Source organism: Oreochromis aureus, linkage group 3 (assembly GCF_013358895.1).
Source record: "Oreochromis aureus strain Israel breed Guangdong linkage group 3, ZZ_aureus, whole genome shotgun sequence".
Classification (NCBI taxonomy): domain Eukaryota; kingdom Metazoa; phylum Chordata; class Actinopteri; order Cichliformes; family Cichlidae; genus Oreochromis; species Oreochromis aureus.
In genome coordinates, this window is record NC_052944.1 from 98,763,399 (window position 1) to 98,907,577 (window position 144,179).

The 144,179-nt window shown below is 43.2% G+C and overlaps 4 protein-coding genes and 4 long non-coding RNA genes across 12 annotated transcripts; 7 read left to right on the forward strand and 1 right to left on the reverse strand.

Annotated features, from left to right (window-relative positions):
• Positions 1–29,735: 29,735 nt before the first annotated feature.
• Positions 29,736–40,064, forward strand: LOC120438591. The gene is made up of 3 exons (XR_005612012.1): positions 29,736–29,988; positions 30,573–30,731; positions 40,004–40,064. It is a non-coding gene; the product is annotated as an uncharacterized LOC120438591 (long non-coding RNA).
• A 329-nt stretch (positions 40,065–40,393) lies between these two features.
• Positions 40,394–54,960, reverse strand: LOC120438547 (uncharacterized protein K02A2.6-like). Of its 3 annotated transcripts, XM_039608937.1 has the most exons (3): positions 54,047–54,960; positions 45,445–45,542; positions 40,394–42,550 (listed from the first exon to the last, which is right to left on the reverse strand). In XM_039608937.1, exon 3 carries the CDS (start codon positions 42,538–42,540, stop codon positions 41,473–41,475), a length of 1,068 nt encoding a protein of 355 aa, XP_039464871.1. In that variant the 5' UTR covers positions 42,541–42,550; positions 45,445–45,542; positions 54,047–54,960; the 3' UTR covers positions 40,394–41,472. The 3 variants fall into 3 exon arrangements, with proteins under 3 accessions (XP_039464871.1, XP_039464870.1, XP_039464872.1); XM_039608936.1 differs by lacking the exon at positions 54,047–54,960 and having other exon boundaries at positions 45,445–47,199; XM_039608938.1 differs by lacking the exons at positions 45,445–45,542; positions 54,047–54,960 and adding an exon at positions 45,373–45,421.
• LOC120434800 (protein NLRC3-like) lies at positions 52,053–119,769 on the forward strand. The gene is made up of 11 exons (XM_039603207.1): positions 52,053–52,180; positions 62,054–62,110; positions 62,195–62,287; positions 62,770–62,871; positions 65,632–65,710; positions 65,872–66,058; positions 66,205–68,005; positions 70,754–70,927; positions 103,131–103,304; positions 119,039–119,085; positions 119,234–119,769. The coding sequence occupies exons 1-11, from the start codon at positions 52,053–52,055 to the stop codon at positions 119,767–119,769; spliced, it is 3,378 nt and encodes a 1,125-aa protein (XP_039459141.1).
• Positions 92,238–95,133, forward strand: LOC120438575. The gene is made up of 3 exons (XR_005611991.1): positions 92,238–92,361; positions 94,799–94,941; positions 95,059–95,133. It is a non-coding gene; the product is annotated as an uncharacterized LOC120438575 (long non-coding RNA).
• LOC120438574 lies at positions 95,135–95,802 on the forward strand. Its single transcript, XR_005611990.1, has 3 exons — positions 95,135–95,268; positions 95,375–95,508; positions 95,668–95,802. It is a non-coding gene; the product is annotated as an uncharacterized LOC120438574 (long non-coding RNA).
• On the forward strand, positions 96,149–97,534 carry LOC120438576. The gene is made up of 2 exons (XR_005611992.1): positions 96,149–96,308; positions 96,624–97,534. It is a non-coding gene; the product is annotated as an uncharacterized LOC120438576 (long non-coding RNA).
• Positions 119,770–131,699: 11,930 nt separating the features above from the next.
• LOC120438550 lies at positions 131,700–134,527 on the forward strand. 3 transcript variants are annotated; one of them, XM_039608943.1, is made up of 4 exons: positions 131,700–132,522; positions 132,709–132,858; positions 133,085–133,159; positions 133,515–134,527. In XM_039608943.1, exons 3-4 carry the CDS (start codon positions 133,094–133,096, stop codon positions 134,403–134,405), a joined length of 957 nt encoding a protein of 318 aa, XP_039464877.1. In that variant the 5' UTR covers positions 131,700–132,522; positions 132,709–132,858; positions 133,085–133,093; the 3' UTR covers positions 134,406–134,527. The 3 variants fall into 3 exon arrangements, with proteins under 3 accessions (XP_039464877.1, XP_039464876.1, XP_039464875.1); XM_039608942.1 differs by having other exon boundaries at positions 132,735–132,858; XM_039608941.1 differs by lacking the exons at positions 131,700–132,522; positions 132,709–132,858 and having other exon boundaries at positions 132,972–133,159.
• A 624-nt stretch (positions 134,528–135,151) lies between these two features.
• LOC120438555 (C-type mannose receptor 2-like) lies at positions 135,152–143,595 on the forward strand. The gene is made up of 6 exons (XM_039608953.1): positions 135,152–135,654; positions 136,809–136,864; positions 136,997–137,371; positions 137,900–138,250; positions 142,591–142,682; positions 142,784–143,595. The coding sequence occupies exons 1-6, from the start codon at positions 135,638–135,640 to the stop codon at positions 142,928–142,930; spliced, it is 1,038 nt and encodes a 345-aa protein (XP_039464887.1). The 5' UTR covers positions 135,152–135,637; the 3' UTR covers positions 142,931–143,595.
• The last annotated feature ends 584 nt before the right edge of the window (positions 143,596–144,179 follow it).

Sequence of the window (144,179 nt, forward strand, 5' to 3'; positions counted from 1 at the left end):
GTGCTCTGTCTATCCCTCGGCTCCTCGGCACAATACCCTCCTCCATACTAGATCATGGGGTCCTGTAAGCAGCCTCTGAATAAATAACCAAAAAGAGAAACTGTGTTCTCTAAAACCTTGATATATTTCTGTGAGTTGATCAGGACAATTAAATCATCGGCATAAGCAGACAACTTCAAAGGTACATTGCACCCAGGGATATAAACACCACACAAGTCCTGTCTTAACTTGTGAAGCAAAGGTTCAGTTGCCAGGGAATACAGCATCCTTGACAAAGAACAGCCCTGCCTCACCCCCCTTAGAACACTGAAAGGACCACTCAAGACCCCATTTATTTTCAGGACACTCGTAATGTCACGGTACAGAACCTGAATCATGGCTACAAAACCTGGGCTGAAGCCAAAAGCAGCTAAAGTGTGCCACAAATATTGGTGTTCAACCCGGTCAAAAGCTTTTTCTTGGTCTAGAGAAATGAGACCAACATCTATACCCAAGGAGCTAGAGAGGTCCAAAACATCCCTAATCAAAGTGACATTATCACTTATCAGCCTGCCGGGCACGCAATACGTTTGGACCCCATGAACAACAGAAACCATCACGTCTTGAAGCCTGGTGGCCAGGACTTTGGAGAAAATGTTATAGTCCGTACAGAGCAACGAGACTGGTCTCCAGTTCTTCAAACTGTGTAGATCTCCCTTCTTTGGCAGCAGAGTGATTACCGGCCTTCTACAGCTCAGAGGCAGCAAGCCTCTCAGCAGACTATCTGTGACAACCTCCAGCAAATCCTCACCGACCAAAAGGCTTTGTAGAACTCAACAGGAAGGCCATCCATGCCAGGAGCTCTACCATTCTGAAAACTCATCAGAGCAGTATGAAGTTCATGCAAAGTTGGCTGAACCTCCAGTTTTCGATTGGTTTCAGCCGCCACCTGAGGGAGTCCCCTGAAGAATCTATTGCACAAACTAGGATTTTCTGAGAAATAACTCTCAAAAAGGTCCTCATAAAAGCTGACAGCAAACTTTCTGATCTCAGAAGGATCTGAGATTATTGAGCCACTGTCAGACATTAGAGAGTGAACTTTTTTTTTTTGCCCATTCTTCTTTTCCAGTCCAAAGAAAAAGTCAGATGGGGAATCCATCTCCATGACACTGAGGAAACGTGACCTGACCAAAGCCCCTTTGGCTGTCCTAAAAGTTTTGCCATGTAACAGGGTCGTATTGAAATGCCAGTAGGCACTCCTTACACGAACATTTTTAATGAAAACAGAACAATGAACCAGACAATGATCAGAGAAACCAACAGGGGTTATCTGACAGTCCTTAAAAATACTCAAATGATGTTTAAATGAGTATATGCGATCCAGTCTCGCCAAAGATAAATGATTGTCCTTAGAGTGACTCCATGTGTACTGTCGCAGATGTCCATTGAAAAACCTCCACACATCTGACAGGTCTACAGCTGCAGCCAGCTGCCTAAGCCTGCGAGAAGACGCAGGATGAGGTTCGATGTGGTTCCTATCCAAAGGTGGGTTAGCAGTACAATTGAAATCCCCACAGAAAAACAAATACTCATCATCACTAGAAACCTTAACAGTATCACAAAGGACATCTAAACAACCCATTCTGTCCACTCCTTTAGTTGATGCATATACATTGAGAAAAACAAAAGTCACATGTTCATATTTGACTTTAACTTTCAGCAAACACCCCGCGATTATTTCCTCTGCTTCGCAAGAAACAGGTAAAAAATTCTTAGAGAACACAATCGCCACACCTCCACTGCAACTGGACTTAAAAAAACATTTCCCCCACAGCCCTTCCTCCAGTCACTCTCATTGTCACCAGTACTATGAGTTTCTTGACCAACATAATATCCGATTTCTTTAAGTCCATGAGCTCGAAAAAAGCAGCTCTTTTCACCTCATCTCTAGCACCATTCAAATTTAATGTGCCTATTTTGAATTCAGACATGAGAGAAGCGAGACAGAGGAAAAAAGACAGGGACATATAGAGTGTGTTCTTAAACATCATCGTCATCATCAGCAGTAAGTGCTTGAGATCTCACTTTCAAAATCAGTTTCTTTAAAGAATAAATCTCTCGGTCTGTCAACACATCATCAATAAAATTTCCAGATTTCACTTTAACCATCCTGAGGCCTTTGGTTTTCTGTAAGAATTTCCTGATCTCAGCAGGAGAGAACAGATTCTGGTGTTCCTGGCTTAGGGACAAATCACTTTCAGACTCCATACTGCTCTCTCCTGTTTTGTTTCCTCTCTTAGCTTTCGACGTTTTTGTACTACAGTGGGCAGGTTCAGAGCTCTTCCTCTTTTGAGACAACTTCAGCAAATCCTCATTGTTAAGGGATTTTGTGATTTTATGATGTTTTTCCTTTATTGATACATCTTCCTTTTTAATGTTTCATTTACTCAGTTCTCCTTATAATGTTCCATTTACTCATTTACTCATATGCTCCTGTTAAGAAAGGCTTGGAAAGCACATAGTGTTCACATATCTTTATGTTTTGTCTTTGCTTCTTCTCACACACATACACATGAGCCCTGCAGTAATCGCTGACTCCTGTGAAAGTCTCTTGCAGACACCCTTGGAAACAGGACCCAACTGGCTTCTGTTTTCCTCGAGATAGACAATACACTCACACACACACACACACACACACACACTGTGTCCCATACATGCCCAGATTGTCTGTTATGTATAAATAAAGCTGACTGCAAAGCCTCGGGTGAGAATCACCCGATCACTCACCCGTCGCACGTAGTTCTCTGAACAAAACTCTGACTGTTTCTGTATTCTTTCAATGTTTAAAATGTCTTGCCACTGACATTTAATTGGTCCTTCGAGCGGATAGTTTATTGATATTATTGTATCATCTAACTATTCACAGACGGAGCCACCAGATCCTGACGTCGTGACTACCTGCACTGCAACCACCGTTTCTAGCGAAGCGAGGAAAAGCCAAGTCGTACATTCGCCTACTGGCCAGTGTCTTATACAGGTCCACGACGCCAGGTTCTCGGTGACGCCGGGAAAAAGAACACAGCGCAACATTGAAGGTGAATATAAAGCAGCCAGAAACACTTTGCGTTGAATAATCGATTTTAGTTTGACACTGCTCAAAGTAGAAGGGTCCTGTGTGGACCGAAAAGGAAAAGGACAGACGTGTCCTATGTAATATGCTCGCCCGTGTAAGACGAAACAACCTGCCCTGTGGGGCCCGTTTACATAACATAAGTAAGGGTTGGTAGCCAGTATATCTCACGCTCGCCTGCGTAAGACGGATTAACACGCCCTGGGAGGCTTAATCCGCAGCAAAACAAAAGGTTGGTAGCAACGCTCGCCTGTGTAAGACGGATTAACATGCCCTGAGAGGCTTAATCCGCAGCATAAAAACAAAAGGTTGGTAGCCACGCTCGCCTGTGTAAGACGGATTAACATGCCCTGAGAGGCTCAATCCGCAACAAAAAAAAAGGTTGGTAGCCAGAGAAGCGAGAGTGTCAAATAAAAATAGGATTTTCTCCAAGCGCGCTAACTGTTTGCTGAATGTTTGTTGAGGAGTAAGTGCTTCATTGAATAGGAGCTCTAGGCTCCTGCACTACTCCTATTGTTTTCCTGTGAGTACTGGATGGTGAGAAAGAGAAAAGGTTGCGCGTCAACGCGTAAAATTAAGTCCGCCCTGAATTTAGTTCAGGGTAGAAGGCTGACTTAATAACCTTCTCTGACTCTAGTACCAGAACGTCTCACAGTGTGTGCTGGCAGTATAAATAAAATATAAAATATAAGTATTGCATCGATTAAACAAACTTAGAAATGGGCAACAAATCCAAAAGTAAACTAAATGTCCCACATGGGAGGAAAAAAAAATGTAGCCCCTCCACATTGACTAAATTAAAAGAAACCCTCCAAGCAGATATAAGTGAAAAAGAGAGAGATGCATAAGGTATATTATGGCTGTGTCATTGTTCAGCCAAGGAAAGTGTGTCTCCGGCTTGGGTGGGGGTGAAACTGCAGATCACCCCCGCCTTTGGTGGATACATAATAAAATATATATATGAAATATTATAATAGACGATTGTATATTTGTAGTATAGTAGTATATTGTAATATACTATTGTTAAAGGTAGTCTGAATCAAGCTTAAGGTTTGCTAAAACTCAGTATAATGATATATGAGATGAAGAAAATACCAAATCTAATCAAGTGCATAGAGACGCTTGACCTGCTTGAAAACCTGTCATCCTAGATGAGACATTGTTGAGATATAGAGCACACCTATACTAACAACTAAACACCCTTTATATAACAGCTAAGGCCACACAATTGTGAAGCTGAATTAAATATATGGTCACTGCTAAGCTGATGAGCAGGTTACACATTTTTTAGAGCAGGGGCTGCATAAGAACACATCAGAGGGAGGGAAACAGAGTTATTAAAGCTCAAACATGAAGCTGTCTGTGAGCTCAGTTTTTCCTCATGCTTCTGATTTGTCTTTGGCAGCAGCCTTTTGCATCCTGACTCGTGTGTAAAGCGTTCAAGCCATCAGTAACTTGTTTTTGTTTCGTTTTGTTTTGTTGGGTTGAAAAATGAATAAATCAGTTTCAGTTGTATCAGTTTGATGATGATAAGTCCAGAGCCAGCTGAGAGCTGGGGTGTCTGTTTTTTTGTTTGAAATGTAATTTTGTGTTTCTCAGCAAGGAACAACTACAATTTCATTTTCTGTTTTTGAGAAAGGAGAATTTAAAATAATAGTAATAATAATAATAATAATAAAACAAAGAGTGATGTTTTGTTTAAGTGATGAAGACAGCTAATACTGCAAATCTTTAAATAAACTCCAATCATGGAGACCTGAAGTCACATGCTTAGGGCACACCCTCTCAGGTGAAGGCAGAAAGCTACTAAACAAAAGAAAAGAAGCCATACAAAATGCGCCACAGCCACAAAACTAAGCATTCACATTTTTCTGACTCTTTGTGAGCCTGAGTTATGACCTTGGCTCCCTGTTTTTCTGCCTCCACCAAAGGTGGGGTGACGCTCCCGTGGCATGTGCTCTGTTCTTTTACTATCACAGAGGAAAAAAAGAAAAGAAAAGAAAAGAGGAGGCCCCTACTCTCTGAACACAATACTCTTTTCATAACTCAGCGTTATGAAATGTCATGAAACAGTGTAACTCACTCACAGTAAATCAGCAGTATAGGATAATACATACCTATCTAATAGATCTGGTGATTTTTTCACGTTCTTTCAATTGGGAGGTGTGATGCAAACTGAAACTAAATACTGATTAAACAAGAAGTATGATGTGGCCTACAGCAGTATCATGATTCACTCATTTTGTTTACAGGTATAATGTAATGTAATCTCACAACTACTACAAGCACTTTTGCCTTTCTTAGCACACGCAGTGAAGGGCAACTGTTAGAGACATGCCTTGTTTGAGGAAAAGTTAAAATTAACCTGCCTACAAACGCAATGAAAACACAGCTTACACTCATGAACACGTGAAGATTTTCCAGCAAGGTTAAAGCAGCAAAAATTAATATACACCTGTTGTTAAATGATGAAGTTTATCTATTACTAACAAATATACCCTCTGGGTTGCAGGACAACAATTTAACTTCTTCAAAAAGAAAATAAAGAGACTGGTATGACCAACCAGTGATTAATCAACAATTTTAGTGGTTAAAAGTCAAATTGTGAGATGTTTTCTGCTGATTGAACGACACATGTGATTACTGACGGAAGGAAAATTCCTTTTTGTGCTTTTAAACATGATCTTAAGAATTTAAATATCTACCTGTGTTGTCCTGTCAACTTGGTGAGTTATCAGTTGATTACATCGTGAGAGAAAAGAAAGAAAAAAAAAAAGGGGATGGCTGACACAGGGCCTGCCCGGTGTTTCTCCCCTCTCTTTGTATCACAGCCAGCACAACATAATTTTCCTGTTCGTACACTTCTGTTTGTTTTTGTTTTGTTTTGTTTTTTCTTCTCTTTATGTTTAATTACAGGCTGCTTTGCCGGCCCTGAAAGCCGAGGCTGACCTGGACTCCTGCTCTCCCCTCTACGTGACCCTGACCAAATGCTGCAATAGCTGGACCCACAACAACAACCGGAAAATGCCAGTGCTGCAGGAAAGCGATCTCATGCAGCAGAGGCAGAGAGCGTTAAAACCAAGGCCCGTTTCACTACACGGGGGAAAATTCCCAGACAGCTTCAGCTGACAGAGCTGTGACGAGACGCCTGCCAAGCCGAATGACAAGTAAGGCCGAGCAAAAGAATGCTGACCTTAACAATTCTGCATTGACACTGTGCAGGACAGTGATGGACCAACACGGATGATCGGGCAGCAAAAGGGGCGTGGCCGAGACAGGAGGAGCAACTGAGGTCAAAAGGCACCTCAGAACGGACAAAAAACACAGAAGAAGATGCAGGTTTCACCTGTGGTGAGCATGGACATTGGAGAAAGGACTGCCCCAATTGGGGTCAGAACCAGGATGGACAGAACTTTGAGCAGCAGCAGCAGGAATGGTGGCAAACGGACTGAAAAGGAGGAGGGCAGGACCCCAGGGCACGCTTCAGGCTGTGGTTTACCCAAAACACCAGAACAGGAAAGTGATGAACACACACACATCTACATACACTGACTCAGAATGGAGTGAAACACACACATGAACACATGTGCACTCGTTGATAGAGGGAGAAATGGCACACACACACGCTTATGCAATGAAGAATGCTTTGCTCGCAAATGCTTATGCTCATGCAAAATGCTGCACACAAACATCCCAATACATAATTTTTATGAGAAGCAATTGACTGCTTAAAATGTGTTTTATGTCACCCAGAGGATATCTATGTAGATTTAAGGAACAAGGTCTAAAATTGTCCGGTTATGAAAACAATGTCTGTGCGTGAGGTCTGTTTATGGCTCAAGGTCTTGATTGAATTGTCTATTGTGCTACACACTTAAGTAAATGAAGTAATATCAAAAGTCTCTGAAGCACTGGGCTTCAGTATAAAACATCACTTCTCATATCTCATAGACAAATCCATAAGAGAAACAAAACTAGCAGAATGGATGACAAAACTGTTAGAAAACAAAGAAATAGTTTTGAACAATCAACTGCCAGATGATTCTCTTCCAGTCTCTTCCAGGTTGAAACCAGGAGATTGGATCCTGATAAAAGTGCTCCAGAGGAAAAAGTGGAGCTCCCGAGGTGGGAAGGACCCTACCAAGTCCCCTGGCCACACCAACAGCCTGCAAAATTGCTGAACGACCTTCCTGGATTCACCAGAGCCACTGTAAAAAGTGAGTGACAGTCCACACTAAGACGCCAGCACCCCTGCCTGTCAGTGACCTGGGAGGTGGAGAGAGGGCTGTTTGGGTAAATCCCGCCCTTGTTCTTCTCGCCCCTAGTCTACTCACTCACAGGACCAGGTGTGTTCGGTCATCATGAAGACCCTACTCGTTCTGATGGCCAGTGTCACAATTCTGTTGGGACTGCTGTCGCTGATTTCAGAAGAAGAAGGACAAGATTGACACATGACACAATACATCCAGACGACATGACACAAGATCACAACCACCCATGGATGAACAATGCCTGGTACCGTTATGTGTAAAACTCCACAAGAGACAGAAACTATTACATCTGTTCGCACATGCCTCTTAATGCAAAACACCTGATAATGTGCATTCCACCAACTTGTCTGACACACTGAACACGCTACGTCAGCTCAGACGAGTACAGCAGCAAGATTACACACACAACACCGAGGACTGGCTCACATGGCTGCTTAGTGGGTCATGGAAGTCATTACTCACAAAAGGACTAACATTCGTTGGAATGCTCCTTATGTTACTTTGCTTATTTTCCACATGTGTACTGCCTTGTATTCGGAGTATGATAAGCAAAATGTTTACTGTAAGATTGCAAGCTTATGTTGCATTATCTCAAAATGAACAAGCTCAAGAAGAGGTACAAGTTGAAGAAGATGATTTTTAAGCACTAAACTGTGTAAACCCACTAAAGTTGATCATGTACGTTTTCACAAAATGATACTCTAGTTGAAAATGCTTCTGCAAGTGACTAGTAGTTGAAGTACATAAATATATATGAACAACAGCAGGGAATGTTAAGGGATTTTGTGATTTTATGATGTTTTTCCTTTATTGATACATCTTCCTTTTTAATGTTTCATTTACTCAGTTCTCCTTATAATGTTCCATTTACTCATTTACTCATATGCTCCTGTTAAGAAAGGCTTGGAAAGCACATAGTGTTCACATATCTTTATGTTTTGTCTTTGCTTCTTCTCACACACATACACATGAGCCCTGCAGTAATCGCTGACTCCTGTGAAAGTCTCTTGCAGACACCCTTGGAAACAGGACCCAACTGGCTTCTGTTTTCCTCGAGATAGACAATACACTCACACACACACACACACACACACACACTGTGTCCCATACATGCCCAGATTGTCTGTTATGTATAAATAAAGCTGACTGCAAAGCCTCGGGGTGAGAATCACCCGATCACTCACCCGTGCGCACGTAGTTCTCTGAACAAAACTCTGACTGTTTCTGTATTCTTTCAATGTTTAAAAATGTCTTGCCACTGACACTCATCAAGCATGTTGTCATCCTCACAAAGATCATCACACACAGACTCAAGAGTCGTGTCAGCTTTCTGACTGGTGTCAGAAAAATGTGCAGACTGGTCATTAGTCAGATCCGTTTCTACACCATCAACACTTTTCACAATGCCAGTTTCATCAGACCCATTACTGCTCATAAAAAAAACGTTTTTCTGCCAGTGACGAGTTATGAAAATTCAGAGTGAGGCTTTCAAAGGACGTCAGACTTGGTGTCTCTATCTGTGACTGTCCCAGAGGAACCTACCTGAGGGATTATTAAAGATCTGTCTATCTAGAAAGACTTGCATTGATTCACAGTTGTTACGGCCCTAGCAGGGCCTCCTCCTGAAGGTGCCTGTGTGGGCGTGTCCATCAATCTCTTTTGCCTGAGGTGCCACCTTTTCTCCTTTACACAGCTGACTCTCGTCAGTAATTAAAAGTATTTAAGCCCAGGGAAAGGTGAGCTCTGGGCCTGAGTGCCATGTGAGTGGTTACAGCTAGTGAGCTGAGTGTTTGTGGTGTTTGCAGCTAGTGAGCTGCTCTCTTTCTTTTTGGCTTACGTTTTACTTTATTGACCAACGCCTGAGTTTTGTTTGTTTTCTTAAATGGTGATAGCGGCTTGTCCGTCTCTTTTAGTTGAGCTACTTTAATAAAACTCTTTAATTTAACCCTTATGCCTTCTTGTCTCCTTTTCTGACCCGGACACTTTTTGTTACTTCCCCTCACCGCCTAGACCCCTCAGGGGAACGTAACAAGTGGGGGCTCGTCTGGGATTGTTGTAAAGGGAGTTTTGAGTTGGAATTGGTTTTTGATTATCTTACTTTTTTCACCTTTAGAGATTCACAACTTCCCAGTTAAGTTAGGTGAGTGTCCAGCTGAGCTTAAGTTTTTCCTTCGGGCACTCTTTTGTTGTTTTGCCTTTCTTATTTTCGGAGTAATCCTGGGTGGGGATAAGTTCCCTGTTGGTGGTAGGCAATTCAGGGCTCCGGTCGCTGAAGTTCTGCCTTTCAAGTTGCCTCGAGCCCAGCATGCTCCAGAAGATGGGTAGGTATAGTTTGGTATGCTTAGGAACTGGGTAAGTTGTATTTGTTAACGTGTGTGCAGAAAGAGGTAAGTTGGTCAGGTAAAGTAAATTGTATAGTTCTCCATTAATTGATTTATTGTTCGGTAGTCTCCGAGTGAGTTGGCAGAGGGGTGTGGTGGTGTCCTAATTTGCTGTTTGCTGAGCCTTCTCTGCCCCCAAAATGGATGACACAGCTATTAGTGCACAGGTGTCTAGAGGCTCATTTGTGAGCAATAACATCCACCTGGTTCCCATTTTCTGTGAATCCAGTGTTGAGTTTCTTCAGTGTATTTGAACGCATAGCAACTACACTGCAGTGGCCTCAAGACCTGTGGGGGGTGATGTTGCTGTGTAAATTCACAGGTAAGGCTCAGGAAGCTTGTTCCAGTCTGTCTCGGGACGACTGCCTAGTTTATGAAAAGAATAAAAGTGCCGTCCTCCGAGCCTATGAACTTGTACCTGAAGCCTATAGGCAGCATTTTCGAGGTTTGGAGTTGGCACATGGTCAGTCCTACCTTGACTTTGCTAGGGAGAAGGCAAAGCTTTTTGATAGGTGGTGTTCTGCAAGCCAGGTTAACAATTTGGGGTTGTTACGTGAACTTGTGCTGGTGGAGGACTTTAAGAATGCAGTGCCTGAGTGTATTGCTCTTTGAGTGAACAGAGGGTTTCCACTTTACAGCAAGCTGCCATACTGGCAGATGAGTTTAAGCTAACTCATAAAACAAAAGCTGTAGGACATGATATCCCTCTGTGCCATAGTACATCTTGGAGAGGTGAGAGTGGGCCAGCTAACAAGGCTGAAAAAGTTGGGGTTTCGAGACCCAAAATGAAGCTTTGTTTCTTCTGCCACAAACCTGAACACCTCATTGCTAACTGTTTGAAGTTGATACTCAAACAGAAAGCCCACTCAAAGCAAAAAGGGCCTGCTTTGAGAAAGGTCAGTTGTGGTTCCCAAACCGACAAGGTTGCCAGGCCTACTGAAAGGCTAAACTTGGAGCACAATTGCTCAGTAGCGTCCTGTGGTCAGTGTAAGAGGTCAACTAGCCCTAAGCTGCTGCTGGTTGACAATGTCCCAGTTCCTCAAAATGACCTGCAGGTGGACAGCGCATGTATAACACCACCACTCAGACCTGCACCCCTTGCTAACAAACATGTCTGTGTTTCAGTAAAGCCTGCTAGCTGCCTGCTGGGTTCTCCACATGTGATGGTTCGAAGCCCTGGCTATCACATGGGACACTGTTTCGAGGGTCAGGGGCCACTCTCTGTCAATGTTGTGAACCCACTGAGATGGGATTGGCAGCTTCCACAGGAAATGCCTAACCGTTGCTATGGGGTTTGGTAGGTGGAAAACCTGCAGTTTGGTCATGAAACGGTTATGGACTTAAATGTTTCGTTTTGGTTATCGTAATTTGAAAAACCATGGGTTTGTATTTATGGGAGGGGGTGTTACGGCCCTAGCAGGGCCTCCTCCTGAAGGTGCCTGTGTGGGCGTGTCCATCAATCTCTTTTGCCTGAGGTGCCACCTTTTCTCCTTTACACAGCTGACTCTCGTCAGTAATTAAAAGTATTTAAGCCCAGGGAAAGGTGAGCTCTGGGCCTGAGTGCCATGTGAGTGGTTACAGCTAGTGAGCTGAGTGTTTGCGGTGTTTGCAGCTAGTGAGCTGCTCTCTTTCTTTTTGGCTTACGTTTTACTTTATTGACCAACGCCTGAGTTTTGTTTGTTTTCTTAAATGGTGATAGCGGCTTGTCCGTCTCTTTTAGTTGAGCTACTTTAATAAAACTCTTTAATTTAACCCTTATGCCTTCTTGTCTCCTTTTCTGACCCGGACACTTTTTGTTACTTCCCCTCACCGCCTAGACCCCTCAGGGGAACGTAACACAGTGTACAATTCTTTCTAATCTATTAACATCTTCCTCCAAATCCTGTTTCTGCTGCATCAGAAGGGCTCAAACCTCCTGCTGTTGTCTGCTGGACCATCAATTCTACTTTATGATGATCTTCAAAGATAAAAACGTGAGTTTATTTGTGAACTCTGTGAAAGGCTAGCATTAGCTACATGTGGTAGTGCTACATATTTCCTCAAATGTATCAGCATAACATTGTACACAAATCCACCAATGTGACTAGCACAAATCCTTTGCTTTAGTAGAACTGTTATTTGTAAATTAAATGTTGCTTACCTTGAAATTTCTTTTACATAAGCTTGCAAGTCCGCCATGCAAGCACAGTCTTAATATGTGAATTTGCCCGGGCACGTTAAGTGGGTAGGGGAGGGAACTTGAAATTAGAAGTTACAATGGAGAAAAAATAAGTTATCTATTCAATTTCTTTGAGTAATTGCAACTTGAATTTTGTTTTGAACACATTAATATTGGGATTTAATTTCATATTACATAAATTAATTTGATGTAATTACCAAAATTATTAATTCAACACAACCCAAAAAATCAAGTTTGCAACTTAGAAGGTCTATCTTAATCAGTAAATCTGAATTTTTATCTTGCAACCATGGATTTAATCAAGTGGTGGTAAAAGGCCTGATGAATTACTTTTTGGAGTGGATTGCAGCAGCTCTTGGATTTTCAGTGTGTCGGATTTCAGAAGAACGGTCACATAAATTTCATTACAGATTTTTTTTACTTTTGCATCAATGTGTCTTTAAATCCTTTCTCGTTCAAATTGTTTATTCACATAGTAAAGTAGCTCAGTAAGTAGGAACAGCGATAGTTTAAAGACATTTTCTACAATAATTTCATAAAAAAATAAATCTGTAAATTCACAAATGATGGACTCTTTTCAGAGGTACGCTTCATGTACTGATTAACATACACTTAAAAGATGTACATTAGGCTGCACACTGGTTATGCCATTACGGATTTGCTCAAGAGTCTGTTTAAGCTAGAAACTTGAAATATATGTATGTATATTTTAAATCAGTATCATAGATAAAATGTTTTTGGATAACAAACGAGTCACAATTTAAACACTGTTTGAATAATCAAAGAGATATTTATAAAGGGCAGGCTTACCGGGAGCAGAGAAACACGCTGTATTGTCTCTTTTGCATGAGACACCAGAAATGCTCTGTGCGGATAGCAAAGTCTGCGCTGTGGGAGTGTCAGGTGTTTATATTTTAAAAGACATTCTTCAGGTTGAATAGAGACACTCAGGCAGGGTTAAGTATAATAACGCGACGTGCACCGGAGAGAGCTCGAGTGAGACTCTCTTTTGAGCACGCAGAAACTCTTTATTTATAGTGTTGCAGAAATTGCACAACATTTCATACATCATGTTCCAGCTCTCAAGAAATGCTGAGCGTGTGCTGATCTTGGGTTCTGTGAAATCAGTTTATGCTGGTTTCAGTTAGAAGAGGATGAGGCAGAAGTACAATGATTAATAAACAGAAACTGAGTGAGTGTGTGTAATCTATTGCTGACAGCTGGGAAAGATGGGTGCATGACACACTGCTCCCAGGTACGCACTGTTCAGATATGTTTGAAATGGATAAACATATTCACACACGCAAGCAAAAACATATGTATACACATGTCATGATGGTATTAATAAAATCCCTTAACATATTCCCTCCTGTTGTTAATTTGTTTACACATTTTAACTGTTCAGCATACAGTTTCTTGACTTAGCATTTTTAACTGTTGCATCATTGTTAACAGGGGTCTTTATTTTGTTTTCATTTTACAGGCTGTTCTCTTCACTTGAATCAGCTTCATCATTATGTGTCAGTGTCAGCGTGTTCCAATAACGTCATAGTTTCTCTTGGGCTGACAGGGTCTGGTGTAATGGCAGTTGCTATCAGTCTGTTGATCAGGGCTCTTATGCATGGTATGCAGCAGCAACCACAAAGAGTCAGAATGGCTGCAAAGACAGCTATTGATACTAAAATGGATGATACCAGGCTGCGGTATTTTCCAAACATGTTCATCCAGCTGTCCCATATTGAAATATCAACACCGGAGTGTTCTTTCATCTTCTCATTCAGGGTCTTCAAGCCTTCTAGGGCTCTGGTCAAACTGCCATCTGCGGCTGTGTTGTTTGGTATGAACGTGCAGCATTGTTCCCCAAACATTGAACACATGCCATTCTTTTCACTTAGCAACATGTCCAGGGCGATCCTGTTCTGGAATGACATCAAGGATGTGGCTCTCAATTGCTCAGCCACAGCATGGAAGCCTGCCTGGGTTAGGTTGCCCAGACGTTGGACATTGTAGTGGATGTAATTTATTCTGTCCACGTTTTTGTTGATTGTGCACCACCAGCATACTGATGACTCGAAGCCTGCAGCCACCTGGTCTACCAGCTTATACTCATCAGGTACTCCCCGAGGGACACCTATTGCGTCAATATAGGTTGGATCCGGGCCGGGCTCTTCTGGTGCAGCTCTCCTTTCGCATGTTTTGGCCAATGTTCTCGTGAGGTTGTGGTTATGTCAGTCACTGAGAGTTTAACAACTTGTACTGGTAGGAGTAGTGACACCAGTCCGCATACACCGGTCCAGTCCCTGGGCAAGCGGTCGTAGATCTGGGGGTCTTCGCACCACCACCACACATCTGCTCTGCTTATAGGCTTAAAAGTCTCATTTACATTTGTGATTGATAGGCAGTTCGATGAATTCAGGCTTCCTATTCGTTCTCCTGGGCCTGTCATGTTAATGCACGTGTGGTTTGTGCCAGTCACGTCTCGCGAAAATATGGGCTTTGTTTTTTCCAGGCCCGTCACTGGGAAGATTGTGTCCCATCTCGAACAGTTAGCTCCGGGAACATTGGTGTGGTTCATTACAGGCACCAGACAGTGTTCTTCTACTGGTGAAGGTACCACCCTTAACGTCGGGCGGGGTCCTAAACAGACCATGCAGTCATCATTTGCATCCTGGGCTGCTTGTTAGCTGCTTGTTAGCTGCTGGATAGTGTAGTGGTAAGACTGCACACCTTTGGAGTGGGAGTCACAAGTTCGATTCCTACCCGGTATCCAGTAAGGGTCCTGGCTAGACCCCCCATGCTAAAACCAAGCCCTGGAATGGCGCGGCTATGTCTGCAGCCTGTTCGCAGCTCGGACAGAAGAATTTCACTACATGTTGTACTCTGTATAATTGTGTACGTGACAAATAAAGGTTGTTTGTTTGTTTGTTTTGTTTGTTCTGCTAGCAGTAGCCAGTTGTTTGAGTGTCCAGAGATGCCTGTGGTTATTTTGAACCAGTCGTCTGCTTCCAAGTCCGGTCCTACTATCACCACTCTCGTCATATATGTGTGAGGACCCACTGTCAGGACAGGAGCATTCTTGGTGTCTTTCGTCGTGTCGTTGGTTCCGGTTTTTGTGATGTTGCTGCATATTGTCAGGTAGGTGTGTGGATCATTTGCATGTTTTCTGTACACAGACAGTGTCAGGTGGTAGCAAGGGGAGTTGGTAAACTGATCCCAAGTTTGGACGGACATGGCTAGCGGGGTTTCAGCCAGAGGGAGCTTTTCCGTATGGAAATTCAGTATCAGATGGGTTGATGTCTTGGTCATATTCATAGTTTTTGACCAGTTCTTTGCCGAAATTGCCAGCCAGTGCTCACTGTAGGGTGTCCAGTCGTTGCCAGTATAGGTGAAGACAGTGTCCCAGCCTTGGTCCCAGTCCGTGCTTGACAGGTACCAGTCGTATTCGTTCCACTCGTCACCTCGATAGCCTCCAATGTGGAATGAGTTTAGTGGGATCCATACTGTAGAGGAAAAACTGGTTTTGTTGTAGCATAGGTATAGATCTTCGGTCTTCTTCAGGGTTGCAGTTTGGTTACATGGGTTGTCATATTCCCTGGCCCCTGCCATTCCGTAGCAGTGTCCTCTACAGAAACTGCGCTTTTTCCGGGTTAGTTCCACTTTTTCCGTGGTGCGATGATCTTGTTTGGGGACAGCGCTTTGTTCTGAGCATGTCACACTTGGGTACTGACGATAAATCTGCTGGCAGTGGGGATCACAGGGATTATCGGTGCAGGCCATGTTCATGGATACGATGGTTATTGTCAGGAACACTGAGAACACAAACGTGAAGCACAGGGTTGTGACTGTTGTCAGCTGGCATCCTGTTGTCCAATATTGACGTCGTCTATGTCCATCTCTCCTTTCTCCCTCAGTGGAATCTTGGGTTCTGTCTAGCGTCTCCATTCCTGTGAGTGTTCTCCTCTTCTCGACCACCAGACACACCCGTAGCCTCTAATGAGTAGACCTCAGCCAGAGGAGTGGGATCACGAGTGTTGCCACTGATCACCCTACCCCCCACCGAGCGAACACTAGAGGTTGGGGAGGACCAGAGTCTAAACTTATCACTCACTTTTAAGGAGATGTTGGTGGGTCTTGGATTGGTTCAATCTTCTTTGTGTGGCTTTGATGAATCCACGAGGGTCGTTCAGCAATCTTGCATGCTGTGGGTGTTGTGAGCAGGACCTGGTAGGGGCCTTCCCACCTAGGAGAACTCCAGTTTTTCCTTTGGAGCACTTTTATCAGGATCCAATCTCCTGGTTTCAACCTGGAAGAGACTGGAAGAGGATCATTTGGCAGTTGATTGTTCAAAACTATTTCTTTGTTTTCTAACAGTTTTGTCATCCATTCTGCTAGTGTTGTTTCTCTTATGGATTTGTCTATCGGTTCACTTGTAATGGGTAGGGGGAAGGGTCGCCCGTGTACTATTTCAAAGGGTGTCAGTTTCTGTGAGCCTTGTGTTAGTCTCATCCACATCTTGACCAAACCTACACATTCAGGCCAGGGGCGACCAGTTTCCTCCATGCATTTCCTTAGTCTTTGTTTTATAGTGCCATTTGTTCTTTCTACCAACCCTGCACTCTGTGGGTGGTATGAGCAGTGATGTTTTATACTGAAGCCCAGTGCTTCAGAGACTTTTGATATTACCTCATTTACAAAATGTGTGCCATTGTCAGATCTTATTAGGCTTGGTATTCCATATGTTGGAATAAAATGATTACACAAACATTTTGCCACTGAGATTGCATCATTTTTCTTTACTGGGTAGATTTCTGGCCACCTTGAGAATACGTCTATGATTACTAGTGCATATTCTACTTGTTGGTGCTTATGTAATTGGATGAAATCCATGTGTATTGTGTGAAAAGGATGTGGCGGTGTTGGGAAATGGCCTCTCTTTGGCCTTAAATTTCCCTGTGCATTATGTTTTTGGCATATCATGCATGTTCTAATATATGCTTTAGCTGAGTTTTCAAAATTTTTCGAGTAGAATTGTTTAGAAAGAATATCTACCATTCCTGCTGGCGACACGTGTGTATTCCCATGTGTCACTAATGCTGCTGTTTTATGTAGGGATTTAGGTAGAATAGGTTTCCCATTACATGTCATGATATCATCTCTTAGAATTGCGCCATCTTTCAACCACGAGGATTTTTCATTTTGTGGAGCCGCCTTTTGTTCGTCTTTGAGGACCTCTAGTGGTATCAGGGAGCACGAGGTTAATGTAAGAACATTTGTTTTTTGTTGTGCAGCTTCTTTTGCTGCGTTGTCTGCAAAGTTATTTCCTTTAGTGATGTAAGAGTCATCTTTTTGATGGGCAGCACATTTGCATAGTGCTAGTGTCCTAGGTAATGTGATTACCTTTAGTAGCTTTTTAAGGGGACTGCCATGTTGCACTGGTACTCCTGTAGAGGTTATCATGCCTCTGTTTTGCCATATTTTTGCGAAGTGGTGAACTGCAGCAAAGACGTATTGACTGTCTGTGTGTATATTGACATCTTTATCTTTATACAATTCGCAAGCACGAATAACTGCTGTTAATTCTGCACTTTGTGCCGAATTTGTAGATGTGAGAGGCCTTGCCTCTATGACAGTGTCGACTGTGGTTACTGCATAACCCACACAGTTTTTTCCAGTGCTGTCTTTGCTTGCAGAGCCATCTACAAAAATATCTGCAAAGGTTGTTTGTGGTGAACTGTATATATCTGCCCTTGGTTTCGTTTCCTCATCGAGTTTGTGTAAGCAGCTATGTGTGTCACCATCTGTTTCTACAGGTAGCAGGGTGCTTGGGTTTAGCTGACCACATTTCTCTATATTGATGTGTGACTGTGACAACAATATTCCTACATACGACAGCTGTCTGGCATGTGTCAAATATGATAGGTTTGCTTGTAATAGAATTGAGGTCACTGCGTGTGGGACCTTGACTATTAACGGGTGGCCGAGTATGATGTCTGCTGACTTCTTTACTGCTTCTGCTGCTGCTGCACAGGCTTGTACACAGGTTGGTAGGCCTGAGGCCACTGAGTCTAATTTACAGGAATAAAATGCAAGTGGACGTTGTTTATCTCCAAATGCTTGGGTTAGCACAGCTTTCATATATCCAGCACTTCCATCTACATGTAAGTAGAAAGGTTTATCATAGTCTGGTGATGCTAGAACCATGTTCGTTTGTAAAGCCAGTTTTAAATTGGCGAAGGCAGCTTCAGCTTCAGCAGTCCAGGTCAGTTTATCTTTCAGGGCCATATCTTTGCCATAGATAAGGTCTTGCAGGGGTTGGGCCCTGAGAGCGTACTCTGGAATCCAACTTCTGCAATAGTTGCAGAGGCCGAGGAAACTCATCATTTGTTGCTTTGTTAGTGGTTTTGGGGCAGTTTGTACTGCGGTTTTCCTGCTGTCAAGTAACCTTCGACCCTGTCCTGTTAGTTCATGACCTAGGTATATGACCTTAGGTTGCCATAGTTGCAGTTTATGTTGAGAGACTTTGTGTCCCTGTTCTGCGAGGTGTCTCAGCACCACTAGAGTGTTTGTCCTGCAGTCTTCCTGCGTGTTTCCGGTTACCAGGATGTCATCTACGTAAAGTAGGAACTGTCCTGGAGCAGGCAGAGTGCAGGAGGACATTGACTGTTTCAGGGCCTCAGCGTATAGGGTGGGGCTGTTTTGGAAACCCTGTGGCAGCCGTGTGTAAGTGTACCTTTGGCCATCAAATGTAAAACCGAACAGCCCACGTGACTCGGGGTGTAATGGTACTGAGAAAAAGGCGTTTGACAGGTCAATTACTGAGAACCACTGTTCTCGTGGTGACACTTGATTCAAAATTGTGTGTGGATTTGCCACTATTGGTGGTATTTGTTCAGTGATGTCGTTTATTGCTCTTAAATCATGTACCAGCCTATATTTTCCTGTATTTGCTTTTTTCACTGGAAATATCGGCGTGTTACATGTTGTTTTTGTTGTTTTAATCAGAATTCCTGCTTTCTCCATGTCTGCTATTACTGGGCGTATGCCGTCTCTAGCTTCTGCAGAGAGTGGGTATTGTGGTTTCATCGGTCTGTGTTTTGAGATGATTTTTACTTTTACTGGGTCTGCATTTTTTATTAGGCCTACGTCTGTGGGTCCGTTTGACCACAATGATGATGGAAGCATTTTTATTTCCGCGTTCTCGACGGGTGTTAGGATAAATCATTCTGCCTCCTCGATCGCATAGCATGTGGCCGGGGAGGTATCCAGGTGGGTACTGGGCTGTGTGTTTAGCACCCATCCTAGAGTATATCTCATACAACCGGTTCTGCGGCCCTGGAGCCAGCCTTCGTGTGTTTCTTCAGTTTTCTCGTAATGATCGTTTTGTACTCGTTTAAGGATGGTGCCCAGGTCCTTCCATTGAGTTTCAGGGCTTTTTGCTACAGAAACATGTGGAAAAGGCATTCGATTTAACTCTCTGACCTTAGGGGGCTGTATCACCGAACACACTGCGTTTCCACTTTTTGTGACGTAGAGATGTTGCAGTGTTAGCTTTTGAGGTCCTAAACGATGGACTTGTGTGTCATACTCCGAATCAGGGCCTGGTGTTTGTTTAAAACGTATGGTGTTGTGCAGCTCATTAAAAGGCATGGTGGATGATGAGCTGGGCAGATAGCGCTCAGCTGTGGTCACAAGCTGAGGCAATGGTGGCAGATCTAATGTCCAGTAATAGTGTGGCTCGCCATCTGAATGACATGTGAGTGCGTGTGATTCTGAGAGCATTAGCTCTGCCCTCATGCCATTACTCTCTGGGACAACGCCTATTCGTAATTTCATCAGCCCGTCACGTCCTAACAGGTTTACTGGGCAGCTTGAGTCGATAATGCACTGTAGTTTGCAACCTCGGTTGCCTTCTGAGTGGAGAAAATCCAATTTCTGCGTCAGTAATTGCGTGGTTGTGTGGCCTGATGCAGACGTGACCACCACGGCGTCTTTTGAAAAATGTGTTCGTGGTGGCTCTTCGCGCAGAAACGGTCATACAGGCCCCTGTGTCACATAACATAAAATAAGGCTTCCCGTTTACATGAATGGTTACTTCTGGTTTGTGTTCTGAGCCTAGAAGCAATTGGTGGATGTTGAAAAGTTCGTTGTTATCTCTGCTGCTGTCACCTGAGACTTTGGGGCGGGTGCCTAGTCACATGTCTTCACTGTCCCTGTCGTTTTCTCTGTCCTGCCTGTCGCGTCTATCGGAACGGTCATATCTATCTCTGTCCCTGTCATCTCTCTTTTTGTTTCTGCACTCCTTTGCAAAGTGTCCTTCTTTATCGCAATTATAGCACCTTCTGTGCCTTTCTTTATCACCTGTATTCTGTCTCCTTCCTTTCCCTCTCTGCTGTGGATTTTTTCCCGCGTAAGCAACTATGCCTCCCTCTGTGGTTACTACAAAAACTCCGGTTTGTGCTGCTTTGTTTTTCTGTACCTTTACTGCATGTTCTGCATGCTGTAAAGCATCAGCTAGACTTCCGGTATTTTGAGTGACCCAATGTTTATCTACGTGGGCGCGGACCTTTGGGAGGAGGCCTTTTAGAAACGCGTTTTTTAGTTGTTGTTCAAAAGGGGTGTTCATGCCCTCATCATATTCTAGACCTGAGTTTTGTCTAAAGACTGGTCGTAGTCTGTCTAGGAAGTCAGAGGCAGACTCGTTTTCTTTTTGCTTTGTTTCTCCTATTTTTCCGTAATCTGGCCTGGGCGCTAGTGTCGTTCTAATTCTCTCATATACCTCATTTAACGCTGTAGCTAGGTCTGCGTCCCCTGCTGGGAACGTGGTGCCATCTTGTCTTAGGCCTGTGTAATTTCCGCGGACTCGGGCCAATTTGAGGCCTAATAGGTCCTGTAGGACCTGTAGCATTTCTTGGCCACTTAGCCGCCAATTGGAGCGGATTAATTCTACCGCATCTCTCCACTGTTGGTGTCCTTCATTTAAAGGGGGCACGTCTTTTAATATGTTTTTTCTGTCTTCGGCCGACCACGGTTGAAACGTGTATGTGAAGGGATGTCTATCCCTGGGGAATGCTCCACCTGGCGCTTGTGGTGGCTCTCCGGTTATTCGCCCGAAATTTGGGTTTGGCACCTGAATTAACGGGAATTGCCCTAACGGGCCTGGGGGCCGTTGCGGTGGGTCTTCGCGGGTCATTAGATTCAGTTGTTGTCTCGCTGAGACATAAGGGTCTTGTGGTTTTACAAAGGGATTTTTTGAAACAGGGGGGTGAGGATTTGGGGGGTATGGTTGCTCAGTATCAGGGGGACCCGGGGCTGAGGGAGGTGTTTGATAAAGAGGAGGATTGGTGGTTTCGGTAGGTGGCTTTTTGCTTTGTTTATTTTGCTTTTTGTTTCTTTTCTCTTCACGCTTCTTACTTTCCTCCTGCCATGGCACAAAGAAACTTACGTATTCAAATATGCGCAGGTTTTTCTTTTTACCACTAGTCTTTTCTATCTCTGCTTGTAGGCATTTACTTAATTGCTGTATTGGGCCAGGGCTACAGTTCCCCTCCCAGGCGGTGCAGTTTGTCTTTTTGGGATTTCTCCACCTATTTGCGCTTATCTGTCCTGCACCGGGGCATTTTTTCTCTAACCATTGTTCATCTGCAGTCAATTCGGGTTTTGTAGATTTATTTCCCATATTTAATTTTGATTTATTAATACTACCAACACATAAACTTCACATCCGGGTACTTATAATCCTTTTTTAGTTGACACGCTCCTTATTTATCATTCACTCTTAGAGTGAGATCCCTGACTCCCAGGGTGAAATGAAACCACTAGCTCCAACCTCTTCTTTGCTGCGGAAATGGGCCCACACAGGACAAGTTATTCCGTCTTACACAGGCGAGCGTTTACGTGCGGGTCCACACAGGGCCCGGTCCACACAGGACGTTTTTATTCAAACCTTTTAAACTTGCGGAATGAGCCCACACAGGACTGCCAATTCCGTCTTACAGGCGAGTCTCATGAAACGAGCCCACACAGGACTTTCAGTTTCGTTTATCTGAATTTCAGCCCACACAGGACTTTCAGTTTTGTTTATCCGACTTTTCGGCCCACACAGGACTAGTCTACTGAGAGTCGTGTCAAACTAGAATCGATTTTTTAGACGCAATGTGTTTTTGAGTGCTTATATTCACCTGGTTCGAATGAGAAAATGCTGGTCAGAGAGAAATCCTCCTCGTTCCCCGGGATCGCCGACCTCTTGTAAAGCGCTGACCAACGGTGAATTCGCGTAGTTGGATTTTCTGCTTCACTAGAAACAGGCTGTCGACAGACTTTGCAGCGCGGGTTCACGATTCCAGGAGACGACGAGGTCACTCTGTTTGGAGCACAAAGTTTGTTAAAATTTGGTGTCCAATCCGGGCTCGAAGGACCATTAAAATGTCAGGTGTTTATATTTTAAAAGACATTCTTCAGGTTGAATAGAGACACTCAGGCAGGGTTAAGTATAATAACGCGACGTGCACCGGAGAGAGCTCGAGTGAGACTCTCTTTTGAGCACGCAGAAACTCTTTATTTATAGTGTTGCAGAAATTGCACAACATTTCATACATCATGTTCCAGCTCTCAAGAAATGCTGAGCGTGTGCTGATCTTGGGTTCTGTGAAATCAGTTTATGCTGGTTTCAGTTAGAAGAGGATGAGGCAGAAGTACAATGATTAATAAACAGAAACTGAGTGAGTGTGTGTAATCTATTGCTGACAGCTGGGAAAGATGGGTGCATGACACACTGCTCCCAGGTACGCACTGTTCAGATATGTTTGAAATGGATAAACATATTCACACACGCAAGCAAAAACATATATGTATACACATGTCATGATAGTATTAATAAAATCCCTTAACAGGGAGTGTCTGGACCCTCCACGCCGCACAACCTCGCACTGGTCCCCAGGGGCACGGCAAACTTGTAAGCCCTAGTTCGGCTCCCGAAAAAAAGATGCTCGAGTTGTTCTTGTGTCCAACAAAAAAATGAGTTCTGATATGTTTTATTTTTAATGTTACTGCGTTGAAGTTAGCACAATTTAAAATCAAAAAATGCCCAGATAGCAAGGAAACATTGAAACAATGTTGAGTCAATATCAGGCGACGTCATTGAAGCAACGTTGAAGTGTGACGTTGACCCAACGTCACTCTTGCACCCATTTTTAACGTTGAAACAACGTCAGGTTTTGATGTTGAATCAATGTTGAAACCTGACGTTGATTCGACGTTATATTTTCTAACACTGTTGACATTGAAACAATGTCAGATTCTGATATTGAAACACTGTTGAGCTATGGTATTGATTTTCCACCTCTTTCGCACAGTTGCTTTTTATTGAAAAAAAACAAAAAAACAAAAAAGGTCAATAGACATGTATCATTTGCAAAATACTTTATTAAAAGACAAAGTTTCCTATTTACATTTCTATGTTTCACGTCACTTTTTATTATTTACTCGGGGATGGGGATGGATGATGTGCGTCCTGCGCGCCACCCGTACGATCTGGAGCATATCTGAGCCATTTCTGGACTGCTTGAGGAAAGACCAACTCAGACATAGAGTTCGCCCCTACCTGCTGCGCCAGGCCATCTAGGACAAAAATAGACACACACACACAAAAAAACAAAGACAAAAAAAGGGAATTAGAGCACATGAATAAGCTCTTGTTAACTGTCTTCAGCAGGGAGAAAGTATGTAAACTCCTAGGCTGATAAACATGAAAGTCACCAGGCGGAAATCAGCAAACTGCCGCATTTGATTCCCAAAGAGTTATAAGCTGAAAATGTGATATGTCTTAGCATGGTGTGCCGTGTATCCTTTAAAAAAAAAGAAAAAAAAGAAAAGAAAACATGGGGCTGTACAAAGTGTACAACCCGAGGACAAAACAAGCCGAAGACCAAAGACTCCATCTCCAGATTAACCGGACATGAAAGTCTTGTTATTAAGAAAGACAAAGTAATATAGCAAAAACCAGACATAGGAAATGTGAAACGCACCCAGCACATCAATTGATCCCTTTATTGTTCACTTTAGGCTCATAAAACTACAATAAATGTTAAAACTTACCAAATATGCATCTGCACAGCGCTGTCTCTTTAAATGCCCTTTTTTGCTTTGTCTGGTCCTTGGTTTTTTTCCCCTGCCCAGTTGAGTACAGAGGCCAGCTCCTTTGTAATGGCATAAACCATTACACGGCGGACTCGCACCTCCAGTGTGGTCCAGCAGCACCAATCAACGCAAAGAGTCTCACCTATAGACACATTTTATGAGATGGAATTAGCGTGTCTCATGTCTTAAATGTGTATGCAAGTGCTTGTGTGTTTACTTCATGTAATTGATGATAGAAACATGTCATTTAGTTTTCCCTAAAGCCTGATTTTCAAGTCATACAAAGAATAAACCAAAGTATTGGCAGTACAATGTATTTCTATTCCCTTTTGTTGGATATTCATTTGTTGGTTCTTGTAATTGCTAGAAGTGTTTACTAGTTTTTGCCTGTCACATTTATTTGTTATACCATGTAAACTGAAATTCCAAGATTTTCAAACTTGCCTTGTAATAGTGGCCTCACAGAGTCTCTGGAATCTACAGAAAAACAAAATCACAACAAGATGACATTCAGGAGTATAAATTGTTTTTTTTTTTTTTAGATAAGAGTACAATGACATTGTGATGCAGCTTTAAAGCTTTTTTAAAAGCATACCATCTATAGGGAAGACATCAGACTCTGCATGCTGGCGAGATCGCAAAGCTGTGTCGGTTTGTGCCGGAGTGGCGAAAGGTGCCGGAAGCTGGGTGGGGCATTATGATCAGTGGGCTGGGGGGCAGACTGCGGAGTGATGAGGGCTGTTTAGAAAAAGATAATTTTTTAAGTATTTAAGAATACAGACAACTTGTCAAAAAGTTTCCTCGTGTCAGACACAGATATGTACACAGACACTAGACAGTATTTTATTACCTGGTATTTTCACTCGAGGGGCCTGGGGAAACCGTTTTTTTGTAGGCTGCTCATCCTCTGAGTCCGTATATGTGTACAGGGGATTTGGTCTAAAGAAAAGAAATTAAAAACGGTCTTAAGTAATTGTAAATATGCTTTTGGCATATTGTTTCCTAAAGTTAGTTTGATTTCTAACAACACACACAGGAAACAGAGGCGTGCAAGAAGGTACAGTATACAATGAATTTTTGAAGTGCACAAGTGTACACGGCTTTGCATTTTAAAAAGTTTACAAACTTCCACTTTTGGACTATATTATGTGGTGATATTGCAGTATGCAAGCACCACAGATATGTATAAAAGACAAGATCATAAATTCTTAACAATCAAAGATATGTTTGTGAATAAAAAGGTTTTACTTGTGCTTTCTTTTAAGACTGGTCTGGGTTTCTTCTTCGGACTGAAGGTCAGACGTATCACAGCGTTCACGTGGATATCTCTGGAGACTGCGTTCTGCTTCGTGAAATGTGCCTGGAAATACAAACACAATGTACGGCCAGACATACATTACGTGTGGACAAAAGGTGCAAACGCGGTTTCAAAAATACGCTGGTACGTGTGGACGTAGCCTTATTCATTATTCAAGGCACAAACGAAAAGTCACGTACGCGTGCAACGTAAAGTTAGGTGACCGTGCAACGTACAGTCACGTGGGCATGCTGCGTGAGCATTCAAACTGAGTCTAAAGTTTTCGTGTGCGAATTGAAGCGAGTGCTCTCCAATCATCAAAAGTAACAAAGTCATTGAACACGTTTATACAGTTAACTTTACGTTTATCAATCATATATCACAGATTTAGAATTTTTTGTAGTACTAAGCAACTACAGAGCGAAAGTCTGGGTCAAGCGCTGAGGCGAACAAAGGAAACCTCGAAGCGTTAAAGCTAGCTTTGTAAGGGAATGTAACGAAGAAATTATGAAACAAAAATGTTTTCTTTGTTGATATACTTTGTTCGCAGTGCAATTTATTTGTTGCCGGATTGTAAGAAGTAGACACAATTTCAACGTAAATAACAGTAAAAAAAAAAAACTCGTTAATGTACAACATTAACGAGTTTTTTACTGTTATTCAAATGCAAACATGGAAATAACGAGTAGGGAAAAAAATCATTCATTCTTACCTTATACTAATCGTGGTGCGGGCCAGTGCAGTGCATGAACTGATGCCTTCTCCGGTCAATTCCGCTGAGAGTAAATCAAATGTCCCGCTCTACTGTAGAAGACAATGAATACCTGGGGGGATGTACCAATGTGAGAGGGGTGCTGCGGAATAGTCCAAGTGATCGCTGCTTTAATTTCCCGGTCAACTATACATAAATTGCACGTGACACGATTTTTAAAGCTGGTGAACTAGACCAAGTCACTGATAACAAATGAACAATAAATCTACTTTCTCTGGTACTTTATACCCGATCAGTTGCAATGCAATTTAATGCTCAACTACAAATCGATGGTTTTGATGGTGACGGGCGAATGATCGTCAACTATAAATAGACGTTTTCTCGACGTTGTTGTTGTCACCTGGTCGACTATAAATAGATCAAATATCAATGACAAAAAAACACGGTGAATCAACATCGTTACAACGTCTCTATAGTAAGACCGTCGGTTTACCACAGTATTTCAATGTTGTTACAACATTGGCATTTCAACCCCGACCATATACGACGGTTCGGATGAAAAATCAACATAGATTCAATGTCGTCTTGCTATCTGGGATGATTAGTCTCCTAAATGAATGGCATCTTGTTAGACCGGGGACTTAAAAAACTAATAGATTGTTTTACATCTTGTGCACTTGGATACACTTCAATGAAACTTGAAAAGTGGGACACACAATATGGAGATGATGATGTAACCACTGACTCATTTAAAATAGTTTAGGACAGCCAAACTATAGACCAGTTGCTAGGTTCGGCAGGGCTACAATAGAAAGCGAGGCGAATACAGAATGAAATGGCTGGAGACAGGAATTTGAGCAGCAACGGTTATTATTTTGCACAAAAATGAAATAAACAAGACACAAATTCCACATTGACAGTAGTAATGGTAATAATAACAATAACAATAATAAGAATAAGCCGGCAAACAAAAATAACCCCAAAAATAGTCCCTTTGAGCTCAATGTTCAATTGTCCTTTTGTCTTTGGTCATTTGTCAAGTCAGAAATTCTTAGTCTAGTTCTTTTTCTCTTTCGTTTGTGGTTTGTGTGTTACCACTTGGGAGTCTCCGTCGAGGAAGAAGAGTAAGTTCCTCTGCAACGTTCAGTCCGGGCTCAGGCTCGCCATCTCCATCCGGAGAGAATCCATCGTAATCCAGAATCTTAGTTCCTTCCACACGAACAAGGGAAAAAAACCTAGCCTGCACAACAATATTAACATTATTGCACACAGCCAGCTCCGTTTCTTCTCTCGTATCACAGCTATAGCTTCAGTTCTTTATCTTTTCCACATTACCACAGTAATACATTACATGCATGCTTTGAATATATCTCTCGTTGTACATGAAATTATTTTAACCATGAAATTGTGATTAATAGGTATAAACAGCAAGATAATGGATTTTTTCAATCATCCTTCAAGTAAACAAATTCTACCACAAACAGCATTACCGCGAATCGGTATGAACAGAAGAAACAACTTTTAGCAACAGACTAACACATTTTTATTCTTTCAAACACATGGGCTCAACTCACCAAAATGTTAGAAAATTCCGCATGAGCTATCCGTGGCCTGTCTCATCTACTTCCACGTGCAAAAAGACCTAGCTCATGTGAAATGATGGTCTGGTGTTTTGGAAGACGGGGCTAAAACCACCTTCAACCAATGAAAAAGGCATTTATCCCTTGTGACCCGGCAACAGGAAAAATAAAGTTTGCTGGAGGATCACACTTCCTTTTTTCAAAATAAATGTTGCTTTTCAAAATAAAAGAATGAAAATACATTTATACAAATAAAGCGAAAACAAGAAAGGATAACAAAGGCAGTTTTCTCTACCGGGTTACAATGACTTGGCATTTGTTAGGGAGCAGTGTAAGTATAGAGAGGAGCAATTCCCATTCATGTACTCTGCAATGTGCATTGTGTCCTTGTAACGTGTTTACTTTTTTCTAAATAAATAGCTGTGAAAAAACCCTTCAAAGTTGAAGTAAGTATTCACCACAGTATCGTGTTTTTTATTATTAGGGTCAAATTTCTTTGTGTAAAAATTAAGCCAACATCCAAGTGTCAAAGGTCGGTTCTAAAAAAACAAGTCAGTCCCTGAAGCTTATTTGTGCCACAGATGCTAATTCAGTGACTGCGTGTGAGGAATGTTTTGTGATCTGTCTGATCTTAAAAAACTTTGTTGTTACGTTAGAGCAATATTGGGGAAAGTTTTAACGGCTGATCATGGAGCAGGATGAAGGTCAAAGGGAAACTCCCTGCCACGCTTCCGGTTATGCTTCCATCCGGCGTAGTCATCCGACCGGTCCGTGCTATATCGCCCCTCCTGACCCGGAGTGGTATATCGTGTTGTAGAAAAGTTTGTTCGATTCGCTCTCTCTCTCTCTCTTACCAAAATAATAAATTCTCTGGGGGGGTTTTTCCATACGTTTATGGTAGGAGACGGAGGAAGCATCCCGATCTCTCGGAGGTAATGAACCGACGAAACTTATTCAAGTTCTCAATATGTGCGCTGTGCTTTTTTTCACTAAGGGTTATTTTACACGTACAATGAGTTGAGGCCAATATGAAATTCTTTGCTTGGCTGGAGGCATTAAGAAATACTAATAACGATTAGAGGGGTTGTTGACTTCTCCTCGATATGCGTAAAACAGGGCCGTTTTCTTTTAGGGTTTCTGTCTATTGAGAAAACCCATTGTAAAAGTAGCTCAAAAAAATGAAGAAAAACTTTTTACTTTGGTCTGAGAAGGAGTGGCTCCACAAAACCAAAATACCTTGTGTTTTAATTGTAAAAGTAAGTATCCTAAGTATTCGCTAAGGGATATTCATTTTTTACACATACGAGGTGGGCGGCCTGTAGGTTACAAGCAGATAGAAAGTTCTTCTTTTCATCACAAGCGCCTGCCTCCACCCTGCTCTATAAAAATAGAATTTGTTACTAGTCAGATAATCATAAAGTTTTTTTATTTTATTGTGCCTGTCATATAAGAAAGCAAAATTACATCCGCTATTGAAAAAAGAAATACTGAGAAAATTGTCATAATACTGAACCAGAATTCAAACTATGAGTTTGTGGAAAACTAACTGCCGCTCTGTCTCTATACAGCACTGACTCAACAGCTGCGTTACCCCTATGCTTCAGGATCCCCCCTCCCTCTCTGATCCCCAGATCTCTTCCCCGTCCAAGTACAGAGGAACGCAGGGCTGCAGAATGAAAGGATCCATCTTGTGTCTGTGCATAGAAAAGTGTGCGCCGCCCTCCTCTCTGTTTTTATTCTCCTCCCTCCGCAGACCCCCCTCCCTCTAAAAACTTTAAATTTTTTTTCTCACAACAGGTGGCGCGATTATGGATCATATTACACACTTCCGGAGTCCCCCCCCTCCCCTCTCCGGATGCAATTCGTCACGCTTAGGGATCAAATTACACACTTCCAGTGGGGGAGGGGAAGGGTCAAAAGGTCAAGGCTAGGGTCATCAATCAAATTTTGACACAAGGTGTATGGGTATTTTTTTTTTGTGCTGAAGCCTGAAGACACACCCACATCATATTATTTGTTGTCAGGGTTGTTCAGTGTGGCAGAGTCGGAACAGAAACTTTCTGCAGGTTAATTATTGATCAAACTAAAGTCATATTAAGGAGCTACTGGCACGGAGTCAGAGCAGAGCTCAGAAATCTGAAATATATCAAAGTATATTAAAGTTAAAGAGTTTAGAGAACACTGTTTGGTTAGCTGCCTCAAAGGCAGATGACTCTCAATATCACAAGATCAGGTGAAATTTCAGACCAAGGAAAATCACTGGGATTATCTGTGAAGAGGCAGAAGAGCATAGACGTGGTCTACCTTATAGCCATTTTGAAAAGGTAAGAGTGAATCTGTCTTCATTCATCTACATGGAAACATAAAACCAAAAAACAAATCGATACAACCAAATCACTCCAAGTTTATTTACAACGTTTGAAACATACAGTGTAGCTCAGTCAAAACACCCCAAGGCCAAGTGAAAGTGCTGAGAGGGAAAAGATAATGATTAATGATTTATTTAAACTCATAACTGGGTGCAGCAGCTGAGCTTTGACCTGTGAGCTGCAGCTTAAGCCTCTTTTATGGTTCAGTGTTTAATGTATAAACTGTTTATCACTGCAGAGACGCCTACAGGCTATCTACTGTTCAAAAGTGAATTGTTATATACAGTGTGGCAGCTGACCTTTGACCTGTGAGCTTCAGACTCTTTGTCGGTGTGAAGTGTTTAATGCTCATCTATTGAAGCCTGCAGACACACCCACATTATCTGATTTGTTTTCAGGGTTGTTTTCAGTGTGTTGGAGCAGAAACCTGCTGCAAGTTAATTATTGATCAAATTAATATCACACAAGGTGCAGCAGCTGACCTTTGACCTGTGAGCTTCAGACTCTTTGCTGGTGTGAAGTGTTTAGTGTGACTTCAGCCTGCAGACACAGAGGACGGTTACAGAGAAGAAGCAGAGGATTTTCTCAGTTTCTACACAGACCTGGTCCAGACAGCAGAGCGCTGCAGAGTGAAGACGTTCATGGAAGCTGAGTCAGTGCAACGTCCTCTTTGAATCCTGGATCAGGAAGTAAAGCCGGTGAATATTTGGTGTTTAAATAAGGTTTCTGTCTTTGACTCAGCCTGCTGTCACTTTGTTTCAGAGAGAAAAACAGGTTTCAGATTAACTGGTGTTCCTGCTGCTCCAGCACTAAAGGACAGTATAGGTGACCACGCTGATGCCTGTTTATAATTTCACCAAAGCGAATAAACTGTTGGCTAAATGTTCTTGTTGTCAGAGGTAAAGGAGTTGAGAGGAGCAGATAATAAGGATTAAATATTATTCTTAATACAGGGTTTGTACGGGGGCTTGAAATCCTTGAATGTTGTCTTTTTAAGGTTGGAAAAGTGCTTGAATTTCAGATGTGGTGCTTAAAAGTGCTTGAAAGTGTAACTGTATTTCATTCATAATAGATAACTATCTGATTGAATAGTTTTCTTATCAGATAGAGAAATAAAATGAGTCGCAAAATGTAAAAGCAAAATTTCCCCGCCTGGGCTGCCTTGCGTCTGTTTCAATATGTGACCCCGCCCCTCCCTCAGACAGTCGGGCATGAGTGCGCTAACATACCTGTAGGCTGCTGTTTTAATGAGTGTTGATGGAAAACGACAATGGCGGAGTTTGCGTTCTCCAGTCGCATGATAGGTGAGTCCTAGTAAATAATTTTCCAGTACGCGTACGTTACACATGCTTTATTTTAAAATTATGATTATTATTTTGCTAGCTATCAAACTCTCTGGAGAAATGATTGAAATGCACTGAGTGTGATGCAGTATGGCAGCGCTATTACGGAATATGCTGTGAACTTAGCTAACATTACTTAGCAGTAATATGAGTTAATTTACTCAGGTGAAAGCTTTAAACATTAGCCCAATACATAACTAGCTAACTTAAGGCTTTCTGATTAACCCTCTGGGGTCGACGGACCCAGAGTCTCCATTTCAACTTGGGTCGAACGTGCGGACTTCAAACGATATACCAGTTTTTAAATTGTGTTGATAGACCACGTAAAACCGATGTGTTTTGTTTTTTTCTGAATAAAACTGGTGTTTACTGTAAGAAACTGTAAAAACTGCGTTTTCCAAGGAGAGTAGTGGTGGGCGGATCGATCCAAATATCGATAGTATCGATCCCAAGTCGGCATCGGTATCGGATCGATACTAGCCTGGTGAGATCGATTCTTTACTTTGAGTTCTGCTTGTTTGCTATGCTGTGCTTTCGGCAAAAACGGAACAACCAGGTCGCTGGACTCAGTGGAGAGCACTTTGCTCATAACTTTTATGTTTCGGTGTTGCGCTGACACGTCATGTGACTTAGACACTTTGGGGGTTGTTAAGTTGTTTACATATTAATTATTATTTTATTTTTTATATATATATATATATATATATATATATATATATATATATATATATATATAGCAGCTGGATAGCGTAGTGGTTAAACTTCTGCGCCTTTGGAGCAGAAGATCGCAAGTTCGATTCCTGCCTGGGGCGTCTGTATCCAGTAAGGGTCCTAAGGCTAGACCCCCTATGCAAAAGTGAGCCTACCGCAGACATGAGCGAGACAGATAAACATGAAGGCATGCCGGCTCGGACGTCGCCCAGATCAACAAGGTCCGCGTCAGGTGTTGAGGAACCAGGGCACCCTGACGACAAGTGGGCTACTGGAACAAGAAGGCATCGGTGGGCAAGAGACGAAAACAGGGCGTTGTTGGAATGCTACTACGCAAGTAACCCTGGCGGAAGGGGTTACATTAATAGGATAAGGGACCTATGGATTCTTCGATACCCAACATCCACAATGATGGCGAAACAACTAATAGCTCAGTGTTCCAACATTCGAAAGAAGGGACTGCTCTCACAGCTAGAGATTGACTCTCAGTGGCAAGGGAACACCACCAAGGCTGGAGACGGAGCAATACTGGAAGAGCATATGGGAGCAAAACACAACCCATAACGGCAATGCTCAGTGGCTAGTGGATCTGAGGGCAGACCATAGCGACCTGGCAGCACAAATGAACCAGGTGCTAGTTAACGAGAGACACCCGGCACAGAAAGGGATTGGCAAGAATACCAGAGGCGCAAAACACCAGCTACTGGTAGACAGAACAGTCAGCCGAGACTGCAAGACCAGACTGACCAACCTGTGCACAGCCTGGATTGATTACAAGAAGGCCTATGACTCAATGCCCCACAGCTGGATACTGGAATGCCTAGAATTGTACAAGGTCAACAGGACCCTGAGAGCCTTCATCAGGAACTCAATGGGGATGTGGCACACAACACTAGAGGCCAACTCCAAGCCCATAGCACAAGTCACCATCAAGTGCGGGATCTACCAAGGAGATGCTCTGTCCCCACTGCTGTTCTGCATAGGCCTGAACCCCCTCAGTGAGATCATTAACAAGACTGGCTACGGATACCGACTACGGAACGGAGCGGTTGTCAGCCACCTCCTGTACATGGATGACATCAAGCTGTATGCCAAGAGTGAACGAGACATCGATTCACTGATCCACACTACCAGGCTATACAGCAATGACATTGGAATGTCATTCGGACTGGAGAAGTGTAGTCGGATGGTAACAAAGAGAGGGAAGGTAGTCAGAACTGAGGGGACTGAACTACCAGAAGGCAACATTGCAGACATAGAGGACAGTTACAAGTACCTGGGGATCCCACAGGCGAATGGGAAAGCTGGAAAGCTGCAACCACCAAGTACCTGCAGAGGGTCAGGCAAGTCCTGAGGAGTCAGCTGAACGGTAAGAACAAGATCCGGGCTATCAACACCTACGCCCTGCCAGTGATCAGGTACCCTGCTGGGGTAATAGGCTGGCTAAAGGAGGAGATAGAAGCCACTGACATAAAGACAAGAAAGCTCCTTACCATGCATGGAGGGTTTCACCCCAAGTCCAGCACCCTGAGGTTGTACGCTAAGCGGAAGGAAGGGGGCCGGGGACTGGTGAGTATCAGCACCACAGTCCAGGATGAGACAAGAAACATCCACGAATACATCACGAAGATGGCCCCAACTGACAGCGTGCTCAGTGAATACCTCAGGCAGCAGAAACCCAAGAAAGAGGAGGAAGGCGAGGAACCATCATGGAAGGACAGGCCCCTGCACGGTATGTACCACCGGCAGATAGAGGAGGTGGCTGATATCCAGAAATCCTACCAGTGGCTGGACAAAGCTGGACTGAAAGACAGCACAGAGGCACTAATCATGGCAGCACAAGAACAAGCTCTGAGTACAAGATCCATAGAGGCTGGGGTCTATCACACCAGGCAAGACCCCAGGTGCAGGCTGTGTAAAGATGCCCCAGAGACAATCCAGCACATAACAGCAGGGTGCAAGATGCTAGCAGGCAAGGCATACATGGAACGCCATAACCAAGTGGCCGGCATAGTGTACAGGAACATTTGTGCCGAGTATAACCTGGAAGTCCCGAGGTCAAAATGGGAGATGCCCCAAGGGTGATGGAGAATGACCGAGCTAAGATCCTGTGGGACTTCCAGATGCAGACGGACAAAATGGTGGTGGCTAACCAACCGGACATAGTGGTGGTAGACAAACAGAAGAAGACGGCTGTAGTGATAGATGTAGCGGTTCCGAATGACAGCAATATCAGGAAGAAGGAACACGAGAAGCTGGAGAAATACCAAGGGCTCAGAGAAGAGCTCGAGAGGATGTGGAGGATGAAGGTAACAGTGGTCCCCGTGGTAATCGGAGCACTAGGTGCGGTGACTCCCAAGCTAGGCGAGTGGCTCCAGCAGATCCCGGGAACAACATCAGAGATCTCTGTCCAGAAGAGCGCAGTCCTGGGAACAGCTAAGATACTGCGCAGGACCCTCAAGCTCCCAGGCCTCTGGTAGAGGACCCGAGCTTGAAGGATAAACCGCCCACAGGGGCGTGCTGGGTGTTTTTATATATATATATTTTTGTTGTTGAGAATTTTAATTGTAATTTTTTATTATAGTTTATCAACAGTATTTGTTTTAATTTGTTTACTGGTTTGCGTGCACATGAGATTTAAAAAAAAAAAAAAAAAAAGGATCGCCACCACGGCAGACCCGATGGCATTTTCATGCTTCGCAGTATCATTTATTCTTAAAATAATCACACGGTTGCTGTAACAGTACATTCAACGGCTTCAGCTCTCCCGCTGGCAGCCGTGCACGATCTGATATCGTCGTGTCGGTGTTGTTCCCAGATCATCATACTAAATGTTGTTCCAGGATCAACATTGCAAGTGACCAGAATGTTATGACGTTATACTTTTGCGACTTCGGGAAAAACCGAATGGCTTGGCGCGCAAAAGAAGAACGTCACAACAATGTGATTTGTCACTTGCAATGTTGAACCTGGAACAACATTTTCATGATGATCTGGGAACAACACCGACACGACGATATCAGATCATCCGGCAGGGCACACACATCACCACCACCAAACCTGCAGCGGCATCGCAGAACACGCCCTGCCACATACCCCCCTAGCCCGCTTCACCCCACCCCACGAGCAGGCGAGGGAATCGGCCTGGACCATCGGCGCCCCGTGCCCCAGCCCAGTGACGGGGAAGTGTCCACTCTGGTGGTCGGCCGTGCCTCCAGCGGAAGGCCCAGAGCTGGCCTGATGGCCACCCATATGGCAAGCAGTCGTGGCGCAGCAGGCGTGGAAGTGAGCTGGGGCTCACAGGCAGCTGGGCAGACGGCCAGCACGCAGGACCATGCAGCCCTCCTGCTGCCAGCTGTACACAGCCCTCCTGCTGCCAGCTGGGGGAAGCCACGGGCTGTCCACACGGTTGCTGTAACAGTAGCCTACATTCAACGGCTGCAGCCCTCCTGCTGCCAGCTGTACACATCAACATCAAAAACAACAACAGCACGAGCAGCGCACAGGTTTTAAGCCGGCGAGGCATCATTGTAGATGCAGTGAAGGTGAGTCCATCTCACCTGCAGTGGCATCGCAGACCACGACCCGCCACAATAATAAAACATTTTTATTATTATTATTTCTCCTAATTATATCCTGGGTTTTAACTAATTAATAATACCAAAGGAAACATCACAAAAAACACTTAAGGTCATGAAAATTAATTGCGATTTAGCAATTCAATGAGGCATCCACCTTATTTATTGAAAAGTATCGTATCGGCATTGGTATCGGCGATACTGGCCTGTATTTACTTGGTATTGGATCGATACCAAAATATCCAGTATCGCACACCACTAAAGGAGAGTGCTAGCAAACACGATTTGCTTGTGAGTGAAAAAAGAAAAAACACTCCTTCCCTGTTGGTGGAAAAATGTACCATGTCGACCAATCAAAAAATGATACGGCAACATGTGGTATTTGGTTTTTTGGGAAGAGGGGGGAAGTTTTAGGAGTGACTGGCAAGAGAGAGAGCGAGTGAGCGAAAGAGAGAGAGTTTTGATACTTCAGAGATTTGTGACGTTTCCCGTGTTTGGAGTCTCAAGTTAGTGTGTTGTCTTGTGTAGTTAGTGTGTAGTCGTTTTTTTGTTTTGTGTGTCAGTTCTACTAGTGAACGTCACAGTTGCTGCCTTAAAGCCACCAAAGGCAGGTTGCAGTGTAAATGCTGAGTGACACACCTGGGGTCCGTTCTTCGTACCTCGCTTACTACATCCAAGATCAAATGACATATCCAAGATCAAATCATCGCGCTAACCTTGAGCTCGCTAATCCGGTTCTCCGAACACACCTGTTGTTGACGATTAGTACAGCTGGATGAAGTAATGCGAGATCACTGGGTGGCTTAAAAGGGGCTACGCATCAATAGTAGAAACATTGATCGGCAACCCTGTGATTGGTCGGCGAAGATGTCGAAGGAGCGCGCTCAGTATTTTACGGCAGCAGAGCAAGAACTCTTGATTGAGGGATATCAGGAGTTTCAGAGTTTAATTAAAACCCAAGGGAACACTGCAAAGGCTGCAAAAGCAAGGAGAGAGGGCTGGCAGAAAGTTGCTGACAAATTAAACTCGTAAGTAATTTATTATATTATATTACATTATATCCTCTTTCACATTAGAGCCACAACAGGACCCACTAGAACATGGGAAAAAGTAAAAGTGAAATATAAGAATATTCCACAGAATGGTAATATTTATCACTTATATTGCTTTTAGTCTATGACAAGAGACCCTGAAATAATCTGTTTGTTTGTTTATAACAGCAACCAAGAAAAGGGCAGAGCAAATAAAGACAGGTGGTGGTCCTGCACCCGTCGTGTGTGTGTGTGTGTGTGTATATATATATATATATATATATATATATATATATATATATATATATATATATATATATATATATATATATATATATATATACACACATCAGGAGGAGGAAGGACAGGAAGGATCCTGTCTATCCCGCAATATACGCTGAATTCTGGAAACTCTCCTTATCAATCTTGCACCTTCCGCAATGGGTTGCTCGCGTACAAACGGACAGGACATGGCTGCGACAGACTTCCCAAATCCACCTTCGCTTTTATAGCCGTGGTCTCTCATCTTGATTACACGAAGTGTTTTACTATTACTACTCTAAAATATGAATTACATCTGAAATAATCAAATACATGGAATAGAATGATTACTAGTACATTTCCCTTTTTTTCGGAAATGACCTGTATGTATCTGTATGAAATCAATAAAAGAATCAAATACTGCATTATCTTTAGTTACATTGATGATATTTATTTATGGTAAAACAGTGGAGAAATATCGCTGTTGCTTTCATATAACTGCAGCGGACATACCTGAGTGGCCACGATCTAATCCTGTTTACATAAAGTAAGCCTGCTCCCGAGCAGGTTTACGCTTACGGATCTGTTGCTATGACAGCAAGTCCCGGATGAGCTTCGGAGAACCGAATGATCCAAGATCACGCGAAATCGTCAACATTCAAATCCGGCTAACTTACTTAGCGAGGTACGAAGAACGGACCCCTGCTGTCAGACCTGCAGGTTTATCCCTGTGCTGTTCTCCTCTGTCTTGTAGTGGACACAAACTATTTTTTGGAGTTGCATAAATAATTTGTGTGCCTTCTTATTTGATGCAGAACACCTGATTGTTCTGTAAATAGTTTTGAATGGTTATATTTAAAACGTCTGAGCCTTGGCTGCATTTTTAGGTAAATAGTACCAGATAACGTTGTTTGCAAAACTTGTGCATAATTTTTTAAAAATGTACAATTTGTATTTGCATTTCAAGTTATGAAAATGATTCCTTAAACATGCTTGTGGTTTTTACAGTCAAAAATATCACTTTCTACTTGTATTTTAAATTTTGTCTGAATTTAGATAAATTGTGCTGACACATTATGTCAAAATGAGAAAATTACAGATTGGCAAGATAAACAGTTTTTAAAGGTGAAATATAGAGGCCAAATCAAAGGTAGTCAAAAGCAGCCAATTATACCCTGGACCCCAGAGGGTTAGAGGCTAAAAGCAAAGTTGTTACCAAGTACTGTTTATATTTGTGTGTATTGCTGCAGCTTTTTTGAGCATTAATTTTGTGCCTTTGGGTGAAATAATGGTAATATGAGGGACCGATCTATATGGTCACAAAGAATAGCCACTTGTTTCTGTGCTACCAAAGTTCCCCGGCTTTCATTCAAAATGTGTTTATCGCCACCTACACATTAAACTACTTAAACAGTCAGTGCTGTTCTGCATGCCTGTCTGACTGTACATGATGTTATTAGCACAAACACTTTAAACATGATCATTTAGGACTTCAGCAATAATACAGAAAGCAATGTAGTTAGCAACAAAACAGTTTTATTGGGAATTAACTTAAAACAACAAACAACAAACAAACATCTGTCTCCTATTTTTTGTCACACAGGAAAGAAGCATCAATATCTGATAAGAAGACTTATTTCTTTTTTGTTTTTTTTTTCAACAGGAGAAGAATATCTCTAACAAGTTGATTTGTTCACATTTTCACATTTTAATTTTTAAGTGAAATGTGCATTTTGAGTTTATACACTATGTATATAAGGCGACCGTTTCCTTTTGCAATATTTTTGTGTGGTGCCTTTTTCTATGTCTTAACAAAAGGGGAGCTACGGTGTCTTTTCACATGGTCTTACTGAGGTGATGCGCATTGAAACATGCATTCTTTTTTGGGGGGGGGGGATGTGCTTGAAAAGGGACCTTGAAAGTGCTTAAAAATGCTTGAATTTGACCCTGAAAAAGGCGTATGAACCCTGTTAATAACTACATTCTGCTAGTCTGTGATGTACCTCCCAGCAGCATCACCTCATTTCTTTGACCTTTAACATGAGTTAGCTTAGCTAGCAGAGCAGCTAGCTCTGCTGTCTGTCATTTGACTGAGTCACGTGCAGGCAGTGGACTTGTTAGCGTAGCTAGCAGGTTGAAAGAAGCTAGCAAACTGTGTGAACACTTTGTAAGAGGTGAGCAGTAAAGAGAAGGATAAGGAGCTCCTCCAGATGCTGATTATGCACTTAACCTGATTTTACTCTTTGATGCATAATATGTGATGTTGAGTCGAAAACAGTTACTTAAATTAACATCATTATTATTATTATTATTATTATTATTATTATTATTATTATTATTATTATTATTATCATTATTATTATTATTATTTCTTTATTATTCCTAACATGGCTCCCCAATCACTTATATTGACCTTATTATTGTTGTTATTATTGTTTATTATTTATAACATAACTGTAGTGGTTTGCACATTTAATCTGAGGTTATTGTGTCCCTGCAAATTCAACAATGCGCCTCAATGCAAAGCATCAAACAAATATTTTTATTAACAAGTCATTCGATTTACTGGATGAATCATTGCAGCCCTGACAGCAATGCACACTCATTTTTATTGGTAGTCACCTTGTAAGTGCAAGCTTTCAACTTTCATTGATGAGTAAAACCTTCCTTTTTACCCAGCACTTTGCGTTTCTCGTGTTTTGGTGATATTTTATATTATGTTTTATGTTCTGGTTCATTTACAGTCTTAGTTATGCTGCTTTGAGTTTCTTATACTTCCTGTTTAGTTCCTTGATCATTAGATCCCCCCTATCTCTTTGTGTGTGTCTGTGTTTGTGTGTGTTTGTGTGAGTCCTTGTGCTCCATTCTATATTTCATCAGCCCGTCATGTCTCTCTTGTCTCCTCTTTCCCTCGCTCACTCTCGTCTACCTTTCCTCCACTCCTCTGTCAAGCTCACGTGTCAGTGTGGCGTTCCTTTGTTTGCTGTTTTATTGTGAAAGTCTTGCATTCATTCTTTGTTCAGTGTGTTTCATTTTTCCTGTGAAGGTTCTCAGTCATCCAGGTCATCGTAGTCTAAGGAGCTTGGAAAGGAAAGCGTCTGGACTTCTGTAAGTTGCTTGAAGGTGTTTCACTGTTATATTCGGGTCCTACCCTGTCTGCATTACGCAGCCAGTTCAAGACTAACATTTTTCTAGTCTCCCAAACAGTAAATCAGTGTGTGTGCAGTTCTCTGCAAACTCAGCAGGAATAATTAGTGTGAAGTGTAGTTGCCACAATGGAGAGTAATTCCTCAGATTAGCAATAGGTAGATCTCAGCTTCCCAATTCCAATTAAAGTCAAAAACACAAAAATTACAGGAGAGGAACAAAGTTCTATGCCAGCTGTTTTATTGAACAGTGTAGCTCAGCAAAACAGAGGAAAAGCAAAGCTCCTAGGGTGTTCGCAATAAGCGCATGCAGGTAGGGACCAACCCCACGGACAGACAGCAGGAAAAAGCCCAGAGGGCTGTCCCCGGCCCCCTTTTAAAGGTACCAGTAGTCCCACCTCCTGCTGCTGAGTAACTTTCCCACGCACCCAGGAGCAGGTGCAGGGTCAAATGCCGGCCAGAGTTCACACCGGGCGCTGGCTGAACGCCCGGTCCAAAGTGACACCCCTAGGTTAACCCTTTGCTTTACCCTCTGACAATAGGTCACAACGTGGTCAAAGGTCACACATTAGTACAGCAAATAGCATAGTTTATAAAAGATAATTATGATATTAATGTGAATAATACTTGGCCTAACTACATCAAATATATGAGTTAAATGCATAACATAAAATAAAACACTCCAGTGTAGGTTTATAGTGTGTGTGTGTGTACAGGACAGTGAAGATATGCCTCATGAGTGTGCTGCATGACTTGTGGGTGTGTGTGTGTGTTTGTGTGGGTGTGTGTGTGTGTGTGTGTGTGAACCACTGCATGCCTAAAACTCCACATGAAAGTTAGAATATATATATTCAGATAGATATATAGGTACAAAACTCCATCATGTTAGATTTATAGGTATACATGTCATACAAAAATCCACTACATTCCCCCCTGTGGTACCTGGAGGTACCACCTAAAAACCCCATAATATGAAAAACAAAAATGGTGAGTATCTAACTACGGCGTGTGCTGTTTTTTTGCTAACATACTTTAAAGCAAGCTCCTTACATAGTTTAATGAGTAGACAAGATAATCAACAGCAGGTGCTAAGCAAAGGCGACATGAAACACACAAAATCCAACCTGCCATGGCCATAGTATTGTTCATCCACAATTGCAGAGCACCTTGCATAACACACTGTGATTGTCATCAATTATGATAGAATTCAAAATAAGAAAGATCAACTAATAGATATATGTTAACTGCTAATTAAGGCATAGGATGTATAAGTAAGACACATGAGATGAATATATATTTCAAGTTACATATTATGCATAATCACAGTATATGGCATCATTCAAGCCAGACTTTCAGTCCTTTCATGGCCTTACTCCCCACCCACTGATTGGCGTGCAGGAGCACTTTCTCCACCAACTCCCTTATTAGCCATGAGTTGGTCATTGACCACCTGAAGCCTGACATTTTCAGCAGTGAGTCTCTGGATCTCTTTACCCTGGGCTCCAATGGTGTGAAGGGCTTCAGACAACTTGCGAGTGATGAAGTTGGAATGATCTTCCTGACCTTTCACTTGCTTTCGTAGTTCAGCCACCTCTCGCATCAGATCAGCATTCCTCTCAGTGTAGCGGGCATTCTCAACTCTCACCTCACCCAACTCGTGGGTGCTCCTCTCCCAAGCCCGCTCCCACGCATCGTTTTGGCGAATGAGATGATGGGCATATTGCTCTGTGGTCTGCAGGGCGGTTGCATACATCTGCTTGCGTTGAGCATACTGACAGCGGGCATTGTAATTATTTCTTTTCCTTTTGATCTCCTGGGCCCAGCTTGTAGGCAGCTTTCGAATTTCTCTTTGGAATTCAGGCTTGGGGAGTTGCATAAGGTGTTCTTGCACAGTGGAATCAGCAACATCTCCCCACGCTGTCACTGTAGACTCAGCTGCCCTTCCCTGGACAGGGGTGTTAGAACGTGTAGACCCTTCATCACGTCCGGAATGCTCATAGGTCATGCTGGCAGTGGACACGGGGCTTAATGACAGAAGGTCGACGATCGGAGGTCTGTATGGGCTTTGAGAGTGGCTTGGCCCCGGTCTGGGTGACCTCTGAGACTCTGGAATTGGCGTTAAGGCCCTGGGAGTAGGTGGTGTTGAGGATCCAGAATAGACAGGAGACTGTGGCGGTGTCATCGGTGATGTAGGCGCGCGAGGCTCTGGAACTAGGGTCCAGAGAGGTGCCCTCTGTGGCTCTGGCTGCCCCCCCTGGGCGGATGCAGGATGAATGGATGCCAACCGCTGAAGCCAAAACTTCCCCACTTTGACGTCGGGCGGGACCTCTGGCTGGTTGGCTGCGGTTGGGCGCCACAAGGGTCTCTCCGGTGATGAACTGGTCCCAGGCCTAGTAGGGCTGTCTGAATACTCTATCTTCACTCCTGATTCTGCCATTACTGTTTATCTATGTAACATAAAGCACAAAATTAGACACGTCCCACACATAAATGTTCTCGTCCCAGTTACTATACTCTTTTTTTTAACTAATCAGTATTCATTGATTACATACTTTTTATTCTTTTACTCTTTTTTAATATTTTTTACTTTTTACTTAATTTCTTTAATTTTACTACGGTGTCACTCTGGAAGGGGTGAAGACATCACAACCCACACCTTGTGCAGGGATGTTAGAGGGAACCCCATAAGGCGGTTCCTCAACTGGGCCATTTTCATCTACGCATCCACTCCCCATAGCAATATAAGCTAACAAGTCATCAAATGATTCATAATGAGACATATCAGCATAATCTGGTCCTTGCTGAGGCTCCCGAGGAGACGATTCCACTGCTACTGTGAAATCCACACTTTGGTCTATCCGGACAGGAAACTGCGTCACTGCCTTCAAGGTCTTGGCGATCAGTATCTTAATCAAAGGAAACACACAACAGGTTAGCAACATAAGTATTAATAGGATTATGCCTATGGCTATGCCTATCGACTTAAGTAACTGAAGAAGTGATAAACTCTGAAACCACTCCCATACAGAGTAAGACGAGGAATTCCAATTAGAGTGTTTAACATGGTCATTTCTTATCCTTTTAGGTTTTCCAAGACCTTTGTAATGTTTCCGCCTCCCTGTGTGCATGGGAATGGCTGTACAGCAATCATCCCCAAATCTATCACAAACACCCTGCTCCTCGGCTAGCATAGTTTCAATCAAAAGCCTGTTTTGCAGTGTCATTAATGACGTGGCATGTAATTGCTCACTAACTCCCTGGAGGGCTGCAATAGTCCAATTCAAAAATCTTTGTTGGTTATACCATAAATAATTTATCCACCTTGAATTTTTGGCTATGTATTGAGCATTTACAATCGTGCCAGCCATAGGTATAGACCCTGCTACTTGGCCGGACACAATCCACGCCTCCCCTATAGCCTGATGTTCAGCTGGAACTCCTTTAACCATGCGGTCGGCTGTAACGTAAATGTCTGCATGTTCTTCCCAAGGGAATTGTGAAGCTGCTTTGGCGTCTTTTTAATCCTTTTAGAACTCCATTTTCTTCTTTGTCTGCAAAATGAATCACATAGATTTGACCCGTTAACATGACTGGGGCACAAATGCCTTTCCAATTTGGCACTAGAACAGATCTAATCCGTCTGTCTTCTTCACACATCCAAAACACATCTGCTAATGGATAGGTGCCATTTGTTAAATTATAGACATGCAACCACTGGGCATAGGACTTATTATGCCCTACAATATATACATCTGGTCCTGATCCTCCTGCTCCACTAACAACTCTAGCACATTGCATTTTAGCTCGACTAGTGGTGTTACATACTTTCATGCTCCAAGTTTGTTTACTACGGGGAAAAAGATAATTATGATATTCACATTGAATTAATTGGTTGGCCATTTCCACAGTGTCATTCCACAGGATGCTCTCATGTTCTAATCCTGATGCTAAGCAGAATGGGAACACCGTGTTTACTGCTACATGAACTACTGGCGGTATCTGATATTGTTTAGTGTCGCTCAACCGCAGAGGGCATCCTCCTAACTTTTCCTCCACACACTTGCCTTTACGCCTAAAACCTTTAGGGGGTTGCTTCCTTTTACAGTATGGTTCCAGTGTATGGGCCTTCCATAACACGCAGTGAGCAAAACAATGCCTTCCTGGGGAAACTAAGCATTTCTCCACTCCTTCAAATGGGATCGGCAATACTTGAGGTATTTTGCGTTTATGACAAACTATACAATCCTGTTTTTCCACTAGCTTAGCTGAAAATTTCAACCACTGATAAAAAACATTAGATTCTAGGGTTGTCGATTTTAAGCTAGTCAGCGGGGTGAGCTGTTGAGTCACTCCTCGCTTTTGCCTATCAACCACTATCACCCACGGAGATGCTCTCTTTATGGTAATTACCTTCCCATTATGAACATTTACACAATGCCCAGGAGCACATATGACTTGTGATGTCACCATCCCCTCCTCGTCACACCGCATGCTTCTTGCATAAGCTTTTACCTGCAGTCCCCTGAAGTCGGAGACCATGATCAAACCATATTCATCAGATTTTACGTATGTCAGTGTAACTTTCTGCCTCATGGGCAATTTACCTTTTTCTGCTGCTATAACGGCTACAGCTGATAAGCAGTCATGTAACCACTCCTGTTTTTGGTTGCTTTTAACTCCTACAGGTCCCATTATCTTCCCTTCGCTGTATAAACATATTACACCCAACCATGCTGTGAAAGCTATCAACATAATTTTCAAGTTTATAACATTCCCCCCCCCTTGGACCTGGTCCACACCAGCCTGACACTCCCTGCCCTGCATCAGATCCCTCTCTCCCTGCTTCATTTTCCCTCTGCTACACTTACTGCTCGCCCTCTTTCACCGCCCACCGATTAAACCCCTTCTCAGTATTAAAATATCCCTACTTGCTAAACCACTCTTTTGAGGATCTATTTTAACTAGGCTTCTGTCTGGACCAGTTAACTGTCAGCTGGTAGAGCCCCCCCCTCTTCACTACACAGATGCTCCTGGTGGTCGGGAGGGGTCCCCCTGTGGGTTGAATCACTACAGCTGTGCCTCGCTGCCAGTCTCTGAGATCTCCTGATTCCCTGTGGGGAGGTGGCACCGTCCCCTTCGTGCGGCTGCGACGTCACCCGTGGGGCGGCTTGGCCTGCCCCCTCCTCTGTCTCTCTGTTTTCGTGTGACGCTCCTGGCTCAGGCTGAGGTGCCTTGGTGCAGGAGGACAAATGAAACCATGCCCCCTTACCTGCAACTTTAACAGCTGTTGGAGTTGCTAGGATAACTGTGTGTACGGGCCTTCCTTCTAGGTTGGTCCCACCTTCTCTTAATCACTTTCAAGTACACCTGGTCGCCTGGCCATATGGTCAGCAGATGGTCAGGAATCTCTGCGTCTCGGTCCGCTGTGGCTCCTTTCACCTGTTGAAAGATAACTTTATGTATTCTAGTTAGTTGTCGCAAATAACTTCCCATTTCATTTTCTAATTGCTCTAATGAAGGGCCTTCATAAGGCCCTCGATAGTACGGAAGGGGCATCGGCCTTCCTGTGAGCAACTCGTGAGGACTTAAACACATAGTTCTGTTAGTTTGAGATCTCATACACATGAGAGCCAAAGGCAAAGCTTGCAACCAACTTAGCTTTTCTCCACTTCCTTTCACCACATCTGCTATAATTTTGGTGATTTTCGCCTTAATAATGCCATTCTGCCGTTCTACACTTCCCTGTGACTGAGGATGATACACACAGCCAAACTTCTGTTTTATGCCCAACAGTTTCAACATCACTTGTATGACTTGAGAAACAAAGTGTGGCCCGTTATCAGAAGAAATGGTGTCCGGTAACCCAAATCTAGGAAAAACCTCTCTACTCAAGAACTTGGCAACAGACTTATGGTCTGGTGCACGGGTGGGTGTTGCTTCCACCCACCTACTGAACCTGCACACTACAACAAGAACATATCTCATCCCTTCTCGCCTATTCTCCATCCCCATGTCAATAAAATCAATCACTAGATGTCGAAACGGCCCATCCGGGGGTGGGATATGTGCCAGAGGTGCTGAAAAGCTTTTTCTCACATTATTTTTTGCACATATTTCACACTCGTTCAAAATTCTGTTTACTTCTGCTATCAAAAGGGGAGACCACCACGCCTCCTTTAGCCTCTTAATAACTTCCTGTCTATTACAATGATCGACTCCATGCGCTTTCCGTATAGCTATAGGCAATATGGAGGATGGCATGACAAACTGACCCTGCACGCTTCTCCACAGCCCTTCATGTGGAGGGCTGGTACTTCTTATTGCACCTCTCCTTTCCCATAACCTTTTTTCTTGAGGATCTACCTCGCTCTGAGCCTCAATAAGTGACTGCAGTGTCACCAAGGGTGCTTCCTGTGACTCCTGTAACAACAATGGTGCCATTTTGTCTCCTGTAGCTGCCTGCTTAGCTGCTTCATCTGCTAAGTTATTCCCTTTAGCAATCAAGGTGTCTGTCTTCTGATGGGCAGGGCATTTGATTACTGCCACTGCACTGGGAAGCTGCAAAGCTTCTATTAATTGTGCTACAGCTTCTCCATGTATCACTGGTGTGCCATCAGCTCTTTGAAAGCCTCTTTGTTTCCAGATGTTAGCACTGACATGACACACTCCATATGCATATGCTGAATCAGTGTAGACATTAAGCCTTTTACCTGCTGCCAGCTTACAGGCTGCAGTCAAGGCCTTCAATTCTGCTAACTGAGCAGAACACGGCTGATCAACCTTCTGCGTCTGCAAGGTGGTGAAACCTGAATTGGCAGGATTAAGCTGAACGATGCCGTATCCCGCATGGCATCCCTTTTCATCTCTAAAACAGGACCCATCAACAAACAATGTTAAATCAGCTGTAATAGGTTCATTTAACAAATCTTCTCGTGCTCACATAAATTTATCAGTTTGTTGCAAACAATCATGGGGAATCCCCTCATCAGGTAGCATCATTCTAGAGGCTGGATTGACAGTATTACACCTTTGAATAGTTAACTCTGGAGCGGACAGAATTACCTCATATCCAGTCCGCCTAGCCTGAGTGATAACAAATCTCGGCTGAGAGAGCAACGCATGCAGCTGATGTGATGTGTATAAGATGACAGGATGACCCATAGTTAAAGAGGCTGCTTTTTGAAAAGCAAATGCTGCTGCTGCCAACCCTTGATAACAGGGTGGAAGGCCAGCCTCAATGTTATCCAGCTTTGTGCTGTAGTAGGCTAAAGGTTGCTTCCCTATAGGTGTATCTTGCATCAATACAGCATTAGCATAGCTCCCTCTGTTGGCTACATACAGGTGAAAAGGTTTTGAATAATCTGGATTACCCAGTGCTGGGGCAGACTGCATGTCCCCCTTCAATGCTTCAAAGGCCGCAGATGCTTCTTCCGTCCACTGCAGCTCAGATTTACAGTTATTTTGTCCTGCAGCCCTTATCAGGGCTCGCAGGGGAGCTGTTTTAAATGCATAATCACAAATCCAAGGCCGACTGTATCCCGCCATGCCCAGAAACGAAAGCATTTGCCCCACCGTTTGCGGTTTAGGGGCTTTGACCACAGCTTCTATTTGAGATGGAGCAATTAGTTTTTCTCTCCTCAGCTGTCTTCCTAAATATTCCACTGATTGTTGGCAAAACTGAATTTTATCTTTACTCACTTTGTGTCCTCCCTCCGCCAGTACGGATAAGACAGCAATAGAATCTCTCTCACACTGCTCCTTAGTTGGACTACAGATCAACAGATCATCAGCGTACTGCAAAACGACACTTGGGACACTTAGGTGTTGCAAATCTTGTGCTAAAACCCGATTAAAAATACTAGGGCTCTGAGTGAACCCTTGTGGAAGACGTGTGTATACATACTGCTGATTCTGGTATGTGAAAGCAAAAAGATACTGAGAGTCAGAGTGCAATGGGATGCTGAAAAAAGCTGAACACAAATCAATTACTGTATACCACCGTGTGTCAGGTGGAATGTTGGAAAGCAATGTGTGGGGGTCGGGAACAACATGTGTTTCAGATTCTACTATAGCGTTAATAGCTCTGAGATCATGCACCAATCTGTAATCTTTAGAATTTGGCTTCTGAATTGGACAGATAGGTGTGTTACATGGGCTGGTTGCTTTAATTAATACACCAGCCTTTTCCAACCCCTCAATTATAGGTTTGATACCTTCAATGGCATGTGGCTTGAGTGGATACTGCTTAATGTATGGCAACTTAATTTCAGGCTTCAATTTTACTTTTACTGGTTGAGCTGACTTTACTTTCCCCACATCAGTTTTGTTTGTTGACCACAGCTGGGCAGGAACCTGCTTCAGCAGGTGTTCATGTTCTGCAGACAAAGGCATTAAAGTAACAGGCCTTTCATTTAGCATTACTTTAGTTGCAACACTCTCATCACTATTTTTCATAGAGATTCTGACAAACTGTCTATCTTTGGATAGATGAATTAATTTATTCTCTGTAGGCTCCCATTCTGGTACCTGCAGAGCCTGCTTTATCATAGGCCCCAACTCATGAGATTCATGTCCCTGAGCAATCAAAAGAGTGATATGCGGCACAGAGTTTTGCACTTGAAACCAGTCTTTTAATTCATCAGGGAGGGTTACTGCTGCTGCCGCTCCTTGTGGGCCAATGTAAATATCTTCACTGGTTATGAGAAATGGCTTTTTATTGAGCAGTTCATCCCAGCAGGCTTCATAATCCTTAAAGCGGTGATTTCCGTCGAAGAGCAATGTGCAATGTAACGGCAGCCGGACTTCCTCCACTTCACCCATCTGTGTCTGCACCCAGATTTTCCACTTTGTCCATTCCTGCTTCAGCATGGATTCTTCAGGTGTTAGCTGCAGCCAATAGACTAGAGGCTGCATCTGACGTTCAACCTCTTTTTCAGTTTGAGTTGGCATCATTCTATGTATTTCTTCCTGTGGAAAATCCACATACAGTCCATCAGGGGTGCACATTATTTTTGCTTTTAGAGGGCACAAAATATCTCTTCCCATAAGATTGATTGGGGTGTCGGCTGAATACAACAACGGTGCAACAATTGATTTTCCTGATACCATCATTGGAACTGGCTGGGTGAGGGGTATAACTTGTGTTTTTCCAGAGAAGCCTACTGTCTTAACTGATGCTGTAGAGAGGGGGAGCCCAGCACCTTCAGTTCCAATACATGAATAGGTCGCACCTGTGTCCACCATAAATGAATATTCGTGTCCCTGTATTTCTACAGGTATGATGGGCTCATTTGATGAATTTAATGACACCACAGGTAGCTCCATCTCCCCCTCAGGCTCCTCCGGACACCCCTATAACCAGTTTGCTGAGGGCCCTGTCCAAGGATTAACAGGGCAATCCCGTTGCAAATGTCCAGGTTGGTTACAGCTCCAACATATGATGTCTCCTTTAGGCACATTGCTCTGCTGCGGGTTAGGCTGGGTGAGCCTAAATGTTGGTAATTGTCCTCCTCTCCCTCGTCCTCTCCTTATCAATCCTCCTCTCATCGCCTCCCTGCCTCGTCCACGAGCCTGTGGGTATGAGTTTTCACCCTGATTCACGTACACATGTATAGCAGGCAGGGCAGGCCCAGTTTGAGCAGGAGAGTTACTGATGTGTGTATGTGCTGATGAGGCAGCAGGCTGGAAAACTGTCTGAGCCTGTGGGGGAGGCGTGGCATAGTTCTGAGATGGAGTAGCTGCTATCACTGGGGCTTGTGTCTCAGTTAGTGTGGTTATCAGCGGGGCCTGTGTTTTAGTTTTCTCCTTTTTGTTTTTTGTCAGCTCTCCCAACTGTAGCTGTGTTAATTTATTAGTCAGGTGTTTATTGGTCTCTTCCTCTCGTTGTTTCTCTTTTCTGTGATAATTCACATGATGTACTATATGCTCCACAAACAGTGGCCAGTCCATCTTACTCAGGCCCACCACTTGCTCTAATTTTTGCTGCACTGGAGCAGGCAATCCCTTTTTCACCATACTTTTGAATAAGGCCTCTGTAGATTTGTTGGCATTCCAGGCGCTTCCCGTCTCATCCTTCCATTTGCGCTGAAAAGCATGCAGCCACTTAGAGGGACACTCCTCATCCTTCAAAACCTCCCCCTCTAAACTAGAGGGGTCTCCATCATCAGGATATTGTTTCCTCAGCGCCTCCCACAACACAGTACGATGCATCCCCATATTTACATCATCCAGCAGATTGCTTTGGCAAACTCGACCCAGTTTAGCATTGTCAAAGATGTTTACTGTTGCATGCTTGCCGACCACCTTCATTAGGAGGGCTTTAATGTCTCCCAAGGCCAGGGTCACTCCAGCTGTACTTTCCTCGAGTGCTGTTATCCATTTGCCCGCCCCTTGTGAAAGGTCAGGCAGTCTCTCAGCCAGTCCCACCATGTCCATGAATGACCACGGCACATATGTTGAGACCCCTCCTTTCTTCATGATAGGGCACATAGGGGCTCCATACCCCTCATCACTCCCCTGCTCCAGCCATGCTGCTTCTGAATCCTTGTGACTTTGGAAATCATGTGGCAGACTGCTTGCTCTGTGCACCATCTTTCCACTCCGCAGCCGCATTCCTCTGTCATCCTCCCTCACATGGCCTTCGTTCTCTCTCCTTTCCACCGGCTGACCCCTGGAAATGGCGTCTTGTAGGTCTGTGATATCTGTTAACAAAGGCCGACTTGAAACAGTATCATGAGGTGAGAAACAAGCAGATGCGGCTGCCTCCTTTCCTCTGGGAGGATTATCTGTTATTGTTCCCACCAATTCTATTCTCCTGATTGTGGGCCCTGTCTGTCCTGGTACAGGGGCCTCAAAGGTGTGATGCTTCACATGCTTTGTTTTCTCCTGATCACTTAATCCCTGTGAATGTCTATTTATCAGCTGATCCAGCCGTACAAGTGTCTCTTCTAGCAGAACTGTAGTGTTTAACTCTTTCCGATGTGAAACCTGTTCGTTTTGTTGCTGCATTTCGTGTAGCTTATCTCTTTTGGTTAGGGGGTGCAGCATTTCCTGAGTCTGAGGTGCTGCTGACTCTGCTGCAGTTTTATTCCCAGGTAGAGATGTGGCCTCATTGCGACTCAGCTCTGTCCTATACCAAGGTTCAACTTCATCAGAATAACAGGTGCCAGTGGAGCACTCGCTTTCTTCTCCATCATGTCTCCACCCTCTCCTCCAACACCATTGCGCTTATCCTTTAGGGTGACAGTGAGTCTTCCTGTTAATTCACAGTCCACATCTTGGGTGCCATCACTACTTACAGCTTGCTCAGAGGACATGTGTCTCAGAGGATACTGCCCCGCTTGTGAATGTTGATTTGTGTGTGTGTGTGGTGGAGGCCTCTCTGGCCACAAAGGGGCCGACGGAGACACCTGTGATGATTCAGAACTCTCATTTTCCCTTTGATGACACACTTTTGTTTTCCACAAGCTTCTGCCTCAATTTAGCCCCTCTTGTCTAAACCACCCCAAAACCTCTCGCTCCTTTAATCTTTTATTTTCTTGCTTACGATTTTTTGGAGGTCAGTGGCCACTTTCTTATGTATGCTTAGCTCCACCTCTTCACAACATGCCATATTAAAGGTACCATTTGGGGCCACTGATGTGCCCCTGATGTTCTACTATGCCACTTACGCACATTTTTAAAATCCTCCTCCTTTGACTCGGGTGTCGTTTTATCACCCGGTCCTTAGGGCTATAACCTGCCCCACCTTCTTTGCTCTGACTGACTCCCATGTATCACAATCACACACCCGAAAATAAATGTATTTTATTTTATTTATATATTTATAATTTATTGATTTTTCTTTTCTTTTTAAAACACTTCTTTCAACTAAATTTGGATGAGATGTTATGTTTGTGACTTATTAAACCAGCACGCTTATCTATTTTACTACGCTCTCCTCCTTTCGGAATGTCAGGACACAGTCGCAAATTTGTTACTTCTTACTTTTTACCCAGCACTCCCAAGCGAGCACTGGCTTATTGTTGCTACGGCAACGGCACAGGGAAGTCCCACACAACCCGCCCCACACTGGGCAAGCCCGTTTTTTGTTGTTGTTTTGAACACCAGATCCTCTTACAGATTTTATTGTAAATACGCGAAACGGTCGCCAGAGCCTCAGGTTGATCAGCTGTGCACTCACCCCCCTTTACCAGCTATTTTCCATACACACCATTCCATGCAAACAGGTTAATCAATATCTTTTATTTTTCCTTAGGGACCATATAAAGCGCTATATAAATACAGGCCATTTTTACCATTTCATTTATTTATTGATTTCATTTAAATCACTTCCTACCAAAGTTCGGTTTGATTAACTTTATGCCATGCCATCCACCACTCGCATTCTGTTGCTATTATCTCGGCTATATCTTAGAATTACTTTTAGTCTCATTATTATTTCTTTACTATTTTAGTTATTTGCAAGTAGTAGTGCTTATACTTTCCTTTCTCTTCCCTTTTTTTTCAGAGCTCTATTTTCTATAACCTTACAGTTATTTTATTCTGTTTTTATACCTTGTTATTATTTTTACTCATCTGATTCTATTCGTTCCCTTTTTACCAATAAGTACTTATTTACTCCACTCTACTCCAATTTTGTCAACACAATATTAGTTTATTTAACCCTGTATCTACTTACTCAAGACATTAAAGGGTCTAATCCCAACTTTGACAATGATTTTCTTTCCCTATTTTTAACACAAACCTTGAGAGTAAATTTTCCTTTTTTACTTTACTTGCCCTAGTTATTTGCCGACCTCCCTCTCTAATCTTCCTCACATACTTTAATTATGACTTTTAACACCCCCCTTGGCCGAGTATCTGTTCCACAATGAGCTGCTCAATTTTTTTAACACCTTGTCTAATTTAACATCTCTTTTACAACGTTGTATTACCTTACCTATTTTCCCTTTTTTCTAATTTATGAATCAAAACCCATCCCCTCACGCGTGTTCCTTTAACTCATATTTACAGCCATACATTAGTTATATTTATAGATTAATATTAAGCAATATTTACAGCAACAAGAAACTATACTCTAAACTACTAATCAGCAATATTTACAGCAGCGAATATACTTAAAGGTTAGTAACAGCTATTTACATATTTACACTTTGGCCGAAGGTGTCGCCTTTCATACAGCGACGCGCGCAGTTACCCAGCGTGTCCAGACCGGTGGACTCGAAAGCCCTCAGACTCCCACTGCGAGCCCCAAGCCCCCGCGTTACGTGCTGAGTTCTTATCTCCAAAATTCCCCCAAAGCCCGAGCAGTCCTGACTACCTAGCAATTCACTTGGGTTAACCAGGTTAACCAATTAAATGGTTAACCTAGTTAGCCTGTATCACCTTATCTACTTAAATGGATAACTAGGTTTCCAGCGGTAACCACCTTGGGGGTGCCGACATATATTTCACTTTTCATCACTTTTCATCTTTTTACTTCTGCGCAACTTACACACACACTAACAAGTCTATCCTTCAGCTTCGACACTAAAGAATAACAGAACAAACTCCCCCAAGAACTATAACCCACAACAAAACAGAAAGCAACAGATCCCACTTAGCGCACACTCCCTCACGGCTCAGCAGTCATCAACCCAAACACAGGTCAAGACAGATAACCTCTTTACACACACAGCAGCTCCCACTCGCAGCCACACACACACTTCCGCGCCGTGGTTCACAGCAAAGTTACACATAGATCCCAGCATTAAACTCTGCTCCTTCCTGTCTCCAATATTAAAAATTTTAACAATGTAACAATTTTAACTCTCCAATTACAAAGGACAATTTTAATGTTCTTTTTCAAGGCGAGGCGAAAGTATACCTTGAACCCGGGCGGAACCCCCTCAGACAGCACTCAGACAGCACCAATTGTTTTATGCAGAAAAAGCTCTGCTTACCTTATCTTATGCGGCCGCTTGGTGCTCTCTGGGTGCGCAGAGTGGCATCAACGCCCAAGGTCCACGGCTGACGCCTCCAACTCCTTGTCCCTTCGTCCGGTCGCCAAATTGTAGTTGCCACAATGGAGAGTAATTCCTCAGATTAGCAATAGGTAGATCTCAGCTTCCCAATTCCAATTAAAGTCAAAAACACAAAAATTACAGGAGAGGAACAAAGTTCTATGCCAGCTGTTTTATTGAACAGTGTAGCTCAGCAAAACAGAAGGAAAAGCAAAGCTCCCCTAGGGTGTTCGCAATAAGCGCATGCAGGTAGGGACCAACCCCACGGACAGACAGCAGGAAAAAGCCCAGAGGGCTGTCCCCGGCCCCCTTTTAAAGGTACCAGTAGTCCCACCTCCTGCTGCTGAGTAACTTTCCCACGCACCCAGGAGCAGGTGCAGGGTCAAATGCCGGCCAGAGTTCACACCGGGCGCTGGCTGAACGCCCGGTCCAAAGTGACACCCCTAGGTTAACCCTTTGCTTTACCCTCTGACAATAGGTCACAACGTGGTCAAAGGTCACACATTAGTACAGCAAATAGCATAGTTTATAAAAGATAATTATGATATTAATGTGAATAATACTTGGCCTAACTACATCAAATATATGAGTTAAATGCATAACATAAAATAAAACACTCCAGTGTAGGTTTATAGTGTGTGTGTGTGTACAGGACAGTGAAGATATGCCTCATGAGTGTGCTGCATGACTTGTGGGTGTGTGTGTGTGTTTGTGTGGGTGTGTGTGTGTGTGTGTGTGAACCACTGCATGCCTTAAACTCCACATGAAAGTTAGAATATATATATTCAGATAGATATATAGGTACAAAACTCCATCATGTTAGATTTATAGATATACATGTCATACAAAAATCCACTACAGAAGCTTTTAACACTAGAAGTCCCAGACTTTTCTAACCCTCTGTCAGCCAAGTGGAAGCTAAATTAGCTAGTCTTTTAGCATCAATTCATATGTAAATTGGGTCGTTACCTGAGAATTCTGGAGGGGAGTGGGTGTGTGTGAATGATTGCTGATTTCTAACTGCCAACTGCCTCTTTGTTTGTGTGTGGGGGGGGAGCTGCTAAAAGCTGTGAACTTCGTTTTGTGTTCGTCTTGATGCATTCTCAATCATCCAGGAAAATAAATCTCCAAAAGATTTATTGATAAAAACAGTACATTCTCCGTGAATCGCTACCTTATCATGGTGGAGGGGTTTGTGTGTCCCAGGGATCCCAGGGGCTATGTTGTCTGGGGGCTTTTGCCCCCTGGTAGGGTTTCCCATGGCAAATTGGTCCTGGGTGAGGGACCAGACAAAGAGCGATTCAGAAGACCCTTATGAAGAAAACATCGAGGAACAGTTTACCCTGCCCGGATAGGGTTACGGGGCCCCGCCCCTGGAGCCAGGCCCGGGAGGGTGCCCGAGGGCGAAGCCTGGTGGCCGGGCCTTAGTCCATGGGGCCCGGCCGGGCACAGCCCGAAGAGGAGACATGGGCCCATCCTCCGCAGACCCACCACCCGCAGGGAGGCGCCATAGGGGTCGGGTGCATTGTGTGCTGGGCGGCAGCCAGGAGCAGAGGCCCTGGCGGACTGATCCCGGCTGCCAAGACTGGCAATAGGGACATGGAATGTCACCTCTCTGGTGGGGAAGGAGCCTGAGTTAGTGCGTGAGGTTGAGAGGTACTGGCTAGATATAGTCGGGCTCACCTCACGCATGGCTTGGGCTCTGGAACCAGTCTCCTAGAGAGGGGCTGGACTCTGTCTCAGTCTGGAGTTGCCCCTAGTGAGAGGCGGCGGCTGGGGTGGGTATTCTAATATCCCCTCGGCTTGCTGCCGGTGCGCTGGGGTTTTTCCGGTGGATGAGAGGGTTTGTTCCCTGCGCCTTAGGGTCGGGGAAAGGGTCCTGACTGTCATCTGCGCTTATGCGCCGAGTGGCAGTTCAGAGTACCCAGCCTTCTTAGAGTCCCTTGGGGGTGCTGGAAGGTGCCCCACCGGGAGACTCTGTTGTCCTGCTGGGAGACTTCAATGCTCACGTGGGTAACAACAGCGAGACCTGGAGGGGCGTGATTGGGAGGAACGGCCTCCTGATCTGAATCCGAGCGGTGTTTTGTTATTGGACTTCTGTGCAAATCACAGTTTGGCCATAACGAACACCTTGTTCGAACATAAGAGTGTCCATAAGTGCACGTGGCACCAGGACGCTCTAGGCCGCAGGTCGATGATCGATTTTGTAATCGTATCACCAGACCTGCGACCATATGTTCTGGACACTCGGGTAAAGAGAGGGGCTGAGCTGTCAACTGATCATCACCTGGTGGTGAGTTGGATCAGGTGGCGGGGGAGGACGCTGGACAGACCCGGTGCACCTAAACGCGTAGTGAGGGTGTGCTAGGAACATCTAGCAGAGGCCCCAGTCCGCGAGATCTTCAACGCACACCGCATACTTCGAGGACCTCCTTAATCCCACTGACACGTCTTCCGAGGAGGAAGCAGAGTCTGGGGATGAGGGGGATGACCCGCCAATTTCCGGGGCGAGGTCACTGAGGCAGTTAAACAACTCCTCGGTGGCAGAGCCCTGGTGTTGATGAGGTCCGCCCGAGTTCCTGAAGGCTCTGGATGTTGTAGGGCTGTCCTGGTTGACACGCCTCTGCAATGTTGCGTGGAGATCAGGGCAGTACCCTGGACTGGCAGACCGGGTGGTGGTCCCCATCTTTAAGAGGGGAGACCGGAGGGTGTGTTCCAACCACAGGGGATCACACTCCTCAGCCTCCTGGGAAAGTCTATGCCAGGGTGCTGGAAAGGAGAGTTCGTCCGTTAGTCGAACCTCGGATACAGGAGGAACAATGCGGTTTTCGTCCCTGGTCGTGGAACACTGGACCAGCTCTTTATCCTCTCGAGGATACTTGAGGGTGCATGGGAGTTTGCCCAACCAGTCTACATGTGTTTTGTGGACTTGGAGAAGGCATTCGACCGTGTCCCTCGGGTGTCCTGTGGGAGGTGTTGCGGGAGTATGGGGTGTCTGGCCCATTGCTACGGGCCATTCGATCCCTGTACAACCGTTGCAAGAGTTTGGTTCGCATTGCCGGCAATAAGTCGGACTTGTTCCCGGTGGGTGATGGGCTCCGCCAGGGCTGCCCTTTGTCACCGGTTTTGTTCATAATTTTTATGGACAGGATTTCTAGGCGCAGCCAAGTGGCGGAGGGCTTTCACTTGGTGGCCTCAGAATCTCATCTCTGCTTTTTATGGATGATGTGGTTCTGTTGGCTTCATCAGGTGAAGGCCTCCAGCTCGCACTGGAGCGGTTCGCAGCCGAGTGTGAAGCAGCGGGAATGAGGATCAGCACCTCCAAATCTGAGGCCATGGTTCTCAGCCGGAAAAGGGTGGAGTGCCCACTCCGGTCGGGGATGAGTTCCTGCCCCAAGTGGAGGAGTTCAAGTATCTCGGGGTCTTGTTCGCGAGTGATGGGAGAAGGGAGCCGGAGATCGACAGACGGATTGGTGCTGCGGCTGCAGTGATGCGGACGCTGCACCGGTCCGTCGTGTGGTGAAGAGGGAGCTGAGTGTAAAAGCGAAGCTCTCAATTTACCGGTCGATCTACGTCCCTACCCTCACCTATGGCCACGAGCTGTGGGTAGTGACCGAAAAGAACGAGATCGCGGATACAAGCGGCAGAAATGAGCTTCCTCCGAAGGGTGGCTGGCCTCTCCCTTAGAGATAGGGTGAGAAGTTCGGCCATCCGGGAGGGGCTCAGAGTAGAGCCGCTGCTCCTCCACATCGAAAGGAGCCAGTTGAGGTGGTTCGGGCATCTGACAAGGATGCCTCCTGGGCGCCTCCTGGGTGAGGTGTTCGGGCATGTCCCACCGGGAGGAGGCCCCGGGCAGACCCAGGACACGCTGGAGAGATTATATCTCTCGGCTGGCCTGTGAACGCCTTGGTATTCCCCCGGATAAGCTGGAGGAGGTGGCTGGGGAGAGGGAGGTCTGGGCTTTTCTGCTTAGGCTGCTGCCCCCGCGACCCGGCCTCGGATAAAGCGGATGAAGATGGATGGATGGATGGATGGAGTACAAAAAAACAAAAAAACCCAACCATTTGTACACATATTTACAAATAACAATAAAAAGTGAGTGAGTACATTTCAACATTTTCAGCAATCACTCACAATCCTGGCACTGCCATAGTATCTGTAGTCTGCATTTACCACATGTGTATCTGTAGCAGTGAACACATCGCACAGTGGCATGATTGTTCTTGCATTTGTGTTTGACCTGACACGTGGCTCTTTTTCCAGGGCTAGGTGTGGAGGGTTGTGTCTGAAGCAACTGTTCTTTTCTTGCCTTCTTCCCAGCCATATGAGAGTTAGCCAACTCTCTTGCAAGCTCCACCAGGAAGTCCACCCATCTTTCCTGCGTCCAGGTGCATGCTTGAAACAGCACATGTGCATTCAGTGCTGCCATGTCAATCATGTTATAGAACACGGCAACTGGCCAGCGCCGTGTTCCTCTGCGGACCGTGTACTCCCGCACCACCTGGTCCATCACATCCACGCCACACTTTGTGGTGTTGTAAAGGGTGACAGTATTTGGCTTCCTTTTGGTGGTGTTATCAGTTTGAACCACGCTGTGCATGCTGCTAAGAATATAGACTGTCTTCTTCCGTTTGGCTGCATATGCCATCAGCGTGGCAGCAGAGGTTGAAAACACCTAAGAAATAAGATAAATTGTTATTTCCATAGCACTTTTACACACAATGAAACACATAAACATAGAACCACAAAAGACCTGCAGCCTACCTGAGTGGTGAATTCATTGCAATCTGTGTATCTAGCGGATTGAGGAATTTCCCGGCGAATCTTGTTGACTGTGCCGAGGATGGTGGTTTTCCGTCTAAGAAGTTTTTGCGCAAGTGAAAGCGATGTGAAGAAATTGTCCGTGGTAACATTTCTGCCCTTGTCTAGGAATGGTTCCATCAGCCTCATCACTACATTTTCAGACAGTCTCTGCCCACTGGGACGATTGGGGTCCTTGCCAAGATATGGGAGGACATTGCAAATGTACTTGGATTTTAGGTCGCAGGCCACCCAAAACTTGATCCCAAACTTGTCAGGTTTACTTGCAATATACTGCAGGAAACAGCACCGAGTCTTTGATGGGAAGAGCTGTTCATCAACGGTGATATGTAGACCAGGGTTGTAGCACGTGATGCAGTTGGTGACAAATGATCCCCACACACTGGAAATTGCAGCGAACTTATCAGTCTTTGCTCGATCATTGCGGGTGGACCTGTCATCAAAGTGTAGGTGTTGCATGATGTCTTGGAAGCGGTTTCGCTGCATAGTTCCAATGATCTGTGGGTTTCCCAGGTTTGCTGACCAGCAGTCACGTAGTGTTGGAACCCTAGTAACCCTAGGGGAAATTTGGTTGTAACAGCAGCCAAAAAGACACATATACAAACAAACAGTATACAGGACACAGAACAGAAACATACACAATTTTTCTTACATATTTACATTAAGGACAATGGTTACTATAAACAGAGTACTGTACAGTTATTAAATTAAATATAAATAACTACAGATAAGAGGGAAACCAGGTTGTAGTGCGAATCGGTTAATTAACTTATTGCAGTTACAGCGCTGATGTAAACATCTGTGATTGTTGGGAGCAGTTGTGATTGTACAGTCTGACAGCTGCAGGGAGGAAGGACCTCATGGAACGCTCCTTCATGCATCTAGGATGCAGCAGTCTGTCACTGAAGGAGCTCTGCAGTTCAGCAACATTTCCATGCATGGGGTGGGAGACTCTGTCCATCAGAGATGTTATTTTGGCCAGAGTCCTTCTGTCTCCCACCACCTGCACTGGGTCCAGGGTGCATCCCAGAACAGAGCTGGCCTTCCTGATGAGTTTATCCAACCTCTTCCTCTCAGCTGCCGATAAACTGCTGCTCCAACATACCACACTGTAAAAATGACAGATGCCACCACAGAGTCATAGAAGGTCTTTAAAAGCGCTCCCTGTACTCCAAATGACCTCAGCCGCCTCAGCAGGTAGAGTCTGCTCTGACCCTTCCTGTAAAGAGCATCAGTGTTGTGGCTCCAGTCCAGTTTATTATTCAGGTGAACACCCAGGTACCTATAAGAGTCCACTATCTCAATGTCCACTCCTGGATGTTCACCGGTGTCAGTGTGGTGGGTCTGCGTCTCCGGAAATCCACCACCAACTCCTTGGTTTTCCTGGCGTTGATCAGCAGGTGGTTCTGCTGACACCAGTCCACAAAGTCCAGAGTCCACTGTCTGTACTCTGAGTCGTCCTCACCTGTGATGAGGCCGACTATGGCAGAGTCGTCAGAGAACTTCTGTAGGTGGCAGCATGGGGAGTTGATGGAGAAGTCTGCAGTGTAGAGGGTGAAGAGGAACGGTGCCAGCACAGTTCCCTGTGGGGCCCCCGTACTGCAGACCAGCATGTCAGAGACACAGCCCTGTGACCTCACATACTGTGGACGTTCTGTGAGGTAGTCCAGTATCCACTGGGACATGTGGTGGTCCACTCCCGATAGCTCCAGCTTGTCCCTCAGAAGTCGTGGCTGGATGGTGTTGAAAGCACTGGAGAAATCAAAGAACATGATCCTCACAGTGCTTCCAGGCTTCTCCAGGTGAGTCAGAGCTCGGTGCAGGAGGTAGATGATGGCGTCCTCCACCCCGATGTCAGGCTGGTAAGCAAACTGCAGCGGATCCAATGAAGACCTCACCAGGGGGCGCAGATGGTTTAGAACCAACCTCTCGAGGGTCTTCATCAGATGCGAAGTCAGGGCTACCGACCTGTAGCTGCTGAGGTCCTTGGGATGGGAGGTCTTTGGTACCGGTACCACACAGGAGGTCTTCCACAGCTGTGGAACTTTCCCCAGTGACAGGCTCAGGTTGAACAGATATCCTAGGATGCTACACAGTTCATCTGCGCAGCACCTCAGGAGCCTGGAGCTGACGCCATCTGGACCTGCAGCCTTCCGAAATCACGAATGCATGCATAGATACTAATTATAATTCCAGTATCTCCTCCTCTGTATCGGAATAATGTCTGAAATATCTTACTTACTACATCCACTTACTTGTTTGAAATGAAATAGGAAATGATATGAAATGAAATGTCTTCCTAAATAAAAAGATACAACTAGAGTTAGGGTTACTAGCTAACCCTAATCCTGCTCTGCTTTTTTAGTATTTTTCACTTACTTGTTTGAAATGAAATAGGAAATAATATGAAATGAAACCTAACCGGAAGACTGATCAGACAGCTCTGAGTCCGAATCTAGCTGAAGTTCTAGGTCTTCTCCATCCGAGTCACAAGGGTTGACTTCACTCAGGATCATTTCCAAGGCCTGCTGAGTGGTTAGTCTTCTCTGCATTTTCTTTCCTTGGAGAGGAGGTTCGAACACCACAGAATTCTTCAGGGCAATGAAGGATTAGGCTAAGCTCTCCGAGGAAAGAAAATGCAGAGAAGACTAACCACTCAGCAGGGTTAGTCAACCCTTGTGACAGTAAATCAGTGTGTGTGCAGTTCTCTGCAAACTCAGCAGGAATAATTAGTGTGAAGCTTTAACTCTGCTGATCCTCTTTGAATCATGGATCAGCTGAAATGTTGTAAATGTTGTTCACACTGAAGCTTCCAGTCACAGTGAATCAGTGTGTGTCAGTGAATGCATCGTGTGTGCTTCACGGCTCCATCTAGTGGACTGATAGTAGAGCAACTGATGGCAGCTTCCTCTGCCTCACGCTACTGTCTGACTGCATTCAGCTGACACTGAGATGAAGCAGGAAAGAAGCAGCTGATATTTGAACAGCACACATGATGGAAAGGAGGATTTCTGCTGATGTGCACATGAATGATTTGTGTTTCCTCTGCAGGTGAAGGTAGAAAGTGTGTGAGAGCTGATGTGAATTGAGCAGCATGGATCAGTGTGAGGACAGAGAGGAGGGAGTCCCTCCCTCTAAAACCACTCTGTGTGGGGAACATGAGAGCCAGACCAAAGCTCAGAGGTGAGATGACCATCTCTAACTGTCCATGACTCTTCTCCATGTCACAGCTCAGCACTCACATCACTGCTCCATCATTATTCACAGGAACCCACCTGGACCTCCACCCAGCTCTGTGTCCTTACAGAGTGACTGCTCTGCTGGTCACATCATTGATTTTAAAGTCTCTGCTGCAGAGAGGTGAGCTGTTAGTAACATGAACTCTCTGATTTAAATGATTTTGATGTTTCCTGGTCTCTAAAATGCAAAAAGTGTTCAGTGAGCAGCTGCTTTATTAGAGAAAGTTTCTTCGTGTGAGCCCAGATGTGTGTAACAGCTGGATGTCATGTCTCCATCTCGCCTTTATTAATGAACTTCCTGTTGCTTGCAGATGACATGAACACAGTGAACAAAGTGTTTGTGCTACATGATGCTGCAGGATTTTTTAACATCTCCATGATGGTAACATCTGGTCTAACTGCAAACACATGAACACTCCTAACAGCAGCTATCACAGCCACAGAGGCAGACTGTTGCTCACTGTTGCATTCAGGGACATTTATTTTCCTGTAAAAAGCTGAACTCTAATCTAAGAGGACTGTTACTGACAGGAAACAGCTGCTTCATCTGCAGTCTGTGTGATCACAGCTGCTTCAATGACTTTATCATGTTTGTGTCTGCAGGGGTCAGAGGTCACAGTCTGCAGGGTCCAGCTGTCCGTCTGTGAGGAGTGACCGGTCCAAAGGTGAACCTCCAGGCTTCAGTGCTGAACCTGGACCAACGAGGTCAGAGAGCTGTGATGACTCCTTTACATGTTTGTGTTTCCTGGATAAATCTGACCTGAAACATCCTCAGATTGTTACAAAGATTCATTAAAAAGAAAACAATGAAAGAGAAAAGATCAAAATGTTAGACTTGGTCATTTGCTGTTTGAGGACAGTGATGCTCATATCTGTGGGGAAAGTGTGACCTGAGTGGGTTCATGTTTGTCTTTAAAGAACAGAGCTGCTCTGATTCTCTTTGTGTCTGATCTGTTAAACAGTCTGAGAGGTCACTAAGGCTACGTTCACACTGCAGGCGAAAGCGCATCAAATCCGATTTTTTTGACCCTATGCGACCCATATCCGATCATGGTATGACAGTGTGAACGGCACAAATCCGATATTTTCAAATCCGATCTGGGTCACTTCCGTATGTGGTACTGAATCCGATACATATTGATGTTTTAGAAAGCGACTGCTGTTTGAACGGTCATGTCGCATTAAATCCGTCTTTTACGTCACTGACACAAGACACACGCCAATTATCAGCGCCCGACAAGCGCCGGAGAAGACATCGCGAACGCTTCCAGTGTAGATGTCAGTGAAACTGTTGGGAAGACAACGTGAACATTTTATTTGTACTGTATAATCTGCAGATTCTGACAGAAGTCTGCAACTATCCTTTGAAGCACCGCTCCTCTAAAACAGCAAAAAGGATCATTATTAGGTTATTTACATTATTATGTAAATAACAAAATAACTTAAAGCAAAAATTGGGAAACGTAAAGTCCGAAGTCTTTACATTAAGGGCCATCAGTCAAACAATACTGTTTGCTCTGGGTCTAAACAGAGCGAGTTGTGTGTGACATCTTCTTTTGCGCATGCGGGCCGCTTTGAGCGTTCACACTAGAGCGTGTTTGCTGTCACATTTTATTTGTAGTGTGAACAAGCAGACAAAAAAATCGGATTTGATCAAAAAATCGGAATTGAGCATTAAGACCTGCAGTGTGAACGTAGCCTAAGAGACCCAGCAGCTAAAGCCTGGATCATACTGGCTGCTGTTAATGAGACTCCATCAGGACAACACTGAACCACAGTGGTGTGGATGTAGTGGATAAATCCCACAATACTGATGCTCAGATTGAATCACAGGGAACAAAACCAGATGTTACCTTCAGATTGTGACCTTTGGAGTGGACGATGCAGATTTCAATAGAGAATAAATGTTGTTGTTTTTCAGCTGTGAAAAAAGAATCTAATTTTCTGAACTTAAGAATTTATGATGCTGGAAAAAAACATGGAGACTATAACACAACATTTCCACTGTATTCATAGAATGAATGTAGAGCTGGGCAATATAAGATTTTTTCATATCACGATATGTTTTTTTCATTTCAGGCGATAACGATATATATCACGATATAAGCCAAATAACTATATTTGTAAGATTTAAATGTGCCGTTGCTCACAAGTAAAATGTGAAATAATTAGCAGCTTTTTTTAATTAAAATATTTATTTCCCATAATAAGTTCAACAGGGAACATGAGACTTCAGTTTCAGATAAATAAAGGCAAATATTGCAAACTACACAAAAGGCAGCCGCTAAAGCGTTTAAGTGTCAAAATAGAACAAACAACACAGACCACTAAATTGTCAATTCCACTTAGAAACAAAATATTAATTCTAAAAATAAATCTTGGGTCGTTTTACAGAAGAACAGACAAAATTGACTAACTTTTGTCAATATCAAATAAACTGAGAACTAAAAGGAAATTCTCAATCTCTCCTTGTTGTATAGCTTAGCTTTTCAAACAGTTTTAACAGTTACTTTAGTCTGACAAAAGTAGAATGACGAATTAGTGCTTTCAGTAAGAGACTGAGCATGCACCGGTTTATTGTATATCCAGACTTGCTTTCGGCACAATTTACAGTGCGCACTACTCTGTTTTTTGTCAGACTTGAAATAATCGAAATACCTTCACACTACGGAACTTCTGTGGCCCTTCCGTTCGACAAGCTCTCCGGTATTGGAACCATCATCTGTTTTTTCTTCGGTAACCTTCGCTCACGCTCTCGGTTGATTTTTCTCTAAACGGCAAACTCCTTTCCTTCATTATCCGGGCTGCACGGCTGCAAAAACAAATACACATGTGCGCCATGGCGCTAGTGCTGTACGTAACAAGTCACGTGACGTGACGCTGCGGCTGTGATTGGTTCGGCTCTGCGCTACTTAATTTGGATTGGCTGTTCTTTTTTTTTTTTTTTTTTTAAGAGGACAAGAGAGATGAGGCCTATCGCAATAGTTTAATTTTTCTATCGAGAAAAAGTTATTTCGCAATACATATCGTTATCGTTTTATCGCCCAGCTCTAAATGAATGTAAAACTTTCACACATTCATTAAATATGCAAAATGTCTACAGAAACATCAGAGGGTCAGATGTGAAGCACTCAGTGATTTTGATAAAATGACTCATCAGTTATTGATCTGTACTACACTGATCTACCACGTTAGTAAAGCTGGTGTTCTGGTGGTGGAGAGACCTCGGATCATGCTCTGGTTTTGGAGCAGTGATCTGCTGATGGTTCAGTTTAATGAGCTTCTTCAAAATCATCCCTGACATCACCACTGAAAGGACGTCCATGAAAACAGACTGAAAATTACTGATATGTTCACAATCTGAGAGTTTAAAACTTGACAGACTTGATTCAGATGAAGTTATTTGAGCAGAAACTCCTGGATCTTTATCCTGTGCTTCATCTAATTATTATGGTTCCTCCACAGAGTGGACCAGCAGAGCTCAGAGGTTCCCAGTGGTCAGTCTGCCCAGCAGCATCAAACACAGCTGGACTCCATATTTATGGTCTGTACATGTACAACAACTACTGTTACATCTATTCTGTTCACAGTCATCTCCATGCTGCTCTTTGTAGACCAGTGGATTGTCAGTGTGTCCAACATGGATCTGATGTTTGGCTCCATGATTTCAGTCTGATTGGCTCATTCATAAATATTCTGTTCCAGCTGCTGGAGGACAACATCATCACTTTTGTGAAGAACGAGCTAAAGAAGATCCAGAAGGTTCTGAGTCCAGATTACCCAGAATGCTTAGAGAGTCAGAGGAGCAGCAGCAGAGAGGCTTTTATGAAGATCACAGTGGACTTCCTGAGGAGAATGAAGCAGGAGGAGCTGGCTGACCGTCTGCAGAGCAGTAAGAGGATTTCTGTAAAGATTTAAGCTGCTGGATGAATGAAGATTTTCCAAGATGGAAGCAACATGGTTTAAAGATTCATTCTTTTGGAATTAAGTGTTTGTTTCCAGTTTCAAAAGATATTCTACATATTTCTTCTCATTCAGAACTTCAAGCTGCAGTTTGTCATCGTAACCTTAAATCCACCCTGAAGAAGAAGTTCCAGTGTGTGTTTGAGGGGATCGCTAAAGCAGGAAACCCAACCCTTCTGAATCAGATCTACACAGAGCTCTACATCACAGAGGGAGGGACTGCAGAGGTCAATGATGAACATGAGGTCAGACAGATTGAAACAGCATCCAGGAAACCAGACAGACCAGAAACAACCATCAGACAAGAAGACATCTTTAAAGCCTCACCTGGAAGAGACGAACCAATCAGAACAGTGCTGACAAAGGGAGTGGCTGGCATTGGGAAAACAGTCTTAACACAGAAATACACCCTGGACTGGGCTGAAGACAAAGCCAACCAGGACATCCAGTTCATGTTTCCATTCACTTTCAGAGAGCTGAATGTGCTGAAAGAGGAAAAGGTCAGCTTGGTGGAACTTGTTCATCACTTCTTTACTGAAACCAAAGAAGCAGGAATCTGCAGCTTTGAAGACTTCCAGGTTGTGTTCATCTTTGATGGTCTGGATGAGTGTCGACTTCCTCTGGACTTCCACAAAACTACAATCCTAACTGACCCTAGAGAGTCCACCTCAGTGGATGTGCTGCTGATAAACCTCATCAGGGGGAAACTGCTTCCCTCTGCTCACCTCTGGATAACCACACGACCTGCAGCAGCCAATCAGATCCCTCCTGACTGTGTTGACATGGTGACAGAGGTCAGAGGGTTCACTGACCAACAGAAGGAGGAGTACTTCAGGAAGAGATTCAGAGATGAGGAGCAGGCCAGCAGGATCATCTCCCACATCAAGAAAGCTCGAAGCCTCCACATCATGTGCCACATCCCAGTCTTTTGCTGGATCACTGCTACAGTTCTGGAGGATGTGCTGGAAACCAGAGAGGGAGGACAGCTGCCCAAGACCCTGACTGAGATGTACATCCACTTCCTGGTGGTTCAGGTCAAAGTGAAGAAGGTCAAGTATGATGGAGGAGCTGAGACCGATCCACACTGGAGCCCAGAGAGCAAGAAGATGATTGAGTCTCTGGGAAAACTGGCTTTTGTTCAGCTGCAGAAAGGAAACCTGATCTTCTATGAATCAGACCTGACAGAGTGTGGCATCGATATCAGAGCAGCCTCAGTGTACTCAGGAGTGTTCACACAGATCTTTAAAGAGGAGAGAGGACTGTACCAGGACAAGGTGTTCTGCTTCATCCATCTGAGTGTTCAGGAGTTTCTGGCTGCTCTTCATGTCCATCTGACCTTCATCAACTCTGGACTCAATCTGCTGGAAGGACAGCAAACAACGTCCAAGAAATCTAAATTATTTAACAAACTAAAACTCCAATCACTGCACCAGAGTGCTGTGAACAAGGCCTTACAGAGTCCAAATGGACACCTGGACTTGTTCCTCCGCTTCCTCCTGGGTCTTTCACTGCAGACCAATCAGACTCTCCTACGAGGTCTGCTGACACAGACAGGAAGTAGCTCGCTGACCAATAAGAAAACAGTCCAGTACATCAAGGAGAAGCTCAGTGAGAATCTGTCTGCAGAGAAAAGCATCAATCTGTTCCACTGTCTGAATGAACTGAATGATCGTTCTCTAGTGGAGGAAATCCAACAGTCCCTGAGATCAGGAAGTCTCTCCACAGGTAAACTGTCTCCTGCTCAGTGGTCAGCTCTGGTCTTCATCTTACTGTCATCAGAAAAAGATCTGGATGTGTTCGACCTGCAGAAATACTCTGCTTCAGAGGAGGCTCTTCTGAGGCTGCTGCCAGTGGTCAAAGCCTCCAACAAAGCTCTGTGAGTACATTTGTACTCATGTCTTTACTTTAACATCCAACTGTGTCAGTAATTTATTTCACCAGGCTTTCTGTCTTTGTATGAATTTGTATCCAAAAGTTTTGAAACTGTAACCTCTTTGATGCCTCCAGAACTCGGTGTACTCGAGACGCTGAATCCACCATAAACTCTGATCATCACTGCTGCTGTTATGTTATCAGTCTTTGTTTAAAAACTTAGGCTGCATGTGCCTAATGTTGTGATACTTTATATTCACATACATGCTCCTAGATACATTTCTACTGCAGGTCTATTTTTAGTCACAAATATTGGTGAAACACTTGCTTTTACATGCGTGGTGGGTCCTGCATTAAAGAAAGCATTTGAATTACTCAGTGAATCATGGCAGCCAGAGAAACATCCTTATTTAAACTTTAAACTAAACTCTGCTTCGGTCTTCCACAGTGTGTTTGTTGTTTCTTTGTTGTTGCTGGCCTGCTCTCTTCTCTCACTCCAATCTGGTTGCAGCAGATGTTTGTCCCTCCCTGAAGCTGCTTTTCTTCCAGTTTTTCTTTCACACTGTTGTCAAAATGTTGTTACAGACTTGGGTGCAGCACCACAGTTCATCTTCAGTCTGAAACCAGCTGTTTTTGCTATATCCCCTCAAGCACACCTTCCCTGGTCATCTCTGCTGTGGTTGCTATAAAATTTAATCTTGATTAAAAAAAAAAGAACAAAAAACAGAAAAAACTCAAGTCAGACTTGATGCCATTTATTGGCAGCATGGTGCCTGTTTGTCTTTGATGATAAACTGCAGCACAGTCTAAAGCAAACCTTCTGACTTTATTGACTTTATGCATGTATATATTCTGCCTGTTCACCTTGGACACACAACAGCTCTGTTTGTTGTGATTGGATCTAGAACACAATTCAGATCAGCCAACATCTCCTAATCTAGATGATTTTTAAGGTGGTATCTGGGAGGAAAAGTTAAAAATCAGCTTGGATGGCCTGTACTGTATGATGGCCTTCGTTGCACCACATTGATAGCCATGCAGGGTGGTTCACTCCTTGGGCAAGAAGACCGAGGAGTGAGCCACCCTTGGTCAAAGCTTGGTCATCCAAGCTCACTGTTTTCCCCTTGTTGGTTGATGATAAGTATTTTTTTTTTTTTTTTACCTGACTTATAGTCATCATTGTCTTCAAATTAACTCACACACTGCTGACTGCTGTAGCTTACCTGGCTGAGCAGGTGACCCATGTACTGAAAGTTAGAGTCGTGACTCCAGGGCCTGGTTTGAGTCTGCCCAAGACCATTTCCTGTGTGTTATTCTCCTCACTTCTCCCTCCCTTCCTGTCTTCTCTGTCCTATACAGTGAAGACAAAAGGCCTCAAGTTCTGAAAACTCTTCCCCTTCATCATCTTCCAAATCATCTCTCTCATCTAAAATCACCAGTATTCTCTGAGTAGAGAATCTTTTCACAATCTTGAATGATAAGGATCGAAGTGGGTAAAGTTATTTATTTGTTGTGTTCCTATTTGCAGCTGGGATAGATTGTGAAAAACTCTCGGCTATCCAGAGGAGAAAAAAGAACTCCGCCCAGACTGAGCTCCAACAGGGAGATCAGTTTGAGAACAGAAAACAAATGACCTTAGTGCAGAGCACATGAACTCTTAATACGCCATAGAAACACATGACAAGCAACAGGGATGGGTAACAGGTGAGAGACAGCCGGTGTAGACAGCGCATCCGGGCCTGCAGCATTTGCGCTGGTCCCCTCGACCCACCGTCTGCACCAGGAGGGGATAAGCATGCTTAGGATGGGAAGGAACAGTCTAAACACCGTCTGTTATCAGGGTGAGATTTGTTATGTTCAGCTCCAACCTTGAGACCACAGCTGGCGCCGGTATGTTAGCCGCATGAAATGATGGTGGTTTTCTTTGGTGGGAACAACTGCATGTCAATTTCACAGCTGATCTAACAGTCCGTCACTCGTCTCTCAATCTCCCGTTGGAGAGCCACGAGCTTCAAAGAGCAAAGTCTGAGAACTCACGACCGCCATGAGCTTCTTCAAGATCTTATCCGTGCTGCGTTCAATGAGCCCATTTTGAAATGTCACGACCCATCTAATTGTTTCAGTCACAGCGGGCAGCTTTGTGGGGTTTGAACAGCTGATTCTGCTTTCTTTAGTCTTCAATAAGCCAGGGCCAAGCCAGCTCAGATCAGCAAGAACCCTTTGCTGCTGTGAATGTCCGTGCTGCTATATTTCAGTATCAGGCTCTAAATGTACAAATGGATCTGAGAAGATTTCCAATCATGTTTCTACTAGATTTACAGTTTGTTTTCATGTCTTCTGACTCAGAAGGTGGAGCAGGTGGAGCTTACAAGGAGTAAGTGCTGATATAGAAGAAGAGTTGTGTTTTAATGAATCTATTTAGTTAACCAATAATTGTATTGGTTGAAGGGATTGGGGGAAGGGATAGCTCAGGGATAGCTCAGTAGGTAGAGTGGTGGCCCCATGATCGGAAGGTCGGGGGTTCGATTCCCCTGAACAGCTACCCTGAGGTACCCCTGAGCAAGGTACCCTCCCTACTGCTCCCTGGGCGCCCAAAGGCTGACCACTGCTTCACTGAGTGAATGGGTTAAATGCAGAGAGGAATTTCCCCACGGGGATCAATAAAGTACACTTTCTTTCTTTCTTATTGCATGCTGGCATTAAAAAAATGTTTCATTTGACTGATTTAATTAATTTGTTTGTTTTCTTCCAGACTGAGTGGCTGTAACCTCTCAGAGAGAAGCTGTGGTGCTCTGTCCTCAGTTCTCAACTCCCAGTCCTCTAGTCTGAAAGACCTGGACCTGAGTAACAATGACCTGCAGGATTCAGGAGTGAAGCTTCTGTCTGCTGCACTGCAGAGTCCACATTGTACACTGGAAACTCTCAGGTCAGGATCCAAACATCCCCACTGCTGATCATTAAATGATATTGTTGTATAAACAACCAAGCTTTATAGAATTGGCAGGTGAACTTTTCTTTATCTTTGGACTGCTTAGGAGATTCTTAATTACTGTCTGAAGATTTTTTACAGTCACATATTTTGTTTTAATGGTAAAACAGAATTATTGTTCAGTTCAATGAGCAGGTAGCTGTGAGATTCATAATAATGAGATATATTTGTATTAAAGATGACTAAATTTGAACAGTAGGTGTGTGAGTTACTGTGTTTGTTCATGTGTGCTGATGTTGTGAGTAATTTAAAGCTGAAGTAAACTTGTAATGAGTTTAATAGAGTTTCTGAAATAAGTGTACTTGGAGATATTTATGTGTTTACTAAAGTACAGGAGCCGGAGGCTGTGTGTAGCATAGAGGAACCCAGACCTCAGCTTTGTCTCCTGGATTTCTGTTGCTGCTGTTACAGTTTCCCCTCATTGTTCCCTTCAACAGTCTCCTCACTGTAACAAATCAAACTGTTACTGTATAGATTCACATCTGAATGTTGCCATGTGCTATTAAAACTAAATGCGATGTTTCATGCACCCACATGGTTCAGTCACACAGTAACTGATGGTAAATAATGTTTGTGTTGAGCACATCGTACAGGTCAGCTGCTCCACACAGATCTCAGGTTTACATGCTGGAACAGTTTGTGATCATGAAGGATAAACTCACTTCCTGTTTGTTTCATACAGATGTGACATGAACAATAACACATTCATGAAATCCTTTTAGGAACACACACACTATTCAATTCAATTTCAATTCAATTTTATTTATATAGCGCCAAATCACAACAGAAGTCGCCTCCAGGCGCTTTATATTGTACAGTAGATAGCACAATAATACATACAGAGAAAAACCCAACAATCATATGACCCCTATGAGCAAGCACTTTGGCGACAGTGGGAAGGAAAAACTCCCTTTAACAGGAAGAAACCTCCGGCAGAACCAGGCTCAGGGAGGCGGCCATCTGCTGCGACCGGTTGGGGTGAGAGAAGGAAAACAGGATAAAGACATGCTGTGGAAGAGAGACAGAGATTAATAACAGATATGATTCGATGCAGAGAGGTCTATTAACACATAGTGAGTGAAAAGGTGACTGGAAAGGAAAACTCAAAGCATCATGGGAATCCTCGGCAGCCTCACGCTCTATTGCAGCATAACTAAGGGAGGATTCAGGGTCACCTGGGCCAGCCCTAACTATATGCTTTAGCAAAAAGGAAAGTTTTAAGCCTAATCTTGAAAGTAGAGATAGTGTCTGTCTCCCGAATCCAAACTGGAAGCTGGTTCCACAGAACAGGAGCCTGAAAACTGAAGGCTCTCCCTCCCATTCTACTTTTAAATACTCTAGGAACAGCAAGTAGGCCTGCAGTGCGAGAGCGAAGTGCTCTAATAGGGTGGTATGGTACTACAAGGTCATTAAGATAAGATGGGGCCTGATTATTTAAGACCTTGTATGTGAGGAGCAGGATTTTGAATTCAATTCTGGATTTAACAGGAAGCCAATGAAGGGAAGCCAAAACAGGAGAAATCTGCTCTCTCTGTCTAGTCCCTGTCAGGACTCTTGCTGCAGCATTTTGGATTAGCTGAAGACTTTTCAGCGAGTTTTTTGGGCATCCTGATAATAATGAATTACAGTAGTCCAGCCTGGAAGTAATAAATGCATGAACTAGTTTTTCAGCGTCACTCTGAGACAGGATATTTCTAATTTTAGAGATGTTGCGCAAATGGAAGAAAGCAGTCTTACATATTTGTTTAATATGTGCGTTGAAGGACATGTCCTGGACAAAAATGACTCCAAGGTTCCTCACAGCGTTACTGGAGGATACCATATTTCTAAGATTTTCAGGGCCGAGTACAATAACCTCAGTTTTATCTGAATTAAGAAGCAGAAAGTTAGCGGCCATCCAGGTCTTTATGTCTTTAAGACATTCCTGCAGTTTAACTAATTGGTGTGTGTTACCTGGCTTCATGGATAGAGCGAGCTGCGTGTCATCTGCATAGCAGTGAAAATTTATGCTATGTCTTCTAATGATGCTGCCTAAGGGAAGCATGTATAATGTAAATAGAATTGGTCCTAGCACTGAACCCTGTGGAACACCATAATTTACCTTAGTGTGTGAAGAGGACTCTCCATTTACTTGAACAAATTGGAGTCTATTAGATAGATATGATACAAACCACTGCAGTGCAGTACCTGTAATACCTACAGCATGTTCTAATCGCTCTAATAGGATATTATGGTCAACAGTATCGAACGCAGCACTGAGGTCTAGCAGGACAAGCACAGAGATGAGTCCACTGTCAGAGGCCATAAGAAGATCATTTGTAACCTTCACTAAAGCTGTTTCTGTGCTGTGATGACCTCTGAAACCTGACTGAAACTCTTCAAATAAGCCATTCCTCTGCAGATGATCTGTTAGCTGTTTGACAACTACTCTTTCAAGGATTTTTGATATGAAAGGAAGGTTGGAGATTGGCCTATAATTAGCTAAGACAGCTGGGTCTAGAGATGGCTTTTGAGTAAAGGTTTAACTACAGCCACCTTGAAGGCCTGTGGTACATAGCCGATGTAGCTGGAGAATATATTTGAATGTAGGATAATGTAGGGGATCATAAACAACAGTAATAACTAACCACCACCTCACCATTTGGGTTGGTAGCTGCATGTTGATTGATGAAGTCATTTTCTTCTTCCTCCATTTCTACCTTATTAACATCAGATTAAAAGCTGCACAGAGACAGGCACTGGACATGTTTAGCCTAGCTTAGTACAAGGACTGGACATGGGGGAAACGGCTCTCATCACTGGATCAAAACATGAAAACAAATCTGAAGTAAAGTTTTGTTGAAGTGAACTGTGGTGGTGCCCAATGTTCCCTCTAGCTGCTGCAGCGTGCGCAATTGCGCACTGTTGGCACGGTCTGTCAGCAAGACAGAAAATCTGCGCACGACGCACAAAAAAAAAAAAATCAAATCTCAATTGAAATTAAAATTAAAACTTTAACAATTCTGTTTTGCAGTGTTAGTCAGTAAGTGACTGGCTGCTCCCGTATGGGATTAGAACGATACCACCTTGTTCCATAGTCCAGCCAATGATGCGATTCACATTCATATATATGCAGCTAATCAACGTTGTTGACAGGCTATGACAGCGTCCTTATGTGCCGACACCGGTGTTTTAGCTAGCAAAGCGGCGTGGCTCATATGGAGTGAAGCCACGTTAACGACAACGTGTACAACCATTGGAGATGTGAGCAGGACAGACGGAACAACTGATGGAAAAAGTGTGGACTTTATAACAGTTTTTATATTGTGTTGATCGGCCACGTAAAACCAGAGTTATGATAAAAATATCTGCAATGTTTGGTTTTCTTCCTGAATACTGTCGTTGTTTATATTTACTGCGGGAAGAAACGGTAAAAACGGCGTTTTATAAAGAAAACGCTCGAAAGCACTCTCCACCTGTGAGCAAAGACAAAACCAAAAACCCCCCCACCTTTTCCTATTGGTGGAAAAATGTACCATGTCGACCAATCAAAAAATAATATGGCGATATGGCATTTAGTTGTTTAGGGAGGGGGAAGTTTTAGGAGTGACGGCGGTGTTTTGGGACGTGAGAGATTTGTGACGTTTAGCGTGTTTGGAGTGTGTTAGTGTGTAGTGTAGTCAATAGTTTTGTTGTGTGTGTCAGAACAATGAGGCGACTGCTGAATGTTACAGGAGTGATACATCTCCTGTTGTCAGGCCTGCAGGTATCAGGCTGTTGTTCTCCTTTATCTCATAGTGGACAGAAATTATTTTTTGGAGTGGCAAAAATAATTTGTGTGTCATCAGATTTGATACAGAACAGCTGACTGTTCTGTAAATAGTTTAAAATGTTTATTTAAAAAATGCCTTGGCTGCATTTTTATGTAAACAGCTGCAAAAAACTTTGTTTGCAAAACTCAGTAACTTTTTTGAAGAAGTAACTATATAATTAATTGCCCAACATTGGTCATTATATACTGTATTTTGCAGGCAGAGAGTTACAGACTCTCTCCCAGACCACAGACTCATAATACAAGTCAGAGCTTTATTTTTTTTTAAAAAGAAAGAAAGTTGTGTTTTCAAAATTAGAGTTCAAGTTATTTTTACTTCCAATAGTGTTAACATACTACACAGGTCATGAACAAGATTGTTTTTAATTTTAATTGTAAGTGGGCTAAAGCAGTTAATTAAAAGTAGTCTAACATAAATGTAAATGCTGTAATATGATTATTTTAATAAACCATGTAACTTGGATGGATTAGATGCTGGCGTGACCACAGTGCACACGTCTGATGTCGCTCACAGTGGTCCAAGGGATTGCTCAGGGAGTTTGTGTGTTCGCTCAGACACATGAAAAATTAGAGAAACATTGGCGGTGACTGACAGGGAAAAGGGGAATGATAAGACTTACTGTAAATATAATTATGTATGTATTGAAAACCTCTCCGTGAATCGCTACCTTATCGTGGTGGAGGGGTTTGTGTGTCCCAGGGATCCCAGGGGCTATGTTGTCTGGGGGCTTTTGCCCCCTGGTAGGGTTTCCCATGGCAAATTGATCCTGGGTGAGGGACCAGACAAAGAGCGATTCAGAAGACCCTTATGAAGAAAACATCGAGGGAACAGTTTACCCTGCCCGGGATAGGGTTACCGGGGCCCCGCCCTGGAGCCAGGCCCGGGAGGGTGCCCGAGGGCGAGCTGGTGGCCGGGCCTTGGTCCATGGGGCCCGGCCGGGCACAGCCCGAAGAAGAGACATGGGCCCATCCTCCCGCAGGCCCACCACCCGCAGGAGGCGCCATAGGGGTCGGGTGCATTGTGTGCTGGGCGGCAGCCAGGAGCAGAGGCCCTGGCGGACTGATCCCGGCTGCCAAGACTGGCAATAGGGACATGGAATGTCACCTCTCTGGTGGGGAAGGAGCCTGAGTTAGTGCGTGAGGTTGAGAGGTACCGGCTAGATATAGTCGGGCTCACCTCTCGCATGGCTTGGGCTCTGGAACCAGTCTCCCAGAGAGGGGCTGGACTCTGTCTCAGTCTGGAGTTGCCCCTAGTGAGAGGCGGCGGGCTGGGTGGGTATTCTAATATCCCTCGGCTTGCTGCCGGTACGCTGGGGTTTTTCCCGTGGATGAGAGGGTTTGATCCCTGCGCCTTAGGGTCGGGAAAGGGTCCTGACTGTCATCTGCGCTTATGCGCCCGAGTGGCAGTTCAGAGTACCCAGCCTTCTTAGAGTCCCTCGGGGGGTGCTGGAAGGTGCCCCACCGGGAGACTCTGTTGTCCTGATGGGAGACTTCAATGCTCACGTGGGTAACAACAGCGAGACCTGGAGGGGCGTGATTGGGAGGAACGGCCTCCTGATCTGAATCCGAGCGGTGTTTTGTTATTGGACTTCTGTGCAAATCACAGTTTGGCCATAACGAACACCTTGTTCGAACATAAGAGTGTCCATAAGTGCACGTGGCACCAGGACGCTCTAGGCCGCAGGTCGATGATCGATTTTGTAATCGTATCACCAGACCTGCGACCATATGTTCTGGACACTCGGGTAAAGAGAGGGGCTGAGCTGTCAACTGATCACCACCTGGTGGTGAGTTGGATCAGGTGGCGGGGAGGACGCTGGACAGACCCGGTGCACCTAAACGCGTAGTGAGGGTGTGCTAGGAACGTCTAGCAGAGGCCCCAGTCCGCGAGATCTTCAACGCACACCGCATACTTCGAGGACCTCCTTAATCCCACTGACACGTCTTCCGAGGAGGAAGCAGAGTCTGGGGATGAGGGGAGTGACCCGCCAATTTCCGGGCGAGGTCACTGAGGCAGTTAAACAACTCCTCGGTGGCAGAGCCCTGGTGTTGATGAGGTCCGCCCGAGTTCCTGAAGGCTCTGGATGTTGTAGGGCTGTCCTGGTTGACACGCCTGCAATGTTGCGTGGAGATCAGGGGCAGTACCCTGGACTGGCAGACCGGGGTGGTGGTCCCCATCTTTAAGAGGGGAGACCGGAGGGTGTGTTCCAACTACAGGGGATCACACTCCTCAGCCTCCCTGGGAAAGTCTATGCCAGGGTGCTGGAAAGGAGAGTTCGTCCGTTAGTCGAACCTTGGATACAGGAGGAACAATGCGGTTTTCGTCCTGGTCGTGGAACACTGGACCAGCTCTTTATCCTCTCGAGGATACTTGAGGGTGCATGGGAGTTTGCCCAACCAGTCTACATGTGTTTTGTGGACTTGGAGAAGGCATTCACCGTGTCCCTCGGGTGTCCTGTGGGAGGTGTTATGGGAGTATGGGGTGTCTGGCCCATTGCTACGGGCCATTCGATCCCTGTACAACCGTTGCAAGAGTTTGGTTCGCATTGCCGGCAATAAGTCGGACTTGTTCCCGGTGGGTGATGGGCTCCGCCAGGCTGCCCTTTGTCACCGGTTTTGTTCATAATTTTTATGGACAGGATTTCTAGGCGCAGCCAAGTGGCGGAGGGCTTTCACTTGGTGGCCTCAGAATCTCATCTCTGCTTTTTATGATGATGTGGTTCTGTTGGCTTCATCAGGTGAAGGCCTCCAGCTCGCACTGGAGCGGTTCGCAGCCGAGTGTGAAGCAGCGGAATGAGGATCAGCACCTCCAAATCTGAGGCCATGGTTCTCAGCCGGAAAAGGGTGGAGTGCCCACTCCGGTCGGGGATGAGTTCCTGCCCCAAGTGGAGGAGTTCAAGTATCTCGGGGTCTTGTTCGCGAGTGATGGGAGAAGGGAGCCGGAGATCGACAGACGGATTGGTGCTGCGGCTGCAGTGATGCGGACGCTGCACCGTCCGTCGTGGTGAAGAGGGAGCTGAGTGTAAAAGCGAAGCTCTCAATTTACCGGTCGATCTACGTCCCCTACCTCACCTATGGCCACGAGCTGTGGGTAGTGACCGAAAGAACGAGATCGCGGATACAAGCGGCAGAAATGAGCTTCCTCCGAAGGGTGGCTGGCCTCCCTTAGAGATAGGGTGAGAAGTTCGGCCATCCGGGAGGGGCTCAGAGTAGAGCCGCTGCTCCTCCACATCGAAAGGAGCCAGTTGAGGTGGTTCGGGCATCTGACAAGGATGCCTCCTGGGCGCCTCCTGGGTGAGGTGTTCGGGCATGTCCCACCGGGAGGAGGCCCAGGGCAGACCCAGGACACGCTGGAGAGATTATATCTCTCGGCTGGCCTGGGAACGCCTTGGTGTTCCCCCGGATGAGCTGGAGGAGGTGGCTGGGGAGAGGGAGGTCTGGGCTTCTCTGCTTAGGCTGCTGCCCCCGCGACCCGGCCTCGGATAAAGCGGATGAAGATGGATGGATGGATGGATGGATGGATGGATGTATTGAAAAAGGAACAGCTAAAATTTTCCAGCTGAAAAAATGAAATCAGTTTCAGTTTATGAGCTCTGTTTTCTTTACAGTTCCAACCTTTTATATTGAAATGAGCTGCTCATTCCTGTTTAGATGACCTGCATAAAACAATACAGAGCACATTGGGCTGAGTATGGAAAGGAAGCATCACAGTACAGCTTCACTGAAGCCTTAAAGTCTCTGATATGAGATGAGAAATGAAGCAGCCAGAGCTTTTTCATGAGTGGAAATCCACTGTGACTGTGAGCTGCTGCTACAGCCTCCAGATTAGCCAGCAGCTCATCCTGCTCAACATTTTCTCACCAACTTTAATGGAAGTGTGATGTTTTCAGCTGGAGTGATGGTCAGGGTGGCCTCCCTCTCCTCTTCTTCTCCTCTTCCTCTTTCATTTGTAAAGCCACTTCTGCTGCTTTCATTCATGTGGAAGTCCTGTAGCTGAGTTTGGGAGAGACTAACAGCCTCGGCAGCAGAAGGGAGAAAGGCTGTAACACCACCACTATTCTTTCCTAACTGTCACATCATTTTATCAGGAAACAGTGATATGCTCATGTTTTTACTATGTTTGGCTTGAAAAGCTAAAGTATAAGAAGATCAATTGGTACTCTTTATTATCGTGTTGGTTTTGTTTCCTGTCTCTTGGATGGAGCCCAGCTGTGCGTGGCCCCTGGGCCTGTGGTCACAGTGTGTGTTGGATAATCCGGCCCAGGATGAGGCCAAACTGACATGGGATTAAATGTCTGTCACATACTTGAGCCTAATTTAGAACATCATCCATAAATATTGAATAATAACAATAATAATAAAGGGTCAGAAGATGACTTGTTGGAATGAAAATGAGCTTGTAGTTTGTCTGCTTTAATAACGTGACTGGAAAAAGGTGTTGAACTTCAAATATGTCCATTTCTTTCACATTTCACCTTTAAAAGTGAAGCCATGTTGTTCCTAGAAGGAAAAACACAACTTTTTCATGTTTTTCTGATAAATGTACAACTTTAATGGGAAATATTCAGAGTTTTAACAAATTTCCCACGTGTGGGACTAATAAAGGTTATCTTTTTTCTCTTGTTTGTTTGAAGCTGCTTCCTGTTGGTTTCAGCTGTTTGGAGTTTCCATTTTCTAAACTTCTACATTCTGAACCTTCTTCAGCTCTGAACAGATTATGAAACACTGAATGATTTCAAGCTCACACTTTGTCTAATAAACTTACATCTTTCATTCTTTATACAGATTGAAGGACTGTGGTTTGTCAGAGATCAGCTGTGATTATCTGGCAGCAGCACTGAAGTCCAACCCCTCCCATCTGAGAGAGCTGGACCTGAGTGGAACCTACAACAGCCTGCAGGATTCAGGAGTGAAGCAGCTGTGTGTTCTTCTGGAGAATCCACGCTGTCGATTTGAAACTCTGAGGTTAGTCACCATGTTTTAGTTGTGCTGAGATGAATATGACGTGAAAGTTGTGCTGACACTATGGATCAGTAGGCACGCAGACCTCTATACAGGAAGTCTTGTTCGGCTTTTTGTAGAACTTCTGATCCCTGATCCTCTGAGTCTTTCTCAGTAGATAATGCAGAGTTCTGAACTGATGTGGGTGAGCGGACTCGGGCAGCCTGACAGACTTGATGTCTTCCCTGCTTGTCCTGATACACGTAAACATGAGTATCTGATCAGTGGTTGTTGATCAATGGTCATGAGAATTTGCATAATTAAGATTAAGGAACTGACCTCACAGCCCATTGTTCCTTCAGTGGGCTGGTTTCAGTCATTATGCAAATGTCCTGTTTATAAGATTGGGGAAACCTGTAGTCAGCTGAGACTGAAGAAGTCACTTGGATGAGTGACGAAATATTTCTCCCACAAAACGCTACTGTCACGGTCTGTGTGGCAGACCGTGGGGATGTGGGGAAAGGAGGACCCAGTCGCGGTACTCTGCGATGCGAACGGTGCTCTTTATTTACAGTGAATGGAATAATGACAATAAATCCCCTGTGATTTCCCCTGACTCCCGTGTCGTGTCTCTCCGTGAACAGTCCGTGTCTCAGTGCTCTCCGCTCCCGTGTCCCAGCACTCCTCGTGCTGGCTGCTGTCAGACGCTCCACACTTCTCCTAGGAACACAACAGAAGCAGCCGTCAGGACACACTTCACTGCGGGCATACACACACGCTAACTAAGCTTAACTGGATGACTAACGTGGAGTCTCACGCAATGATCCCGCGTCGGTGGGAGCTCCAAGACTCTCTTAAGTAGCTCCCCCGACGAGGCCTGATCAGCAGCAGGTGTGTGGCTTCGGGTGTGGCCAGTCCCCCAGCAGGGCCACACCCACCAGGCCTGATGGCGCCTATAAACCAGTGCTAAGACACACAGCCACCCACACATACATATGTACAAGCATAGAGAAGAAGGGGGAGCAACACCAAAAATACATAATAATATAACAGGTCCATGACTGCCCAGGGGTCCTGGGTCGCCCAGTCCCAGGACCCTGACAGCTACGTTCAGATGAACAGATTCAACTTTTGGAGAAACATGAGTATCCTTGCAGGTCAGATCTTGTTAGTGCAGCTGTCCTCTAGATTGTAGTGCTTCTTAAACTAGGATGATTTTAGGAGCCTGGACTGCAGATCCAAGGGAAGATATGACTTGGAAAGACTAAACCAACCTATTAGAGGTGTTTGCACTAACATAGATAAATACTCAGATTTACATCTTTAATGTCTCACAAAGGGTTAAAAAGTGAATGCACACAGAGAGGTTGGTGGTGAGATGGGCACTTTCAGCACTGTAGATGTGTTCCAGCTCAGTGTTCATGGAAATAATCCGGAGAGCAGGATTCCTTGATGAATGTCACATCTTCTTAAAGTTATAATCCACAGAGACAACTGTGAAACTGTCGATCTGATATCTACTCAGCCAATCAGGTGTTTACATGCCCTTCACTCATCTTCAGCCCCACCTTATTATCAGTTTCTCTCTCTCTTTTACATCTGAATTATCTTCACTTCACATTTCAGTCAGTTCAGATTTCATTAGCACGTTCACTTTAGCCTAATCCATTTTAATCCAAACACCTTTCTCTTTAAACTCTATTTGTCAGTCACAGTATATTCAGTACAATCCTCTGTTTCACTGAGTCACACACATTCAGAGATCAGAGTGTCCTGTGTGTGCTCTCATTCACTCACACTCACTCTCATATGGCTGAAGTCTGTTTGTACAGAGGCTAACCTCAAGAAATCACATGATAGGGTGGGGCTAGGTTTCACAATGAGCTCTCTGCAACCTTGGCTGATTGTGACCTACACCCATTTTCACACCTTGGCTCGTGTGACTAGGTAGAGGATCAACAGGGGGGTTCATGACCCCCTTGGCGGACTCTCCCACAGGGCTTAAATCTGGGAATCTCCACCATATGACCCTAGAAATAAAGAAGCTTCTTGGATGAGAGGTGAAACGTCTTCAAGAAACTTAAAGAAGTCCAGGTGCCTTTTTTTCTAAGCTCTTTAGATGACTGCGAACCTTCACAGACACCTCATCAGTGTCACTCTCAGAGCTACCAGCTCTTTCCTAAAATCTCAAAGCTCTTCATTGAAATCAATGATATCAAAGCTGGAATCAAATGAGTCCAAGTCTTCTGCTGATTCAGCATCACGTTCATCTTTGCTCCTTGTTCTGCATCCCCACCATGGACTTCATTCCTTTCCAAGCCAGCCTTGAGTGTCCTTTATTCAGCTCATCCTCTGCTTTACTTTTACACCTGATTTTAGCTGCTTTATCTCTCTTTCGACAAGTTTCTGTGCCTCGATCTTTTTCTTCTCTCCCTCATAACAAGACAGTTTCTTCTGACTGAGAAGATGTTTGAGTGATTTACTAATCCAGGGCTGATTTTTGGGAAAATAGTTCCTGTTTTCAAAGTAATCCCCATTTTTCCCAGAAAGAAATTGTCAAGAGATGCATTCTAAGACACTTCTTCAGCTTCGAATCAGAGAGGAGAAACACACTGTTTTTACTTGCAGCAAGGGCGGTGACAGAACTCTCGCACGGAAGTGAGGGCTCCGAGACTCGCGCGCTACCACTGCCCTGGTCTTTATTTATACATCAGTGGGTGTGTTTGTTCATTACATTGGGATGTGGATTCGTATATGTGTGTGTGTGTGTGTGTGTGTGTGGGGTCAAAGTGTGACCCCATGAAGACTTCCCTAAACCTGCTGGTCTGGAAGTCCAGCAGTTCAACTAAACAAAAGGCACTTAGAGTAAAACAGACATAGATACGTCTATCCTGTCATAAAACAATAAAAGAAGGTATGCCCCTTTCCCACGCTCCCAGGATGTGGGTGTGTGTGTAAAAGCCAGAGCACTCTGAAGAGGAGTGAAAGCACCCCCCTCTTCATGCTACACAGACCTCCTAGGATGAAACATTCTTTCAATATGCCATCAACTACATACTTCTAAACACAAATGATTACATGCAGTATTCTACCATAAGTAAACTTATATTATTAAAAGATTATACTGACTAGTAAGTACTAAGTATATTGACAGAAATGTAAGTAGAAATTGATAATCTAAGTGAGAAAATGAGCCGTTAAAAAAGGCTCTTCTGAGGCTGCTGCCAGTGGTCAAACCCTCAAACAAAGCTCTGTAAGTAAATATGTGATCACAGCTTTAGTTTTTAAATGTTTATTCTAGTTAACACAAATCAGGTGGGAACAACTCAAATAAAATATTAAAAATATTAAGTGGTTATCGGTACCCAGTTTGTTCAATACTGAATACATCGCAGCAGAAATTGTCCACATTTCTGAAATATTTCTGGGTGTAACTGTTACAAAAGTGCCATCTAGATCTGGCCTGTGGTTGTTATCTAAGTGATAATCATCAATTCTACTAAAACAAATATAAAATAAAGAAATTTGACATATTTTGTTGATACCAAAAGCACACTAAACAATTCAGTGTTGTTTTACTGCTGTTCTCTCTTCATTTCTTCTCCTCTGATTCTCTCCACACGTTGCTCTGCATCAGTTTCCTGACAAAAACAAGATTAAATATTGCTAAATATAATAGTATCTTCCGTACTGGTATCTATAATAGAAAGGCAGAAACACGATCCTAAAGCAGGGTTTCAAGGAGCGCCTCCAGGTATTTAGGCACCAAGATGACTGTGGATAACCAGCATGTATGTGACGGAGCATCATATTAGAGGTAAACTCAAGAGTATAGAGACTTAAGATGAACTGAGAATACGAACATTATTTTGATAAAGATGTTTTTGTTATATAATCAGATAACTCTATAAAGAGGGCATATAAAAGTACATTAAAGCCGGGTCATTTATATGCATAATAAGCTGGACCCTGCAGACCACTGGGCTTCCGGCCTGTGTGCCGAAGAGGGCACTCTTCCACAAGTGGACAGAAGAGTTTCTCCCTCACCAGTTACAGCTAATATAGCGTTTATGTTTTTGGAAGTCAACATGATTGTATGTTTTTGTTGTACAATATTTTTTTTCTATAATGTTTTTCTTTTTTTCTTTTTCTCTCATCGGGGTGTACTTTTCGATTTTTGGGTATGTGCAGAGATAAAAATCATATAAGGTTGTACAATAATGCCTTGCAAGGTAACTAAAGTAGTGTCATTCAATGTAAATCGCTTGGGGAGTCATATTAAAAGAAGTAAAATTATGTCAAAAATAAAAAGAGAAGGAATAGAAGTTGCCTTTCTACAGGAATCTCACCTACCGAAGCTTGAGCATGAAAAACTAAAGAAATGGAAATTTAATCAGTATTCTTCTTCCTGCCCTCAGAGTTCAAAAAGGGGTGTGGTAATTTTAATTTCAAGAAGGTTAAATTTTGAATGCATTCAAGAAATCGGTGATAAGGAGGGGAGGTTTGTGTTAGTTAAGGGGTATCTGGAGGGTACACTGACTACTCTTATAAATGTATATGCTCCCCCAGGATCCGAGTTAAAAATGTTTAAACAGGTTTTTGAAATGATAGTTGTAGAGGCACAAGGTACTCTAATTTTGGGAGGGGATTGGAATGTTCGACTCAATCCGTTTTTGGACTCATCAAACCGACACGCCCCGGGATTAAATAAAATAACCAAAAATATTAAATTAATTTTAAAGGATTTAGGGCTTACAGATGTATGGAGAGAATTAAACCCCATTAAGAAGGACTATACCTTTTTTTCGCACCCACATTCATTTTATTCTAGATTGGACTATTTCTTTATGTGTCAAAAAGACTTTAACAGTGTGGTCAATTGCAGGATAGGAATGATGGATTTATCGGATCATGCCCCACTGTATCTGGAAGTAGTGCTTGGACATGAAAGAAGAGTTACATCTTGGAGATTAAATACAAGTACTCTATGTCCGTTAAAAGAGCAAATTAGCCAAGATATAATAGATTATGTAGCGGAAAATGACAATGAAGAAGTCTCTCCGAGTATTTTATGGGATGCCCTAAAAGCGGTTATACGAGGAAAACTTATAGGCTACACTACTAACTTAAAAAAGAAGAGAAATGAGCATATGAGAAAACTCCAGACACAACTACAATATCTTGAAGATGCCCATAAAATAAGTGCAGATATAAATTTGAAATTAGAAATACAAATGAAGAAAAATGAAATTGATGAAATTTTCTCAAGTGAAATACAAAAAAAATATGGCTTTTTTACAACAAAGATACTATGAGGTAGGAGGCAAATCTGCAAAATTACTGGCCTATAAATTAAAAAAACAACAATCAGAAAATACAATATATAAAATAAAGGATCCTCAAACAAATAACATTGTGTATAAATTGGAAGACATTCAGTTAGCTTTTCTAAAATTTTACAAAGAACTATACACACAACCTAGAGTGGATGTTACAGGCAATGTTCCCTCTAAGCTGCGCATGTGCGCAATTGCGCACTGCTGGCACGGTCTCTGCGCACAGAAAATCTGCGTTGCGCACAAAAAAAATCTAACCTGAACTGAAATTAAAATTAAAACTTTAACAATTCTGTTTTGCAGTGTTAGTCAGTAAGTGACTGGCTGCTCCAGCATGGGATTAGAACGATGCCACTTTATCCTGTAGTCCAGCCAATAATGCGATTCACATTCGTATATACGCAGCCAATCAACGTGGTTGACAGGCTATGACAGCGTCCTTATGTGCCGACACCGGTGTTTTAGCTAGCAAAGCGGCGTGGCTGATGTGCAGTGAAGCCACGTTAATGACAACGTGTACAACCATTGGAGATGTGAGCAGGACAGACGGAACGACTGACGGAAAAAGTGTGGACTTTATACCAGTTTTTAAATTGTGTTGATCGGCCACATAAAACCAGAGTTATGATAAAAATATCTGCAATGTTTGGTTTTCTTCCTGAATACTATCGTTGTTTATATTTACTGCGGAAGAAACGGTAAAACGGCGTTTTATAAGGAAAACGCTCGCGCTCTCCACCTGTGAGCAAAAACAAAACCAAACCCCCCACCCTTTCCTATTGGTCGAAAAAAGTACCGTGTTGACCAATCAAAAATGATATGGCAACATGGCATCTAGTTGTTAAGAAACGGGGGGAAGTTTTAGGAGTGACGGCGGTGTTCTGAGATGTGAGAGATTTGAGATGTTTAGCGCAAATCTTGTGTAGTTAGTGTGTAGTTAGTGTGTAGTGTCGTCAATAGTTTTGTTGTGTGTGTCAGAACAATGAGGCGACTGCTGAATGTTACAGGTGTTACAGGAGTGATACATCTCCTGTTGTCAGGCCTGCAGGTATCAGGCTGTTGTTCTCCTTTATCTCATAGTGGACAGAAATTACTTTTTTGAGTGGCACAAATAATTTGTGTGGCATCAGATTTGATACAGAACAGCTGATTGTTCTGTAAATAGTTTGAAATGTTTATTTAAAAAAACATTTCAAACTACATTAAAAACATTTAAAAAAAAAAATAGCTGCAAAAAACTTTGTTTGCCAAACTGAGTTACTTTTTTGAAGAAGTAACTATATAATTAATTGCCCAACATTGGTCATTATATACTGCAGACAGAGAGTTACAGACTCTCTCACAGACCACAGACTCATATTCATAATACAAGTCAGAGCTTTATGAAAAAAAAAAAAAAAAGAAAGTAAGTTGTGTTTTCAAAATTGGAGTTCAAGTTATTTTTACTTCCAATAGTGTTAACATACTACACAGGTCATGAACAGGATTTTTTAAATTTTCATTGTAAGTGGGCTAAAGCAGTTTAAAAGTAGTCTAACATAAATGTAAATGCTGTAATTTGATTATTTTAATAAACCATGTAACTTGGATGGATTCGATGCTGGCGTGACCACAGTGCACACATCTGATGTCGCTCACAGTGGTCCAAGGGACGCTCAGGGAGTTTGTGTGTTCGCTCAGACACATGAAAAATTAGAGGGAACATTGGTTACAGGTATGACATCTTTCTTGGATTCACTTTGCTTACCAAAGCTGAATGAAAACCAGAATATAACCTTAATCAAGGACATATCTGAAATTGAAATTAAAAAAGTTATTTCAAAATTAAAACCTAATAAATCCCCAGGCCCGGATGGATTCCCATCAGATTGGTATAAGGAAATGAAAGAGTTATTGATCCCCTTGATGAGAACAGCATTCAATTATATTTTAAAGACGGGAGTAATTCCCCCATCTTGGAATGAGGCTTCTATTTCCTTAATAGCTAAAGAAAGAAAGGACAGGCTTGATTGTGGAAATTACCGCCCTATTACGGTGCGTTCACACCGAACGCGATAGAGGCGGCCAGAGCGTCAGGTTTACATGTAAAGTCAATGGAAAGAGGGTGATGACACGCGATTGCGCGTCCGGCGAAAATTCTGAAGCAGATTTGCGTCGCGAAAACGCCAAAACGCCTGAAACGCGCGTCAGTGTAGCGCGTCTGGCGCGTTTGACTCGCGGGAAAAACCACACGCGTGAGTTTTTGTGTTGCATTTTGTGCATACGCGTCTTTCGCCTCTACCGCTCGAGTTGGAAAAATTTGAACTCCAGCGTCAAGTCGCGCCGCGTCAACCAATCAGGAGCCTGGTGACGTGGCTGTAACCAGGTCAAAGGGCAGATCAAACCAAAGCCCTTCATTCTTCATTCAGTATGGAGGAAAACTCATCAACGCAGTGGCTAATCGTCCAGAATTATACGATACTAGCTGCTACTTCTACCGGGACAGGAATAAAAAGGACCTAGCTTGGAGGCACAGAAGTGAGGAGATCGGGCAACCTGGTAAGTTCATTTGTTCTTCTTTTTAATTTTTAGACTGACCCGATGAAGCCGCGCTAAAGCTAGCAAGCCCGCCTACTGTCCCGCTATTTTTCCCACTGATGTACAAATACCGTTCTGCTTTTATGCATGTTGTCATATAGGAATATAGTTTATTAATAAACAGCACACAGTGGTCCCGCTCATCCGTCACTGCCTCGCTTTTTGATTTTTCATTGCACCGTACAGCATTGCATTCTGCAGCCTGATTGACAAATCTCCTCCGTGTCGTGTCTCCTGCGCTTGCCAAATTGATCATGTTTGGTTTTGATAACCATCACGTCCAATAGAAAAAACAGCACAAAAACACTCATAACTATGACCCTCATTCGAAATAGACACCTGCACCATGAGGGAAAAAGGCGCACGAAAGTGGCAGGCAGATGAAGACAAAACGCGGCATAAAAATTCTTTACGCTTTTGCAATCTACAAAGGTTTGCACTTTGAGAATCAACTTGTGAGAACTGTGACTAATGTTCATGTGTGTGGAGAAAAAGTGTATAAAGTGCGTGGCGAGGGGCTAGTTATTCTGAGAACCCCTGCTGCAATAAAACAGGGACCACTGTATATACTTTCTCTATGATTATTGTATTCAACCTGTTAACAGTTAATATTGTCTTGATAGAACCAACTGATTCTGCTGCAGAGCATCCCCTGTTGCTTCTCCTGGCTCCCCAGTCCCTGAGCTCCTGCTGCTGCACCCACAGGTATGTACAGCAAGCACTGATAGCTTTTTACTTGGTGTGGGATTGCCTTGTGATCACCTTTACTAAATATCTACAACTAATCTGATTATATCCTGTTTTGTTTTTTTCAATGTTGAAATTAAAATCTAGTAGCAGCCTTCTCATTTCTTTGTGTTTTGTGCTGTGTTTTACACGCCCAGAGAGGAGGACAGCTCCGAGGCAGATGAGGGGACGGGTCCCAGGACGGTCCATCGGCGGTGGAGCTGGCCATCCTGGAGTCCCTGAAGAGGCCACGCCAGTCTGCAATGGAGCATTTCCTCCTCAGCCTTGTTCCTGCTCTGGAGAGCAGCTGGGTCTTTTTTTTTTTTTATTCCTGTCTCTCTGTAAATACTTATATTTTATATATTTATGTTTAATGTTTTTCTCTGTGAGAATTTTAATATTATTTCAAATAAATTTTTATAATGACTAATGTCTCAGTTCTACTACACAGCAAATGTTGGCACACGACTTGACACATGTAGAATTTATTTCATATTACACTAATGACAGAATATACTAATACAGTGGGATGCAAAAGTTTGGGCAACCTTGTTAATAGCCATTATTTTCCTGTATAAATCGTTGGTTGTTACAATAAAAATGTCAGTTAAATATATCATACAGGAGACACACAGTGATATTTGAGAAGTGAAAAGAAGTTTACTGGATTTACAAAAAGTGTGCAATAATTGTTTAAACAAAATCAAGCAGGAGCATAAATTTGGGCACCACAAAAAAAAGAAATGAAATAAATATTTAGTGTATATCAATGTGTGTGTCTCCTATGTGATATATGGGGTGCCTTCGCCTGGACGTGCTTCCCATCCAGAGCTCCACAGCAGAGAGGGAAGTTCCAGCGCTCCTGGAATCCTCTGTGATGGACCGCCAGTCTCCATGTGAAGGCACAGCCATGAAGTCGCCCACTAGACAGTCCCAGATGGCCGTCGCTACCTGGGGGTGATCTGGCACACCGTGGACACACCGACTCTGAAACTGAACGCGATGGTCCTGAAGGAGTCCCGTGGCAAGGAACCTGGACAAAAGTGTTCAAAATTAGTATTATGTGTACTGCAGTTACAAAATACATTATTCAAATTCCAAAATACCTTTGTGATGTCAGATTTAAATTACAAAACATAAATCTTACATAAAACATTTTCTAATTATAAGGATAATTACATAATATATATTAGATATAATATAAAACAGTCAGTGTTTTGTTTTAACTTTAACATATCATAATTTGATTGGTAGCAACTTTTACCACTACAGTGAGCCAATCACTCATAATTCCTAGACATGTAAATCAGGCAGGAATGAAGTAAGACATTAATAGAAATAAAGAGTTGTATGTTGACATGTAGCCCTTTCCTTGCTTAAATCATTAATATTTTTGAAAAATTAATCTGTGATAAGACATAGCTTATCAAGATAGAACCATATAACTAAAGATGAACCAAACTGTTCACAATTTTATCTAGCTCTCAGTTTAAAGAAAGGCTGGTGACCCCTGTTATAGAGTCTGACAGCTGCGAGGATTACATACAAATATTCATCTATACCAGAATTAAACCAGGTGTAAATAAGGAGTGAGTATAACTACAAGGATTAACCCACAGTGGTCCTTGTACCAGTTTAATATCAGCAAACACCGAGAGCATACACTGATAGACACCACAGCCATGCTATCGTTGCTAACACTGATAACAGCATAAATTGAATTAAATCGGGACTTGATGAGACCTTTCAAGCATCACTAGAAATATTATAAACAGTCGTCTCCATACCACAGTTTGCTATCAGTAAACACCGACGGCATTCATTGATAGCATAGCACATCCATGTTAGCAGTGTATAAACGATAGTTTAGCATATTAGCACAGGTATCAATAAAGGACTACCGTATTAAACACTTTTACTAACCTCAGGCAGATGGACAGGCGCTCTGCAGGTGGGATTGAGCACCTGTAGTTGGTGTCTAGGCGGGCGATGCTTGGACCAACGCGGGACAGCAGGTCCTCAAACTGGGCGAGGGAAAGACGGCGATATCGCTGAAATCGGCCGTCATCCAGGCGCAGCTCCTGGAGCAAGTGGTGAAACTCACCAAACTGCTCACCCGTCTGGAGGACTTGATGGACCCAGGTACGGCGAGGACGTCCTTAACGCTGCTGCTCTGCTCTCCACAGTAAATAGAAACGCTAGCTCGACAGCTGCCGTCTAGCAAAGATACTGTCTGGCACAACTTCCTCCCACATCCCTCCCACATTTCCGGTTCACGCGCGATGGATTTTTCTTGGACACGCGTCGAGGTGCGAATGTGCACGCGTCAAATTAGGGGCGTTTGGGGCGTTTTCGTATGGCAAGCCATTAGTGCCAAAATTCGCCACTTTTCTAACCCGTTTGATTAAGAAACGGCGTAAAAAACGCCGTTTAATTATTCAAAACGCCGAAAAAAACGGCGTTCTGTTTCGACAAACGCCGTTTTTTCCGACTCTCACATGGCGCCCTGAACGCACCATCCGAGTGACGTAAAAGCGGCGTTCAAAGACAGACGGAAACGCCGTTTTTTCCGCCACTCGGCAGAAAACGCGCGTTCAAAGATGCATAAAACGGCGTTTTTACGGCGTTCTGTGCCAGCTGTAACGGCGTTTAAAACGGCGTTTTATTGAAATTATGCAGGGCACTCCCCATGGTTCCCTCTTCCAATTACTTTCAACTCATTTCACCCAATCAAAGAAGAGGAAGTGCAGACCACACTAATGCATCACCGATTCACCTTGCTGCTAAGTGATTGCCTATTCAGTACCAGTGCTTGTCACAGTATTGAATTGTATTATAATCCCACTATGCATTTTGATGTTTAAAGCATGATCAAGCAAACAAACGACAGAATACTTTTTAATGAAACCTTAACTGTGTTACCTGTTATGGCAGCTAACAGGTAATGAGCAGAGCTAGCTCTCTATTTGGATACTCGGTGCATGGCTCCTTTGTTTACGTTAGGGATCAGCTGTTAGCGCTGCGCCCCTGCAGCTGCGCTACCGGCAGACAGACCCTACGTCCCCAGTGAGGAAGAGACGGGGTGATGTCTCCCGAGAAGGACACCTTACACACCATCTCTCCTCCTGTAATCACTGTAAATGTGAGATCGCTCCCTGATATGATCGAGGAGCTAATGACGCTAACCCGGTCACAGTGGCAGTACCCCGACACTGCCCGGTACTCCCTCTGTGAGTAGACTGCCCGGCTTCCAGCTGCTGCGGGCGGACAAGACGAGAGACAGCGGTGAGAGGAAAGGAGGGGGGACTGGCAGTGTTTGTTAAAGACAGTTGTGGGACCCCTGGGCACATCGCTGTGAAAGAACAACTCTGCAACAACACAGACATTGAGCTATTAGCCGTTAGCATCCGTGGAGGCAGCCTGTGACTCTCTGTGGTCCGCAGACTGCAAACGCAATCTCCGAGAGCTCTTCTTCTAATATCAGGGGACTTTCATCATGTCTCGCTGGACTCCACACTGCCCACCTTCAACCAGTATGTGACCTGCCCCATCGTAGTCAATAAAACATTGTACTTAATGTATGCCAATGAAAAAGTGGCATACAGTTCATCACCTCCCTGCCCAGGGAAGATCTGAACGTAACCTAGTGTGCCTTGTCCCTGTGTGCAGCACTTAGTGTGCACGGAGCCACTAATCACCCACGCAGTGCAGAGATGGTCCGCGGAGGGCATAATCAAGCAAATAAATGACAGAATGCTTTTTATTTCATGTCGACGTGCAATTTATGTATAGTTGACCGGAAATTAAAGCAGCGATCACTTGGACTATTCCGTAGCACCCTTTCACAGTGGTACATCCTCCAGGTAACCATTCACCAGTCTTGTACAGTAGAGCGGGACATTACGTTTACTCTCAGCGGAATTCACCCGAGAAGGCATCAGTTCCTGCACTGCACTGGTCTTCACCACGATTAGTATAAGGTAAGAATGAATACATTTTCTTCTATTCTTATTTCCAGTACAGTAAAAAACTCATTAATTTACATTTTCGGACAAAATGTAGGAGCCCGAAATTGTGTCTACTTTCATCTTACAGTCCAGCAACAAAGAACACATTTTCGTTTCATACTTTTGTTATATTTCGTTACAAAGCTAGCCTTAGCCTTGCCGTCGCCTCGGCCACCATTGATCACGTGGCTCTAATATTAGAGCCACGTAATTGCGCATTGATTTTTCCGGTGAGGTTGTGCGTAAGTGTTCAATGCGTAAGTGTACAATATGTTCAATGGGAGAAACTTAGTCATTTATCTCTACAGCCGAGTAATTATCCCAAGAGCCTTTTTCCAGTAAGCAGGATTAACAGACTGTCAAACCATGAAGTCATAGTGCAACACCAAGTTGCAATTTCAGTAAACTCATCTGAATTAGATCGTGACAGATGTTCCGAATTTTCAGCTTTTGATGTTCATCCTTATAAGCACGCATGTGCCTTTTTAAACGCATGTATAGTTGTATCTACAATACCAGGATTTAGTAATACAGTGGGGTATACAAAGAGCCACATGAGACTGTTAAGCTATCAGTAAACCCGACACTGCAGACTGAAAGACAAACTCCATGAACTGAAAACTGACCTTAAATATGAGTGCGGCAAATCCACAGTGAAGAGAGATAATAATATTGATTAGGGAGAGAGGACGCAGCTGGGAGAAACAAGACACAGGTGAATTGAATCAAACAAGTATGACCAGCGGAAGCAAAAGCAAGTGCACAAAAGACTAGAGGTCAACAATATAAAGCAGTAACCAACTAAAGATAGGACACAGAAATGCAGACTTTGCACTAGGAACACAGAATGGCAGGAGAACAGCCTCAAAGAGTAAAGAACAGTATATGCAGAAAATAAAGTTAAAAGACAGCGTGGTCTTCAAGAACCCAGAGTACGATACAAAAATGTTGTTTTATTCAATGTTGTTTTATTCAAGTGAACAAAACAATGTAGACCATGTTCATTTTGTTAATAAGTTGGAAAAAAATAAAAACTAATGACAGCATTTAAAATAAACAAAGATGAATAACATAGATGGGAACATTTGACAATGGAATTGTAACATTATCAAAACTGATTTTTCAGATATGCAGAGTAGAAGATGTGGAGATTCAAATTTTTAACTTGGGTGTGTGTTTGAAATATGAAAATATTGGTTGACATCGTTGACATACTGTTATTAAAGATAGGAATATGTATGAAGCATAGATTCAAAAGCTCTATTAACAGAACTATAACCTGTTAGAATCTGCCATTTATTTCAGATGTATTCTGTAACTGTTCACAGTCTCAATACTTAAAGTGATGACAGATTGTTTCCAAAAGTGCTCAGTCACATTTTCATAAGACTAACATGGAATTTTTGATTTATTTAAATATATAAACCTGTTGAAAGTAATAATTGAAATTCTTGTCTTTGTAGGATCACAGTAATATATAGATTTCTAATATAGTCCAAGTTTGTCTATGAAAAACACCAGCAAGCAGGTTATGTCCTACAACTATCGTCTCACTGTGAATGACTAAGACTAAAATTGAACTCTCTTCCTTAAACAACGAGAAACATGAAGTGCACTCAGGAGCAGATTCGAGCGCAGGCTCAGAGTGAAGTTAACAGAAAATGTTCTTTACATCATCATCATCATCATTTATTTATATATCACTTTGGTCTAACAGGTGTGTTTGTAAAGTGCTGTACAATAGAAATAGAAATATAGTAATAAAATAGAAAAAAACAGACAAGTATGTGTATGTGATGCAAAAGGTAAAATTAAAAACAAGGCTAGAATGCGTGAATGTTAACTTTGAGTTCTACAACTAGGAGCAAAATGCTGTGAACATGGACTACGGTAGTTCATACTCGAGGAACAGTAACATGACCTGTGGCTGCTGGAGCTCGGCAAGTGAAACAGTGGTGTGAGAGTTGATGGTGGAGCGGCACTGTGCGACCCATTTTGTGTTGTTACCTTATGTGTGCTGCTACGGGTCACCTTTTGTGTTTTTACATATGGTGTGTTTATGGAAATGTATTTAAGATAAACGTAACTCAAGCCAGGTGTTTTTGGTCAGAACAAGCAGTTTGTAAACTCTGTGCTGTTATGATCAATGACATTGGACAAAGACAAGCAAATAAAACTGATGAATACAAAACAATCTTAACCGTACAAGACAAGTATAGCTTGAGTTGTCACAAGTTTAATTCATAACAGTTACATTGCCTCACCCCTGCCACCAAACACTTCAGTGGCTTCAAGTGTAGGCGTAGCCTCTACAGGTACTGCAACAGAGGGAGAGCAGAGTCAGGAGGGTCTTGGAAGAAGTTCAGAAAAGATCCAAATAGGCAGTCTGAACAGTCTTACTTGTTTGCAGGTGGAGTAATGCACGAATGGATAAAAAGGAGTGAGAGGTTATCAGCTGTTGAGGAGCAAATGGAGATCCGTGTCCAGGGGAGTGAGGCTATTGCGAGTGTGAAAGGTTGTCCAGGAAGTAACTAAGAAGACATGAACAGAGAGGTAAGTACTAGAGCTTTGAGCAACGTGAGGCCAATAACTAACATAGGTTAACAGATAATATGGCACAGACTGGTTGTGAACAGTGGTCTTAAATACAGCTGGCTTGATTTGTCTCAGGTGGTGATCCTCGGTGGAGTGATGAAGTAGAGCAGCCAGCACCCCAAGTAGAGCAGGCACTGTGGAAAAATAGTTAGACTCAACCAGACCATTACAAAGTATGGCCTGGAGGATTTTCATCTCAAGGTGCAAGAACATTCTTAATGACTGTACACGGCAGCTGCTGATGGACGATGTTGGGCCAGATGTGCTACAGTTAGCGTTAAGGAGGTATGATCAAAGCAAGATCGAAAACATTTAACATTTAAAATGTTTAAGGGGAATATGGCCTGAGAATATAACATGAATTAAGAAGTAATTTTTGGATATCTTTGAGGTTGGAGACAATGCAGAGAAGCCTTCAGTGGGCAAGAGGAAGACTGATCAATGTAACTGCAGCAGATCAACTTCTGCGTGACTTGGCTGAATTGATTCAGGATGTCGAACTGTCTACTCAGCATGGGCAACAAGGTAAGCACATATTGTGTCGATTCCTTGACTCACCAACAGTGTGAAATAAATTATGACTCTGTCTTAACCTATTTTCCAAATATTTACCTATTTACCTGATATATTTACCTGATATATGGGGTGCCTTTACCTATTTACCAAACGCTTATATATTTTCAGGCTGTTTTGGATACCAGGCACCAGTGGTTTTCAACAGAGGTAGAGGTAGATCCCTTTACCTTATCACTGGGGAACAGCTTTCATTCCTGAAGTCATGTGGATTCACTGCACCTCAGATGGCTGATATTTTGAGTGTTTCACTGCACAATTTGAAGACGCTGCGGTCAGTGACTTTTCAAACCAGTGTGACTTTCATTTCTTTGTGACACACACTCACTGTTTATTCAAATTAAATGGTATTGTGAAATTGTAAAATTAGTATATTTGAATGTGCACCACTAGTCAAGTAATGAAGTGTGTTGTTATGGTAGTGATAAATCACTCGTGTTTTTTTGTCTGATTTCAGACAGTATCATTTCACCCGTGCATCAATGTATGCGGAACTGACTGACAGTGCCTTGGATGAACATGTGCAGGACATTGTCGCTGGCAATGAACAAACTGGTCCTGAGGCTGTCAGAGCCTCCCTGCGAGATACGTGGACTACGTGTACAGCGAAGGAGGGTTTGAGCAAGCATGTTACGGATGAATCCTGGAGCAGCTGCCCTTAGAGCAGTTTTGCGGAGACCAGAACGAAGAACATATCAGGTTGCAGGTCCAAACTCATTGTGGCACATTGCTGGAAATCACAAGCTGATAAGGTAACCAAGCACATTGATTTGTCTTTTGTCTGAACACCTATTTTGACCAAAGTGAAATTCAGCATTACATCAAATATAATTGTTAAACAGTAAGACACGTCCAATAGAGCCAGGCCCTGGGATGGGCAGTCCTCTAACACAACTGGTTATGTTTAAAGGGGAAGAGGAGAGAACACAGACAGCGCAAGCAACATACAGAGCAAAATTCAAACTTGACATGCAATAGTCACATGTAAATCAATTAAGAGTGTGTTTTCTATTGTTTCAATAACAAAGCAGAAATAATATTTTTCTTCTTATGGACCACGGTTTTAGGTGGAGGATAGTCATTGATGGGGCTATTGATGGATACAGTCGTCTTGTGGTCTTCCTTCATGCCTCAAACAACAACCGTAGCAGTACCGTTTTATCAAGTTTCATCAGACCCGTGGTATCCTATGGTGTACCCTGGAGGGTCCGGACAGACAGAGGTGGGGAAAACAATGCTGTCTGCCTGATGATGAACATTTTCAGAGGCTTTGATCGTGGAAGTGCCCTAAGAGGAAGGAGTACCCATAATCAGAGAACTGAGAGGCTCTGAGGTGATCTGTGGCGAGGAATGACCAATGTCTACTGTGACTTATTTCACCACCTGGAGGAGGAAGGCATCATTGACATTGACAATGAAATGCACCTTTGGGCTCTCCATTACATCTATCTCCCAAGGATCAACAGAGATTTGAAAGACTTCACTCAACAGTGGAACAATCATGGCTTGCGGACAGAGAGACACTTGAGCCCATTACAGATTTTTGTCCGAGGCAGCCTCCTGGTAGAACTATGTAATCCACTAAGTGGCACCAGAGGGAGTCATGGTATTGAACTCATCACTGGCTTAATATACTTTCTGGACTCCACATATCACTGAGACAGTTCAATTATTGACTGAAACATAATAGCAGCAAGTGGAAAGACTTCAAAATATCTAGGTGACTGGATACATATAATGTGAAAAGTTATAATACGTGTTTACTATGTACCATTGAGTAGTGGAGATACAAGAACGAGCTGTGTGACACTGACAATAAAAAATGTTGAGTGATTTTTAAAGTGTGTAAGATGGAAGTTGTGAAATGGAAAGTTTACAACTGAAACTGAATCTCGATAAAGTCAACTTGATCTAAAAGTTACAGCTGTTGATTTTGATAAATACAACTATAAAGCAGTGACAGTAAATAATTAAAAAATAAAGTGGCTCAGTATAGTGTGGTAGATATAAAGTGGTTTAGCGTGTGTTTGATGTTGTGACAGTTCACAGCAGAGAAAAAAGTGTTAACATTATTGAGCACATTATGTTTTGCTTTGTACAAACATAGTTCTGAAAATACTGGACTCGAGTGTAAAATGTGAATAAAAAAGAGCAAGCAGTGATTTGCAAATGTCAAAGGCAAAGTTTGTTCACAGTAGAACATAGAAAACATGTCAAATGTTTACACCGAGACTACGTCGTTAAAAATAAGTCCATTTTAATTTGATGGCAGCAATATGTTTCAAAACAGTTGGGATGGGGCAAGAGAAGGCTGGAAAAAGTGGTACTAAAAGAAACAGCTGCAGGGATATTTTAAAAGTAACAGGTCAGTTACATGATTAGATATTAAAAGAGCATCTTAGAGAAGCAGAGTTGCTCTGGAGGAAATGTGGGCAGAGGTCGATCAATCTGCAAAACTCCATTAACAAATTGTGCAACAATTTCAGAATAATGTTCCCAAGTGTAAAGTTGCAAAGACTTAAAATGTTCCATCCTCTAGAGGCATAAAAATATATTTTATCAAAAGATTCAGTGACTGGAGAAATCTCTTTGCAGAAACAATGAGGCTAAAAGCCATGATGTCAGTTATCTTCAAACGCTCACAGGAAAGTTATCATCATGGAGCCTTAAACAGACACGATTCTGTTATGGAAATCAGTGCATTTCCTGTATCCTTTGGGGCAACAGACCTGAGTCACACTTTTAGAGAAGTACCTGGTGAGGTGGATTGAGAGGAATATCCATGATGCTTGGCAGTTTGTTCACTCACTTCCTCTCCACCACAGCTTCTGAAGCGCTGCCAGTCACAGAGCTTGCTCTCCTGATCCAAGAAGAACACATTAAAGTGCACTGCACTCACCTGACCTGACAGAACACCTGTCATTAACATTTTGGTGCACACATAAGCTTGCTCTCAAAAACAGCCTGCCCATCCACTTCTTGTGTACAGCCTCTGTTTTGATCTTCCAGTCCAGCAAATGTATATATGTGGGTGTCCAGGTATTTGTATTCCTCCACCACATCATATCAGCGGGTTCAGTATCTTATACTTTTGTCAAGATAATGCACACTGCAGCCGATTTGTATCTACAATTATCAGAAAGAAGCCATAACCAAGTTACATGGATTCTTTTTTTTTAATTACTTCATGTCATACAGGTAAACTAGTTATGTTATGTGCAACGCTGTCATGTGCCACTCTCTGTTTCAAATTCATGTAAGACATCCAGAGTACTCTGATGACATTGACAAGGACAACTCCAGTTTACATGGAAACAATTATTTCATGTTCTTGAGATTATTTATTTACATCACTTTTCAGGAAACGAACATGCAGGTCTGATTCAAAACTGCATATCTATTTTTAATGCATGTTGATGGGGCAAAATATTCCTGAGATACTGTTAACATTATTAAATTTGTGGGCTGTTATACAGTGGTATTACTTTAAACTGAACACACAAGGATTTTGATAAAAGTTAAGGTCTCCGTTTGTTTCAGAAAAAAACATACTGTCATTTATTTGCTTTCATTATTTATTCATATGCCCTCCGCGGACCATCTCTGCACTGCGTGGGTGATTAGTGGCTCCGTGCACACTAAGTGCTGCACACAGGGACAAGGCACACTAGGTTACGTTCAGATCTTCCCTGGGCAGGAGGTGATGAACTGTATGCCACTTTTCATTGGCATACATTAAGTACAATGTTTTATTGACTACGATGGGGCAGGTCACATACTGGTTGAAGGTGGGCAGTGTGGAGTCCAGCGAGACATGATGAAAGTCCCCTGATATTAGAAGAAGAGCTCTCGGAGATTGCGTTTGCAGTCTGCGGACCACAGAGAGTCACAGGCTGCCTCCACGGATGCTAACGGCTAATAGCTCAATGTCTGTGTTGTTGCAGAGTTGTTCTTTCACAGCGATGTGCCCAGGGGTCCCACAACTGTCTTTAACAAACACTGCCAGTCCCCTCCTTTCCTCTCACCGCTGTCTCTCGTCTTGTCCGCCCGCAGCAGCTGGAAGCCGGGCAGTCTACTCACAGAGGGAGTACCGGGCAGTGTCGGGGTACTGCCACTGTGACCGGGTTAGCGTCATTAGCTCCTCGATCATATCAGGGAGCGATCTCACATTTACAGTGATTACAGGAAGGAGAGATGGTGTGTAAGGTGTCCTTCTCGGGAGACATCACCCCGTCTCTTCCCTCACTGGGGACGTAGGGTCTGTCTGCCGGTAGCGCAGCTGCAGGGCGCAGCGCTAACAGCTGATCCCTAACGTAAACAAAGGAGCCATGCACCGAGTATCCAAATAGAGAGCTAGCTCTGCTCATTACCTGTTAGCTGCCATAACAGGTAACACAGTTAAGGTTTCATTAAAAAGTATTCTGTCGTTTGTTTGCTTGATCATGCTTTAAACATCAAAATGCATAGTGGGATTATAATACAATTCAATACTGTGACAAGCACTGGTACTGAATAGGCAATCACTTAGCAGCAAGGTGAATCGGTGATGCATTAGTGTGGTCTGCACTTCCTCTTCTTTGATTGGGTGAAATGAGTTGAAAGTAATTGGAAGAGGGAACCATGGGGAGTGCCCTGCATAATTTCAATAAAACGCCGTTTTAAACGCCGTTACAGCTGGCACAGAACGCCGTAAAAACGCCGTTTTATGCATCTTTGAACGGCGTTTTCTGCCGAGTGGCGGAAAAACGGCGTTTCCGTCTCGTCTTTGAACGCCGCTTTTACGTCACTCGGATGGTGCGTTCAGGGCGCCATGTGAGAGTCGGAAAAACGGCGTTTGTCGAAACAGAACGCCGTTTTTTTCGGCGTTTTGAATAATTAAACGGCGTTTTTTACGCCGTTTCTTAATCAAACGGGTTAGAAAAGTGGCGAATTTTGGCACTAATGGCTTGCCATATTTTCGCTTGCGTCTATCGCGTTCGGTGTGAACACACCGTTAGTGTTCTTAACCAGGACTATAAGATATTTACATACATTCTTGCCAAAAGAATTGAAAATATTCTTGTTCAGATAATTAGCTTGGATCAGACTGGTTTTATTAAGCAGAGACAAACGCAAGATAATGTTCGCCAAACATTACATGTTATTGATTATGTTGGAAAAAATAAAATTCAGATGGTTCTTATGAGTTTAGATGCTGAAAAGGCTTTTGATTGGGTTAATTGGGAATTTCTATATAAAGTCATGCAAGTTTGGATTTCATCAATCGTTTATCAGGATTATTCAAGCACTATATAAATCACCAAGGGCAAGAATTAAAGTTAACGGGGCACTTTCTAATGTTTTTAATTTACAGAGAGGGACACGTCAGGGTTGCCCTTTAAGTCCCTCACTCTTTGCTCTTTTCATAGAGGCCCTGAGTCAAAGTGTTACACAAAGTAAAAATATTACTGGAGTCAAGATCATGGGTCGAGAGCATAAGATTTCCTTGTTTGCTGATGATTTACTTGACAAATCCAAACATTACTTTCCCCAAGCTGTTATCACTTCTGGAGACCTTTAGCTCACTATCAGGTTATAAACTAAATATATCGAAGACTCAGATATTAACTTTTAATTATAAGCCAAATCAGGAAATTAAGTCTAAGGTCAATTTGAACTGGGAGTCGGAGTGGATGAAGTATCTTGGAGTAAATATTACTAAAGATCTCTCTAAGATATATAATGCAAATTTTAATCCTTTGTGTTATAAAATAAATGAGGATATTAAAAGATGGAACTTATTACCATTTTTAAATTTTGAATCACGTATTGATACAGTTAAAATGAATATCTTGCCCAGGATGCTTTATCTGTTCCAAACACTCCCAGTTGAAATAACTGATAAACAATTTCAGGAATGGGACAAAATAATCTCTAGGTTCATATGGCAGGGGAAAAGACCACGGATTAAGTACCAAACTATCCAGTTGGCTAAAGATAAAGGGGGGTTGGGGTTCCCATGTTTGAAAGATTATTATATTTCAGCTCAATTGAGGATATTAGTGTGTTGGTGTAATGTAGACTACCAAGCGAGATGGAAAGAAATAGAAACAAAAACAGTGGCCTTAAGAGATTTTCCAATTCAGGCAAGTTTAGGGGATGTGACACTTATTAAAAAACAAATTAATCAAGGAAACCAATGGATTAACTTGCCTTTAAAACTTTGGTCACAATTTCTTAATAAGAACGATTGGAATGAAGAGGCCAGGATTTTAAGATGGTGCGCTTATGATCTTGATTTTTTACCCAATAAGTTAGATATAAGATATAAAAAATGGGCAGGACAAGGCTTAATGGCATATTGTATGTTTTATGATACGGGAATTCTTAGGGACTTCCAATCAGTAAAAGATCAATATCAGTTAAGCAATACGGATTTTTTTAGGTTTCTTCAAATTAGGCATCACATACATACATAACTTTATACCTAAAAGAACAGATCTTTTCTCTCTTCCTGTTTTGAATATATTTGTCAAGGCTTACCAGGCAGATCCTGGCCTCAAGGTGATTTCTAGACTGTATAAGGGTATACAAGAGGTTAAGAAGTGGAATACTACCTACATTTAAAAAAAAAATGGGAAAGGGAAACGAATACAGTAATTTCAAATGATATTTGGTATCAGCAGTGTGCTTTTCAGTGGAGAATTTCTAGTTCTAATATATGGAGATTTTTTGGTTGGAAGAGTCTCTGTAGGTTTTTTATTACTCCTGCACAAAGTAAACATTATTCTAATCACTCTAGCTGTTGGAGAAACTGTGGGGCCCAAGGAATAAAACATTTCCACTTGTTCTGGTCATGCCCATTGATCAACACTTTTTGGGTATCGATTCATTCTGAGTTACAGATCATTTTTAGTATGCAACTTCCCTTTAATTGGGATGAACTTTTGTTTGGATATTTATACTCAGTGAATGTAGATAAAACGTCCAAGCTGTTGTATGGTATTCTGAGTCTGGCTGCCCGCAAGACTATTACCAAGAAATGGCTTAGTGTGAAAATTCCATCACTTAATGACTGGTATGAGATTGTTTATGGGATGTTTAAAATGGAAAGAATTACTTTCATTAATAGACTCCAATATGTCATATTTAGTGATATTTGGGATAAATGGAAACATTACATTTTGTCAAGGAGACCCGATTTTGTTTGAATCTCTGTAATTATGTATGCCATATTTCTGAATGGTTATGTGTATATATGTATATGTCATTATGTATGAGTGTATAGGCGAATACATATGTATGTAGGTATGTGTATGTATGACTAAGTATATGGCTGTGTATGTGTATGTAGATGTGTGTGGTAATGTGTGTGTGTGTGTGTGTGTGTGTGTGTGTGTGTGTATATACACATTAGATGGTACACCGTTTGTTTATTTTTGATTATTTGTCTATTTTGGGTTATTTGTGTTCTTATAGGTTATTTATTAAAAAATAAAATATAAAAAAAAAATATATATATATAAAAAATAGTATCTCATTACACTTCAACATAAGTGTTTTATTTTTGTAATTGTTTATCTTTTATTTTTCAGACTGAGTCTCTGTGACCTGTCAGAGAGAAGCTGTGAAGCTCTGTCCTCAGGTCTCAGCTCTCAGACCTCTAATCTGAGACAGCTGGACCTGAGTAACATTAACCTGAAGGATTCAGGCGTGAAGTTTCTGTCTGAAGGACTGAAGAGTCCACACTGTACACTGGAAACTCTCAGGTGAGATCAAGCATTTTTCTTTCATCAACTGACAGAATTAGCAGATTAATAATAAGGCAGCCCTCTAATAAGAGGAGAAGTGGAGGTCTTCTGAAGTGCAACATACTCTTATGTTGAAAAGTTCTAAAACAGGAAGTAGTTCCTGGGAACTGCTTCCTTTGTTATTGTCTAAACAGAAACTAGGGATGCAACGATACCAATTTTTTCAAACCGATCCGATACCGATACTTGGATCTGAGTACTTGCCGATACCGAGTACAAAAACCGATACTTCTACCACACACAAGTTAAACTTAACCAGTAGTAAAGAAACGACCCCAGACAACTCTTTAACCCAAACGAAACGTTCACTGAACGTAAGGGCAGAGACAAATACTGTACAACACATCCCTTTTTTAAACTCAAATGATATTCCAATTCCTTAACCAAATGAAATACACTGTATAAATGACATAATTCCCTTTCAAATTATATTAAACAACCCAACTTATGTTATCACCTTTTGGTAAGTGACTCACTAATATACACTCCAAAACACGTTATATAAATCCACTTAACACACAATATTCACACATGGGCCCCACACACTCACATTCACACTTGTTGCAGGCCTGTTTGCTGCTCACGCCGGACGATGGAGAAAATCCTCTTCTCCCCAGTAAGAGCACAAAAGTCTGACTTACAGTTCCGCTGCCCGGTAGATCGCCGCTCACCAGTCCCACACTAAATCCACTCCCTGCGGACCCGATGCTGTCTCTGCTACAGCACGTTAGCGAGTCACTGTCCAGCTCTCCGACAGTCCATAGCGGCTGCCTCCTTGGCGGCCAAGCAGTCCGGCTAGCCTTTAGCCTCGGCGGTCGTAGCTGGAAACACAGCACGGTGGTGCGACCATTGAAACAAAAAGTCACTTCACCCACACTCTGTTGTGAAGCTCTCACACGGTCAGCTTTCTAGTCACACACTCTTTTGTGCTGGTTAACCTCAGTAAAACTAGCCGAGTCTCTCACTTTGGTTCAGCTAACCTCGTGCATCTCTCCATGCCGTTCTCTTCTCCTCCTCCATTGCAACAGATACACAGGTCCCGCTTTTATGCTACCTTCACGGGCCTCCAAAAATTAGAACTCTGAAAATATTTAACTCCCTTCAGAGTTACATACCATAAAATAATACTTTTATGATTAACATAACAGTTTGATTGCTCTAATTACCTGTATTTACCTTGTGACATATTACAGGGCAAATTACATTTAGGGTAGAGTTACATCACATAACATCAACTGTAAACACCTTATGTTACCGTGGCGTTTAAGTCCATGGGAATTATGAGTATTCCCATCCGGGCTACATTAGTATCGGTTCATGGTATCGGTTAACTTTTACGAGTACGAGTACGCACACATTTTACAGTATCGGCCCCGATACCCGATACCAGTATCGGTATCGGTGCATCCCTAACAGAAACATGATGGTAAAACAGTGATGAGTTTGCAGAGGTGAATCCACAGCACACAACACAACAATGCTGTTGCGTGCTGAAAGCAGACTTCTCACAGATTCTGAGACTGCAGGTTTCATCACTGTCCAACCAAAATTCACTGAACCAGCAGTAAATGAACGTCTAAAACTACGCTTCACGTTTAAAACAACAGATGATCAGGGGGATTTGTGTTTACATCTTTTTTGTGTAATCTGTTCACCTGCTGTTTTAGCTGTTTGGTGGTTGTTGAGATGGTTTTGTGAACTTTTAGCTGAGATTCTGACATGTCTGTAGATACCACACATGTCTAATTACTTTGTATAGCATGAATGGCCATAACGAGGTTTTTAACAGTAAGAAAAGTTGTAAAACTTAAGAAAATATAGTTTAAAGTCCAAAACCTTCTACGTCTGGTCGCTTGTGGTAAGGAGCAGATCAAACGAGTAAAGAATTACGTTATAATTATAAATGGCTTCAACAGCACATTCAGGTCTGTGAGACTCATTCAGACACTGAGCCGTGGCTCTGTGCTACATGCACATATTTCTGCATCTCTGCCATTCAGACACACTTTATATATAGTTTATTTTATGTAGTATTCAATACTGAAATGTACATTTAGCCTTTTTAAAGGCAGCAATTTTTATTCAGTGTTTTCATAAAAGCCTTATTTTTATCCATTTACTGCTATTAGGAAGAACACACGTGAGGTTTAAGACCTGGATGAGTTTGAAACCTTTTGTCCTCCACAATGGAAAATGGGTGGAAATAAAAATGGGTATCCCTTTAGCCAGCTCCTAATTTTATCAGTTCCACTCTCAGCGTCTCCTATATATCTCCTATATAAATTTTGCACTCAGCTTTGTGGCCTCCAGTATCACTGAAATGCAGCCAGATGCTGCTCATTTTGCCTTTTCACTCTTTCCTGACACGCTTGCATTTCAATACAGCTCCCCATTTCTCTGTGTACCTGGTCTATACCACTACCCTTGCTGTCTATGGGACATTTCCGTCTTCTTTCACATAATGCTATGATTCCTGAAAATTCATCAATATTTGACATATGAAATTATCTCAAGGGCTGGATTTGGCCCACGGGCCATATGTTTGACACCCCTGGTTTACACAGTTTGGTATTCAATGTACAAGTGAGTTAGCTCTCAGCTAACTAGCAGACAAGCTAACTGCTGGGACTGCGTCTTTCTAACCAGAGCGTCAGAAACTCAGACTGGTTTTCTTTGTGGATGATGATGTATTCTCACACTGATCCTTCATGCTGATGCTGCCATCCACCCACTGCTCCTGGATTCCTCATCATCATCTCCATCAGCCCTCACAATACTCCACCTTCATCAGCTTCATGTTCAGGAGCCTGGATGGACAGTAATTCTTTCCATGGGTTACGGTGGGACATTGAGAGCTGAAGTCAAACAGCAGTGAGAAATGAAAGACTGATTCATTTCTATTTAGTCTTGTGATGTGCAGCTTTGTTCAGAGCATTAAGGCCCAGCAAAGATTACTGAGGTCATAGAGTCACTGATGAAACCTGTGTGCTTATAGAAACTGAAACCAGATGAACCAGAATAGAAGGACATTAAAATGAAGTGTCAGCTACACAAAGGCAAAGGTATTCAGTTGTTGCTGTGAGTTATTTAAATGGAGGATGGAGTCAGACTTTAAGCTGCTGGACTCAGTCACTATATCCTGTTCTTCTCATAGAACCTGGATACACAGACTCACCTGTGACACAGTGACACACAGTGTGGGCTACACACACATTAGAAAGTGGATCAGTCACACTTGTGCAATCATTTGTAGTGCCGGGCAACCATGAACACTTTGAATCACCATTAATGACATTGTTACAGCAACATTCAATCATGAGTTCAAAACTAGTGTATTGTGTACTTATTTTAATAGTACTGCAGTATGAGAAGTGCAACATTCAGTGTGCAGAAACAAATCAGGTGCTTTTTAACAGCAGTATTCCCTTTAACACAGTAGCAGTTCAAATATTTCTGTCAATCTGAGCTGAAACATGAATCTAATCAAATCAAATATCAATTCAAAGTTCTTTGCCTCTGCCAGGACGTCAACATTTATCTAGTTTGTTCCAAACAAAGTTCCCCTCAGCGTCCAGAGACACCATCATGACATTATAACAGGCACCTTTGATCAACAGCAAATGAACATTTATAAATGTGTGTTTTCAGAACAGGAACCAGCAGAACTATTTTTCTGTTATCAGGGAGCAGCACAAACGCTCATCAGCTCATTTACTGTGCAGGGACTTTGAGTGTGTGAAGTGTGTTTGTACTGGATTTCCTTTGGAGAATCTCAGTCAGAAACAAGACAAAGAAAAACACTTTCAGTCGTCCAGGTTGAGTTGACAACATGAACTGCATTTATCTTCCTCTGACTTGACATGTTCTTCCTCCTCTGCACCGAGCCAGCTGCTAAGACTCACAAGCTCATTCACATTTTCTGATGATAAAGAAACTCTCTTCTTCTGTACAATATGAGCAGCAACAGAGAACAAGCTTTCACAGGTACAGATGTTGCAGCTGTGGCCAAGTACATGTGCTGCATGTTTGGAGCAGCACTATAATGGACAGGCCTCTGTACTGATGGTGGGCTCTGCTCTGTATCCACCACACTGTTCTCAGCTGAGTCTTCCTCCTCTTCACACTCTGATGAAGCACCAATAGGGCCAACTTTTTCTCTGGTGGCTCGGATGTTGTTGCTTCCACAGGTTTCCCTCCAACAACCCTCTGTTCCTTCAGTAAGTTCAGTAAGATCTGGGTAAACACTTGAGCTCCTTGAATCTGGCTCCAGTGCAGCAGCAGTTTTCACATATACAATGTTGGCATTTTGTTTGCGTGTCTCCAGATCTGTTCTGAATACAGACTTGAATTTGACCACGTAGGCGGGGTCATCGTCTGAGCTCTCCATCACCTGAGAGAGATGACAAAACACAGGCAGAATCACAGAGCATGAAACCAACTTTTCTCCTCCCAGAAGTTCAGTCACAGACCTGCAACAGAAACAAGAATCAAAGCTTCAAATGACGTAGAGCATTCATGTACTTATATACACAAACATGTCCTCTACATATTCATGCTGTATTTACACACACATACAGAGGCTGTTTGTCTCTCACACACAGACAGGACACTGAGAAATACATCACGTTAAATATACCTGCAGACTTCCAGCTGTGCACTTTGTCCCTGTTAGCTGTGATTGCCATGGCAACCTTGGTGTTGTGCGCGATGCAGGGACGTGTTCAAAGGCAGACGTCTGGCAGCAGCATCATATTTGATGCACTATCTGTACTGAGTGTGCTGACTTTATTTCAAATGTCCCACTGCTGTGCAACATGAATCACATGTTCTGCACGTTTCTGTAACTCCCAGGTAACCATGGTTACACAGCCACGTCCAGTAGTCTCCAGAGAGACCAACAGCTGGTTCATGTTGTAATGCCATGGCTTTCGTAGTCTCTCCTTTTTCTACAGCTCATGTGTTCTTCTTGTGATGGTGCGCCTTGATGGAGGCTCATACATGCCGTCATTTGTTGATCCTAAGAACGTTCCTCAGACCGACTTCTTCAATCAACAGTGTGTAATGAAATTAAGTGATACTTTAGACTTGAAGTACTCCGGTGATAAAAAACTCAACTTTGCTTCCAAATAACTTTAGTTGTATCAACACTGCCTCCTGGAACAGTTTAAAATGAACATGTCAAAGATCTGTACCTGTCTCCATGTTTCTGACCCCGCCCCTTTCTTCCTGTCCTGGGTCATGTGAGCACTGCAGTAGTATTAGGCCCACCCTCAATGCTCTCATTGGTTGAGACGCATAATGACGCCCATTTCAAGCCAGCACTGGTCAACATCCCTCCTGTGACCCATGGCTTTTATATTCAGAGCCAGTGAGCACTTTCACAATAATCATGATTTTAAAAACTGTGATTAAAATAACTGCTGACGTTAATCAATTAATGAGTTAACGAGATAATAACAGGTTAAGTTGCCCTAATAATTATACTTTGGTGACAAACTGATGTGATCTCCATGTTTCCTTTGTTGGACTGTGGGCAAGTGTCAGAACTGAATGTACTGAGTAACATGTAGTGTTTAAATATGTGTCAGTTCCAGTTTTAGAGCTCTAAAGTGCAGCTATCATGTTAGGAATATGTTAGGAATAGACAGAAACACTGAGGTCAAATCTTTATTTTACCACTCGCTGCATTCTTGATGTTCATGAATTCAGCAGGTTCATGATTGTCTGCAGCATTAATCTCATATTTCCATCTAAAGTGTTGAATTTGACTGTTTGATGTTCTTTATGATCTCTGGCACCAGTTCATCTGTAGGCCGTGCTCAGTCCATCCATTTAGTGAAATGATGTTTAAAGGTCTCCTTGTTCTGTGAGTGTGCACAGATCCTGAAGCAGAAAGCCTGGGTTAACAGAGAAATGATCATCACTGTGATGATGCTCATCATCTCTGACTGGGATTTGAGGTTTTGTCAAAGCAGCAAAGAAAGCCTGGCTATGTTGGACTTGGTGTGGAAGCAGCTCCCAGTTTGAGTTCAGGAGACAGACACCCTCTCTACTTTGAAGATCAGCTTCAAACTTTCCTTTTTGATAAAGCTTATAGTTAGAGCTGGATCAGGTGACCCTGAACCATCCCTTAGTTATGCTGCCATAGAGATGAATAACAGATGGATTGTTGTTTTGTGTGTCTGCAGTCTGTCAGGCTGTCTGATCACAGAGGAAGGCTGTACTTCTCTGGCCTCAGCTCTGAGCTCCAACCCCTCCCATCTGAGAGTGCTGGACCTGAGCTACAATCATCCAGGCGACTCAGGAATGAAGCTGCTGTCGGCTGGACTGAAGGATCCAGGCTGGAGACTGGACACTCTCAGGTATGGAGAGAATGTCTGATAGAGGAGGAAGAGCTGGAAACATTTCCTGTGTCCTTCACTCACTTCCTGTTTGTTTCCTGCAGATGAGAGATGAACAATTACACATGCAGGAATATTTTCAGGGAAAGACACACTAGTCTAGCTGGATAGTAAATGGATATTTATGTAGGGGGTCTCCAAGGAGTCTGTTTGCAGGAACATTAATGATAACTGATAAGTCATGTTGAGAGTTTCATTAAAAGTAGACCTACAGTTAGGTCCATAAATATTTGGACAGAGACAACATTTGTAACTTTAGATACACTTTATTAGGTCACAGGTGTCCATGAGATAGTGGCCACTGTGTACCTAATAAAGTGTCAGCCATGTGTATGTTTCCCATGCTGTATGTCCACAGTCACAGTGACAGTCAGTGACACTGGCAGAAGGATGAAACAAGGCTGTGAATCATTTCAGTCTGTGTGTGCCACAAAGAGGCAGACAGGAGCAGCTAACATTTGGAAATGGAAGCTTAAATACTGGAAACTCTAGATTCACAGCTGAATTCACAATAAATTTGTTCTCAAGTGCACATTTAGCAGCTAATGCTAATACTGTTTTCTCTGCTTTCTACAACTTGAGCAGCTATTGCTAAGTAGGCCACTTTGCTCTGCTAAGGATTTGTGTGACCATGATGGAAACTCTGATAAGCTAATGCTGCTAAGCTAATGCTGTTTAGCATTAACGTCACATCATTATAACACAAGAGAAAAGGGTATTAGCATTAGCTACTAGTGCGTATTCGCCTCAAATTACCTTTAGCTGCTAATGGCAGCCTACTTAGCATTAACCCCTTACTAATACATTCACATCAAATTTTACATCAAATTAGCATTAGCTGCTCATATTGTTATAAGGAAAGAGAAAACGGTATTAGCATTAGCTGCTAATAATTATTCACCCCTAATTGGAGTTAGCCCCTAATGGCAGCCTACTTAGCATTAACTCCTGACATTGTTATAATGCAGGGGAAAAGAGTTACCATTATTTGATAATGCTAATTCACATCAAATTAGCATTAGTTAATAATGGTAGACTTCGTATCATTAGCTGCTGTCATTCTTACAAAGCAAACCGTATGAGCATTAGCTGTTAATGCTTTTTCATCTAAAATTAGAATTAGCTACTAATGGCGTATTGTTAAAAAGTAAGAAAAAATATTGTTAGCATAAGCGGATAATGCTAATTCACCTCAAATTAGTATTAGCTAATAACGGCAATCTGCTTAGCATTAGCTGGTCACATTGTTATAAGGTAATAAAATATGGTATTAGCATTAGCTGCCAATTCCTATTTACCTAAAATTAGCATTAGCCACTAATAGTAGCCTATTTAGCATAAACTTCTTAATGCTAAATTACAAATTAGCATTACCTAATAATGGCAGCCTTCTTAGCATTAACTGCTCACATTGTTATAATGCAAGGGAAAAGAGTTAGCATTAACGGATGATGCTAAGTCGCGTCAAATTAGCATTAGGTAGTAATGGCCAGAGGTGGGACCAAGTCATTGTTTTGCAAGTCTCAAGTAAGTCCCAAGTCTTTATACTCAAGTCACAAGTCAAGTCTCAAGTAAAGTCAAGCAAGTCAGAGTCAAGTCGCAAGTCATGACAGACAACTTTCAAGTCAAGTCCCAAGTCCGAAACTTTGAATTTCAAGTCCTTTCAAGTCTTTTTTTTAACCCTCTGGGGTCCCGGGTATAATTGGCCGTTCTTGACTAAAAAAAATTTTTTCCCTGGCTCAGACATGCAAATGTTAAACACGACCATACACTAATTGCAAATTAAACACAGTGATTTTGAATTGTGATGTGATGGTAAAATAAATATTTGTCAGTCTAAACTGGGTTAAATCTACGGGGTTAGACGGAGAGAGACTGAGTACAGCTACAGAACCCACTTTCTGAAACGGACCCTGCTCACCATTCACCAACAATTCTGAGCTGACAAGTTGCATGTTATTCTTGGATGCGCTTGCAGGACCGGATTTAAAATAGCATGACAAACATATCATACCTGTTAAAGCCAAGCAGTATCATCAACGTAGCCCGAAGAACATTTGCTAATAAGATGAAGTTAGCTAAGTCAGCTGTCTCATCGTAGCAAAAAAAAAAAAAAAAAAAGCACCACCTACCGTTCTTAATGCAACTTCAAATGTCGGACAAAGTTGGAAGTTGTTCCATCTCCGTCTGTGATTCTCTTCTTGCATGTTTTGTATATTGCATTTCGTTTTTTGTTGACTACTTCATAGTTTATGTACCCGAAAGAAATTACTCTTGGGAGCATTTTTGGCTCGAGCGTTTTTGTTCTTGTTTTTTTCAAATCTGGTTAATTTGATTGGCTGTGCTACAGCCCACGCTCACATACATACGGAGTGTGGTAAGAATGAATGAATGAATAAAGTGAATTAATGGTCCGCACTTTTTATATAATATGTATGTTAGATTTTAGATTTGGGTAAAATATCAAGTCTTTTCAAGTAAACAGGTTCAAGTCCAATTCAAGTCCCAAGTCACTGGTGTAAAAGTCCAAGTCAAGTCACAAGTCTTACAACCTTTTTTCAAGTCAAGTCTAAAGTCATAAAATTAATGACTCGAGTCTGACTCGAGTCCAAGTCATGTGACTCGAGTCCACACCTCTGGTAATGGCAGCCTACTTAGCATAAGTCCTCACATCGTAATAATGCAAACGAAAATAGTTAACATTATTCACATCAAATTAGCAATAGTTATTAACGGTAACACACATCACATTGTTAAAATTGAAGGAAAAATACTATAAGCATTAGCTAATCCTATTGTTAAAATGTAAGAAAAACATTGTTAGCATTAGTGGATAAATTAGCATTAGCTAATAACGGCAACCTACTTAGCATTAGCTGCTCACATTGTTATGATGCAAGGGAAAAGAGTTAGCATTAACGGATGATGCTAATTCATGTTAAATTAGAAAATATGGTATTAGCATTAGCTGCTAATGGTTATTCACCTAAAATTAGCATTAGCCACTAATGGTAGCCTATTTAGCATAAACTTCTTAATGTTAAATGAAGTTAATTAATGCTAAATAGGCTTAACTGAAATGAAAGTAGTGTTAGCATTAGCTGCTGATATTGTTAAAAAGTAATAAAAGTAAGCTAACACATTGCTAGCAGTAGCGGATAATGCTAACACACATTAAATTATCATTACTAATAATGGCATCCTTCTTAGCATTAGCTGCTCACATTGTTATGATGCAAGGGAAAAGAGTTAGCATTAACGGATGATGCTAATTCATGTCAAACTAGAAAATATGGTATTAGCATTAGCTGCCAATTACTATTCCCCTAAAATTAGCATTAGCAGTCTACTTAGCATTAACTCCTCACTAATATAATGCTAATTCACATCAAATTAGCATTAGCTGCTAGCATTAGCCTACCTAGCACTAGCTGCTCACATTGTTAAAAGGGAAGACAAAACGATATTAGCATTAGCTAGTAATAATTATTCATCCCTAATTAGAATTAGCCGCTAATGGCAGCATACTTAGCATTAACTCCTCACATCGTTATAATGCAAATGATGCTAACTCGCTTTAAATTAGCATTAGCTAATAACAGCAGTCTATTTTGAAGTAGCTGCTCAGATTGTTATAAAGGAAAACGATATGAGCATTAGGTTCTAATGCGTATTTGCCTTAAAATTAGCATCAAATTAGCATTAGTTAATAATGGCAGCCTATTTAGCATTAGCGGATAATGTTGACCTTGGCCCACTGGAAAAGTTCAGAACTAAAGATTTAGGAGTGTTTCTCGATAGCTCTTTCTCATTTGAGAAACAAATTAATTCTGTTATTAAAACCAGCTGTAAGGTTTATATTGTTGATTGTCATTTATGCTTAGAAATATTTACTCATATATGCTTAGAGTTTTCTAATCGATTGCATAATGATAGAGGTTTGATGCTTAGTAGTCTGCAAAGACTCTGTGTGCCTTCCAGAGTGCTCTGGCGTGCACACACAACTTGGGGTCATGAGAGAGGTCGTACCTTCTCTTACTGATTTATGGTTTAGGAGGACACCTACTCTGTGTCTGGTTAAGTATAAGAGCCCTTTGTTAGGGGGACCGCTGGACTCTTAGCACCAGCTTTGGGGTCACAGGGTCACATCTGGAACACACACACACACACACACACACACACACACACACACACACACTATGCACAGACTGGTACTCTTTGTTCATACCTGTGTAAGACGTCATATGTTAATGAACTTATGCATATTCATGTAACCTCAATAAAGAGCAGTGTTACGAGGGAGCAGACGAGAGCGACTGAGGTCAAGCGAAGGAACGGCGCTGTCACAGTTCTCTCTCAAACTATGATCTCGAGATCTTAGTTTGATCTCGTGCATGAGCTCAAAGAGCTCTGCTTGGTGCTTTTTGCTGTTGTAGTAGAATTGTCTGGTTCCAGCGGTGGCTCTGTGCTAGACGACCCATCACCAGCTTTTTCCACTGGTTACCAGTACTGTTAGGTTCAAAATATTAAGGAGGGAATACAGGAGGTAATCCAAAATAACAACACTGGTCCAGGAGGATTAAGTCAAACGATGATTTTAATGAACACGCGTGGTGAGGTCTACACTGCAACACGTCAGTGGTAGATCTCCGCCCAAAAATACACAAGACAATCGTTATATAGCATCAGGGTATGTTTACCGACGCCCCCCTCATGCGTCAGCCGATACAATTACATGCATACGTCAAATCAAAACCACAATGACTTTTAACACAGCTAAAAAAGAACATCTTCTCGTCTGAATCCCAGGTGTCTTCCTGTCACCGCCGAACGCTCGCTTATCTCTCTGGAACATCAGGCACAGTTCTGCAACAAACTGTCACATGTGCACGCACAGTTTGCTGTTACAAGCAAAATATGTTTGAACTCTTACCTAGAAATGAATCTATCTACTGTGTGTGTCTCGTCCTTAAATGCTCTCTCATCTCACCCGTTGCACTTCTGACCTTTCACCAGAACAGAGGCTCATCCTTACATGTAATAACCTAACTGGAACTATATATGTAATATATTGAATAAATGTTTTCATCAAGAACCTCTACTAAAAGCTTAATCAAAAGATATAAATGAATAAAGATAATAATGAATAACCTGCTCAAAATAACTTGCACTCAGACTCTGCTTTCGGTTTCACTTCCTGCAAAGCATGGCGTTTCCTGTCAGCCTGCAACTCAGTCTTTCACACCAACGTAACCAGTATTTAAGATTATAAAAACATTCAAAAGCTTTTAAGATTATAAATTCAACTCAACAGTTTAAAGTGGTTCTTACTGGACCTGTAATAAAGGCTAATATGACACCAATATGTTTGAACATCTGAATGCAATATCAATATTAATAATTACTGGAATGGTAATGATGATTATAAAAAATAGCAGCAAAATATCTTTCTAATCTCTACAGTACGTCGTAGAATCCACTTCCAGATCTTGTTGTTTGTCTTTAAATCTCTGAATGGATTAGCTCCATTTTATCTCTCTTTAACAAAAATAATCCAAGCATAGCCCTCAGGTCTGCAGATAAGTAGCTTCTGACCAATGTTCCCTCTAAGCTGCACACGTGCACAATTGCGCACTGCTGGCACGGTGTCTGCGCACAGAAAATCTGCGTTGCGCACAAATAAGATCTAACCTGAGTTGAAATTCCTATTCCCATTCCTACAAAAATGCTCAAAGAAGTCCTGCCATTAATTAATTCTTCGATCTTAAGTATGATCAACCTATCTCTAATAATCGGCTATGTACCACAGGCCTTTAAGCTGGCTGTAGTTAAACCTTTACTCAAAAAGCCATCTCTAGACCCAGCTGTCTTAGCTAATTACAGGCCAATTTCCAACCTTCCTTTTATATCAAAAATCCTTGAAAGAGTAGTTGTCAAACAGCTAACAGATCATCTGCAGAGGAATGGCTTATTTGAAGAGTTTCAGTCAGGTTTCAGAACGCACAGAAACAGCTTTAGTGAAGGTTACAAATGATCTTCTTATGGCCTCTGACAGTGGACTCATCTCTGTGCTTGTCCTGCTAGACCTTAGTGCTGCGTTTGATACTGTTGATCATAATATCCTATTAGAGCGATTAGAACATGCTGTAGGTATTACAGGTACTGCGCTGCAGTGGTTTGTATCATATCTATCTAATAGACTCCAATTTGTTCAAGTAAATGGAGAGTCCTCTTCACACACTAAGGTCAATTATGGTGTTCCACAGGGTTCAGTGCTAGGACCAATTCTATTTACATTATACATGCTTCCTTAGGCAGCATCATTAGAAGACATAGCATAAATTTTCACTGCTATGCAGATGACACGCAGCTCTATCTATCCATGAATCCAGGTAACACACACCAATTAGTTAAACTGCAGGAATGCCTTAAAGACATAAAGACCTGGCTGGCCGCTAACTTTCTGCTTCTTAATTCAGATAAAACTGAGGTTATTGTACTCGGCCCTGAAAATCTTAGAAATATGGTATCTAAGCAGATTCTTACTCTGGATGGCATTACCTTGGCCTCCAGTAACACTGTGAGGAACCTTGGAGTCATTTTTGACCAGGACATGTCCTTTAATGCACATATTAAACAAATATGTAAGACTGCTTTCTTCCATTTGCGCAACATCTCTAAAATTAGAAATATCCTGTCTCAGAGTGACGCTGAAAAACTAGTTCATGCATTTATTACTTCCAGGCTGGACTACTGTAATTCACTATTATCAGGATGTCCTAAAAACTCCCTGAAAAGTCTTCAGCTAATCCAAAATGCTGCAGCAAGAGTCCTGACAGGGACTAGAAAGAGAGAGCATATTTCTCCTGTTGTGGCTTCCCTTCATTGGCTTCCTGTTAAATCCAGAATTGAATTCAAAATCCTGCTCCTCACATACAAGGTCTTAAATAATCAGGCCCCATCTTAATGACCTTGTAGTACCATATCACCCTATTAGAGCACTTCGCTCTCGCTCTGCAGGCCTACTTGTTGTTCCTAGAGTATTTAAAAGTAGAATGGGAGGCAGAGCCTTCAGTTTTCAGGCCCCTCTTCTGTGGAACCAGCTTCCAGTTTGGATTCGGAGACAGACACTATCTCTACTTTCAAGATTAGGCTTAAAACTTTCCTTTTTGCTAAAGCATATAGTTAGGGCTGGACCAGGTGACCCTGAATCCTCCCTTAGTTATGCTGCAATAGACGTGAGCTGCCGGGATTCCCATGATGCATTGAGTTTTTCCTTTCCAGCCACTCACTATGTGTTAATAGACCTCTCTGCATCGAATCATATCTGTTATTAACCTCTGTCTCTCTTCCACAGCATGTCTTTCATCCTGTTTTCCTTCTTTCACCCCAACCGGTCGCAGCAGATGGCCGCCCCTCCCTGAGCCTGGTTCTGCCGGAGGTTTCTTCCTGTTAAAGGGAGTTTTCCTTCCCACTGTCGCCAAAGTGCTTGCTTATAGGGGTCATATGATTGTTGGGGTTTTCTCTGTATTTATTATTGTGCGATCTATTGTACAATATAAAGCGCCTTGAGGCGACTTTTGTTGTGATTTGGCGCTGTATAAATAAAACTGAATTGAATTGAAATTAAAATAAATACTTTAACAATTCTGTTTTGCAGTGTTAGTCAGTAAGTGACTGGCTGCTCCTGTATGGGATCAGAACGATGCCACCTTATCCCATAGTCCAGCCAATGATGCGATTCACATTCGTATATACGCAGCTAATCAACGTGGTTAACAGGCTATGACAGCGTCCTTATGTGCCGACACCGGTGTTTTAACTAGCAAAGCGGCGTGGCTGATGTGCAGTGAAGCCACGTTAACGACAACGTGTACAACCTTTGGAGATGTGAGCAGGACAGACGGAACAATTGACGGAAAAAGTGGGGACTTTATACCAGTTTTTAAATTGTGTTGATAGGCCACGTAAAACCAGAGTTATGATAAAAATATCTGCAATGTTTGGTTTTCTTCCTGAATACTATCGCTGTTTATATTTACTGTGGGAAGAAACGGTAAAAACGGCGTTTTATAAGGGAAAAAGGCTCGAAAGCTTGTTAGCAAAAACAAACTCCACCCCCCTCTCCCTTTCCTATTCGTCCAAAAAAGTCAACCAATCAAAAACTGATATGGCAACGTGGCATTTAGTTGTTAAGAAATGGGGGGAAGTTTTAGGAGTGACGGCGGTGTTTTTGAGATGTGAGAGATTTGTGACGATTAGCATGTTTGGAGTGTGTTAGTGTGTATTTAGTGTGTAGTGTAGTCAATAGTTTTGTTGTGTGTGTCAGAACAATGAGGCGACTGCTGAATGTTACAGGTGTTACAGGAGTGATACATCTCCTGTTGTCAGGCCTGCAGGTATCAGGCTGTTGTTCTCCTTTATCTCATAGTGGACAGAAATTATTTTTTGGAGTGGCACAAATAATTTGTGTGGCATCAGATTTGATGTAAAACAGCTGATCGTTCTGTAAATAGTTTGAAATGTTTATTTAAAGACAGACTCACACTCATAATACAAATCAGAGCTTTATTTAAAAAAAAAAAAAGAAAAAAAAGAAAGCTGTGTTTTCGAAATTGGAGTTCAAGTTATTTTTACTTCCAGTAGTCTTAACATACTACACAGGTCAATGACTAGATTTTTTTTTAAGTTTTCATTGTAAGTGGGCTAAAGCAGTTAATTAAAAGTAGTCTAACATAAATTTAAATGCTGTAATTTGATTCTTTTAATAAACCATGTAACTTGGATGGATTAGATGCTGGTGTGACCACAGTGCACACGTCTGATGTCGCTCACAGTGGTCCAAGGAATCGCTCAGTTTGTGTGTTCGCTCAGACACATGAAACATTAGAGAGAACATTGCTTCTGACCAGAACTAGCCGTAAAAACAGAGGTGAGCTTTATCGATCGCTGCAGCCAAACTCTGGAACAGTCGCCCTTCACATCAGGTCGTCACCAACACTCGACATTTTTAAAACCCGGTTGGAAACACATTTGTACTCTGTAGCTTTCAATTCTGACGAGTCTTTATAGTAATTACTGTGTATGTTTCCTATTTTATCTCTACTCTGTGCAGCACTTTGGCTCAACCTGTTTTTAAATGTGCTGATAAATAAATGTAGATTTCTTTGAATAAAACAGTGGAGCCGAGCTTTGAGCCGTCCTCAGTGTGTAACAGTGTGTGTATGAGAGCCATGTAATGTCCATGTGTGCATGCTGACTGTGCTGCTCTGACCCCCCTCCTCCTTTCAGGGTGGAGCCTGCTGGAGTCCGATGGTTGAGACCAGGTCTGAGGAAGTGTAAGTGTGTTTTTAATGGGATTCATGAAAACAAAGCAGCACACATTCAACCATCTTCATCATGTCAGGAGTCATCATCAAAGTGTCAATCAATGAACAGATGATGGATCAATAACTGCAGCTGGATTGTGTTTGTTCTCTCCATCAGATTCCTGTCAACTCACAATCGACACAAACACAGTGAACACAAAGCTCCAACTGTCTGACAACAACAGGAAGGTGACACATGTGGAGGAGGTTCAGTCATATCCTGATCATCCAGACAGATTTGATTACTGGCCTCAGCTGCTGTGTAGAAATGGTCTGACTGGTCGCTGTTACTGGGAGGTCGAGTGGAAAGGAAAAGTTTTTATATCAGTGAGTTACAGAAGAATCAGAAGGAAAGGAGACAGTAATGACTGTGTGTTTGGAGGGAATGATCAGTCCTGGAGTCTGTACTGTGATTATAATGGTCCTCAGTCTCTCTGGCACAATAACAGATACACATCCATCTCCTCCTCCTCCTCCTCCTCCTCTGTCTCTAACAGAGCAGCAGTGTATGTGGACTGTCCTGCTGGCACTCTGTCCTTCTACAGAGTCTCCTCTGACACTCTGATCCACCTCCACACCTTCAACACCACATTCACTCAAACTCTTTATCCTGGGTTTAGACTCTGGTCTCGTGCCTCAGTGTCCCTGTGCTGAGTGTAAAGAGTGTCTCCTGTTAGAGAAACACTCTGACTGTTGAACAGATAGTTCAGTCTGTACATGTCTGTCTCTTTCACTCACAAACACGTTTTCAGATTCATGGATTCAATCAGTTGATGTTTGAAACTCTTCTAAATGATTCCTGGTAAATTTCTTCCTCTTCAGTCACAAACAAACAGGAAGTGATGTCACATGTGTTCCTGTCCACACAGCAGAATGAGTCTATTGCTGACAGTGATGTACAAACAGAGTGAGCATTTCTGAGGCCCAAAATAAACTGAGTAGTTCACTGAATGAACAATGGACTGTGAGCTCAGTTCCTTCATCATTAGTATGGATTATATATGTATATGTATTATATTAGTATCATATATATCAGGTGCTGCTGCTGCTGGTTTCAGTCATTGTGCAAATGTGCTGTTTGTAAGGTTGTAAAGCTGCAGTCAGCTGAGACTGAAGAAGTCACCTGATCAGTGAGCAAACGTTTCTGAAAACGTCCAGATGAACAGAATCAACCTTTTGGGATCAGCCAGCAATGCAGCATCATTGTTGTTCAGGTTCAGAGGTTTGCAGGAATGAACTGATGACCAGAAACAGCTGCAAAGTCCAATAAAATACCAGCTGGAGTTCAGCTGCATTTGAAGAAGTCAAAGAAAAGTAAGGATGGCAAAGGGCGATGTTTTCTTCCAAAGAACTGAAAACATGGTCGACGCCTCATTAGAAGAATCATCTGGACATTTGTGAGGAACTCTAACCAAGAAAGCAACACAAGAAAGCAACGTCACACAGATCCAACAGACAGTTTCCATGACTGGAAGTGTTCAGTGTAAAAATGCTACATTGCATTATTTTATTATTTTTTTTTTTTTATTTATTTTTTTTTTTACTTCCGGCGCCCCCCGTGTGCGGCAGCCTGTTGCAGCAGCTCTGCTCATTCTGAGTTTCTTTCCTTCTTATCTTTTTTCTTCTAGTAATTTTTATAACTAACGTATTAGTAATTAGACTCTGCAACCATGTTCTACCGTTTTGTGCTAGTTCTGGTTGTTTTTCTTAGTTTTTTTCTATTTTTTTCATCTGTGTCTGGGGACCCAGAGCAGGGATCCTTTGTTTACAGTAAGGATCAGCTGTTAGCGCTGCGTCCCTGCAGCGGTACTGCCGGCGGACAGACTCGACATTCCCAGTGAACTGAGGAAGAAAAGACGGGGTGTCGTGCTGGGAAGGAGCGCGTCGCCCGAGAAGGAGACGTTATTGACCATCTCTTCCTTCTGTAATTATTGGAAATGTATGATCTTTGCCCAATAAGATGGATGAGCTCACGTCGCTAACCTGGTCACAGAGGGAGTACCGGCAATGTAGCATCATGATGCTAACGGAGTCGTGGCTAACACCGCTAACTCCGGACACGGCGTGACACTACCGGGATTCCAGCTGCTGCGGCGGACAGGGCGAGAGAGAGCGGTAAGAGGAAAGGAGGGGACTGGCAGTGTTTGTGAATGACAGATGGTGTAACCCTGGGCACATCACTGTAAAAGAACAACTCTGCAGCAGAGACATTGAGCTGTTAGCCGTTAGCATGCGTCCGTACTACCTGCCCTGGGAATTCTCGCATGTTATCGCGATAACAGCGTATGTCCCCCCCTCGCCCACGCGGATGCAGCCTGTGACTCTCTCCACTCTGTGGTCAGCAGACTGCAAACACAATCTCCGAGAGCCCTTCTCATAATATCAGGGGACTTCAATCATGCCTCACTGGACTCCACACTGTCCACCTTCACCCAGTATGTGACCTGCCCAACCAGAGACAATAAAACACTGGACTTACTGTATGCCAATGCTGAAGAGGCATACAGTTCATCACCTCTCCCTCCCTAGGCAGATCTGATCACAACCTGGTGCACCTTGTCCCTGTGTATGAGCCCTTAGTGCGCAGGGGAGCCACCAGCCACCCGCACAGTGCAGAGATGGTCGGAGGAGAGCGAGGAGGCTCTTAAGGATTGTTTTGAGTCGACTGTGTGGGAGGTGATCTGTGACGACCACGGAGAGGACATCGACAGCCTTACTACATGCATTACTGACTATATTAATTTCTGTGTGGATAACACCGTACCTACCAGGACTGTACGGTGTTTCTCCAACAACAAACCCTGGATTACTTCAGAAATTAAAGCTGTCCTCAAGCAGAAGAGGAGGGCCTTCAAATCCAGAGACAAAGAGGAGTTGAAAAGGGTGCAGAGAGAGCTGAGGGGACTGATAAGGAATGGGAAGGACAGCTACAGGCAGAAGATGGAGAACCAGCTTCAGCAAAACAATGTTGGTGAAGTCTGGAGAGGCCTCAGAACCATCTCAGGCCACAAACATCAGAACTCTCTGCCTGGGAGGGATGTGAGGTGGGCAAATGAACTGAATCATTTCTTCAACAGATTTGATTCAGCCATGAGGCAGTCTCCAACATCGGCTGCAGACTCACCCACCCCCACTGTTGCTGTTCCACCTCTGACACCTCAGACACTTCACACCTCCTCTATTCACCCTGCTCACTCCTCCCCACCCCAACAACAGCATCCAATACACACTCAACACAAGGCTCCAGCCTGTCTCTCTCAACCACCCAGGTTCGGAGGGAACTGAGGAGGATTAAAGCCAAGAAGGCAGCGGGTCCAGATGGCATCAGCTCGAGGGTCGTCAGGTCCTGCGCGGACCAACTGTGTGGTGTGATGGAGCACCTCTTCAACCTGAGCCTGAGGCTGGGAAGAGTCCCACAGCTCTGGAAAACTTCCTGTGTTGTTCCAGTGCCAAAGACTTCACGCCCAAGGACCTCAACAGCTACAGGCCGGTGGCTCTGACATCCCACCTGATGAAGACCCTGGGCGGCTGGTCCTGGCTCAGCTTCGCGCCTTGTGAGCTCATCACTGGACCCACTTCAGTTTGCCTACCAGCCTGGCATTGGAGCGGATGATGCCATCATTCACCTCCTACATCGTTCCTCGCGCTCACCTGGAGACCGCTGGGAGCACTGTGAGAATCATGTTCTTTGATTTCTCCAGTGCCTTCAACACTATTCTTCCCTCGGTTCTGAAGGACAAGCTGGAGAACTCTGGAGTGGACCATCACCTCACTACCTGGATTTTGGACTACCTCACCGACCGACCACAGTATGTGAGGACTCAGGGCTGTGTGTCGGACAGGGTCTTCTGCAGTGCGGGGGCCCCACAGGGAACGGTTCTGGCTCCGTTCCTCTTCACCATCTACACTGCAGACTTCTCCCACAACTCCACCCAGTGCTTCCTGCAGAAGTTCTCTGATGACTCTGCAATAGTCGGCCTCATCACTGATGGGGGACGACAAGGAGTACAGAGGACTGACTCAAGACTTTGTGGACTGGTGCCAGCTGAACTACCTCCAGATCAACACCAGTAAAACCAAGGAGCTGGTGGTAGACTTCCGCAGGCACAAGCATCCTCCACTGCAACCACTGAACATCCAAGGTATGGACATCGAGGCTGTGGACAGCTACAGGTACCTTGGTGTTCATCTGAACAACAAACTGGACTGGACTCATAACTCAGACGCCCTCTACAGGAAAGGGCAGAGCAGGCTGTACCTGCTTGGGGAGACTCAGGTCGTTTGGAGTGGAGGGCCCACTCCTGAAGACCTTCTATGACTCTGTGGTGGCCTCAGCCATCTTTTATGGTGTGGTCTGCTGGGGTGGCAGCATCTCTGCTGGGGACAGGAAGAGACTGAACAGGCTGATCCGAAGGGCCAGCTCTGTTCTAGGATGCCCTCTGGACCCAGTGGAGGTGGTGAGTGACAGGAGAATGGTGGCTAAGCTGTCATCCCTGTTGGACAACATCTCCCACCCCATGCATGAGACTGTGACAGCACTGAGCAGCTCCTTCAGTGGAGAGACTGCGGCACCCACGGTGTGGGACGGAGAGATTTCGCAGGTCTTTCCTCCCCACTGCTGTCAGACTCTACAATAAAGACTTTTGCAGCTGATCAAACACACAAACCCACACATGTGCAATAAGACTGCTATATCGCAATTCTTCTTCTGACGAAGTTGTGTTTTTGTATTTTCCTACTCAGTTGTATATAGTATTTGTATTTCTATTTTATTCTATTGTATATATTATTCTATTCTATTTTATTCTATTGTATATAGTATTTTATTTTATTTTATTGTATTTTATTGCATTCCAGTGTTTTCTAATTTCTGCTACATAACTTTGCACTTTTGCTGTAACAAAACAAATTTCCCACCTGTGGGACTAATAAAGGCCATCTTATCTTATTGCATCCTCTCACCACAGGAGGTGCTGTTGGCACCACTGATTGCTGATCAGCTGTTCTCTGATGATCTGATTGATCCTGTGAATAACGGGACTCACTGAACTCTGTGACACAGTGAAGATTACAGAGTTTAACTTCAACATCTGACTGACGTCACACAGACAGAAGGATGAACCAGTGAGGCACAGAACACAGTTACTGGAGATACTGGATCAGCTCCATGTGAACCTCTGATGGAGAAGCTGCTGACCCAGAGAAACATCAGGACATGACAGGCAGCTGCACTTATCTAACAACATGTAGCAGAGCTGATCTATGTTAGAGGATCTATCACAGCAGCTGAAGCCAAAGTCCAACACTGGATACCAGCTGAGCCTGTGCTGAGTGTTACAGGAAAAGAAACACTGACACTGGTAGACACAGTGATGCTGACTGGGGCACAGAGCTGAATGATGCAGCATCAGGACACTGTTTCAGTCTGACTGACAGAGAAACCTGTAGCTGTATCTACATGTGAGGCAGAGGCCACACAAGCAGGTTTCTATGTTTCACAGTGACTGAGATCTTCAGTGGGGGTGGACATGCTCCTGTACAGACCTCTGAGGAGAACCAAGGTGCAGTCAAAGAGTCCAGTCTGTCCTCACAGATGTGAACATGTGGTTTCATCAGGTCTGCTGTCAGCTAGCAGGCTCACATCAGAATCACTGTTCCTGAAAAACACAGTCTGTGTGACATCATCAGTCAGCTGATCGTCCCAGACCTGAATGGTTTCTGTCTCTACTGAGGAAGTCAGAGAATATCACTGAGGTGTGGATCAGGTCTGAGTGACCTGTGGAGGGACAGCTTTAAACAGTCCACAGGTCTCACGTCCTGCTCAGTCTGGTAGCAGATACCTCGTATTGTTCCAGATGTGCTGACATCACAGTTCCCAGCAGCAGCAGCACAGCTGTGTGATACGATGAATCTCAGTTATTGATCCAACACACAGTAAATACAAAGATCAGGATTTATGAGAGTAATCATTATGAGTCTGAACACATGATCACTGAATGTTAGTCTCCACAATAATAAGCTAACACAAGCAAACACAGCTTTCAGCTCTTATTTTGAAACTTATTTAGAGAGCTGTGATGTGAGCGTGCCTGGCTCTGAGGCACTTGGGTCAGCCTCTGTTGTTTAGAAGTGTTAACCATAGAGTTAACCATAAAGCACACCCCTCCTCCCCTTTTCTTGCCTTAGTCCTTCGTTCGGTCTCTCCGGTAAACAGTGAATCCATCCGGCGTGATGGCGCAGTCGGGGACGTTGGGCTCCAGCCATGTCTCTGTGAAGGCCAGAACACAGCAGTCCCTGATGTCTTGTTGGGGTTTAATCCGAGTTCGTCAAGTTTGTTGTCAAGAGACTGGAGATTCGCGAGCAGGATGCTGGGCAGAGGTGGTTTGCTGTTTCTCTGAAAAGCTGTTAAACATGACACTCTCACACATGCTCAGCAGTTTTCCTCACAGCATCCAACAGTTACAGTTTCTCAGCAGATGTCAAGTTAATTCTCCGTGAAGCCATTTATTTCTTTAAAACTCTGAACACTGTACACATTTCACAGCAGTCAGTGTGTAAACAGCTGGAACCTGAAAGTCCACCAGGAGTTTCTCTTTCTTTACAACATTAAAAATCTGTATGAATTAAACTCTGATGTTGCTGTGTCCTCTGAAGAAATGAGTTTAATCTGAACACAACTCGTTTCTTTAAGAAGGAAGTCTGTATCTTCTACACATTTGTACTTGTATTTGTTTAATGAGTTATAGTTACAGGATTCGTACGGGTGCTTGAAATCCTTGAAAATGCTTGAATTCTAATGTCGTCTTTTCAAGGTTTGAAAAGTGCTTGAATTTCAGATGTGGTGCTTAAAAGTGCTTGAAAATGTAACTGTATTTCATTCATAATAGATAACTATCTGATTGAATAGTTTTCTTATCAGATAGAGAAATAAAATGAGTTGCAAAAAGCAAAAGCAAAATTTCCCCGCCTGGGCTTCCTTGCGTCTGTTTCAATATGTGACCCCGCCCCTCCCTCGGACAGTCGGGGATGAGTGCGCTAACATACCTGTAGGTTGCTGTTTTAATGAGTGTTTGATGGAAAACAACAATGGCGGAGTTTGGGTTCTCCAGTCGCATGATAGGTGAGTGCTAGTAAATAATTTTCCAGTACACATATGCTACACATGCTAGTTTTTTAAAATTTTGGTTATTATTTTGCTAGCTATCAAACTCGCTGGAGAAATGATTGAAATGCACTGAGAGTGATGCAGTATGGCAGCGCTATTACGGAATATGCGGTGAACTTAGCTAACATTACTTAGCAGTAATATGAGTTAATTTACTCAAGTGAAAGCTTTAAACATTAGCCCGATACATAACTAGCTAACTTAAGGCTTTCTGATTAACCCTCTGGGGTCGATGGACCCAGAGTCTCCATTTCAACTTGGGTCGAACGTGCGGACTTCAAGCTATATACCAGTTTTTAAATTGTGTTGATAGGCCACGTAAAACCCATGTTTATTTTTTTTTGGGGGGGGGGGGTTCTGAATAAAACAGTGGCGTTTACTCCGGGAAGAAACAGTAAAAACGGCGTTTTCTAAGGAGAGCGCTAGCAAACACGCTTTGCTTGTGAGTGAAAAAAGAAAAAACACTCCTTCCCTATTGGTGGAAAAATGTACCATGTCGACCAATCAAAAAATGATACGGCAACATGTGGTATTTGGTTGTTGGGAAGAGAGGGAAGTGAGTGAGCGAAAAAGAGAGAGAGAGTTTTGATAGTGAGAGATTTGTGACGTTTATCATGTCTCAAGTTAGTGTGTTGTCTTGTGTAGTTAGTGTGTAGTGTAGTCAGTGTGTAGTGTAGTCGTTTTGTTTTGTGTGTCAGTTCTACTAGTGAATGTCACAGTTGCTGCAACTGTGTGCTGGAAAAGCTTAAAAAGGGACCTTGAAAGTGCTTAAAAAGTGCTTGAATTTGACCCTGAAAAAAGCGTACGAACCCTGTAGTTAGGAAGAATTCACTGTTTGTGTCATGATCCGGCCTAAGTCCAACCTCTGACCAGAGTTCCAGTTTTTGTGTGTCTATCCCTGCTCACCTGCAGATCATTAGCAGCAATCATGTGGGTGTACTTAAGACCAGCTCAGCCCTTCACTTGCCAGATCATCAGCTACCTCATTGTGGTAATTGGCCTTAATGTTTCACTCTTTTTTGCCCTTTCTGGACCATTGCTTCACCGAAAGGCAGATCACACAAAGCTCTGATTAACAGCTCATTTGGAAGTACTGACATGTGGAGTAAATACTGAGCTCTGCTGTGATAATGCATATAGGGTACATACAACTGGATATGTAAATGTAATGATGGATCAATGAAATCTATATTACAAAGTATAACCACAATTATAGTCTAAGGAGCTTGGAAAGAAAGCACATGGACTTCTTTAAGCTTTATGAAGACGTATCACCTCTCATCTGAGAAGCTTCTTCAGTTCTAAAGCCATATGGTGTAGAGCAGGGGTCCCCAATCCCAGTCCACCAGGGCCGGTGTCCTGCAGGTTTTAGATGCGTCCTTGATCCATCACAGCTGATTTAAATGGATAAATTACCTTCTCAACATGTCTTGAAGTTCTCCAGAGACCTGGTAATGAACTAATCATGTGATTCAGGTGTGTTGACACAGGGTGAGATCTAAAACCTGCAGGGACACCGGCCCTCGTGGACTGGGATTGGGGACCCCTGGTGTAGAGTCACAAATATTTAAAGCAAAGTGGGGTTGTCCTTTTTTTTTTTTTTTTACATATTTACATCATGGACAATAGTTACCAAAGCAGATGACAGTACAGTTGTTAAAGTTAGAGTACAGATCGTGTGCAAATAGAGCAGGATACTGAAAGATGTTTAAATAGTTAAGAATATTTAGAATAATTAGAAAAGTGCAGATTGTGTATTGTACCTGTGCATTAAAAAGTAGACATGTATAGTGTATATATAAGCTGAGAAAAGTAATGTGCAAGTTATAACAGTAGAAGTTGTTACAGCGCAGATGTAAACATCTGTGTTTGTTGGGAGCAGTTCTGATTGTACAGTCTGACAGCTGCAGGGAGGAAGGACCTGCAGAAACGCTCCTTCATGCATCTAGGATGCAGCAGTCTGTCACTGAAGCAGCTCTGCAGTTCAGCAACATTTCCATGCATGGGGTGGGAGACTCTGTCCATCAGAGATGTTATTTTGGCCAGAGTCCTTCTGTCTCCCACCACCTGCACTGGGTCCAGGGTGCATCCCAGAACAGAGCTGGCCTTCCTGATGAGTTTATCCAACCTCTTCCTCTCAGCTGCCGATAAACCGCTGCTCCAACATACAACACTGTAAAAAATGACAGATGCCACCACAGAGTCATAGGTCTTTAAAAGCGCTCCCTGTACTCCAAATGACCTCAGCCGCCTCAGCAGGTAGAGTCTGCTCTGACCCTTCCTGTAAAGAGCATCAGTGTTGTGGCTCCAGTCCAGTTTATTATTCAGGTGAACACCCAGGTACCTATAAGAGTCCACTATCTCAATGTCCACTCCCTGGATGTTCACCGGTGTCAGTGTGGTGGGTCTGCATCTCCGGAAGTCTACCACCAACTCCTTGGTTTTCCTGGCGTTGATCAGCAGGTGGTTCTGCTGACACCAGTCCACAAAGTCCAGAGTCCACTGTCTGTACTCTGAGTCGTCCTCACCTGTGATGAGGCCGACTATGGCAGAGTCATCAGAGAACTTCTGTAGGTGGCAGCGTGGGGAGTTGATGGAGAAGTCTGCAGTGTAGAGGGTGAAGAGGAACGGTGCCAGCACAGTTCTCTGTGGGGCCCCCGTACTGCAGACCAGCGTGTCAGAGACACAGCCCTGTGTCCTCACATACTGTGGACGTTCTGTGAGGTAGTCCAGTATCCACTGGGACATGTGGTGGTCCACTCCCGATAGCTCCAGCTTGTCTCTCAGAAGTCGTGGCTGGATGGTGTTGAAAGCACTGGAGAAATCAAAGAACATGATCCTCACAGTGCTTCCAGGCTTCTCCAGGTGAGTCAGAGCTCGGTGCAGGAGGTAGATGATGGCGTCCTCCACCCCGATGCCAGGCTGGTAAGCAAACTGCAGCGGATCCAATGAAGACCTCACCAGGGGCGCAGATGGCTTAGAACCAACCTCTCGGGGTCTTCATCAGATGCGATGTCAGGGCTACCGGCCTGTAGCTGCTGAGGTCCTTGGGATGGGAGGTCTTTGGTACCGGTACCACACAGGAGGTCTTCCACAGCTGTGGTACTTTCCCCAGTGACAGGCTCAGGTTGAACACATAACCTAGGATGCTACACAGTTCATCTGCGCAGCACCTCAGGAGCCTGGAGCTGACGCCATCTGGACCTGCAACCTTACGCAATCTTGCCTTCATATATTGTCTTCAGCTTCACCTGCACAATAGCTGTTGTGCCAAGGTAGGTGTCCCCAAAAGAATTGGTTTGCCCTCAAGTCCAGGAGCACACGCTGGGCTCTCCAAATCACAGACAAACAGTATCCCCCATTTTTGATTTTTAGTTCACAAACACTTCTTAGAACGACCAACTAATCCTGAAACTCTGTACAGGGAAGTTACAGGAGGATAAAAATAATTATCAGGCAAAATGTCATTCGTTTGTTAAAATAATCCCGTCCGATACCACGTGAGAACAATAAATATATAATTTTCTATTGTCACCCTAAAACTGAATGGTAATGTAACGACACTCATTTTTCACTTTTTCACAAAACTAAAACATCACTACTGCCACGTCTAATCGTCTGTAATGGAGGCGGAGTAAACTGAATTTGCGCTCCATGCCCAGCGAATGCTCACGACGCACGGGGAACACACTTTGTCAGTGACACCAAACTTGACACAACACTCATCCTGCCACAGTTTGTTCCCCAGTTCAAATCACGGACAAACAGTATCCCACAGCTGTTTATGTTTTAGGCCCATTTTATGAGAGAGACCTTTTTGAAAAATGCATTGATAGCAGTGTTGAATATTCTTACACAGTAAGAAAGAAAGAAACAAGACCAACTATACATAAAATAATTAAAGATGTTTTGTTTTTCTGTGATTTAAAAGAGATACAGATTACAAGAGATTACAACACAGTTTGGTTTTCATGAGGCAGTTTCTCAAAAGAGAAGTAAAAGGAAGTGAAAGAGCTGCTGCTGCTATTAAAAATATCTTTCATTAGTAAGAATCATTTCAACACTTGTTCATGACCCATCATTTTGAATTCAGAAGCTGTGAAGAAGTGCTGATGAAGCAGAACATGAAGAAACTCTGAAAGTGAAGGCAGTGACTCTCTGAAAGGCCGTTAAACATGACACTCTCACACATGCTCAGCAGTTTTCCTCACAGCATCCAACAGTTACAGTTTCTCAGCAGACGTCAAGTTAATTCTCTGTGAAGCCATTTATTTCTTTAAAAGTCTGAACATTGTACACATTTCACAGCAGTCAGTGTGTAAACAGCTGGAACCTGAAAGTCCACCAGGAGTTTCTCTTTCTTTACAACATTAAAGATCCGGATGAGTTAAACTCTGATGTTGCTGTGTCCTCTGAAGAAATGAGTTTAATCTGAACACAACTCGTTTCTTTAAATGTTGAGAGGTTTTGTTAAAACTCATCATTCACTTCCTGACTCCACCAAACAGCTGCTGAGATGACAACGACACAGGTCAAGAAATGTCATCATCTCAGAGTTCCTCACCTGCTTCCATCATGTCCATCACAAAGATCCCAGTAGAAGCTGAATGCATGAAGGTCAATTTGTAAAGTAAAATGAAAACTGAAGGCTCTGCCTCCCATTCTACTTGTGAAGATGATGTCAGATTTTTTCTAAACCTTTAAATGTTACAGTATTTCAATTTAGTTCAGTTTTATTTAAACAGTGCAACTCAAGGTGTTTTGAACATCACTACTGGGCAGTAATGCAACCTTGGTCTGCTCACCATCATGACCCGACACACAGTCCTGGAGAGGAATTGCAACTCCCGATAATATCGTCCGTGGCTCTTCCCACTGCAGGAAGCAACAGTTTGATACCAGTTATAAATACAAATCAAAGCATTAAAAATAATATCAAACTTTCCCTCCTTCATACCAAACTTGTCACTTTCCCTTCAGGAACCTAAAAAGAATCCAAATTGACCTGGACTGGTGGGCAGGTGCTGGGTTCAAACTAGATGGAGGCTAAATGTAGTCTTAAGAAACTGATCAGACACAAATCTTAAAACCAGTCCTTTTGTTTAAACTTGCTTCATGGATTTAGTAGTAATGTGGCAGCTGTGAAAGACAGCACAGAGGCACTAATCATGGCAGCACAGGAACAAGCTCTGAGCACGAGATCCATGGAGGCTGGGGTCTATCACACCAGGTAAGACCCCAGGTGCAGGCTGTGTAAAGATGCCCCTGAGACAATCCAGCACATAACAGCAGGGTGCAAGATGCTAGCAGGCAGAATGATTGCACTAGGATCCTGTGAGACTTCCAGATACAGAAGGACAAACTGGTGATGGTAACCAGCTGGACATAGTGATAGATATAGCTATACCAAGCAGCAGACTTTATATTGTATATCCTGCCATAAATTGTGTATGGTATGATTTATTAAGGTACGATGGAGTGCCTTCTTTCACATTCAGACATGGATTGATCTTGAGCTAGGTGGATGCCGGCCCCCAGTCTGCATATTGCCTGGTGCATAGAGTTCAGAGCTATAATACAGAGTTCCAATGTGGAGAGTCTTCAGTCTGTATCAACCTCAGCACCACCAAAACTGGTCTATTTCAGACACACAGATGTTTAAACCTTTGGTCTGTTAAGCTTGGCCTTCAGCAGGAACCAAAGGCAGTGATAAGCACCCGCTTTACACGTGTAGCTGTACATGGGTCTGCAGCAGAGTCCCTCTGTGCTGGTCCTGGGCTTTCTGTTCAAACTTAAACATTTAGATCCTGAACGACCTTGTGTGTCCTTGCTTGAACTGTCATTTGTATCAGTTAGTGGGACTGAAGGCAAAGGATTATAATGAAATTTATTTTGAATTATTGATAATTATGTGATTCTCAAACCAGAAACCCTGGATGACCAGCCAGATCCGCACACTTCTCAAAGCCCGGGATGCTGCCTTCAGGTCGGGCGACTGAGTTCTGTACAGGTCTGCTCAACCCGATCTGAAAGAAGCTAAGACGGACCATAAAAGTAGCATAGAGTCCCACCTGTCCAGCAACAACACACGGGGGGTGTGGTTGGGCATACAAGACATCCTAAACCACAGAGGCTGCACTGTGAAAACAGGAAACTTAAGTGCGCCACTGCTGAAGGAGATAAACACTGGAAGTAGAAGTACTGAGCATCTCCATCATAGTCAGCATTGGCAGTGAAAACAGGTACTTTTACAGATATTCAGATAAAAAAACAAAAATATTTCAGATTAATATCTCTGAGAAATCAAACTTCACCTTCATTTTTCATTGATATATTTAATCCCCATGTAGCTACTGACAGTCCACACAGTGCTCAAATGTGTTTTATTCATTAATATACAACAGATTATTTTTGAAGTTCATGTTTAGCTCAGTTGATCATCACGTGAATGCAGAGAAGCAGGAAAGGAGGAGGGCTGAAACTGCACGTCAGAGGTGATTTCACAATTGTACTGATGCTGTTGTGTGTATAAAGAACGATCAGCAGCTTTCAGCCAGCCAAACGCCGTCTATACACACGTAAGTATACAACTGCTCACACAGCATCTCTGTTTGCTCTTTATGTTCCTTTAAATTTGGCAAAAATGACCCTTTTTACCCATCTTGAGGTAATCGATTAAAAATCATTTCTCGGTCCAGCATGTTGTACAGTGCGTTCCCAGGCAAGTTTTTTGGGGAGGCAGAGAGCATAAAATCTTTATCAGTAGTTCAATTCACAGGTACCTTAATGTGTTTGTGGTTTAAGGAGGAAGAGATGGAGACTATGAAGACTCTGCTGAAGGTTTATCTGCTGCTGCTGATCGGACCTCCCTTCACTCTGGTAATGCTTCCTATTCTCTTTTGTGTCCAGTCTGTGTGAAAATGTGCTCTCTGCTGCTTTTCAGTTTTTCACACATTTATTTCATCACGTGGGGTCAAACTTACTTTTTAGCATAAAGTACAAAAACATTCAGCACAATTCAAGTTTAATTAGCTATACATTTAAAGAAAAACCACTAACGATCCGTTTAGTAGCAAAATCATGTCATTTTATTATATCTCAGAAAAAACTGTAAATGTAGACAAAGTAGTAATGCTACAGCAGCTTCAGCTACCACGCACCTTCCTGATTTCAAACTTTTAAAACAGATTTTAAATCTTTCTGTTTACTCATTAATCTTTTAACGTTGATGCAGGAACAATCAGTGGGCCAGTACATCACCGAGCTCCAGGTGTCTCTGGATGAAGCTGAAGAGACGTATCTTAGCAGTCAAGGTTTCATCAAAATCGATGTTGATCTGAACAAAGGAGCTGAAGGAAAATACATCTACCTTTGGTACAAAAAAGGCAGCAGCTCACCAATCACCAGGATTCAGCTTACATTCAATGATGGCATGAGCAGGGGTCTGATCACTGCAGGTTACCAGAAGATTAACAAGAACCTCAATGCCGGAACAAGTGGAGACTACATCTACCTGTGGTACTACAGAGGTAACTCAGAGTACGATGTTCCCATTGTGAACCTTCATGTCTCTATAGAAGCAAGAGAGGAAGCCCAGATGTTTGTATATGGATATGAGAGACTGGCCTGTGATCTGAACCGGAAAGCTAGAGGAAAATGGATCTACCTGTGGGTGAAGAGGGAGAGACCAACCTACATCTGTGACATCACTGCCAATGCTGACTATGATGGAGATGCTGACTACTTCCAGAACGGCTACATCAGAGTGGATGAAGATACCAACAGAGGTGCAGGAGGATCCTTTGTCTTCATCTGGTACCGTCAGACAACTAACTCTCAAAGAGCCATCACAGATCTGAAGATCTCCACTGATAATATAGACGAGATATTGTTTTGGTATATGGGCTTTACAAGGGTAACTACTGATCTAAGCAAGGGGGCAGGAGGAAGTTACGTGTACCTGTGGTACAAGAAAGACTCCGGTCATCCCGTTCGGGCGGTCTCTGTGATCGTCAACACAGCAGCTGTGGAGCAGTACAGATATCCCAGGGTCTTCATTAGACAAAACAACCTCAACAGTGGGAACAAAGGTAATACGCTGTACCTGACCTTCAGTTCGTTTTAGTAACAGAGCTGGGAATGCTCACTGGGCAGAAACCAAAGAGTCTATGGTGTTCCTGTTTAACCAGTTTGATTGTTTTTCTTTCCTTTCTCAAATGATGTTCACCCACTGTGATCTCAGATCTTTGACTCAACAATGATCATTGATCCTACAATCAATCTGTTTGATTAGCTCTGTCTCACTGTATTCTGATGATTGTCTCTGTTTCAATAAAGTCTGTTCAGCATGTGAAATATCTTTGTATCATGTGTAAAAGCTCGGTGCGTGTCAAGAGAATCTGAAGAAGTGAGAGAAGAGAGCAGCTCAGCAGGATCACTACATGACTTCATTTAGCAGAAACTTCACTGTGTGGACATCACGAGTTTACTTCTCATTATTCTCTGTGTCAGGGTAACAGGACAGCTAAAGAATGATTCACAGGTACCAGCCCCAGAAACACCGCCCGAGGCAGCCACCACCCTGAAAGGAAGAGCAGCCAATCACCGATACTCATGAGCATGACAGAACTCTGTATTACTGGAGCTGTTAATGTATGTTTTACTGATATTTTACTTTTTATTAACATGAGTATTATTGGTAGCAGTAGTTGTAGAATTAGCAGTGTCGGGTAATTTCCTATAAAAACCAGTTCAAAAAAGGATGCACGCTAAGAACAGTTACCACATGAACCATTACACACACTCCAATATATCTAATGTTCTAACACATGACAAAAATTCTATTTATTTATTTATTTTTTTTAACTTTATTTTGTACTTTTCCAAATTTATAGTACATGCAAACAAAAATATGAAAAAGGAACACAAAAGAAACAAACTAAAAGGTATAAAACACACCTAATCTGTGGGGGAAAGAAAAGAAAGAATAATTATACACCTGTATATAGAGATGGGGCCAGGGAATACCCAGCACTAAGGTGACATTGGATGTCCTGGTGGTTTTTGTCCATAAAACTACTCATCTAAGATTAACACAAAATTATTATTATGTGCTTGATGTGCCTCACCTTTGACCCTGGCTTTTCCCGTCTGACTGCACTAGGACATATTGCCACCTAATAAAATAACACATTGATTCCTGAAATTCCTGTTGGTTTGAAAGTCCTGCGTTTTGGTCCTGCATCCACCCTGATCATGTATTTCTCTTTCATTCTGCTTCCTCTCACCTGTTTCTCCGTGTCTCCATGGAAAGAGCACTGAAACACCTGAAAGACATCTGTGTAAACGAGGACATAAATGGAAGACTGGGCTGGGTGAGTGGGACCGATCTCAGTACTCACAGTTCATAAAGACATTCAGCTGCTGAACAGCAAAACATTCAAACATGGGCGACATCTGTGTTTGATGAAGCAAATGAAAGTGTTGCTTCAAGGACAGAGAGCTGATAAAGCTCTGAGGTCAGCAATGGAAATGATGAGATTTGGTTAGACTGACAGATGAAGCTTCACATTCATTTTCCTCCATGTGAAGCTTAGAAGAGAGAAACCACCATCCAGCTGAGCTGCTGTTTATCAACCATTTCATGTTGTTTGTAGCACAGAGTTCCCCAGTGGAGAGTCAGAGTGCTGTGTGGCTGTGATGTGACAGCATCAGGTCACTAGTTTAAATATTCTTACTGTCATTTTGATTCATGAAGCAGCACAAAATCTGTAAACTCATCTGTAACTATTGTGCTTGTTGCACAAACTCTTTGTCCATGTGTGAAAGCTGCTGTTCCTCTGAGGATTCACTGATTTGACCTTCAGCACACGTCACTGCTGCATGAGCTGATCTGTTTATAGTGAGCTGAGCTCCCAGCTGTTCATGTTCACTCATATTTACTGTGGAGCCCGTCATCACTGTTGATGATGTCACATCCTGTGTTGAAGGCTCTGAGCCACGGTCAGATGGTAGTGGTGCTGATGGACATTCACACAGAGTTTAGGATGAGTATGTGATTTTTAGAACATCAGCTGGTGCTGACACACACTGTGTGTAAATGTGTGTGTGTGTGATATGACACACAGCAACTGTGTGTTTTGAGCAGGTTATAGACGGCTGCCACACTTTTGAAGGCAAATGTAAGTAATGACACGATGTTCAGAGCCAGATGAAAACTGAAGCCGAGTCCAAATAAAGTGAAACAAAGTGCTGCACTGGACTCTGATCAACAACATGACAGGAGTACCAGGACCACACCTGCTCACTCCCTCATGCTCTCACTGTGTGCTGGATGGAGACAGTGAGCAGTGCTGTGAGCAGACTTTACTGTGGAAGATAAGATGTGAGCTCACAGCTGTGCAGGAGAGCACACAGTGAGGTTTTGCATACATCAGCATTTCCAGTGAAGTGATGAAGCAGCTTTGAATGTGTGTTAATGAGTCTAAGCAGCAAACAGAGATCAGTGAGTGAATCTGCTGACACACAGAATCCAGAGCAGCAGCATCATGGAGAGGATCCTGCTGTGTGTCTGCTGCTTCTCAGGTAAGTCCAGCTCTTTATCGTCTACAACAGCACTTATTACTCAGATCAGTCTCAGCCCCTGATAGGCTCAGAGTCTCAGATAGACTCAGAGTGTCTCTACAAACTGACCCAGTCAAACTTTTTCCCTTTCAGGCTGGTTTGTCTCCACATGCTGTCCCCGTCAGTACCACTATGTGGATGATGCAAAGACTTGGACTGAAGCTCAGAGCTACTGCCAACAGACTCACACAGACCTGGCCTCCATCGAGAACACTGAAGAAATGAAGCAGCTGAACAGCACAGTTTCATCTGCCGCTCACAGCTCTGAGCTCTGGATCGGTCTGTACAGTCAGATCAGGTGGAGGTGGTCAGATGGGCTCACAGGGAGTGGAGCTGACTACAGGAACTGGGACACTTCTGAATATGAACCAGATTTTTACTCTGGGGTTCAGTTCTGTGTGTCCTCTTTAGAAGGAAAATGGTGGGATTTTCAGTGCAGAGAGAAGCTCCAGTTTATTTGCTACAGAGGTAGAAAAAAACCTACATTTGATTTTAAACTTTTAAACTTTAAACTTTGATTTCAGTGTACCATTACAAAGAAAAAATTCCATTCCAAAAATGGATTATGTTCAACTAGACGTTGCGTTTTCAGTGGGGGAAACGTTTCATCATCATCATCATCATCATCATCATCATCAGCTGACTGCGGGTTTCCCAAACCTTATAAACACCTTTGCACAAAGGAAAAACTTATACAATGCATAAACAATGGCTGTGAGGTCAGTTTATGATCATTAATATGCAAACTGTCATGACCATTGACCAGCAATCAAAGACCATTTCATTCGGTGGGCTAGTTTCAGTCATTGCATAAAAGTACTTTTTAAAAGGTTAAGGAAACCTGCAGTCAGCTGAGACTGAAGAAGACTTTTGGATGATGATGAACCGTTTCTCTCACTGAAAACGTCCAGATGAATACAATCAACTTATTGGATTTCCTTATCTTGATGATTGAGCATGCAACAAGACAACACGTTTCTACGTTTTAACTTTCAGGATCTCAGATGAACCCTGAGTTTGATTTGGTGGATAAAGAAATGAGTTGGTCCGATGCTCGAAGGTACTGCAGGGAGAACTTCTTGGACCTGGCCACTGTCAAGAACCCCGGAGAGAACCAACAAGTCCATGAAAAGGCTCAGAGTAAAAGGGTGTGGATTGGCCTGCACAGAGAGCCACACATTTACTGGTCTGATGGCACAAAGTACTCATTCTCAAACTGGGCCAGTGGGATGAACCCGTTTAGGGGTATGAGTAAGATCTGTGCAGCTCTGACTCGTTCAGGAGAATGGAAGACTTTGTCCTGTGAAACAAGATTACCATTTGTCTGCTACAGCCTCCCTACACCTGGTGAGCTTTCACTGTCTTTCCTTTATGGATCACAAGCAATTTTACACACGGTGTTGTGCAAAAGTCTTGAGCCACCTGTGATTTCTGCATTTTCTGGAGAGAAATGGGAAACAGCTGCAGACTTGACTTAATAAATCGTGCAATATGGAAATATAGTATATATAAGGTAAACCCTCAGAGAGTTCAAGATCAAGTTATTTTATGCTTGAGTGATTTGCAGGTCAGAATTAGGTGGCTTAACAAACAAACAAAAAAGACTTTTCCATGGTGATGTATATTTAAGATAACAAATAGTAGATGAAATGCACTTAAAGCATATGTTACAGGCCTTCTATGGATCCTGTTTTTAAACAGAAAAGCAGAGACAGGAGACATGAGCTGCGTTCGGTCTGCAGGCCTTTCCTTGTCTGAGCTACAGGAGCATTGCCACGGCTTATCACACCCATAGCTCCCTCCCCCTTGTGGCTATGCCACGAAATTACATCTTCACAACTTTAAGTGAAAAGCGCCGGGGTGTGCACAGTGAGATGGTGGAATGTGATATGGCACTGGGGGAAAGTAAGGTGTTGTTCTGTTCAGTGCTTTGGTGTCCACCATCTTGTTCCATTCCTGTTTCCTTCAGTGCATTTGTTGCAGTTTGTTCCCCCAATATTGTTGCTTCTGTCCCCTGAGGTGTTCCACAGTTGACCTCGGCTGAACTCAACTATTTCCCCTGAGGGTATGGATACAGGTATGAGGAGCATCCCCTCTTGTGGCGATGCCACTCAATTACATCTTCACAACTTTAAGTGAAGCAGCTGTCCGTGTATGTCCTGTCGGGTAAGAAAGGCGACACTCACTGATTCTGATGCGTCGGGTCCTCACTTTGTGTTTACGTCTTCATGCAGAATCCGTGTACCTGCTCTCATTTACGTTTTTAGCAATGTGGTGGTTGTTGAAATTTTGTGAGGTTTAACCTGAGATTCTAGCATTTTGGGCAAAATAATTTAATATTTAAAAATCAATTCTGGATTTTAATGAATCGATATCGCGTTATTAAAACTAGAATCGATTGTTATCGGAAAATCGATAATTAAAACCCACCCGTAGTCAGTATAACCCAAGGTGAAAATGTCCAAATTGTGCCCAATTAGCCATTTTCCTTTCCTGGTGTCATGTGACCTGTTAATGCTACAGGGCCAAAGTGCAAATGGGGAGCAGGTGTGTTGAATTTGGTGTTATTGCTCTCATAGGCTGTATCCCAATTCAGGGTTAAGGCCGATTACGTCACAGCGACGCGACGAAGGCTGTCCCAATTCAAAGGCTGCTCGAAATGCAGCCCTCAAATGCGTCCTTCATTTCCCTGAATTTTAAGGATGTGGCGGTGTAGACTTTGTAGCCCAACATATCCCAGAATGCATAGCACGGCGGTGGGTGTAGATAATTTTGCCGGAAAAAAAAACGGTGGAAGAGGGGCGTCCGAAGAGTAAACTTTTAAAAGTAAGTACTGAATATGATGTCACTTATTTATGTGCAAATGTTAATTAACGAAGAACATTAAAACATTACTGTTGGCCACATGTCGGCAGAGTTATGTCAAGTCAAGTCAAGTCAAGTTGGCTTTATTGTCACTTCAGCCATATACAGTTTGTACACAGTGAGGCGAAACAGCGTTCCTCCAGGGCCAAGGTGCTACATGCAACATAAATTTACAACATAAATTAACAGAAAATCACTAAACTAGCTAACTAGAGAGAGGACAGACTGACCTAACATAAATTACAACATAAATTAACAAAAACTATCTAACTAAAACTAACTATTCTGACTAGGTAAGTAGTGCAAAGGAAACCGTAAACATACTTGGTATGTAGGTAGTGCAGGAACAGTAAACATAAAAATATTGTGCAAAAAGAGCATTTACAGGTTGATGTGTAAGTCCAGTCTCAGTGCTTTGAGGTAGTTGAGTTGAGCTGAGTGATAGTGAGTGTGTGTGTGTGTGTGTGTGTGTGTGTGTGTGTGTGTGTGTGTGTGTGTGTGTGTTTATCAGTCCAGTCCCTTTTTGTTGAGGAGACGGATGGCTTGTGGAAAGAAGCTGTTGCACAGTCGGGATGTGTGTGCCCGAATGCTTCGGTACCTTTTTCCAGATGGCAGGAGTGTGAAGAGTGTGTGAGAGGGGTGTGTCCAATCAGCCACAATGCTGGTGGCTTTGCGAATGCAGCGTGTGGTGTAGATGTCCTTAATAGAGGGGAGAGAGACTCCGATGATCTTCTCTGCTGTTCCCACTATCCGCTGTATGGTCTTGCGGTCCGATATGGCACAGTTCCCAAACCAGGCAGTGATACAGCTGCTCAGGATGCTCTCGATAGTTCCTCTATAGAAGGTGGTCAGGATCGGTGGTGGAAGCTGGGCCTTTCTCAGTCCTCTCAAAAAGAAGAGACGCTGTTGGGCTTTCTTGTGCAGGAAGCTGGTGTTGAGGGACCATCCGAGGTCTTGTGACATTAGTGATGTTTGTACTAACTTGGTTTTAAAGCCTTTACTTTAAAATATACGCCGTTCAATATGATTTCATGAATATTTAAAGTAAGCACTGAGACAAATTTAGTAATGCCAACATATTAAAAGAACAATATTTGTCTCTTATACATAATACATTTATATATACAGTGTCAAAGGAACCTGTCTTTGAGTGAAGATTTAAGGTGACAGGAAATATAAATAAATGCAGCTTGAATCTTTACTGAAGCTCAGTATTTGAAACAGAGTTCATTCACTGCTGTAATAACTAATAATGATTGAAATAATAACTTTAATATTGGCCAATTATATTTACATTACCAATGTAAGATGACTTTAGTCTCATGAACAACATAAGCTAATTGTTATTTACTAACTAATCTTAAAATGACTGTTCAGTATAGAAATGAAGCCCAACAATCATGTTTGACAGTCCCGTGGTCTCAGCCTCAGATACTTATCAAATCAAAGCTCATGTAGAAACAAACAAACAAAGGAAGAAAAGGTTTTCTCCTTCATTTCTGTCAAATAATGCTGTATGAAACGTTTCCAGCTGTTAGTGTCATGGTTGCTAGGCAACCTGGGCAGCACCATGAAGGCAAGACCATCCCATTTCACAAGCCTCTCACTTCCAGCCTTAGCGGTCTTTGAGTATGCGGCCCTTTCTGGACCGTTAAGGCTGCGTACTTTAAGGCTGCAGACCCTGAATTGGGATACAGCCATACTCTCTCATACTGGTCACTGGAAGTCTAACATGGTGCATTATGGCAAAAAATTCTCTGAGGGTCTGAAAAAAAGAATTGTTCCTCTACATAAAGATGGCCTAGGCTGAAAGAATATTGCAAACACTTTGAAACTGAGCTGCAGCACAGTGGTCAACACCATACAACAGTTTAACAGGGCAGGTTCCACTCAGAACAAACCTTTCCACGGTCGACCAAAGAAGTTGAGTGCAATTGCTCAGTGTCATATCCAGAGTTTGTCTTTTGAAAATAGATGTATGAATGCGTGGGGGGTCGGCCTCTTGGTGCTCAGACCATACGCCACACACTGCATCACTTGGCTGTTATCCCAGAAGGAAGCTTCGTGTGAAGATAATGCAAAAGAAAGCCCACAAACAGTTTGCTGCAGACAAGCAGACTAAGGACATGGATTAGCTGTGGTCTGATGAGATCAAGATAAACTTATTTGGCTCTGATGGTGTCAAGAATGTGTGGCAGCAACCAGGTGAGGAGTACAAAGATAAGTGTGTCTTACCTACAGTCAAGCATGGTGGTGGGAGTGCTGGTGGCACTGGGAGCTACAGTTAATCGAGGTAACCACCAATGCCAATATGTAGTGTGACATACTGAAGTAGATGAAGCAGATCATGATCCCCTCCCTTCAGAAACTGGGCCACAGGGCAGTATTCCAAATGATAACAACCCCAAACACACCTCCAAAAGTTAGTGTGGGACAAAGACCATGTTTGTGTGAGACAATGTTAAGGATGAGAGGAAGCTTAAAAACACATCTACACAACAGTCAGACACACTGCAATTAATTTTAATAAAGTTTTTAACAATGCATTCTAAAAGGAGCTCGTCTTTTGTCAGCCTCGTTTTGTGCGAGAGACTTGTTCATTTCTCTAAACTACATCAAATTAAAATGTGGGACCTTGTCTGGACCTGTGTGATATGGAGAATGAGGGCTAAACATGCTCTGCAGTCCCACCTAGAGCATTCGCTGCTCCCTGCAATCACAGCAGTAGCAGTGATGGTTTAAATCAGCTAGGAATCTCCTTCTGTGCTTAAATGCATAAATATGATGGTGGCTTCATTTAGCTTCTGTTTCTGTGTCTGCAGTAAAGAGGCAGGTAGTGAAGCTCACAGTACATGTGGAGGACCCTCCTGTGGATCTGAATGACTCTGCTGTGAAAGCAGAACTGCTGACAAGGGCAAGTTCCCACAGTCCACCTTTACACTCACACCGTTTATATGTATATCAATTTCCTGATTTTGAATGAAAAGAAAAGACATTGTGGCTGCTGTCTGACAGGTGAAGGAGCAGCTGAAGAAGAAAGGAGTGGGTGGAGTCAGTGTGAGGTGGAGAGTGCAGCCGTATGGGAAGCTCTTGGCTGGAGATGGAAGAAGAAAGAAGACTCTGAGAGAAAAAGAAAAATGTTTCAGAAGCTTTTCTGCTTGAAACATGTGACAGCCAATTAAACTTTATTATCCACACGTCATTCTCCCAGCTGTGTCTAAGCACAGATGTGGGCTAACATCTGTTTTTAGGCTCTTCTGTCACAGTGTTTGTGGGCGTGGCCTCTTCTTTGGCTTTCATAGAGATAAATGCAGACGTGTTTGTGAGCTACAGGTTTCTGCTGACACATGTTCACTTTTGGAAATCAGAGGGACAAACATGCTCTCCAACAGCTGGTCACCCCAGTCACCATGGAAACAAGCACAGGAAATACAGCAGGCTGAAACTGTCATGGTCCTGGCTCTTTGAGTTTCTGGACTTTGTGTTTATTATTAAATATTTTCTATGTGATTATTAGTTTCCTGATTGTTTCTATTTCATCTTCGTGTTATTCCTCAGTGTTTCAGTCTGGAGGGTTTATTTCCAGTTACTGTTGATGTTGCTTTATTTTATTCTTTCACTGTTTCCCGTCTCATCCTCCTGTGATAAGTTCCTTCATGTGGACTTTGCCTTCAACACAGTTCAAGCCCACAAACTGGTTCATAAACTCAGCAACTTAGGACCCAGCAGCTCACTGTGCAGCTGGATACTGGACTTCCTGAGCAACACACCCCAGAACGTCAGAATGGGAGCCACACCTCCTCCACCCTCACCCTGAACGTGTGTCCTCAGTCCCCTCTTATACTCACTTTTCACCCATGACTGTTCTCCAGTCCACACCAGTAACACCATTATAAATGTGCTGATGACACCACCATCATAGGACTGATGGACAACAACGATGATTCAGCTACAGAGAGGAGGTTCAGCATCTGAAGCAATGGTGTGACGACAACAACCTGCATCTGAACACAGCCAAGACCAAGGACATGATAATCGACTTCAGCAGAACAAAGCCATCTGAGCACTCCACCCTCTACATTGATGGAGGAGGTAGAAAGGGTGGAGAGCTTCAAGTTCCTCGGAGTCCACATCTCGGCCGACCTCACCTTGTCCACAAACATCTCCCACCAGGTAGGGAAAGCACAACAAAGCCTGCTAATTAACTTCTACTGCTCCACCATCGAGAGCCTTCTGACCTCCTGCTGCACCCTCTGCTTCAACTGCTGCACTGTGGAGGACAAGAGGAAACTGCAGCGTGTGGTGAGGGCAGCAGAGCAGCCAATCGGCACTTCACTAACCCCCCTCAGAGACATCTATACTGGCAGCCTTCAGCAGGAAGCCAGCATCATCATCAAAGACCCCTCACACC

What these genes read in the sequence shown, in the direction of transcription:
- LOC120438550 (XM_039608941.1), top strand. Translation starts at nt 132,980, where the DNA reads ATGTTGTACAGTGCGTTCCCAGGCAAGTTTTTTGGGGAGGCAGAGAGC. An exon ending in TCGGACCTCCCTTCACTCTG is followed by an intron (nt 133,160 to 133,514) that starts GTAATGCTTCCT and finishes ACGTTGATGCAG; the next exon opens with GAACAATCAGTGGGCCAGTA.
- LOC120438547 (XM_039608936.1), bottom strand. Translation starts at nt 46,544, where the DNA reads ATGGCACCATTGTTGTTACAGGAGTCACAGGAAGCACCCTTGGTGACA.
- LOC120434800 (XM_039603207.1), top strand. Translation starts at nt 52,053, where the DNA reads ATGTCAGGACACAGTCGCAAATTTGTTACTTCTTACTTTTTACCCAGC. An exon ending in AGCTGGACTCCATATTTATG is followed by an intron (nt 65,711 to 65,871) that starts GTCTGTACATGT and finishes ATTCTGTTCCAG; the next exon opens with CTGCTGGAGGACAACATCAT. An exon ending in GGCTGACCGTCTGCAGAGCA is followed by an intron (nt 66,059 to 66,204) that starts GTAAGAGGATTT and finishes CTTCTCATTCAG; the next exon opens with AACTTCAAGCTGCAGTTTGT.
- LOC120438555 (XM_039608953.1), top strand. An exon ending in GTGTGTCTGCTGCTTCTCAG is followed by an intron (nt 136,865 to 136,996) that starts GTAAGTCCAGCT and finishes TTTCCCTTTCAG; the next exon opens with GCTGGTTTGTCTCCACATGC. An exon ending in CTACAGCCTCCCTACACCTG is followed by an intron (nt 138,251 to 142,590) that starts GTGAGCTTTCAC and finishes CTGTGTCTGCAG; the next exon opens with TAAAGAGGCAGGTAGTGAAG.